Raw genomic sequence first — 144,179 nt, 5'->3', positions numbered from 1 at the left:
GGAAAGACACCTGCTTGCCAGTGTAGGAATTCACCCGAGGCCAGAACTGATAGTCTCCAGTCAAGCCCCGTTGGAGTTTTCCTCAATTTGAGAGCCAGACTGTTTTGCTTATGCCATGCTCCTTTTCCAGGCAAGTTTTTTTTACACGTGATGTGGGCAATTTTGGAAGACCCGAGAATAGTGTCAGTCTGCTTATGCCTCTTGTTCATGAGATTGAGCTCCAAAATGATTTTTGCTACACTGCTGCCTTTATCATTTATGCCTTTTGGTAGTGGTTGAAAAGAGAGGATGTCTTATGTAAATTATGCAGGTAGCAATTTTCTTTACTGTGGGGCTAATTGTTATGAGTTTTCCCATGCCAGATTTGTGATTGCATCTGGAGACATATTGTAGGGGAATGGCGATACGAGATATAAACCAAATAAGCTTTAGACTTTTTGCATTTGTCTTTTGTTACCCTTTTTGTTTTGTGTCTAGAAATTCTCTTTTTTTATTTCTTTCACTCCCTCAGTTCAATTGTGTGAAACCATGACCTGGTATGCATTTGATTAGCTCTCATGCCCAACATTCTACCTTTGTTGAAAGATGAACTGTTGTTGTGTTCAGACTGCTGCAAAGGCAAAAGGGAGTTACTGTCATCGTTTTATGATGCCAACATGCTACCTTAGCTGAGAAGATGATCAGGGCCAAGAGCTTGACAGAAAAAGAAATTGTAAAAATTTAAAGAGAAAATCAAACACTGCTAAATGTAATCTCGACATGGAGCTGTGGAGCTCCGAGATCACGACAAGAGTATTCATAAATGCCAGAAGTACTAAATTCAAGTAATGCGTGTGTATTTTGAATGTCCATCAGATGTACAGGTCTGTAGGTCAGATGTAACTACTGCCTTATTTCAATGCCTGAAGGAAGTGATAGTGCCATTATATGCATCTGTATGTCTCTAATGTTGTTGTGGGTTGCTGTTTATTGTTTTAACTCCTGTGGGGTTGAGAGAGATGTTTGAACTTGTATTTTTGTTTTTATATGAAGCATTGTCTTTCCTGATTCACCAGTGAATGTAAAAGAGCAATCTGCACTTTTGTGTGGAAAAAAAAAATGTGGAGGGGGGGGGGAATTTAAAGTCATTGAAAATGGAAATAGTTATGTTGTAGGTCTCTTGAGTTTGGCATGTATTCCATTCATTCCTATTGAGAGTCCACTCAAGGGGTTTATTCTGTATTCTGTTGTAAAGTAAGGTTGATAAACATTGTTTATATTTCGCTGTGTTTCTATACGTTTGTAAAATCTGCCTTTGTTTGTGTGTGAAATGTTTGAATCAAGTACTCTATGATACTCTTTCCAAGCCTTGAAAAGTTTAAAGAGGATGCATGTCTGAAATAATGGCAAAGAGAGAAATGTTTGTATGAAATACAGAATTTGCAACTTCTTCTGTATATATCTTGTAAAACTGTGTAAATAATTGAGTTTATGATTTCCAAATCCATGTATTATAACAAAGAGTGTGTGTTGGTTGCTTTGCTTTTTTCCATACTGCTGGAGCTAATACATCTAATTCTAAAGTTTCAAAAAAGTCATTCCATTTAAAGTCCAGGTGATGTGCAGTGGAATGTATTATAAATGTCGTAACATTGTCTTTGATATTGTATTTCATTCCATAAGCCTAAAGTGCATTCAAAGAATCAGAAGTACTGTACACTTCATGTATGTTTATGTTTAAATTAAAGATTATTCAGTCATATAGTGTTTGGCACACCTTTTGTGTGTGTGTGTGTGATTGAATATCTTAATGTTGAATTTCACACACAAGTTTGATACTGTGCCACAGTTTCTTACATCTTTTTTTTTTTTTTTTTTTAAAGGAAACCAAAGGAAAGTATTGAATTACATTTATCAAGTAGATCCATCCCCTGAATAGTTGAAGGACCAAAGTTGCAGAAATAGTTGACACCCTGTAGTCCCTCATATTGACAGTGCCATCGCAAAGTATTCTGTATCATAACTAGCACTCTCAGAAATGACCTTGGAAGTACAATGTAACGACAATCTTTATGAAGGCCATTTCTAACTTTCTATATTAAAAGAAAAAATTAGAAAAGAAGGAAGACCTGCTTGACAGGTTGATTTGAAATGTTGAAATTATCTAGATCATAACTATAGAGTCCCACTGTGCCAATTATGTGTCAAAATCTGTGATCTGTCTTTCAGTAAAGCCCGTGTGATACTTTTGATAGCGTAACGAGGGAAGAAAATTATTGACATTTAGCGTAAGCACCAAACATAACACCTGTACATTATGTGTACAGCATTGTGGGTACATAAGCAAGATATTGAACAATCTTGCACTGCATGTATCTGGGTGTAAAAAAAAAAAAAAATCATGGTTCCATGACAATTTTCTTCTTTTTTTTTTTTTAAGTTCATGGCCATACACAGTGTTGACGATCTGCAAGTAATGTGATGCTAGGAATTGTTATGTAAATGAGAGGCAGCACACATACAGATCACAGTGGTGCAGTGTTACTTTTTGCATCATGAATATTGTAGGTAATGGACTAGACTAATTCATGCATTGATACTTTATGCAAATCTTATACTTTCTGGAGAAGGCAAAATAATAGGCTTTTTGTGAGATTGGTATCATGTTAGTTTCAGTACACATCATTTTTATTTATTTATTTATTTTTTTAATGCTTTGTTCTCAGGTTAATGGATAATCATGATACAAAGTGGATTCGCTCTGCAGTTTTTTCCTTCTTCCTGAACATGCACACTTTATTTGTATCACATTACCGGGTATTATCTGTCAGTAACTTTACAGTGAAAAATTGAGATGAAAAGAAACCAACTAACTTTGAAATCAGGAACACAATACATGTACATTATTTCAATTAGAGATTTAAATTTTTTTTTTTTTTTATAATATATCAGTCATTTCTTATTTTCAGAAAGTCCAAAATACTGGTAATTTTCTAACCTGCCTTTTTAATCGTGATTACTGTGACTTCCACACTTACTCAATAGCTCTGCCTCAAAAGAAGATGTGACTATATTATAAGTCTATATTATAGTTATGTGCCTTCCTCTGTGTTCAACAAATGAATAGATTCTAATTGTTCTTCAAAAAAGTCTTCTGACCATACAGCACAACCAAAGCATAACTGATTAGTGTTGTTCTGGCTTTAATTGCAGTGTTTCTAGTGTATGGGTGCCGAGTCTGGAAATTTCTCATTTGTTTCGTCGTTATTTCTGTGTCTTGTGCATAATGATGCACTACAGATTTTTAAGTCAAGCAGTAAATGATTTCAGTTTAAAATGGTGAGGTTAATTTGTCTCTCTGCTGTGTCCAAGCCGTTACACTGCCATGTCACTTTGACAGGTTTCATTCCAAAGATTCTATTCAATCTGTTATGAGTAGACAAATCTTCCTCTGTACACAGACCAAAGAGTATCGGAAACTAAGAAAATGAACTTGGAAGATTACAGCTGTTTTTCAAAATAAGTAGAGTGTTATTCATTCCACTTCCAATGCTTATAATACCATGCTTCCCGTTGGACGGCATACCTCAGAACATGTTGGTTTCTCTGTCATTTGGAGTGCCTAGTTGCGTTTGTGAGATAAAGCTGTTCATAGTACCAAATGATTGCTCTCATAACATAGTAGGGATACTCTCTTACATTGATAAAATTCTTAAGGAGAGAAAACTTGATACAATGTACAATGTTAGGGGATGAAAATGTGCTGTTTAAAATGAACTTGTTGTATTCGTGTATTTTTTAATGTCCTTTACAACTGATGCATTGTGGTACCCTTAACGTAATGTAACATGGTGCGATGGATAGGTAAATCAAAAAAACATACCCGGTAATGAGGGTACTCGAGTATCATGGCCAGATGTGCACTTTCTCATTTTACTTTTATTTCTCCCAACAAACTTTTGGTATGTTGGGTTTTTTTTAATAACTTTGTAATAACAGTTTGTGCCTTTCAACTGAAAGAGATTTGAAGGATAGTGTATCCCAATAATCATTTGCAAATTTCAAGCTTTGTTTTTAAATTCTTAATCACTGCATTTTCTATTAGTTTCTTGACATCTAAACTTTTTTTCCATTTCATATAATTTGCAAAGTTTCAAGCTTCTGTATGGCATTGCTACAATACCAGTGTATTCTTTCTATTGTAGACTTGCAATTCTGATTAGAGTATTTATTGAATGAGAAAGTCCAGTGATCATTCGATGAGAGAGGATAAACCTACTCATAAGAATTTATGCGGAGATTGAACTCTTAATTCACTGTGGTACATTCTGGTTTTGTTGTACAACTGTATTTTTTTTTTTTTTTTTTTTTTTTGGTATAGATATGCATTCCTGGAAACTACTGTCAAACAGTACTACTTTCTGGATGTCGTGTGTTCCTATGCAAGGCAAGAATAAACGTAAATAAATTATACAAAAATAGATTTGCGTTTACCGTGTCGCTTAATAATCTGCTGTCTTGTGAATGTGACAGTGATGAAACACGACTTGTAAATACCAATACATGCATGCAGCTACAGACGTGTTTCATGTGTTTGTACAATTTTCTTTTTTCCATTAGCCCACAGACTACTGATCAGGAGGTCCAAGGTTCAAATCCCATATCTGCAGCAGTTGTGTCCCTATTCTGGGCACTCAATTGTAATGGCCAGTTTCATCCTGTTAGGAATTTGGACATATTATTATGTAAAATTTTTAGGAGTTAAACTTAGGGTCATCCAACACTGGTTTCAACACAATTTCTTGACACCTTGAATACCATCTCCACATGGTCAAGGGCCAATTACCTTGACTCTGTCCCTGAAAAGGCTAGTCAGCCATAAAATATAAAAGAAGATTGAATGAAACAATGTACATATTGAAACAAATACAAGAAAATGAAATGAAACATACATCTATATACATAATATTCAATTAGCAAATCCATAACCCATAAAAGAACACCAATTGCCACAGATTCAACCTTAACAGAAACAGCTTGCTGGATCGTCAGCTTCTACTCACTTTTTGGTCTTTCCCAACTTCGTAGCTACCCTCTATCAACCATGGTGATAAAGTTGGTCAAGACTTTCGTCAGTATTTTCAGAATGGGTTTGTTTATTAGCGGTTAGAAGTGCCACTCTTTTCATACTTTTACCGGTACCGCATACAGTGGAAACTCGATAAAAAAAGATCTGATTTAACAAAATACAGTTCATTGTATCTCATATTATAATGAACTAATTTCTCCGATCCGAATGAATTCATTTCCTTTGTTTTGTATAGTTTATCGGCTCCTGATATAACAAAATGTCTGATATAAAGAACAAATTGTCTTGGTTCCAAGGATCTCGTTATGATGAGTTTCCAAGGTAATAGACACTGGCTTAGTGACCTCTATATCTGAGTATAGATGTCGCCGGCTTTTACCAGTGACTGTTGCGCACGAAGAATAAGAGCTACCACAACGAAGCAGCACTAAAAAGACTGAATACGGGGGGAAAATATCATAGAACTTCCTCTCTTCTTGCACGCATAATTTCTCATGTTCCTGAGTGCACTCAATCTGCCACCGCCGAAACCTAAAGTTCCATCGAGGGACGCTTGTCCCCACCTCCGTGATATTATGTATGGAATAGAAAGGGAATGAGGATAGGGGACCAATCACAACAATCTGTCGTAATTCAGCTCTCTGATTGGCCGATGCGTCTACCAATCACAGCGGCAGCGAGCTACCAGCGAGAAGGTGGTCAGTTGATCATGTCGATGACAGAATTCTGACGTGAAAAAAAAAAAAAGCTGAGGAAAAAAGAAGAGATAGAGAGAAGGGGGGGGGGGGGTAGGAGAACATTGTACTGCTTGTCAATATTTTTTGTTTTGTTTTTGCTTTCAACTGTCATCAGTCTGGTCTATTGTGAGTTATTTTCTGCGTGAATACCACGCAGTGGTCGGCTTAATTTGGTTTTGCGAAACCGCAAATTCAAAAGGAAAACCCGAACAAACACAGAATTACCTACTTATGAGTTTCTTGAGTTTCCAGAAACGTACTGTGTGTATGGAGATTTTGTTCTTATCAGTTGCTCGTCCTCCGGAAGCCATGTCTGTGCTTCCGACCACCAACTGAAACGTATTGGATCGCAGTCTGATGAAACGACTTGATGTGTTGGTCAACCGTCAGGTTAGTGCCAGACATGTGGCGGTGATCCTCATCGGACGAACTTGGCTCATCGGATCACCGCCCGACATGTCTGACATTGACCTGATAGTCGACCAACACAAGTCGAATTCATCAGGCTGCGATCCGATACTCTTCGGTTGGTGGCCAAATGAAATACCTTTACTTCCGACGAGACTCAGTGACCGATTGGTAAAATCTCTGTGGAACGGTCCGGTTCGCAACCGGACCGTATTTCCAGTCGCAAGTCCAGTCAGTGTCGGATATGTGTCGAGTCAGTCTGATAAGTGTCGAGTCAATGTGTATTAGATTTGTGATTTGCGACTATCGGGCGTGTCCAGTCGATGTCCTCAGTTTGACAGTCTGTTGAGTTTACGACGATTAAACAGTCATCGGACAACCGAGATGAACTTGATCCTTGGTTCTGGCTCTTCTACATGACAGTGGTACTGTATCACCCTCGGTAAGCCTTGGCGCGAGTCTCTCTAGCTTGTCGGATCAGATTTCATCGGAACAAATCGGAACGCCAAAATTTGTTCCATTTGGGAGATCAGATCAGCCTCCGATAGTCAGTGGAATGGGGACTTATTAGTAAATGGTCTCTACTTCGAATCAGTATGTCTTTCTGTGTGAAAGTGTGTATTTGTGTGCAAAGTTACAACAGGTGACGCACTGGCTGCAATATAGAGTCATTTTGCATTTTGCTCAGAATTTACGTAACAGTTTTTTTTTTTATTTCATTTTCCCTAAATTGAATATTTCATGCCATATCAACGAGGGCAATTGAAATACATACCTTGTCAGCTTTTGAAGACAGGGAGAGAGAGAGAGATAGAGAGAGAGGGGATAAGAACTTCTCAACTGCAGTTTAACTTCAGATTTATTTCTCAATAATCTACAGGAAAAGCATTACATCATGTCTTACAAAGTCTTATGAAATGTAGTTTACCATCGTTAACTGGTGTAAACATGTTTGTGATTGATATTTGTAAATATCATCGTACCAGAACGTATGAATACATAATGGTTACAAAACAATGTTATTTCCTAAGACCCGACTGTGTTTAGCAGTATACAGTATAGTATTATGATGTCAGACCGTTTTAAGCCTATTCAGTTTAAATACTAAAACTGAAATAAAAGAAAAAATGTGAATAGGATATAACTGTGCTTATTAGTGATCTCATGAAAGTCTGTGTATATCTGTTTAACGACCTTGTATACTGTACGTATACAAGAGATGAACAGAAACTGATTATTCTGTTTTTCTTCAGTGGTGTTTGAACAAGCAAGGCTTTCAAAGTAACTCATTTTGAAAGCAAAAGTCATTTAATGAGTTGTTTGCGCGATCATTACCTTTGGCGAGGTCTGCCAATTTTTGCACAAAAGCGGAAAATTGTTGCTGCGTCACGATTTCATAACTCCTCGTTGTTTTTCATTTACATTTCTGGCGTTATCAAAGCGTTTTATGAGCAGCATAGATTGTTTGGAGCATGACCTTGCTCGAAAAGCACGTGGGTATAAAGACTGCAGGGTGAGCGCGGGAAACTCTAGTGGATCGTATAGCGGGAGTCCGGTTTCGTCAGGAGCGGTCTGTGTTTGCGATAGCCTGATCTCTTATCTGAGTCCTCTTACGTTGTATACCTATTGACTGCATTGCATCGCGCCTCCTGTGCAAATCTTACGCATCATCTGCTTAAACCGACGCTGAAATCTGACTGGCAAACTGACAATCAATCAACTCTCTTCCTAAGTTACTCGATATAGCTATGTCGCCCTGTGTATACAAGATATCTAATGTCCAATTCGATTGCCGTCGGCGTTGACGCTGCACTGGGCCTGATGTCGAGTTGATGGATCACTTTCTCTCTTGGCTCTATAAGTTCTAAATCGACGCCAATTTTCTTAAAGGGCGATAGATGCTCATAAAGTAGACGAGACTATCAAATGCGATTTAAATGATAACTGCAGTTTCATTTTACACGCATGCAAGAGATAGAATTTAAATCCGTGCTTTATAAGATATTTTACCATCTACTGTAGATCGTTCACTCCACAATTTTTCTCATTTGTGCGCATTAACTCTGTAGGCCTATACAATCTCTTCGCAGAACTTTTGGAGTTGATTTTGTCAGGGGAACAAAATGACCAATACCTCTGATGCACATGATCCATGGCTTTTGATCGATCCTGTCGTTGATATCTTGTTAGCCACGATATTAACGATATCCAACGTCCTCGTAATCGTCGCCCTGCTTCGAGAATCGTCTGAGCTCACGTACAGCAATCGCGTGTTCATGAGTTGTATCGCTATTGCCGATACTCTCGTTGGACTCTCTCTTTATCTGTCGATCATCAAGCTGATTGTGTCGGAATGGCCACTCGGTCGGGTGATGTGTACGATAGTACTCATTGTGGCCGCCATTATTCTGAAGGGCGCCCCCTTCTTCTTGATCATACTCACATTAGACAACGCCATTGCCTATGGTCGACCATCAATGTACCCTATTGTGATGACGAGAAAGAGGACAAAAGTCTTAGTGGTGGGTGTGTGCATTTTGATGGTACTGGCGTCCACCTTCGACTTTGTCAAGGACATCGACTTCTACAGCTGTAAGTGGAAGCCCGACAGCGTCGTTCTGGAGATCCTAGCTTTGACGGTGCTCATAGTCGCGCCCGGCATCCTCATCAACGTCTTGTACGCGCATATGAGGATCGCAACCAGAATGGCCATCGTTGACGACTCGATGAAAGCTGCTCAGGCTCCGACCCAGTCGCCGGCGTCTGCACGAGCACTCGAAGAGAGCACCCTCACAAAATCTCGTCGGAGCCGCCATCAGAAGCGGAAGGCGGCGCCTTCCACCAGCGCGGGCGACGACCCTTCGAACAAAGACGGGACGGGTCAGGGACAGGCTGGCTTTCTTCCTCTTCCTCCGCAGCAGCAGACATCACCGGTATCGCCTCAATTGGGTCGTGTACCGGATCCAGTTCCCGCCTCGCTGGCGTCTCCCACCGCGTCATACGACTCCTCTGCAGCAGCACCGCGCTTCTCTCTGGCCCGCCCTCCCGTGAGCCCAATCAGTAACAGACGCACCGCACTTCACATGTCCTCCGCCATTACACTGGCCTACTTCCTAGCCTGGGTACCCATTATTGTCTTCAGAATCTTCGATGCGGCGGCTGCGCCCGACGGTCCTCAGGTGCCCGCACTCTGTCACAGGATCGGGTACATTCTCATCGTCATCAACCGCGGCTGGAACGTCATCATTTACGCGGCCATCAGCAACGAGTTCAGAAAAACGTTGAGGAGAGAACTTAGCCGTTTGTTGCCGACCTGCTGTAACGCAGACAGCCGCCATCGTCGAGTTGCCCCTCTGGGGACATGATGACAGTCAGCAGCTCGTTTCCCGACGTTTATACCTTAGATTTGCCAAGTTGGAGCTTCAGCAAGCTCCATACCGAATGACATTATACTTAATGCTGAGTTCCTGCTGTCCTGCAATCCGCTATACACATGCCACGACTGGCCATTAAGTAGCTGATTATGGATTTTCTGTTTACGTGTATCACAGTTTGCGCCACGATTGAAATCGTGGTCTGAGTCTTTGAGTAGTCGTTGTACTCTAATCGGATCTCAAGGTCAGTCGTGGCAATCGCGTTGATCGTAGACACGTTTCGGCTTAAGATGTGATAAGATCCGATAAGATCACCGCGACTACTCACAATTTCAAAAGTGGTGAAAATTTTGACAGGCATGCACAAAAGTTCTAAGATCAGCTACTACTGGTCGATCATGGCGTGTGTAGCGGATAGCACGGCAATTGAAACCCAGTATTATATGAAACATGAAATCCCGTATCATATTAAATTGTGTAATATCAAATTCTCTAGAAGATGAATTCAACAGATGAATGACTGCCGTATTTGAGGTTTCTTGTACTCTATCGAGGTAAGAGGTCGAGATGAAATAGTTTTGCTCGAGGACTTGCTATATAAGTCCAGTAAGATTAAATAGGGAAAGGCCTCTATATATATCGCCAGGAAGGCCAGCGCACCTGATTTTGATCTAAAAGTAGACGACGAAATATAAAAAGAGGAACAAAAAGATATAAAAATCGTTGAAGAAAGATATATATCAGCATGCTGCAGTATAGGCCTAATTTGTCAATAGGGCCTAGATATAAACAATGTTAATCATTATAGCCACCGAATGGATTACGAATCAAGTTACATTATTAGTCTGTTTATGTTGTTATGGTTCATTGTTCTGAAGGTTTGGTAACCCTGAAATAAATAAGGATCGTTTCTACGAAGAATTAACCGTTTGAATTTTCTGACTATAACGAACCTATAACGAAATAACGCCACAAGTGTTTGGAATAATGAACATTTTATGGGAAAAGGGAATTAATCAGTGTGTTTTTAATAAAGAGCCTTCGGAATAACGAATCGTCAATTCATTTTCGAATCAACGAATCTAGGTACGAACACCATGCACCCATTTAACTTTGTCAAATGTTTGTCACGAAATGATTCTCTCTTGATGACAAGCTTGATTTGCACTGGCGAGGACAAAATCAAATCTTACCAAATATTGAATTTCCGGAATGTCTGGATGGATCTTGAGCTTATAAGATGTACAGTTAGTGTAATAAAGTTAGTTTAGTATAGATAATATCCATAACCTTACTGTCTTGTACATAATGAAAAATATTGTGTTCCACCTGACTGTATGATATTCAATTTATTATACTGTTTGAATCGCAGAATTGGTTGAACATTCTATGTCCACATTAATTTTCTCTTTTATACTAATCCACTAGAGATTGTAATATGCGACGGATGTTCAGATGGTGTATACGTCATTAACATGGTTATGTTGGTAGTGTAAGCATTTGATTTTTGTTGTTGTTGATGTTGTTGTTTTGAAATGAGGTTAAAAGAGGTATTAAACGCAAAAAGAGTGTTAAAGGATATCAAAATGAAATACTTTTTTTTTTTTTCAATTGGGAGTGTTGTGTGATGGTGACTGATATTCTGATCTGAAATTTCATCTTCAGTTTTCAGTTTCGGTCAAAATGGATTTATCATTATCAGTTTTAAATTAGTTTAAAAAAAGAATTCTACGCGCATTGTTATTACCAGCATAATCTTTGCAATATCATACGTTATAGTAATTTTTCAGTCGAGTTAGAGTCTGATTTAATTTTCTCATTTAACATCGGTGAAATAAAGATGAACACAGGTGCAAGTCTGTTCATAGATTTAATGAGTACATAACATGCTGTTATTATCGCAATGTGATGTCAGAATAGCTAATCCGTGCTGACAATCTCGCCTTTTTTTTCTGTTTCGATAAGCACACATGTATATGTTTTTACCGTTTTCTCTTTCAAGGCTGTCGTATTTTTGGGTGCACGTCACGAGACTAACACCCACGAGTCACAGAGCTCACGAGTCATACAGCCCATGAGCATACAGCTCACTAGTCATACAGCCCATGAGTTCGACACTACGCACAAAAGGCTCACGAGACCGACACATTCAAAGCCCAGTGTTTTATCTGTCGAACTCGTGAGCTGTTTTTACCTATAGTGTCGAACTCATGGGCTTTATTTGCCTAAGAGTATATAATTATAGTGTTGAACTCGTGAGCTGTATGACTCAAGGACCTCTTTTCAATCTTGAACTCGAGTGCTGTATGACTCGTGGGTGTCGGTCTTGTGGGATGACCCCGTATTTTCAAGCTATTATGCTTATTTGACAAGAATCTTCTGCATTCACATTCCTAATACATGCACCATAATCCAGTCAGATCATTTTATTTCACTATAATGAGTAGCTCCTAATCTACGTGTTTTCTTTTTCTTTTCTTCAATCATCTGTTAACAGCCCATTGTACGCGAAGATTTCAATTATTATGTTCGGATATACAGACTGTATGTCTTATTGTGTTGGAAAAAGAAATGTCTGTATCATCTGTAATATATAATTATATTCAATGTAAAAAATTCCGAATAAATTTGATTTGATTAAACTGAAATTGAAATGTTGGGTCATGATTATAAGTAATGGACAAATTGCGTAAAATTTTACTTTAGAAGAGAAGTCAGTTAGGTTATTCGTAAAATGTGCCATAAAATGTTAATAAAGAACAGAATTTTCAAAGGTGTGGCCCTATCACTTTCATTAATGAGGATGATGACTATACTTCGTTTTATTATATAGATCAAAACATCAATTATGCCATAGGGTCGCCTTTTCTCCAGACGATTAATAGGACATAAGAGGAAAACTAATAAACATCCTGGCTAATGAGAGCAGTCGAATTTCCCAGGAAAAGAAGATGAGGGGAGTTTTAATGAGCCGTTGGAAAAGAAGAATGAGTGAAGGGAGAGTGAACCAAAGGTTGACATAAAATGAAAGTTTATAAGAAAAAAAAATCACATAATTATAACGTAGTGTCGGCAATGCGTTGATTAAACTTGTCTCATTCTTGATGTATGCGTAATGACAATGACACTAATTTATTATAATAAAGTTAATGTAATAATAATAATAATGATGATAATAATAATTATGATAATAGTTATTGTGGTCACAACTCTTTATATGAATAAAGTAGAGTGAAAGCTTACGAGTGAAAAACACAAAATGACAAGCACACGATCAGTATGTGTGATGAGTGATAATAAATCACAAAAGTCTATGATGATAAACAATATTCGTGCGTGTGTGTGTGTGTGTGCGCGCGCGCTTGCGGGTAGAATGTGTGTACACATGTGTGATATGAAATTGAACGAAATTCGAATAAAGAATAAATAAAAAAAAAATACACATGCATTTAGTAACCAATGCATATAAGATGAAAATCCTGTGAACACAGTTCTTGAGAATATCAAATCAAACACAAAGAAACAAGGTATTCATGAGATGAGGTATTCATCAACAATGAGCTCTTTTTTTTTTTTTTTTTTGAGATATGATTATTATTTCTGGTACTGGATAGTATTACTCTATAATAATTATAGAATGGGTAGCGAGAATCCTGCGATCTGATTGGTCGAGAGCTATGTGTTCATTTTTACTGGCCGCACGCTTCCTCACAGTGGTAAACATGTTATCGCGCACTTAGCAAGAGTACGCGTACTTGTAACAAAGGTTCGCGCACTAAAGCAAGCGTTCGCGCACTCAGCTTGGCCATGCATCCAGTAAAAACTTATGCATGGCTGGCCATGCATCCAGTAAAAACGGTAAGTACGGGTATGCATGCCCTTTACGGAAAGCCAAAAGGAAATGCATCCAGTCATCGGGTAACACGATAGAAAACTGGGTTTTTGACAAGAAAATTACCCATTCTATAAATCAAATGACGCACATGTCTTTTCGTGCGTCAGTCGGAATATAGTGTGCATGCGGTAACTATGGAATTTAGCCTAAACCCACTCGGCTTCGCCTCGTGGGTTAAGCATTCCATAGTTACCTTATGCACACAATTCCGACTGACGCACTCAGACCTGTGCGTCATTTGTATACTAAAATTCCTAATATTTGTATTTTCCTATATGAGCGCCCTCGTGGAGACTTTATGAGCTCCTTTGCGGAGACGTCCATTATGAGCTCCCTCGTGGAGACATTCAAATGTGTTAAAATTTTAGTACAAAAGCAGGCATGTGTTAAAATTTTAGTACAAAAGCAGGCATCGCCAGAACGCTTCTACGAAATAATCCTACGTACGTCGAGTATAATCTTTAATATCAATGAGCCAAGAGAATTCTCCTAGCAGTCACCGTAGATGGCGAAAAGTACTCGAGTATGCTAAGTTGGCCAACGGCAAAGCGAAACGCTACCGATTGCGCACAGCGAACAGACTGCTGCACGTACTGAAGTATGGTATGAGCGTGCTCAGCGAATTACTTCCATCTCTTTCTCCTTCTCTCTCCCTCCCTCTCTCCCTGGCTCCGTAATCTCAATGCGGAAGTGAATGGACCAGACATGCCCTCTGTGCAGTGCACTATGAGCAGTTTCCCATTGAAGTTCCCATACATGCATGCAGCAGACCAGTCCTATACGCTCTCTTGCTGTTGAAGAAGATCGCAGTCGTGTAGGTATCACATTGTACACAAACGGCGCATAAGGAGTCGGGGAAACCCATATATTCGGGCGACTCATTCACGTTGGTATGACACCGCGAGATATTTCTTCGTAGCCAGAAATACGGAAGTTAGTAATGATCGAAACTGGATTTATGTTGGCATCGTTTGACTGAAGATGGATTAAGTATCGATGCTCGAGCCTTGCTAAGCTTTCTGTTCAGCTGCCTGAGCTGCGGTCGGTATCGGTGATAAATCTGAAATGGCTGCTAAATGGCTTTGAAGCCCGAGATATGAGGTGTCATGTTCGGGAAAAGTTCAAGTTCATCTCTGTTCCAGTTGATGCCGAGACTGTCTGCGTAGACGAGGATTGATTGCGTAGCGGAAGGTGAGGAATATAAATTTACAGCAACACTGGACAGCAGGTCAGGGGGTCAAGTTATACTCATAGAAAATCTAGAATCCTCTAACGTTAGATACCTACTGTCTACTGTCTACTGAAACTTAAAATCTCGATAGCCGTAATACAATGTATCAGCACTTATTAACTCAGCCAGTCGATAAAATACAGAGGCGAGGTTGTTTACTTGGCTCAGTACGCTTGTGACACGGATTGGTTGTCCAGCCATTGTAGGGTAACTGTTCAGTTCAGTGTAAATAATGCAACGTAAGGATACCTAGCTAGCCTATCTACGCGACGGGTGCAGTGTACATACAAGAGTCCAATCTAAAACTCTGCTCCATGGCGTATAAGGTGTCATTTGATCTTTGATGGATGCATACATCATATTATTCCAATGATCAGTGTCATTGTGCTGCATCTATAAATTAAATACAACAGAGCTAACGGACATTTTGACAGGCAAGAAGGGCTGAGCTAGGCAAGGGCTGCTGGGTTTTCTGTTATTCGTAATCCAGGGGCAGCTGGCAGGGCAGGGTCTGCATACGTATCTTGTCGTCGGAGATGTGTTCCGTGGAGACTCTGTCTGTCTTCACGTCACAGAATCCCCTCATATCAAGGAGGAGGGCCGTAGCACTATTAACAGTAAAGAATATTATGATAAAAAAACTCCGGACAGACAGATTTTACTGTCTAGGGTTTAGGAGCCATGCAAAATTATGATGACTGTGAAATGACAAATTACATGTATTGGTCTAATTCATTTGTCAAAAAATAGAGATTAATAGGGTTGTCTACTCGTGTTTCAGTTCCCCCACATAATACGGTTTTAGATGCAGAGATGTGATTCTCCTGACTGTTGCCATAGATAATGATAACGTGATAAATTATGCAGAAATCTCACACTGCTCAATCAATATTGCTACTCCTGTCTGTAGAATGATTGAGATTAGCCACTGTAAAGTGGCAGCATGTAGCGTGTATGATACAACAGTAGTACCTACTGTACCTGTGTATAATGGTGTTCATTCAACGCTCGCGCTCTTGAATCTGTCTTGTTTTGGCTTGCGAACTGTTTTAGTATAAATTTTTCATTGCTCAGCAGAGAGACATGGAATGGAGATAATAAATTTTTGTATTATAAATCTCTTCTTGAGAACAACAGACCCACCCCTCCGCCCTTGCAAAAAAGAATAACAGCAGTGAAGGGAAACTCCTACATTCAGCCAGCTAATGTAGGGTACCCATCATTCAGGAATGTTGAAGGCCACCATACCCTGGCAAACCTGATAAACGGTGGCTTATTTTAGCAGAGCACAGCCAAGCTGCCTATGCCGGAAGTACACGTAGGAAGGAAGTACCTTGGTAGTGTGCAATTTCTATCACACGTCTGGCATTGTAATTAATACAAAATAATAATATGATTTCATATCCTTTAGCTGGAGTAGGATTGCAATACATCATTGTGAAACTGTTTACACAAATTGTATGTGAGAATACCATTTTGTAAATTTTAAGTTTAAAAAAGTGTCATTGGTAGACTATAACTTTGCACGATCATTGAAACATCTGTTATTCAATCAGAATACGAAGCATACTATGAACCTGGACTTTGTTCATTTCCTCTGACAATCCGCCTGGTCTACATTTACCTTGTACGATTATAGTATCACGTACATATGGTGCATGCATGATTGACAGACAGACCATGGAGTCTACAATACATACTGATGTGCATAACCACTCATGCTGCGGTGTACTCTCAGCGAGGATACTCATTTCAGTGTAAATGTGGATGACTTTAACTCTTGACATGATAAGGAACAGTGTATATTTTGAAGATTGCAAACTAAATATTTTGTTGTTACCTTTCAAATAAACTTGTGTGTGATATTCTGGTAGGATTTTTCTCTTTTTTTTTTGGGGGGGGGGGAAGAGGGTGAGGGGTTACAAGTGTGAATTGTGCATGCCGTAGGGGCAAATATGAAACATATGGTACTTTAAATGACGGGAGTTTACCGTAATGATACACTTTATGTAAGCAATTAATACATATTAATCTGAAAAAAAAATTGAATATGTAGAAAATATGATGTACACTCTTGCCCAATAAAGTCAAGTATTAAATACAAAGTTACATCGTGTATAGTTGTTGGAGAGGGAAGAATACATACTTGCATCAGATACAACTCCTTTTTTTTTTCAGTGTCATACTGTAAACTACTTACTGTGAAAAAAAATCAAAAACAATGCCAGTCCTTTCTTCATTGCTCTTCTTAAATCATTGCTTCAAGCTATATTACTATGTAGATACATTGTATCAATTACATGCCATCTACCTTCTGCAAGTTAATCTGAAAATTATGCTAGATGTATACATAGAACAAAAAGGAAAAAAAATAGCAGTGAGGTTTTCTTTGGCATGTGCCATGCTAAAAACAGAGAGTTGTTCCGGACCAAACCAGTCATAAATGCTCAATGTACATGGACGACCAAGATCAAAATGCCTCGTCATACTGTTCCGGTATTGACATTCAAATATTCAGGACAAAGCCTTGTTTTACAGTGTATTTATGTATATGTGCATGTGGATAACTGTTCTTTCAAATTACTCATTTCAAGAGAATGAGAAAGAAAGAGAATATAAAAATCCCCCTCTACAGACATGGTCGTACAAAGTACATGTACAAAATGTAGCATTCTACAGGAAGTATTCCATACGAGCATGGTTGGTTTGAACTTTGCACTGTGCTAAGGTGGGTTTTTCCTCTTGCATGGCGATGTGGTCTGTAAATACATGCTGATGTGCAATGCTTGTTCATGTGGCATTTGTGTGTTGAGGGAGAATGTTACTGTACAGTGTTTCAAGACTGTCAAATGTGTGTCTATAAAAGTGAACCATGTTGATGCAAGGTACACTAAAATTCTGATCCTGTCTCGTAAAGTATACATTTATAACTATCACAAAAATTGTATGAGGTAACTACGCTTCCACGAGATACGTATGTTTTGCCTTGACTTTACACTATGGGCTTACATGCAGGATTGTAGTCACTTTTCTCTTGCTGCTTTACTATCCTTGTACTAGAATGTCCGAAGCTATAATTGAAAACTGCTATAAACAACAACAAAAACAACCTGTTAGTGTGAAACATTTTTGGCCTCATGGAAGGAACAGACCTGTAGACAGACAGACCTGAGACAAACATACACTGTACATATTTATACACCTGATAGCCGACAGACATGCAGTATACAAGATGAAGATATGCTATTAAAACACTAACTCCCTTTTGTAAAAACAGAGTCTGTTTCCTGATTTACCTCATAATTAATGCAAATGTTTGTAAACACAGAAACCCGCTGCTTTGCTTTAAAAGGTTGTTTGAATATTGTATGAACAGATAGTAATATTGCTCACTGTCGGGCCTCAGTGGATTAAAGAGCTAGATACTCTTTAATATCTTTAATAGTTAGAAAAGTGAGCAAGAAGCAGTACTGTAAAGTTGATTGCACTGTATAGTACCAGTACTTTAGTGAGATGATTAATGTGATCTAATCTATAAACTGGGCTACTAAAAAAAATTTTGTCCTGGGCCGAAAAGGGCCTTGGGTTGAAAAAGGTTGATATGCACAGACTTACATTTCAGATTAAGTGAATCTTTTTGTGCGATCAAATTTGAAGTACATGTATTTCGGAAATTTACACAAAAAAATGCTGCTATTTCAGCATCTTTGCGACCAACAAGACCTTTGGCAAAACAGATTTTACCCTCCTTGATCATGAAGAAGGATACAACCAGGGAGGTGTTGTAGATGGAGAAGGATAGATATACATTTGTATTGCTGTCCTTTGAAGTTGCGCTCGACACCACCAGGAAGCTCTGCGTGAAACTGCAGGTGGTACCAGGCGTTTTGACAGAATAGAGCATATCAGTAATCAGGACTAGTGCTCTCAGAGCAGAAAAGCCATGGTCTCCCTTTGCTGCAATTGAGTTCACTCTTTCGTGCAGTTTGCTGGCAGCATCAAATGCGTATGTTTTGACTTGGAACAGCGAATCAAAATGCTGTGTAAAAATAACCATTTTTACAGCAAAAAAAAAATAGAAAAACACTCTGGAACACACTTTTTAGCAGAGTGCTTTATTTGCAAGATCAAATGTGCCAGATTAAAAAGATAGGAAACGAAAAATGTGTGCATAGAGCGTGCAAGTGTTTATAGAGAGGACCAAATTTTCATTTTATTTCAGTTTTCACATTGCAAGTAGAAGAGATCCACTTATATGTGTCTAACTTTGAGTTTTTTTTCCTGAACTGTTTTAAATAAATTATGGCATTTCATTTAAAATCTTACCTCGAAATACAGTCTAGTAATTCAATGAAATGGTAAACTTTTTTGTCTGTTTCCCAATTTTGTCTTCAAGCTATGTGTAGAGCGGCGCTGAGCATGACTTCAAAGTGTAGAGGAATGTTTCTATCCCATTGTAATGCTTTAGAACCCAAACATCTGGATAACTACATCGTACAAAGAGATGCTACCCCACCTCTCTGATACAACAGTTGTAGCAATATTAGGAAGAGAGCAGGCTTTCATCAAGCAGTTCGCAGATGATTACAAACTTTCAGTCGTCAACATTTTAATGTGTTTAGTTGCATAATATTGATTGCCTGTGAACAAAGTGCAGAATACAGATCTGGTATCATAATGTCAAACATTTGCTCAAAGCTACCACCAAGTCTTATGTATAATAAGCAGTCATGTTTGAAGTCTGTTAAATTCTCTTTGTAAGGTACCTTGACTTTTTTTTTTCAGGGGGTAGGGGTCTGGACACATTGTACCTTAGCTTGATGATTTTGTCAGTATACATACTAATACACTTCATGACATTGTTATGGACACTACAGACATTGTTATGAACAACAATGAAAGGAAAACATAAAAGAAAATTCAACATATTTCAACTCTTCTAGCATGATGAAAGAGCACTTGACTTACATATTGTACCTCTTTCAGAAAGCAGTCCTTGGTAATAATATTACCCTTAACATACAGAATATCAGTAACAATCATTGTAATCTGTAGTTTTTCATATAGGATAGGGATATATATATATTTTTATTCTCCTTGTATTTAATTCTGCATATTATTGTCCAAAATGATGTCATGAACTATAGTAGTTATCTATTACTATCCAGCAATGTCTGCACCGAAACTTTAAATATTCATAATGTTTATATTAATTTTCCAATATTCCTGAAACTCTCACTGATGTATGTGTTCTACTAATATTGCTGCTTTCACTCAATCCACATTTATATTTAGGCTTTGGGTTCCTCTACAAATAATACCAAGTTCTAAATTTCACAAGCTACGTGCACAGTACAAGTGTGATAGAGCACTCCAGCACTGCTGACTGGTGACTGCTGTGATTCTATCCTGCTGCTTGCATAGTCTCCTATTCCTTCTCATATGCCTGACCTTTTGACAGAGCAACAGATCGACAGAGTGATAGGATGTATATGTCTGTGCTGTAAAAGTGGAAACTATATTTTCTTGACTATTCTTGCTCCTCCAGTGCTGAAAATAGACCACTTTTTTTTTTGGACTTTAATAAAAGGGGCCCTCTCAGAACCTCTCAGATGGTTACACAGAAATCCCGCTCACAAACAGGTGTCTGTCTTGTTTACAGCTTATGCCCATTTCGTACGGTGTATTTTACCTAGAAATTTACCTAGAAATAGAATTGAATGGAGGCTTTCAATATGAAAAGAGATTTTAAGCAAAAAAGATAAGCGAAGATGAACAGGTGTCAAAGTAATTGTACAATGTACATTTCCTTTTTCGTCTGATGACCGGTTTTCAGGCACAGGTGGCGCAAGTTTTATAGTTGACTGAAGTTGCAATCATGGAGAAATGAAATCAAAAGAAAGTGTTGCTGTTGTGATCCAGTAACCACAAAATATACTTTTAATCTGAACAGGTCTAGGGAGGTCTTTTAGTAAGGAAAGGCTGTTTGTTTTGTTTTGTTGTTTTTGTATGTGTACATGTACATACAAGCTAATGATAATGACATGTTGTACATTATTGTGCTACTAAAATAGTTACTATCATCATCTTTAATTTTCTGTTGCTGTTATAGAGTTCAAGTGAACATTACATTGTATCTACAATATACACTATATCCTCTTTTATTTAAGTAGGAATATGTTGATTTAAACATGAATGCTGTAAACTCATGTCTAGTTTAAGAAGCACTTTGACCTCTGAAGAAAAATCAGGAGACTTTGATAGGGAATATTTTGGACACTTTACACTACACTAATTGCATCATCTATTGCAGTCAAACAAAAATTCTGAACTTGTGCATGCCATCTGAGTAAAAAACCCACTTCTGAAGTGTGAACAAATAATAGCTTGATCACCCCCATTTTTTTTTTCATGTATTTTGTCCCTGCTTCATTTGTATCCCCTGTGAAGTATTTTAGGCCCTGTTGGCAAGAACTGCAAGGGCTCAACTCACTCTCTCTTTCTTTTGAAAATCTGTAGCCCCACCCCCGTCTTTCCACATTTCTTTTCTTCGTCCCCATCTCAACCTCCCCATTGAGGGAGGGGGCTGTTTACAAAGTGTACAAGCTCCTTCTCCTCCCTCGCTTCCTTCGCCCCTTCCTACGTTCTCTCGCGGTTATCTCAATCGGTTCCAAACCCTTCATTGTCTGCCGGTGTTTTCTCAGTGGTGTCCCCAAAGCGTCGGTCGCTGGATAAATTTTGCTGGGATTCCAGGCAGGCGCGCGTGCATACAGTACGTCCGCGGGAGAAAAGTTTGCGAATGCTTCCATTTGGGTGATCGGGTTTCATCTCCCCGCCAGAGCTTGCCCGGCCAGAAAGGAAAACACACAAAATTTGTGCCAGCTCTTTTACACACAGACCAATGATTTTTCTTCCTTCAGAAATTACAGGAAAGCCGTCACGATGATGATCGGCATTTCGACACCTGTGGTTTCTGTTGGAGTGTATGAACTCTATGGAAGCTGTTGCACTGTGCAAGAACTGCCTAACATTTGCAGCACTTTGCAAGCAAATGGTTGTATTTTCCCATGATTGGAAATTGAGAAAATGTACATACTAGTAAAATGATTTTCACTGAAATTTCAAGCTCTTGTTGTTATGCTTGTTTGACATTTACAGCCCAGTGATTTTTCAAAATAATTTTAGCTGTGTGTGAATAGTGGCAAATAAAAGTAATGTTTGCCTCGCTATGCAAAAAAAGAAAAGAAAAGAAAGATGAATTGTTTTCATGAATGTGGCTATATAAGTCCCCAAAATGGTATAACGGGGCCTACAAAAGTAGGTCATCACTGCTAAGTTATGACTAGCAATTTTTGCGAAGGTTATTTCTCAGGTTCTTACTATATGAAGGGAACATTAGCAGAGATATCTGTGCAAGCTGTAGTAGACTTTTAAGATGATGAAATCCTTTGTCTCATCTGATTTACATTAACTTACATAAATTATCATAAACAGGTGTACATTGTAGATTTCAAGTACACCTGGTATGGGAATGCACCAGTGGGAACAGGTGTAATAAATTGTTTATCACTGGGTTCTCATAGATGTAGTATCCATAATTGTATGAATATGTTTGGGCACAGTAAATTTGGAATGTATCCCACAGTATGGCTGGTCCCCTTTCAGCTCCCAGACAATAAACATTTTGTTGTTGTACAGCAGCAATAAAGAATAAATATAAAGAGAAAAAGATAAAGAAAAAGGAAGAAGACAAAAAATTCACATGAAAAAAAATGAGGTATTGTGTGAACTCAGATTCCACACAATGTGATACAAGGCTATGAACTTGAATGAAAATATTCAAGAGTTGTGTATCAGGGGATTGTGTCAAGGGATTCTACTGGTACTCACCTGCCCTTTGTGCACTGTGTGTTGTTCTTTTTACAGAGCTGTTCATGATATTATTCTTTGGTGTACGTGTTCACCTGGATGTGGTGCTCTTTAGCCCACTACATGTACATGGGTCTCGTGGGATTATAGTACCTACAAGGTATCGGTCATGATTATGCAGAGATAATTATGTGCGATAAGTCCTGCTGAATTTTGCTTGGATGCATATGATGTACAAATATTTCTTTGTTTATATTACTGTGCTATATTTGGTCCATCCTGTGGAGTGGAGATATTGTCTCTCCTTATAGCTCCCTGGATTCCTAAAATAGTCTTTAATAGCACCACTGCTCAATAGACGCCCCTTTAAGGAAGAGTTAAAGGGATCGTATAGTTTTGGTTGAGACCTACTTTCAGGTTTCTAACATTTTTTGGTGAGATAATTAGAAACTTCTTATGAAATATGAAAGAGCATGTAATTCCATGAGGAATTCAATGTTTATTTGATGAAAATTGGTTTTGAAATGGCTGAGATATCCAAAACAGAACGATTCTAATAAAGTGTGGGACCCACACTTTATTACGAAAGCTTTGTTTTACTTTGTTTTTGGATGTTTCAATCATTCCAAACCCGATTTTCATCAAATAAACTTTGAATTCCTTTTAAAATGGTATGCTCTTTACTATTTCATAAGTGTTTTCTTGATATCTTGCAAAAACTTAAAAGCCCAATTCTCATCTCCACCAATACTGTACCATCCCTTTAAGTACCGGTAGGAACTCTATGTAACATATACAATGTACATAAAAATCAAGGCATTTGAAATCATTGTTTATAGATGGATGTTATCATTTTTCAACAAAATCACTTCCTATCTTAAATTGTATGGCCATGATACATAATATATCATTCTATGTATAACTGCTGAAATGAAAGGTTACAAATAATGCATTGTGCATGTTTAGTTTTTGTGTTAAAGGGATGGAAATGTATTATTAGCTGAGGTGAGAATTCAGCTTAGAACCGAGTTTTTGTGAGATTAGAAACTACTTTATGAAATGTTGAAAAGCTTACAAATCTTAGAGGAATTCAAAGTTTATGTGATTAGAATTGGTTTTGAAGTGGCTGAGATATCCAAAAACAAAGTAAAACAACAAGATCCTAATAGAAGGTGGGTCCCACCTTTTATTAGGATTGCTTTCTTTTGGATATCTCGGTCATTTCAAAACCAATTTTCATCATATAGACCTTGAATTCCTCTAAGAATTTTATACTCTTTCATATTTCATATTAGAGGTTTTTCATTATCTAAAAAAATCCCAGATCATCATAAAAAAACATTGGAAACCTCAAGCCCCATCTGAAACGAAACTGTACCATCCCTTTAAGGTGTGATATTGATACAAGTTTATGTTCTTTTTCATTTCTTTTTTTTTTTTTTTGCATTGTGAGTTGGGTTTATACAGGGTATATTTTCTTTTTTTTGTATACAATGTAAATAATTTCTATAGTCCATCTGGTTCGTTGTAGATCACTACATGTGATGGAAACTTTAATGTATCATACTGCACAGTTAAACGAGGTTACAACAATTCTTCAAAGGAGATAATGTAATGCGATTATGATACACAGGTGGTAATTACACGCATGTTTGATATGGTTGCCATTGTGGTTGATATTTTCGATGTTCCAGATGAGTACAATACTGCAAGTGTATCATACACATTACATACACAAGTGAGTTGTTTAAATCTCCCTGTTCTTTCATGCGATCACTGGTTGCTTTAAAGGGGACCTCCGGAAGATTTTCAGGCATTTACATTTTGAACAACTACAATACAAATGTAAGTTATACTGGGTGCAGAGCTTTGGAATTTATAGTGACTGGGGTGAGGAATAATAATGTTTTCAAAATTTATAACAAGTTGCAATGAACAAGAATGATGACATGGCAGCCTCACCATAAGATTGCATGAGTTGGGGCTCAAGGAAACAGAACAAAAGAAGAAGGCATGCATAGATTCTACACAGGTGAACTTGTTAAGCAAGCGGTATTGTAATGGAAATTACACTGCTATGAACATGTCTGAAATATGTTTACAAGGCTCCTATGTCATCAACACTGTTCAGTGTAATTTGCCCAAACAGATTTTCAGATTATTGGTTTCTCTGCTCAAGGGCCACAATGAATTCCACAAGTCTACATGTATACATGGAGAAATTATGAAAATCGTCTGGAATGCCCCTTTAAATAAACACAGGTGTAGCTGAGATGAGTAAACCATTTGCAAATGTTTGTTTGATTCTGTGGTCAACACATCTACAGCATAATCATTATAATAGACCTATTTGGCTCAAGTGCTTTTTTTTTTTTTTTTTTTTTTTTTTTTTTTTTTTTTTACATCCTGTAGTTGAATGTTAATGTCTATTTCAGCCATAGCTGGGGGGCGTCAGTATGTCTAATATCTAGGTAATTCTTGCACTGACACAGCAATGCACCTGACTCATCGCATAACCCATTGAATCATCTTTTCTTCTCATTTTGGAAGCCCTTCCAGTTATGGATAACATTCGTATGAAGTTACACAGTGGTTTAAAACGAAATCTAGGCACAACTGTATTCAGTAGCTAACCTGCTGTGCTGCTGTGCACTGCTTGATGGTCATTGTGCACAGTTTTCAGTCATCTAGTCAGTGGAAGCTAAATTTTTGTGGTCAGTGGTCAAGTTAGACAGGTGGTTGCTATGCGCAGGTTCTGAACTGCACCTCGTCTCTGCCGAAGATTTCCGCACGGCATCTGTGGACAGGTGGCCGTCATAGCCAGGTGGTCTCTAGAGCAGGTTTGACTGTATTTAGGGTTGATTCTTGATTTGTTAAGATCACTCCATGTGACAAAAACTAATATTACAAAGGTCACTTTATTCATGTTGCAATCATTGATGACTCATTTTTAATTCATCGAGGATAATTGAACAATTGACTCAAGTTATTATTGAAAATGTTGTGACATTATCAGTGAAAATACAGTATGACATACTGCACTTTTTAAAAAAAAAACTCTGCTTCAGGAGTGAATAAAAGCATGAAAGTTAACATTTGACACTACATGCAGTACATTTGAACTGCATATACAATGTAATATACAAAGTGGATGTCAGGTATTAATTCCAAATCGTTTGTCATGATGAATTTCTGTGAGCTCTCCGCACTGTGTGAATGTTGCTTCCTGTGTGAAAGAAGCCAGTGTGGTTGTAGACATCATTAGTGTGAAAGCCACTGCAACGGATCAATAGAAAGTGTGAGAGGCTGTGATGGGATTACGTCGATAATGCCCCCATATATTTTTCACTCGTCGGAACAGGGATACACCGTGTTAATGTAGGCAGGAAACGGTGAAAAGTATATTTGCAGCCTACTGTAGATTTGTGAAATGTTACACTGTGATGCAGCCTCTCATCCAGGCTGCAGAGTTTTTATTTTAATCTTCTGCTCATCGAGTAAAACTGTAAAAATAGATAATATATTAGTCAGGAAAAGACTGTTTTGTTTTAATGCAGTTAAACCTTGTACTGGAGAATGCTCATTTTGGTTTTGAATGTATAGTATTCATGTACCAAAAGAAATTTGAATGGTGTATGCACTATTAGATATACAGTGTATGTTATCATGTGAATGTAAGTCAAGTGAACTGACATAATATTCATAGTTATATTGATGCCATAAAGTAGATTAGTCATTCCTGTCATACAAATTTGAGATCATTTATACATGTAATATTATTAATCTTTGAGGGTATATGTCACTGATGATATATTTTTTTTAATTTATGTATTTCCTTGCATTTCTGCGCTCAAGATATTTCCATTAATTTACAGATGATACATCTTCTTATATAAATGCTCTGTATGATATGAATGGTTGATTTCTTCATACAAACTTGAGATGGATCTGTTATCGACATAGTGTGGGTCTTTTCTTGTATAGAACAGTCCTGATTTCTGCACTCATACAACATCACTGCCACGTGGCCAAGATTGCGTTATCGGATCTAGAGTTACTCACGCTGCGTCATTCTACACAACTTACCAACATCACTATGAAACATCAGATTCTTAGACGTCGTCTAGTTTTGTTTTGTTTTTTGCTGAAATCTTAGCCACGTCAATTGGCTTCTTCGATTATTCAGAAACTTTTCAAAAGAAGTATGTTTGACAGAGATGACGTTTACCTAGCATGCACTAAAGTATTATTTATATTGGAAATGCATGTATGGGGCCAAATAAACATTCAGGGTATAATTTACAGCCAGCTTTAAGCCTGGAAGCAAGACTATTGAAGTGCAGACCAACACAATGCAATTTTGACTGTCTACTCTACAAACTTATGACGCTGGTCTCTTGACTGTATTTTAATAGCATGTGAGTAAGACTTTGGCCGTCTTGCTGGCTGTAGATGAGTTCAGTCCATAGTCTCACACCACACACAGCTCTTTTACAGCCGCTATGTGCTGTATTATTGATCACAAATGATATTATTTACATAGAGCACATTATGGCCTATTAATATACCATGCGTGTGAGTATGTGGTGAGAGGGAAAAAAATATTGGGGGGGGGGGGCTTCAGCATTTAGCCATAATCAAAAGGTCATGTTGGCCTTGCATGCCGTATGCAATTATCTCTCTGCTATATACACTGCTTAAACACATTATAGTGTCATCTCATAGGTAATTATCAGTGCAAGGCTCAAAACTAGCCACAAGCTACTCTCTGTATAGCAGAGGTGCACAAAACACTCATAGTCATATGATTTAAATACAAAATTGTAGGCTGCAGACAGCACAGAAATTTTACTAATGTATGTACCATTGATGGGGACTCTCAATGTAAATAGAGATGTACTATAAAGACCTGCATACAGTGTACTGTATAAGCTGTTATTTTCGTGAGGGTTTAGTTTTCGCGAATTTAGTGAATCTCTGTTGGACCTCGAATTTAACAACACACGAAAATGTCACCCATGCACTGGTGTAATTGTGCACTTATGACAGCTTCGCATCCATTTGTGAAAACAACATTTCGCAAAAATGTCCGTGACCTCCTCATTCACGAAAATATCTGTACGCGAAAATAATGGCTCATACAGTATTTCAACCTGTAAGGTGTACAAGATATGTGTGGTGTGTGTAGTTTTGTGGAAGCAGTGGTATTTATAAGTTTGGCAGTGAGACGCCGAGGAACTTATGACTTACATATTCACATATGTAAGTCATAAGGGCTTCTTACACTTGCAAATTTTTGCTTAGTAGCCCCACTGTTGCTACCGGACTTTCCTTAGCCCACTTTCTGTTTGGGTACACTTGTTTTTGCCAAAGTGGGCTAGCCCCACCAATTATCCTGTACTATCTGGCCCTGCAAAATAGCAGGGTTAGCACCGCAATTGCGGTGCTAAACCCGCAATTGAGTGTAAACAGAACGAAAAAATAATCTGGGGCTAAGTGACGGAGACGAAGTCCGACCCCCCACTGACCAATCAGAAACGAGGTAATCAAATGCTGCCGGTGCGTGCGTGTACTTGAACAGTGCACAGCGTAATCATGAATATTCATGTGGTTTGGAAAGGACGGGGCTAGGAAATATGAGTGTAAAAAGGTCAGTTTTCTCCTTAGCCCAGGACAAGAGCTTAGTATGGGATTTATTGGCGAGTGTAAAAAGCTGAAAAAATTGGTACGGGACTAACGATAGTCCTGGGTCAGAGAAAGTATGGGGTTAAGAAACACAAGTGTAAAAAGAGCTATATTGGCCCTTTGCTTGTTGAATACGTTACGCGTGTTAATGTCATGAACCACAATCACTTTCCCTCACGTTCAAGGTACAAGTGTATTTAATCAATCATGCAAGACCTGTACAATTGTACTGTTTATATTACCATATATCATATTTCTACTTTAACAGATGGTACATCAATCAAACCATGAAGGGCGGGTGTCAAATGGGTTTGAACACATAAGATTTTTTTTTTGTGTGTGTGTCTGAATTAACCACTACCTTTCGAATTGAACCTCCATGACTTCTTGACTACTCAGGTTATTACTTTGTGCTTTTATCTTTTTTTTATTTTTATTTTTAAAAATCTGTTATTGCGTTAAAGGTATGTTTTCTATATAAATACACAGGTATGTTTTCTATACAAATACACAGGTATAATCCATGTTTCCCATACAAATCGTAAATAATGAAATTTCACAAGATTCTGCATTAGATGAAAGAAGACATATTTTTCTGCATGGAGAATCTTATTTCACCGTATGAATGAAGACTGCTCACTTTTGTGTTATAAATATGACACCTCTGACATTGTATGTGGTGCAAACCAAGACCTGATTGTAATTACAATGGCAATTGTGATGCATAACTGCGTGGTGGATGATTAACAATTATGGAAGTAACGCTCATGTTTGACGCTGCCATTGTGCCCTATCCCAAACTGCTTGAAGGCAGTTGGTACTTGTTGAGCGAACGTCATGTGATGAGCAGTCAACCAGTTGTGCTGACAAGAACCCGAGTATGAATTACAATAGGAGTCATGGTTTAAAAAAGGCTGTAATACCTCAACAAATTTAGGTGCTGGCTTTATACAACGTTGTAGGTTACATCATTATTTCAAACCACACCGCAATAAATCTGTTCAAACTGTGCTCAGAGAACAGCCGTTTGCTCAATAGCTGTTGAACTCCCCTTTTGTTTCAAAACCGCAAAAATATTCATGGATGTGTTTCACACTTCAAACTATATATTTATACTCCATTTTTAAAAGGCATTTCTTAACATGCTAAGAATTTAAATCAAAGTCCATGTATTTTACTGTGTATGAACACTTGTTTGACAGTCTAGGTAAGTGTGAGTACATGGTCAAGCTTGGTTCCACCATGTTATTTGTGTTTTTTAGGTCAAAGTTCTATCAATTACAAATTAATGCAAACCTACATACATAGTGCACAGCAAAACTCAACTTTAAAATTTAATTGGTGAGTCCCGATACTGGTGATGCGGTGTTTGCTTCTGCCGCAATTGCTTCGAGGACCGACACAATTAGGGTTAGGGTTATGGTTGTGATAGGGGTTTTATGTTCAGTTTGATATGAGAATTAAGGTTAGGGTTATGTTTGTGGGTAGAATTTACACTGAATGTTGGGCTTTAATAAAGCGTGCAGACATTTCATGGGAGCAATTGTCGTAGGAGCAAATGTCATAGAACCCTCCGTATCATTTGTACAATTGTGTGGACAGGTTAGCCTGGAGAGGGTTCGAGGGAAAAAAGCACACAAATCAAGATTTCTCTTTGATTTAATCCATGAAGTTAGACTGCCATGAAATGTAATTCTTTTAAAACAATGCTTATGAACAAGTTTTTCTTCCAGTGTGAACAAACCCATAGTCGGGATACAGTCATTGTCATGTGCATGTATTGCTTTGTGTGTAATGCATCTGTAATAGACACCGTATTCATGGGACATGTGGTTATGAGCAATGATGTGTAATTTGAGTCAACAAGTATTTTTATGGCTGTGCCGGAGAGAGGTGCAGTTCGGATATGATCCGTCATTGTCGTATGATGACTTGAATTCAATATGAACTTGCCTACCTCAAGGCAAGCTGTCTATCCTATAGATAGCACAACTTGCCTAGCAGTTATCAAGATTTATCCTGTTCTCTTTTCAAACTTGAAACATGACTGATGTGAATGCTTTTTCGTCAATGTCTGCAAGGTGAAATGTGCACTGGTATTGATGTCATGTGTTAGGCAGACAGTTTTAGTCTGCTATCGATCATCACTTTTGAACAAATTATATTGTACACTGTATGATCCTTGTCCCATTTTCCTGTTGACTTAGGTAAGCTCCAGACTTAATTGATGGTAGCTGATTGCTATATTGTGCTTCTATTCCTGGCAGTCTTGTTTGCTTAGTAATGACAAAGATATGGTGATGGATTATGTTGATAACATTCATCATCAGTGCTAGCCAGTCTGATTCAATTGTCACTCCGATTATTGTTGGTAGAGTTTATTTTTGCTGTTATGATTTTGATGATTACTGTTGTAGTTTAGACCAGTGCTTCTCAAAAACCTGGTGCCCACTTTTGCTCCTGCAATTTTTCTGTTAAAAAAAGTTGATTACGAATCCGTTTTAATTCATTTTTGGCGGACATCACAGCCCATCTAAAGCCCTGTTTTAACAGACCTTAACCTAGCGACATTGAGACAATGTCCGCGGGACAATGTCTGCAGGACAAAATTCCTCGCCTCTTGCAATAAAACTGCAGAAGAGAGCGAGGGGTACCGTCTTTGTTGAAAACCTTCTCTGGGTAGGTTTCCATAACAACCTACCAGTTCATGCGCCAAGGGGGTGTGGTTGCAATCCGTGCATGTGATCAGTGTGGGGTGTGTCATTCTGTCTATGACTATTAGCATGCATATTGAGTGTACATGTATCATCGGAATGTTACTGCAAGAGCATCTTAACAGAAGGGTTGTTGAGGTAATGTTGGGGTAATTACCCTATGTGGCTAGGGTAGGCTTTGGCAAAAGTTACGCGACATTTTCCGAGCAACATTTTTGCGTGGACCATCTTATCAGGCAGGGTAAAAAAAGATTCCCCGGATGTTGCATTACCTCTGGCTTGACAGGCTCTGTTAAAACAGGGCTTGAGAGAGTTTTTAGTACCAGTGGGCCACGGTCCACCTGTTGAGAAGTACTGGTTTAGATACAAAGTTGTATTTCATTTACATTGAAAATCTTCCTCAAGCTTTCACTTTCATTGAAAGTACAGTATAAATCATCCAAAGAAATATTTCCAAATTCAGATATACTGAAATATCTTTTCTTGAAGTACCTGTAGTCGTTGTGAAATGTAACTACATTGAAAGTGGTGAGCAATGTGTCCTTTCGTTCACACTTCAGTGTAAAATCACTTATTCACTAAAAAAAAAGCTTAATTAAAGTTTGATCTAATTTTTTGTTTGTTTGTTTGTTTGTTTGTTTGTTTTTGCTACAGTATTGTTTACATGCACTCAGTTTTGCAGTCTGCTGCAACACAACCACAACCATTCTTAAATAACTGAATGTCTTACATTTTTCTTGTGGCCTCCAGGAAGAATTCAAATGTGAATGGACGTCATGTGACAATTATTCATATCTCAATATTTCTACTGTGAACATACTCATTTCAAAATGTCACAGCAAATGCCATATTGATGTAAGGATGATAGAAAGAGCACACTCTGAGCTGCTACATAATTTCCAGCCATATTTCAGGTGGTGTGTAGTAGAGTTGCCTAGCAATTTTCACCCAAATGTCAAAATTCTTTCACTGGCAATGTGGATGGCCCTATTTGTCTGCTGTAAGTTATTTTATTGATCTGTTAATTGCCTCTTTGGTCTATTATGATGAATTCATCAGTTTCATTCACACTTTGTGGGAGCAGATTTCCCCTTGACCTACAAGTACATATCCTGTACCATCGTGATCGAAAAATATTCAGTACCAAAGCACTTTGATCATACCTCGATTTATGACCTGTCTATAAGATGGAGGTTAACGGGGACATCATAAATATTATTTTCGCTTTTTAAACAGGAATTTTAAAAGAGAAAGCCCTTGCCTATCTATCACTAATTTACCTTGCGTTTCCTGGTTAATTTTGCATACTTGTGGTACTCCATGCCGACCGACAGCTTTAGGGCCCCCTTTAATGAAAACATGTCTTTTCATAGTCTCTTCCATCACGGTTACCATGACAACGTATCGGATGCCTGCAGTCACTCGAGAAGGTGTTGCAATATGGACTATTGTCTTGGCATTTGCGCAGTGCGTATACTTTCAACCGTTGTTGCCGACCAATTTGCGTGGCGAAATAGGACTCTCATCTTGAGGGCTTATGAAAGAGAAAGGTGCATTAAACTGCACAATGCTGTGATGGCTTTTGTGTTAGATAATGGAAAGGGAAAGTAGAAAAAAAAAACCTGTAACAGAAACTAAGTTTCATGTTTCTTTGTGTCATTACTAATTCAGGAGGTAGAGAGGGACTGCATCGTCTACAGGAGACATGCATCCGAGATATGATTCAATTAAAGGGAACGCAAACCCATAGAGCAATGTGGATTGAGTGAAAGCAGTAACATTTAGTAGAACACATCAGTGAAAGTTTGAGGAAAATCGGACAGTCGATGCAAAAGTTATGAATTTTTAAAGTTTTGGTGTTGGAACCGCTGGATGAGGAGACTACTAGAGGTTATGACGTAGGAGTGGACAACAACAATAAAGAAAATATAAAGAAAATTTTTCCAAAATTCATTTGTCATGAAAATTACAAATTCCATCAACTTGATACTGACATATGTTAAGGATAGCAATTATTCCCCCTGCTTTCTGAAAGCGGTTGAATAGTGGAGTGCTCTTTCATAATGCTAGAAAAGTGATTTTTTTAAAAAAAATTTCCTTTATATTTTCTTTGTATTGTTGTCCACTCATACGTCATAACGTCTAGTAGTCTCCTCATCCAGCAGTTCCAACACCAAAACTTTAAAAATTCATAACTTTTGCATCGATTGTCCAATTTTCCTCAAACTTTCACTGATGTGTTCTACTAAATGTTGCTGCTTTCGCTCAATCCACATTGCTCTTTGGGTTTACGTTCCCTTTAATACAAACTTTGTAAGGTACCTACAGTAACACCACTGCAGATTCTGATGTTAGGACAGTTAACGAATGAAAGCAGAAATATTCTGTACAGTGACTATTTTTAAAGTATTCTTTCTCTCTCTCTTTTTTTTTTAAATGGTTGCAACCACCTAAGGGAATCATGCCAGTGTGCTATGTTTGTTGGGTTCAGCAAATGCAGACAGATATAAAGTGAAACTCTCAGTAAAGGTGTAATTGAAATTGGACAATCAATTAACAAGGTATACATAATTGGTTTGATTCCGTCTGCTGCCCTCTCTAAATGGGAGCTGTGTAATCATTTGGGATGTCACAGTAGCAGAATGATTAAAAAAACAAAAACAAACAAAAACAAAACGAAAATAAAAACAAAACAAAACTGATGGAATACCACAGAACATCATATTTGTGGGACATGAAAAGCATTTGACCCAGCTTTATCAGAAGGCATGGAGAATAAATTCTGAGTATTTGCCAAAACATATTTTCCATAATGATAAAAGAGTGGCCGGAAATCCCTTTTTCATTTTATTTCATTTTTGCCACCATGACATTATTCATTGTTGCAGAATTCCCATTTGGAGATGAAAGCTCCTAATGGAATCGGTCAAACCTTTCAGAATTCATAACTCCTTACTGGGGTTACCTTAAAGGTAGGGAATCCTATTTGCATGCCTTAAATGAAGAGTTGTATAATAAAGTGATATGTTGAAGAGAGTATCATTTTAGAAACTCCCATAAAGTATTGAAAGTGGAAGGTAACATTTAGTACATTTTTATTGACCGTTAGATTTTGAATTGAATTTTTTTCGGGGCTCACCGTAAATTCCAGTACATTACTAGGCTACCTTTGCAGACCCATGCACTGCATGTGTGTCCATAATGTATATTTTGTGAAGAAAGTTCATCAAAACTTACAAACATTTCTATATACATTCTTGCCGCACACTCTATATGTTATTACATCAGCTCTTATACTTTTAGATTTGTGTTTATAGATAAAAAATACAGAAGACTGCAACAAAAAGGCTCAAGTGTGGCTGACACATAGAACTACTGAGTAGTTGAGTTTTGTGCATTATTCAAATTGTAGATAACTGTTGACTTTCAAATTTCTCAGCAGTGGCCTAAACAAGTCCCCTGAGGTTCATATTTAATGTTTTGCTGCATTTTGGGAGGTCTGTAAAAGGTATCCCCTACCTTTAAACTTTCACTGAGAACACATCATTAAAGGAGACCTCCAGATGATTTTTAGACTTTTGCATTTTAAGAGCTACATCTCATGTGTTGGCTAAAAATATACCGGGTACAAAGTTTCAGAATTCATTGTGATTGGGACGAGGAATAAGAATGTTTTCATAAGTCGTCTATTAACAAAAACAAAGAGGATGACATTGCAGCTTCATGTAAGAATGCATGATTGGGTAATCTAGGAAGCAGAACAAAAGAAGATAGCATGCATATATTCTACACCTAGGTGAACTTGTGGAGCAAGTGGTTTTGTAGTGGAGTTACATTGCTACCGCTGTACATTACTGGAATATGGGAGCCTCCTCCGACATTATCCTTGTTCAGTGATAATATGTGTTGGGTTTTTCAGTGTATTGGTCTATCTGCTCAGGGACAACAATTATTAAAAAAATCTGTACGTGGCACTATATCGATTTATGTACTGCCTGATGTGAAATCATATTGTCTGGAATGTCCCTTTAATCTCCTTGCATTTGCTCAATCCATGTACAGCGTATATGATTGAATGAGAAAATGTCACTCTAAAAAGATGCTGATTTTTATCGACATTAAGATTGCTGACATTATAAGGCAGAGACTCGAGTATTCTTTTAAGGTATTTGCCACATCCAGGAAAGGGAAGCGTGCCAAAATGCGCCCTATTTGTTGCTCGTTTTGTCTCTTCGCTGCCATAAAATTGTGTAGATGAGGTTAATAGATGCGGTACCCTTGAGCGTCGCAATTGATCAGCCTCTCTGTGATTCACCGTGTATCAAAACATCGAGCGCATGAAGGACATTCAAGAGGATGTTATATTTAAACATTTTGATCAGACGACATCTTGTTAATATCCTGTTTGTTCTGCAGTGTTTAATTTTTATCTCATATCTGTTGATGCATTTTATTTTTCTGGCATCAGAAGCAAAAAAGAGAAATAAAAAAAAAGATCAGGGCAGTGCAAGAACAGGAAATTTAATCATGGTCTTGAAAAAGCCATCCTCGTGAACTCTAGTAAACACCTTTCATAACTGTAAAATATTCCCCTTGTCTCTTTGTTTCATTTATATCCTTTTTTTTTTTTAATAGTTGAATCTGAACATTAAGGGCACTGTATAACATCTGTGTGGCTCCATGTAAACAGTCATCAAACTTTTGCTGGTTGAGCTATAGATATGTGATGGTATTCATATTTATCGATGAAAACAAAAACATTTGCAAGCCTTTTAAAGTGAAATATTATGCTACCACTGACAAGATGTATCTGTGAACAGACATCTTCATGCTACAAATTGTAATAGATTGTTTATACCCCCCCAAAAAACAAAACAAAAAAACCTCTACAACTAAACCATTGTTAGTGGGGAAAAATTGAGTGTGGGTTCTTCAGTATCTCACAGCTTTGCTATAGCTCACAGATTTTTGTATAATTTTGTAGCATTTAGATATCATTGTGAACAATAACATCTCAAAGCTACCTTCTTAAAAATGAAAGAATCAGAGATACAGCTCAGATATTTCAAATGGAACAACTGTTGAATTGTGCATTTAAAATGGAACAACCGTTGAACTGTACCTTTAAAACTTAATTGTTGGATCTCCCCACAATTTGCACACACACATTATGCATTATTTACTCATATCAAATTGAAAGTATAGATTTTACATAAACTGAGTTATGCTGCAAATATGCAGGGAGGTGAGCTCCCTGAAATATGTAAGGTGTGACGAGGTCTCAATTGAGCTAACGTGTATTCTGATTGCTCTGTCTTCTAAAAACCCACAGTGTATGGTATGATATGCAGTTTCATGTACATGTTTGGGAAAATACACTGGTTAACCCCAATAAAGCCTAAAGAAATTTAAATATGTGAAATAAATAAATAAATAAATAAATAAAAGAAAATCTTTCAGACATGCAGGCAGTGACATTCAGAGGCAGTGAGCCCAATAGGGTTAATGTGAGGAATCTTGATGGGCATAAGCCCCAGCTGTCAGACTGATCTTGACCTTAAAGGTCATGGATGTGGACAGTTTGTGGCATGTGTACCTTTAATGTTTGCTGATGATACATGTCACATGCTGTATAGCATTCATCCTGTTGCCAAAAGGAGCGGTGCTACTGTCACAGGCGGGCTATCGGTTGAATTACTCACGATGTGGCTGCCTAATGTTGTGCCTTGATGGCGTCATTATGTGTAATTGACACAAATGTGACGAGCGAGGGGGGGGGGGGGTGGATGAGGGGGAGGGGGATTCGGGCCAGAGTTGAAGCTGTCCGTGCCAGGCCACGTGGTGCTGCCTGTTTGCTGCACACCGTCAGCAACCAATGACTAGGATGACGCCGGGAGCCCTCATCAGTTCTACGGGAGTCGAGGGGGGCTTTCTCAGAGCACCGCTGTCACTCTGGGATAATGGCGTCATTATGCGGCTGTTTGCCGTGACCATTTAATTGCGCACAGCGGCGCAGGTAAAAACGGGAGAGCCCAATTTGTTGATGAGGAATTGCCCGAGGTATTAATACCTTTCTGACAGTGCCTGCCTCTCTGAGCCTTTGAGTGCTAATTTTTAAAGTTCATCAAGTTTTCAAACTCAGTCACATGGGAAAGGGGGGGGGGGGAGGGGTAAGATTAGCAATTTGCTCCAGACAAATGCTGACAGAACCCAACTACAATTTAGTTTGAATAGTTTTTGTTTTGTTTTGTTTTTGTTGTTTTTGGTGATTCCATTTCTCTTTTTTTTTTTTTTTGTCTCGGTCTTTATAAATTCATGACATTCTTCAGTCAAGTGTTCACAAAGAGATTCAATTTACTCATGAGACATGTATACTATATACACCAAATATTTCATGAAATTTGTGTTTATTTGCGAATTTCGCGGGTCAGGTACTGTTTATTTATGAAATTAAAGACACATGAAAACATTGACTCTGATCCCAATATGAATGTGATGCATGCTTATACAATTTCTCCGTTCAGTACATGACTCCATGATGGCGAATTTAACCACTTGCGAAATCACTGGGAAGTCCCGATTCGCAAAAATTTAGAATTGCTAAATATATGGCTTATACAATATGTAGCACGTTCGAAGTACATGCCGCAAACTGTACTCCTTCAAAGCATCAATCATATAAGACAATAAAAGTAACAAGCAAACAACGAAAATGAAAAGAAAAAATCTATGAGGATTATCAATAAGGCTCTGATTGTGGATTTTATTTTTCTATTTTTAAATGAAAATGAGTGAGGAGATGTGTGTTGTGTCATGAAGTGCTTAATTGTCTGCCATATGAAATTGTATGATGCGCTTTAGTCGAGTGGTGGCGGGCATGTTGTTTTGTACCCATCCTTTGCATTTGTTATGTTTTATTTCTCATCTTGTCTGTTAGGCGAGCACACCCTAATTGATCTACTTACGAACTGTGAGTAAGAGCTAATCTCCATAATCAATGATGTGCCATGTAATGGTCGTTACAGACATCCATCACGATCTAAGTACACTTTGGGGTTTTTTTGGGGAGGAAGAAGATGTGATGTACCATATGCCATCTACGACTGGATGCGTGATGTATATTCCTGCCATGCCGTGCGTCGGTGGCTGCATAAATGCTTAATTCATAGCGGTGGCGGTATGCATATTTGAAAAATCATGCTGTTGCAGGTTGTGTTCTGTTTTTGTATTTGTTTGTTTGTTTGTTTTTTAATGCGATCCTGGGTGTGATGGCCCAAGCCTAGGCTTCATTCCAGTCATAAATATCGCAACAATTCGAAGCATTATCTTTATAGGGACCTGTGCAACTACCTTTCTTTTGTGCCTTTCTTAAAATAAAACCTCTGAGTCACAAAATGTTGACAGGTTGATGACTATGGTATGATTTTGGGAAGGGTGTGATGTGTTGCTTTCAAGTGTGGATGTTCAACACTGATAGTCTCTTTTATGATTTTTTTTATTTTTTAAGATTACGCATAATTTTTTGACGACCATGAGAATCGACAGCTTCCTTGTAAAGTGAGTGATCATGGATGTATTTACGTTCTCTCGACAGCCTCTTATAGGTTGGTTTATCTTGCTCTCGCCCGTAACACTTCTAGTGGTTCTAAACGCAATGTTTTTGAAGGAATGACTGTGTGTCAACTGGATGCCGCATGACAATGACAAACGATTCGGTAACGAAGCGATGACTTGCACCGCCGCGGTGTCACATGTTATTCGATTGGCGCGTGGAACACGCAAGCTGCGGCCTGCTGCAGACAGTTCGCTATGGTGACAGGGGCGTTTATGACTCACCCCGCAAAGTTCCTCGGCGAGACGGCTGTTATGGGAAGGAGGAGAGATTTTCAAGAATTTAAAAAAAAAAAGAATTCTAATGTACGTCAAGCACGGAATCAGAAGCTAACACTCAATCAGTCTTCCTAATGTGGACATAGTGCAATGAGTAAGTATAGTCCTTTATCTTAAGAGCAACTGAGTTTAACCATCATAATTTTGATAATACTATGCATAGCACGCAATGATTTCGTTGTTTTGCTTGTTGTCCTTGTACTCTTACAGAACCAAATTTGAGTAGGAATTCACAGTAATTTGATACCTAGTTAGATTCCCAACTCCTTGAGAACTCCTACCAAAACACGCATGAATTACATATTACTTCCAATATGATTAACATACATTGCATCAAATTTCCTTCCAAATTGCTTATCTTCAGACATTTCAACATCCCGAAACATCCCCAAGTGTAACAATTGAAAGGTTGCAGTATACACATTACTACATGTGGTACTACAATGGGCTATACATCAGTACCGGTACATGTGTATGTATATGTACATGTATAAAGCATTGAGTCTCCCGTATCCGGCCAAATCCCTTATCCGGATGAACCCCGGTCCCGACTTGTCCGGATACGAGAGGTTCAACTGTACATGTAGACTCTTGAGGAAAAAGGTAACGGGAGCATACAACTCACGCTAAAGAAATGAATAGACAAATTTCTGCACTGCTCTGCATCCATTTTGTGTAAATGATGGAAGTGTGTGTGTGTTTCAGGAAGGGGTAGAATATCTCATGCTTGTGACTCATTAAAGAGGCTGCGCGTGTGTATATTTACGTATTATCTTTCGCCGTCGTTTCCCCGCGTGTTTGGTCACCTGCCTCCCATTACGGCTGCCGGCGTCGCCAAGAATCGGATGGGCTTTGTTGCGTGACCGTCGTCGTTAGATAGACCGTTGTGATTTTTCCTCCTTTCTGGGACTGCGGCTCATAGATTTGTTTGCTTTTGAAATATGACCAATGAGAAAATGGGCAGGAGAATGGATGGGGACAATTTTTATATTATATCTTTATTCTAATGCCACTAGTCAACCGTGATTGTTGTTTGGGATGTTCAATCTAGTGCATATTGAGAGATAAAACATCAATGAGTCACAGTCTTATGTAGTGAACACTGAAATATGAAATGTAGATATTGCTGTCACCCATCCATTTTTGAACAGGAATTCTTCATTCATTGGACTCATTGTCTTTGAGAAATGATAACCCCCCAGTAAGACTATATGCAGGGAGACCCGCTTTAATGATGTCACCGAGACTACTAATTTGACGTACATTGTAGTTATGACTGGTTCCTTGTCGTAAATGTACTGAAACAGAGACCAGCTAAATGAAGTAATAGATAATCAGAACTGCTGAATTCACCTCACTAAGTGTGGTACCTCAATTTAGTGAGCTCGCTGTATAAATGGGTTTTCCCAGTATGACTTATTGGGATCCTACAAGCCCGAAGTGTTAATCACCATCTTTTACTGTGAGGAGAGAAACGGTGTTGCATTATATTCTACTTCTTTTTTTTTTTTTTTTTTTTTAATGTTACAGACTATGGATCTATCTGTTCAAACATTTAATTCACATGCAAATGCTTGGCAGTATACATAAAACATTGTACTCTGTCCCTCTTTGTTTGTGATGTGCAAGATGTAGGCATTTGATGTTCAGACTGAAATACAAAAATATTAGTGGATGCTGTAAATTTCCAGATTGAGCAGCTTGGCACAGAGTACCTACACATAGATGTATTTTTATTGTGTTTGTTTTATTTTTGTAGAATGTCTAAATATTTAGTTTTAACATTCCCAGTCGAATGTTTTAGTGCATGTAATGAATATGGAACCCACGCTGAGTCTGTGTGACCTCGCACTTCACCTGACCTTCAGAGTGCATAGCAATGCCATCTGCTTCTAGTTAAAAAGAAAGAAAAGAAAGAAAAATCCAGAACAAAACAACAACACACAACTCCATGATGGAAACACACAGTAGGTTTCAAGACCCTATTGCACCCGAATGACAGCCTATTACATTTTATTCTGCTCGTCCTTGGACCATCTTGTTCAAAGAGATGAATTACGAACGAAAGAAAGAAGATAGAAAGAAAAAAAAAACAGAAGAAGGAAAAGACGGAGGAATCTTGAACGTTTTTGCAAGTGGCTGTCTTTGCCATCTGCTCTTTAGGCCCGACTCCTCGCGGCGCGGGTGCTCGGCAATAAACGCTGCCCCCCAGAGAGAGCCGTTTGCCCAGCGGAGCCATCGAGGGCAGTGTTCAGGGCCCGACTGAGGATGCTTCAGAGTTTGTCCTCTTGTGGAGGGGAAGGTGGGGGGGGGGGGGGAGGGACGAAGGCTGCCTCTGAATCGTTCATCATGAAATGGTCCCCTACCAAACTTTGTAATGAAAGTGACAGAGAGTGCGAGAGAAGGGGGGGGGGGGGGAGCGTGAAATGATGAGAGATATAATGAAAGGGAGGGAGAAAATAAATAAAAGAGGGACTGTTTACTGTTGTGTCTTTGTGGAGAGTAGGATTAGTGCATGGAGTACATATAGTACATTCAATTAGGGAAGTGGATTTTGTCTCCATTTTATTCCACGATTCCATTGTGGGGCTTGCGTACAGCACTAGAAGTGATTTTGAGCACAGGAATGTGCATCATGCGTTACATTTGAAGTGAGCGTGCAAGAAATGTCAAGTCTGTAGATCATTTTGTCTAAAAAATGTTCAATGCACTGTTTTGAAGGGGGAAAAAAAATCTTGGTGGAAGAGGATGTCACCCATCATACGCTCTAGTGCAATTTGAGGAAGTCAGGCATGGGTAGATGCATTTTGGAGACCATCAATGAAATGTTTGAAGTGCTTCTGAAAGAACCAGGTTCACTGTTGGCTACTAGGCTACTGGTTTGTATGGAATCAAAAGATTTGCCTGCTTCATGTACATGTACAGGGTGTACCAAGCCTAATAAAAGGTGACAATATTAGTGTAGATGACATAAAGACCCTTTAAGATCTGTGCAAGTATCCATAGTCCTGGTTCTGAATAGTGATCAAGATGACCAACAAAAGCTGATCACCTGCAGGTTTTAATACTGCAAAGGCTTTTCTGTGAAAATTTTAAAGAAATACATTCATGACATTTTTAGTATCATTGCCAACAAACCCAAACAAACTTAAAGGGACTGTACAGTACTGGTTGAGGTGGGGATTCATGTTTTGAACATTCATAAGTGAGATAATGAAAAGCCCCTTATGAAAAATGAAAGAGCATGTAATTTTAAGAAGGATTCAATGTTTATTTGATGAAAATTGGTTTTCAAATGGCTGAGATATCCAAAAAAGTGCTAAAAATAAAAGGCGACATGCCACCTCTTTATTAGGATCTCTTTGTTTCACATTGTTTTTGGATATCTCAGCCATTTCAAAACCGATTTTCATCGAATAAACTTTTGATACCCCTTAGAACTGCATGCTCTTTGACATCTCATAGAGTGGTTTCTGAATATCTCCCAAAACACTGAAAGCTAAATCCTCACCTCAACCAGAACTGTACACACCCTTTAATACCAGCAAAAACATAACTTTGTTTGTAAAGGTAATTGATATATTGAGAAAAACATCAGGAAATACAACTTTTGTACATTGTATATCAAAAGGAAGTGTATCATGACATTTTTTTTTTTTGATAAGAGAGAACTTGTCAATTACTATGAACTGTTCGACGAAAAATTCAGTCGTTTGCTGAGCCGAATCATGTTACAACTAGAAATGGTTACATTTAGCTTGTAACAGAGCGAAATTTGTTCAGTCATTTCCTGATGGTTTTATCGATTGCAACATTTTTATTGCTAGGAAAAGCAATGTTTTGGAACAGTATCATTGATGTTTATTGCTTTCCTTTCTAATGGCAAACATTGTTTGGACCATGATTCAAAGAAAATGAAACTCTTACTAATAGAAAGCAGATTGTAAACCTACACTGCAATTCAGGTGGTTTTATGGGCAGTCATGGTTACTCAGGGCCGAGTTTCTTGTGACCATAACCAAACTGAAAGAGCTTTATCTAACCAATGATTATTCTCATCCAGAATTCTGTGAATATTACTTTTTTTTTTGGTGCAGTTCATGTTATTATGTCTAAATTCTCTTCTTGATAATACCCTCTGTTAAACTCAGATTTGTATTGAATGCTACATTGTTTTTCTTCGTAAGCAACATGCTAATCGAGATCTTGCGTAGGATGTGCACGCAATATTCGCGGAAGGCTTCCAGTGTAAAGTGACACCCTTGAAATTGCCTCTAATTATTACTTAATAAGGAAGCAATAAACTAGCCTGCCAGGAGATGGCAGGAGTTTACAATGGATGCAGAAAGCAAGTTGCTTTTCATTAAATGGTTAAAGGTGGAGTTCGGTGTTGGAAAAAATTACCGGGGGAAACAGAAAGAAAAAACACACAATCCCCCAAACTGTTTTTCTTGCAAGATTTTGTGCAAGAGTGGAGGCAGTGTAATATCTTTTTAGTGTCTGTATGGTTCAGATGTATATTTCATGCAATGATGCAATAAAAAAATTAAAATTTTTTTTCTCAGTCCCATGTATATATATTTATGTTGGTATTTGTAATGTGCATGTATGGTCTTGAGATAGTTAGATGCACTTTATTTGTGCTAGTCCACATGATGAAAAATATCCACGAGTTTGCAATCAGCCCTCTTCTGAAGGTCTGAAATGTCATTATCAAATCCACCCAAGGCCTTTAATTCTTTTGAGAAAGGAAATACTGATGTGCTTGATTTTTTTTTCTTTTTTTCTTTAAATGAGAAAAAGTCTTGTCACCCCCAGTGACCTTGAAAGAGCTTTGGTGTACATCTTTTCAAGGCAGGTCATGGTTGATTACTTTTGATCACATGAGAAAATAAAAGCAGCTAGCTGTGCATACAAACTTGGAACATTCTAAAGGTGTGCCAGGCACATGAATAGACCAGTTTTTGTTCCCTTTTTCCTTACACATACATCGTGACCATGCTTAAAAGCTAATAAGCTTTCATGCTTTTGTTATAATTTATAAAGCCTATTCTTTCTCATTTTTTTTTTTTCCTGCACCAACTTATGTGGTTTTTGTCGCTTGATTTGACTGTGCACAGCAAGGGTTGGGTTGGCGTTTTTTTTTTTTTCAACACTGTGCGTCGCCCCTCAAAGTGCTATCAAGTGGTGCGTTTCTAGCAGCGGCACTCTCGCCGACATCTCGTCACTCTTTGACGTAACCATTCATGGGGATGCGCTGAAGTACGCCGCAAAGAGAGGACATAATGCTTCATGCTTGGCCATTCCTGTCCATTTTCCATTCTGCGTCCCCTTTTTTCTTCTTCCAAATGGCACTGTTCGGGAGAGCAAACTGAAATCTTGCATGCGCAGTTGAAAGGAAGCAAATTTTAAAGGTCAGTTGAGTATTAAATCACTTGATTTACCTCCAGTTCACACCTTTTGAGTTGCTGTATGAAAAATGTGTTTGCAAATTCCGTCAGTGACTGCAAAAACATCAGAATACTATGCTGGAATCCAGTGTTGAAAGATGTACATAATTTGTAAGGTTGTGCCCTATAGGTGGTGAAAGAATTTTAGTGCTTATTGAGCTCATAACTGCTACACTTCAAAACAAAAACAAGAACAGATGCTGAAACAAACCCTTTTCTGTTTATATTACTGTGTTTTTTTGCATATCACTCTAATGGAGTTCATTCAACCAGAAAGCTGGCGGAATATTGCCCAACGTAGCAATAATGCACACACGTAAACTGAATTTCAAGTTTTTACATGCATTTCAAATGTACTGGTCGGTGAAGTATAGCTTGATACTAGACTGTAGTCTTCAGAATCAAGATATGCATCAAATGGTTCCAGAATAGTACATGTAGTAAATTGGCCTGCTGTTTTCGTGCTAAGCAAAATTGAAAACGCCCACATCATGTCCGCATTACTAGCTATTAGGTCCTACAGCTTTACCAGAGGTTGCTCGGGCGATATTAAGCAAATTTCAGGTGAAAGAAATCGGCGTGATCCTTCAATAGTCTACTATGTGCCGATATACATTGTTGTGCAACTGGAGAGCCTGAACTCTTTTAATAACTGGGGAAATATCTGCCAGAAACTGCCGTGAGTGGCTGCCATTGATCCAGCTGACAAGACAAGTGTGCTCACTATAGGAATGTAGATCATGCATTCGTACTTTGTCCATTCCATCATTAAGATCGCAGCATTAACTGGATGTACACATACTGCAAAACGATAAACGTTCATGTGCATTTTAATTTCGCGAATTTCGCGGGCTGCAACATTCGCGAAATTAAAATGCATGCGAAAGCACTTGCCTACACAATATGCATTGGATGCCAGTGGTAAGTCGCAAAAATTTCATGCTGCGAGAAAGGCTGTCTGCTCCAATTCGCGAAAGTTTCATGCCACGAATATATCGTGTTTTACAGTAATATTGTAGATGATAAGCATGGATAAGCAATTTTATAGGGAAACTGATTCAAATAGACTACTTTCAATTTCTGAAGAAAAAGATAGTTGGCACCTCGTGTGAGCAAACCTCAATGTCACTACAGGAAATAGGAGTTTCAGGGCCAAATTTTCCCAGACAAATCACATAACAGGGAATTTCATAAAGAGTTCCAAGTGTTTTAAAACTGAAATAGCACTACTAGCAAAAACATCAGAATACTATGCTGGAATCCAGTGTTGAAAAATGTACATAATTTGTAAGATTGTGCTCTATGGTTGCTGAAGGAAATTTAGTGCTTATTTAGCTCATACAGTAACTGTTGCACTCTAAAACAAAAACAAAAACAGATGCTGAAACAAACCTTTTTCTGTTATATTACTGATTTTTTTTTTGCATATCACTCTAATGGAGTTCATTCAACCAGTAAGCTGGCCGAATATTGCCCAACGTAGCAATATTGCACACACGTAAACTGAATTTCAAGTTTTTACATGCATTTCAAATGTACTTGTGGATGAAGTATAGCTCGATACTAGACTGTAGTCTTCAGAATCAAGATACATGCATCAAATGGTTCCAGAATAGTACATGTAGTAAATTGGCCTGCTGTTTTCGTGCTAAGCAAAATTGAAAACGCCCACATCATGTCCGCATTACTAGCTATTAGGTCCTACAGCTTTACCAGAGGTTGCTCGGGTGATATCAAGCAAATTTCAGGTGAAGGAAATCGGCGTGATCCTTCAATAGTCTACTATGTGCCGATATACATTGTGCAACTGGAGAGCCTGAACTCTTTTAATAACTGGGAAAATATATGCCAGAAACTGGCGTGAGTGGCCATCGGTCCAGCTGACAAAGTAAGTGTGCTCACTATAGGAATGTATATCATGCATTCGTAGTTTGTCCATTCCATCATTCTGGTAGCAACATCGGCTGGATGTACACATGATAGATGATAAGCAATGATAGGCAATTTTATAGGGAAACTGTTTGGAATAGACTACTTTCAATTTCTGAAGAAAAAAATAGTTGGCACCTCATATGAGCAAACCTCATTGTCACTACAGGAAATGGGACTTTCGGGGCCAAATTTTCACAGACAAATCACATAACAGGGGATTTCATTAAGGGTTTTAAGTGTATTAAAACTGAAATACATGTAGCACTACATCATGTTCCAGATACCTGAACACAAAGTAATCTTAGCCCGTTGAGGACGGTTTAATTTTGCTACAACACGCATTTCCCATAGACGCTTGCCCGAGTATGCTTGGCACTCGTCCTCAATGGGTTAATGGACAGGTGTCAAACATGATTCCAGAAACTGCATTTAATTGATTCCCCCCCCCCCCTTCACTCATCATGTTTGAAATGCAACTGCTTTCAACTTTATTCAGCTTGAGTTCACTTTTTGTTTTCCCAGGAATATTTCTATATCCTTCTTTAGTGTTTACTGAGCTACTCTTTCACATCTTTACTACACATGTTTATAGACACCAGCATACTCTTGAATTAATATTGCATACATTGATGGTTCATATATCCTGCTTTGCATTCCTCATTGATGTATCATTTTTCTTGCCAATAAAATTCCTGACAGAACGTGACTCCCCTGTTTGTTTGTTTGTTTGTTTGTTTTTTAATATAGGTAAAGTAAAATTGCAAATAGCTTTTATGTATCATTATCAATCAAACCATGAAGAATATTTGCAGCCAGATATCATGCTTGTACATTGCATACCAGGATATGGGATTTGGAGGGTCAGCAAAGAGCAGAGCATGCATTTCTGAAAAAAAAAAAAAAAAATCAGCATTTCTGAGTATATCAATCAGGAAGCCCAACTCAATTCACGAGTCTCACATTCTTTGAACTCAGTTGCTTTTCTCTGTCGTAATCCATCAATACTTCAGTAGCTTGTATTGTTTCAGAATGTGTTCTGAATTCTATGATTTACTTTCACTAATACAAGGCTTCGATGAAGCCCACATTACATAGTTGTTGATTGTGCATTTGGGAGGGTTACATTCCACTTTTACATACGGCAAAACTCTCCCCCCACCCCCGTGCTAAAATTGTAGATACATGATACAGCAATTTAAGAAAAAGCACTTTTCTATCTCTGCTGGTTGGGCGATCAAATTCCCATCGCCCGATGGATCTTAAAAGATGAGTATGATTCAAACTAATTGTACGAGGTTGACAGTGAACTCAAAGCCAACCCTTGAAACTGGCATTTTCAGTCGAGAGTTTGTTCGAGAGCAAACTTGATGTAGAGCTCATGCTGTACTTTAATTTGACAACCCTTTTCAAATATATTTTTGTACATCGATTGCAAATCTGTAGAATTAAATCACATTTGTTTTTGTGTGTTTTGTTATTCCTGAGGGGAATATATCAAGTGGTGACTGCTAGAATCATACATCAACATTGAACAGAAATAATGCAAGTTTTTGGCATGCAAAAAGCAATTTGTGAAGAAATTTCTCATTTACACAGTTTTATGAATGTTTGTTATTCTAACCTGCCCAGATCAATGCAAAGTGGATTTGCTTTGTGATTTTCATCTTTTGTTTTTATGCAGAGGTAAAATTGATCGTGGCACATTTGGCAGTCAAACTGTAACGAAAGGGGTTACCATGTCAATCAATATCTCGCGAAAAGGATTACAGTGCAGTAGCCCATTTGCTCAGCAGAGTACTGGCATACAGTATGATGATGGAAAACCTAAAAGATTCATCCACAGTTAATCATTAGCACCTCTCTCTGAAAGAATACATTGTGCTTTTTGTTTTGTATCTTGCCTAAAAAAAGGGATGTAGAGCCCCAAAATATACTGTTTATCATGGAAGTACTATTATGAATTTGGAGAGATACTTATAAAAGAAAGTATGTATTAAATTGTGAATAACAAACTATAAAATTAGGTTGCAACCTAATGTTAAGTAAAAATTTGGGAATTATCATAATTTTTTGTTCCTCCCAAATTATATTTTGTACGCATGATTTCGTGAATTTGGGTATCAAATTGTATCATATAGTGAGTTGATAACATCTTACTTGTCCTCTCAACATGGAGCAAAATTGAAATGCAATGCCTGTGCTTGTGGAAGTTTAAAGGGATGGTACAGTGTTGGTGGAGATGAGGATTGCGCTTTTAACTTTTTGTGAGATACCAAGAAAACAATTCAAAGTTTATTTGAGTAAAATCGGTTTTGGAATGGCTGAAACATCCAAAACCAAAGTAAAGCAAGGCGACCGTAATAAAAGGTGGGTCCCACCTTTTATTAGAATCGCTCTGTTTTGGATATTTCAGCCATTTCAAAACAAATTTTCTTCAAATAAACTTTGAATTCCTCATTGAATTACATACTCTTTCATATTTCATAAGAGGTTTCTCATTATCTCACCAAAAAGTGTTAGAAACCTGAAGTTAGGTCTCAACCAAAACTATACAATCCCTATAAACATTTGTGAAGGTGGCTGTCTTAGTTCTGGCATGCATTGACTATAGATATGTCTTTTCCTACATGGATTGTATATTTTGTATGGTACCCTTTCATTATGGGGCATTTTTCATGGCATTGACAGTGGCTCTGGTGGGACGAAACCACCATCCATTGTTTAAAAATGTAAGTATTAAGCGTGTAGGTAACTTTGAGTGATGCGTGTATCACATGGACACGATAAGTTTACTTCAGTAGAGCCAGACAGCTAGCATTGCTCAACGTACCATCGACAGCGAGTATTATGTTTTATATGAATTACAGCGAGGAAATACTCTTCTTAAGGACAATGTTGACCCTAGAGAACATAACCAGAATCTTTGTAGAATTCCACAGGTATGGATGGCACGATCCTCAATAGAAGAGGAGCTAAAATTTAACACTAACGCTTTCCCTGCATTTGCGTCGTTTTACTTTCTCCTCTAGCCAGGCATGTATCATGAATAATCTCCACTTTGTTCTGTGGGTTTGTTTAGTTTCTTCTTTATTTGTTGTTGTTGGCGGAGTAGCTCTGTACTGCAAGCTAAAACTTGTCTTGAAATGGTATGGATAACTTGAACGGACACATTACGGTGAAATGAAGGAGAGCTCATGACTTCCCCTCGTGTTTAACGGAGAGGGACGCCACTCGCAGAAGACGTCCCAATTGGAGGTGCCAAAAGCCATCTCATCAAGGAGACTCCGCTCCCGCATTTTGGTCCCCTCTCTCTCTCTCTCCTCTCCCTTTGCCCGAGCGACTCTTCCGGGTGGATGGATGGACTGCTGCCGTAAACCTATGTAAAACTGAAATGACAATATCTAGTGTCCCTCCATAATTTATTCCATGTTAGAGGACAATTAAGTCATCAGGCTTTACATTTCTCTTCCTTCTTTCTTTTTTTGTTGAAGTCATAAGGCGAGGATTGTGTTTCGGATACAAGTGACACTTAAGGATGGTAAACTAGATGTTCCCTGATCCCCAGAGATACCACAGGGGGTGAAAGAACGGATCTGGTCTCCCCCCTCGTTCTGTCTCTCTCTTCTTCTCGCTCATCCTCCACCGTTAAGCCCTCATGCATATTGTAAGAGTTTAGAGAGAGAGAGAGGAAAAAAAGGAACAGTAAGGGAGAGAACGGGATGGATTCAAGGACTTCTGGAGCCGATAAAAATTCATTGTGTATCAAGATGCGAGATGGTTTATTCAGAGGACGATTCTGGTGCCACTTTATTCATGACCATGATCGGTATTGTGGTTAGCCCTGACAGTCTTGTGTTACGTTTTTCTGTCTCCTTGGATTTTTTTCTTTTTCGTTCTTTCTTTTTTTTATTCTTTTTTTTTTTTAGCTCTGTCCCTAGATGAGACTGCTGTGGGTGATGGCCATGCTATCATACCAAACAAGCTGCTTCCAATTTGTAGAACATGCAGTTTGGACTGAAAACTAACCCGCCCACTGTCAAGGCAGCAGGGTTTTTTTTTTTTTTTTCTCATTTGCAATTAATGGTTAAAGGGAAAAACACTCTTCCTTCAAGCCTCTCAGATTCAACCCATTTCAGTTGAAGATTGTAATAGCTTGCAGGGAAGTAGAGATCCAGATTGTTTTGATAAAAGTATCTCAGGAAGAGGTTTTCAGAAAGGAAAACACTCTCTGTACTTCTTCTAGTCATTTTTGCTGAAAGCATCTCCCTTTGGCTGCAGGCAGAAAAGATGATTTTTTTTTTTCAGTCTAATTCAAACAACAGCATAAAACAGATGTTGGACTTGATTTGATTTGAATTGGAGAGTCAAAGTCACAAAACATCTTGGTTTCTTTATACAGTCAACATCTTTCCACCACTTGTGTCCCATCTTTCCCCTCCATCATTCGTAGCTCTTAAATACCATTCCAACTCATTCTCACCTCTCTACCACCTTTAATATCATCTCCAGTCCCTTCCCATTCCCTCTTCACTCATCCCAATTCCTGCACCCCTCTCTTCACCCCATCATTCTGTACCCCCTCATCCCCTCTTTTATTAATTTCATTGTTCTTTGCACCCTTTCCTCCCTCTTGTACCCCTGTTCATCATTCTCTACACCCTTCCTCCCATTTCTTACCCCTTTCATCAATCCTTGCACCCCTGTACCCCCTTTTTTGTTTTGTTTTCTGCCATCCATCCCACTCTGCCTCCTTGATTATTCTGTTCTTCCTCCCCACCTGCCACCATCTTTATCTTATACTGGCCCCGCCCCTCCCTTCCATCATATTTCCATGTTTCCCCTATTCCTCCAAATCAATTTTTCTTGTGGTGGTAACAATAGCTCATTACTCCTGGTTCTTGTTTGGCAGCATTTTGCAGCTGCCTGTTATCAATAACTAGCAAAATAATTGTTGATAATGACCCATAATTCCAAAATGATTGTGAACTTGATGATAGTTAAATGAAGGTGACATTATTAGACGGAGGCTTAACTTTTTTTTTTTTTTTTTTTTTTGCGCCATTGCCACCAAGGTTATGTTTTTAGCTGCTTCATTACTACATGTTGTAAATACTGCACAGTAATGTAGCTCTGTCAATTATTAGATGATTAAGTATCATTAGTCCCTCATGCAGGCTATCGTGTAATGTTTGAGATTAAGTAAGGTCAGGTAATCCATCTGTGATGTTAATTTGTTTTGAAGCATTTTTGCTGATTGGCAAAACAAAGCTCTTTTTTTTTTTTTAAGCAGTGGTTACTTAGAAAAACACCTGCATACTTGTTGGAGGCTTACCTTACCTGGCCACAAGTACTGTCCTTGCCAAGTGCATACCAGTTGTGATGGACATGAGAACTTCCAGTAGCAGTTAACAGCTGAAGAAAATGGTGCAAAATCATAAAATTTGTGTATTCCAACCCATGTGCGATGCAACAGTATAATGTCAGTTGTTCAGTTTTCTCGTGGAGTTGTGTAATTTTTTCTGAGGATGTACAGCTATTTAATACACTGCTTCCTATATTTCCCCACATTTTGATACAGTTTGGGCACTATAGTTGTCTCAAGTTGGACTTAAAGCTTGTGGCGACCTGTCTGGTTTTTATGTTGCACTTCTTTTTTTTTTTCCTTTTTTTTTTCAAGAAAGTGGTGAACAAAATTTTGAAAGTATATTTTTTGTCTATTCTTTGGTCTGTTGTAAAGTTTGAGAAGATTTCTTTTGAAGAAGAAAGAAGCACAACTAAGTGTAAGAGAGAGTGAACATCGGAAACAGTTCATCACATCAAAATCAGAATGAAATCTTACAAATCCTAATGACATCTACATGATCCAATGGGATTCTCGATTGTACATGGACCAATGAAACAGCGCCCTCTTGACGTTTGACTGGTGTGGGATAGTTTCATATCTAATCTAGATGCAGATGGGGGGGGGGGGGGGGGGGAGTCTGACCACGGGTGAAAGATCAAGAAAGGGAGGGATAGAAAATATGGTCAGAGCGTTTCCAATGACACTCTGCATCTGCATCTAGCTCACCCGTGCATTATTCAACCACATCAGCCTTTGTGATACATGTAGGGCTGCCGCATTTCTGGCAAAGCCTCCTGTATCTTAACCCTGTGTGTGCGGTAAGTGCCACATGGCACAGAAAACCCCCATCGCATTGGACACACCATCCAAAGTCGTTGGCCCAGAGAGGGTTCAAGTGGAAACCTGCTTTATGCTCTGAGAGATGGCTTCGAGTGGATCTGCATAAAATCAAATACAAAGAGCAGTGATATTGCCATTGAAATTGGACCCCCCAAAAAGTGAGAAATTGTGACATTTTATAAATTTTCCAGAATGCTGATTTTGGTTGCAGTAACAATGATATGCAAATTAGATGAAAAATGACATCATTGCTGGACTAATCTCCAAGTTGCTGGACACACACCATTTCAGTTGATTTCCTTCTTGCCTCAAATTTAACTAAAACAAACTAAACTATACTCATGAAATTCTTCCGTCGAGATGTTTTCATTGCAACTGACTGACAAAATGCCCTACATCGACGTAAATAAGCACTGAATTGATCAGTGTTTTAGTAGTAGCCATGATAAAAAATCATGGGCGTACATACTCGAGCAGGTGATCAGGAGGTCGTAGGTTCGAATCCTGCTCGAGTATGTACGCCCATGATTTTTTATCATGGCTACTACTAAAACACTGATCAATTCAGTGCTTATTTACGTCGATGTAGGGCAATTTGTCAATCAGTTGCAAAACTAAACTATACTATGTTATATGCTCAAGACTGAGCTCAAATTGTAATAATTTACTTTGAAGAGGTGCAGTTAGTGGCTGAATTCTTTGCAAATATTCGAGTAAGTGTACAATATTTGTCATGCAGAAACTGATGTGACATTTATGATGATATAACATTGCGACCATCTCTGATTAGCATGTGATCAATTATACTGCTTTGTAGAAACATTTCATATACTACAAATTTCCATAACTTATTTATGCCTTGTCCAATTTCCATACTGTTACACTGTTATTTTTTTTCTCTGTTTTTATTAAACACTGTATAACATTTGGCATGAAACAAAATACTGATTACACTGTTATTATTGAAGTTAGCTTGAAGATAGAATGATGAGTTTTACTTTTCTAATGACACTTAACTCTTTTCCAAAATATTCCCAAAGTGTTATTCCCTCCTCTTATGTGTGTGGGGGAGGTGGGGAAGCAAGAATGAAAAACAAAATAATGAGCAGTCAATTACTAAGAATGTAAAGATATCTCCGTATGAGAGGAGCAAATAAACAGAACCAGTTCCTGTTTTGGTTTCAGCAAAATAGGTTGGGATGCATGTTTGGGGTGTGTCCGACATCAAGAAAGAATTTCACTTTCAGGAGTCAGATAATTGTTACAGTGTTGGGGAAGAGACAAGTTAACCAAAAAAAAAACAACAGAAAACAAAAAAAAAAAAAACCCAAAAAAATCCAGGTTAAGGTGCCCTGGATGGTGCCCAGGATGTTATTGGAAGTGGCTCTGCCAGAATTGGTTCTTGTTTTTCTCTGTGATCCGTCAACAAAACGGCTATGTAGAACAGCGCTGCCTCCGTGGGTTGCAGAAGGTCTTAGGCTGCATGAACGCCTAAATTTGGAATTGCATGACAAGGATTATAGGGCATTCAAATAAACGCAGGAGTGAATTCTTTTGTTGACATAGAATTACTGTGTTTATACGTGCCTAATTATGCATGGCTGAAAGACTGGGAACTGCACTTGCAAAACATTTCCATGCTGAGCATAAATCAAATTGTACTGCGTCTATAATTTCTGTAATTTCTCCTCCACTGTCTGCCCCATCATGGCAAGAACAAGTTTACATTTTGAATTGTGTCTTTCAAAGTTAGCAGTATTCACATCATTGAAAAAAGCAACAACACAAAACAAAAGTAGGAAGGCAAAGTGTAATGAAACATTGAGATTGTATTCACTTCCTCATTAAGTTTTTATTCATAAAAATTGATGCTGTGAAAAAGAGTGAAATTGAAGATCATGTGTCAAAAAAAAAAAGAAGGAAGGAATGGTCTCAAAGTTTGAGTGTAGTGATTGCCATGCTCACTGTACAAGGGAATTATGGTGGAGACCAGTATGGCTTTTAAAAAAAGCGACACCAGCCACCTCTAATGGTCCCCATGTATCAGCCCAGTTGACGTAGCCCCGCTATACCAAGGGCTGCGACGCCGAGATGCTATCTTTCATCCGCGCCTTCTAAGAAAGTATCCCTTCACGACAGATTAGCCTTGGTTCAGACTGCCCATGTCTTCATTAGTATTCCCAGATGAGTTTCATTGCTTTCATGGATCAGAACAGTTCCCTTTCGTTTCCTCCCCCCCCCCTCCCATACCACCTACGCCACCTACCCACACCAGGTTAACAGCAGGGTGAAAGTGGTTGTGTAGTCTTCACTCAAGGCTTTCTGAATATTTAAAGTCATTGTGCTTGTGGTACATGGATGCTTTTAATAGAGAAAGAGAGAGAGAGTGCTATTTCCTTTTTGATCGCTACTTGCTGACATTGTAGTCTTCATGTAAATGGAGGCAGTCATGCTCTGTTGTAATGTGATTCAGTCAATTTCAAACCATATACACTGTGACATTGAATGTAATACTTTTGTCTTGTAAATTGGTATATATATACAAAGTGCTTTTTAAAATGCCTAGAAAACATTGAAGGTTTCTTCACAAATTTTAAGCCTTAAACAGTCTGCAGTCTTATAAATCTGTGTAAGAATTTTGCAATGTTATCTGAGTTGCCAATTTGTATATAAATAGTTTGAGGTGAGATAGAAGAACAACATTTGCTTGTAGAAGAAATTGTCAGTCTTGCTGTCAATGACAGTTAGCTGTCCAGATTCCTGCATGAAAAAGACAAAGAAAGAAACCAGGGAGTTATTTTTTTTGAAAGAATAGCTAGTGTACCTTGATTGATCCTGCTAAATCTGCAAATGACATTTCACTTGAACACTGGAAATGCTCTTCGCTTTGATCCAGGGCTTCTGTTTCCATTGGGGAAGCATGAACCATCTGTTTTCTTAAACATGCTTTCTATTTTATTGTATCGTTTTGAAGAAAACAAAAATCAGTTTGGTTCCTGAAAAGTTTCCTTCTTTTTTATTGTGGCATTCATTTTCATGTGCATGTTTGTGTAATACTCGCTTTTTCTACTGCACCTTGAGCACATTAGTTTTGTGGAATTGGCGCATTATAAATACCCTGTATTATTATTATTATTATTATTATTATTATTATCATTATTAAAAACCTTGGGAATGAACTGGGTCATATTGATTCGCTAGGAAACTTTCTGGGAAGCGCATTGAGTAGTCAATGTACTTTATATGTGGAAAAGGAAATCCAAAGGGGAAGGAGAGAGAGAGGGAGACCGAGACCGAGACCCACTTCATTGTTTTACGGTTATCTTTAAGGGGAATATGTTAAAGGATAGACCTGTAGGGAGAAAAACTATGCTTTGCTCAGAACCTTCCTCTTTAGATGACTCAGAAAGATTGGTGTGGGCATGGAAGATTCCTGTTAGTTTATATTTTCTTTTTCTTTTTTTCTTTTTTTTTACCAATGTGATGCTATCCAGTCATTGGGTGTATACTTGATACTTAGTGTATTTATGTTTGATTCATGAAACTGTGAAAGTGAATATTTTTACTTGAGTAATTTTTTTTTTTGCACTTAGCCGGGTAAGATGAGTTTGGCACATTTTTAATTCCATGCAATCAAGACATCAATTACAGAAACATATGGCAAGCAAAATATTTGTGTGCTTTTGTTTTTATGCTAGTTTCTGGTTGAAAAAAATGCACAAAAATTTTAGCCTCGGTGATTAAGTTTGCCTTTTCCTCCCCTGGCAACCAGCAGCATGCACCTGGAATCACTACAATTTTTATATCATGTAATACAATTTTCTGTTTGTATTTTATGACCGCTTGTATTGTATGTTGAATTGCCGAATAAATAATAGTAATAATAATAATATATCACTAGCACTGCAAAAATTTCCCCTTTTACAGTACATGGCTACTGAGGAAGTACTAAAATACTTGCTAGCAAGCTAAGTATTATGGAGACAATAATAAAAGCATAAGTGGCACCAGAAAAGCCAAACTGCCCCCCTCCCCACTTTTAAAAATGTGGTGCCAGCCGTGTGTAACAATGTGTCGGGGCTTCTGTGTTTTATCATGTGGATTTCCCTGTTTCCTGAACATCACCTCCATTTTCTCTCATTGTTTCTCTTTTTCATCTTACAACCTATAATGCCAGGCATTAGACTGTGTGAGAATCTCGTGCTCTGCAAGATTGGTATATTTTGGGGGAAAAACGATGCAGATTTGCTTGGATAGGGGTCCTTGATCGAGACTACTGTACATGTCTTGTATCCAAGAGATGAGAGGATGGCGCTGACAAAGAAGTAAGTAGCCCTGATCCACGGGTGCTTATTTTGCCTGTCCCATTAGCACAAATTGGTAAGTGTGAGAAGAGAGTGCAGTATTAAAGGGGAGGGGGGAAAGGGTGGGGGGGGGGGGCATGGCAGAAGAACTAGAATAGCCCACGCTCGCAGGTATCATCGTGATTTACTACCGGAGAAAGTGGGCAGAGAGACGGACGGGATGCGGAGGAAGGGGAACGGCAAGATGAGGCGCTGGGCGGGAAGGGTCGTAATATCTGTTGGGAAGATGGCAGTCGAATTTGGAAGATGATGAGGAGCCGGGGAGGAAATGAATATATATGGACAAAAGGCAGAAGATGATTGCTATTTGTTTAATGTCCGCAGTCACCGGCCGGCGCACAACGCAGAATCGCTTGCGGCATATTATGAAGTCTGATGTTAAAAGAGTGACATGGACACCCCCAGTTGTTTTCTTTCATTTTCCCTTAGAAGGGGGGGGGGGGGGGCGTGAGGGAATGATGAGTTCAGTCAAGTTCTTCTTGCAGTCTGACATGAATTTTTTTTTGTCAGGGTTTGTTCCATGAGGTTCTTGAAGCGTTTTTCTTTCTAATCACTCATCTGTCCCCACACCATCCACTTTTCGTGTAGATCAAGATTATACCCGAGCCACAATACAAAAACGATAGCTATTCATTGTACTCTGTCAATCAAACGCTTAATACATTTGTGTTACAGGTTTTACAACATACTGTATATGCTGAATATTTCGCAAGGTTTTTATTTTCGCGAATTTCGCGAGTCAGGTGCTATTCGTGAAATTAAAGACACGCGAAAATGTTCACTCTGATCCTGATGTGGATGTGACGTACACATGTATACTTCTCCACTCAGTACAGAACTCCACGATCGCGAATTTAACCACTTGCGAAATCGTCAGGAATTCCCGATCCACGCAAATTTAGACTAGCGAAATATATGGCGTATACAGTGCTGTATGTAATTATTAGGTAAACTTTTAATGACCCAGAGACATACCTAACTGTTAGTATAGGAGTATATTTTATATACATTGTATGTGTGTGTGTGCGTGTGTGTGTGTGTGTGTTATATTGTACTCCACATGATTTCTTCATTCGGTTAGCATGATGTCACTTAAAGCTTTTCTTGAGACCAAGTTCCACACCCAGACACAGGAGTTGTGGAATCAGTAATTAGCGCCCCCTCAGCACGTGGGAATGTCCCCATTTGTTTCTTACCTACATGTACATGTAAGTGCAAAAAGTAGACAAGCTTTTGGAGCTCAAGCTGAGTAGGGAGAAAAGTGTAGCTTTTGGATGTCTAAATATGGTAGTGACAATTCGCCTGTAGTTACATGCATAATGATTTGGCTTTTCAAAGTTCAGCCAGAATTGGTTTATTTCTTCAAAATTCATTATTTTATGAGTGACCAGCTTGTCAAAAGTGAAAGTACAGACTGGTCACATTATCTCCCACTTTGTAAATTCTACGTTAGATTTACAATTTTGTATTTATTAATTAATTTTTGTTCTTTCTCTCTCTGTCTCTTTTGTATTATATTGTAATTTGTTTTTCTGTTTGGAAATTTTACATTCAGAATTCATTAAAAGCATGAAAATTAACCTGCTGTACAATTATAATGTATTTCAGTGAAATATCAATCTGTGAAATTCGTGGTATTATGATTCTGAATTCTATCTGCCACTTCACACCTAAACCGTAAGAGGGGCCCGCGTTTTTGCAGCAGAGTGAAAAGACACCCAGGAAATTGTTACATGGACGGAGTGTATTTACCCCTTTCATACTGAGTAAAAAGGGGGTTTTGAAGCCTCCTTATCAATCACATTTGCGGTTATGTAAGAAACTCATAAGCTCACTCCGTAAATCGGAGGGAAACTAGGTTACTATGGGAAGGGAGCTAGTCAGGCCTGCTTGGGGCGAAACCAGCCAGAACAGTATAAACAGACAAGAGACGGCTTTTGAACCTCCCTCCTTAAGAGGAGGCTCTGAAACCCGCTGGTAATATAAACGGGGTATGTCATAGCTACATTGTGTTTGTCTGTGTGTGTGTGTGTGTGTGTGTGTGTGTGTGTGTGTGTTTGTTTGAAGAAGTCACTGCAAGAAAGAGAAAGGATGAAGGGGAAGAAAGGAGAGGTAAAAAAAGGGGTGGGTTGATGGTGAAGAGTTAGCAGGAATCAAATGGACAGAAGAAAAGATCATGAAGCATGCTTCTTCTTTTTTTTTTTTGTCACACTTGTGTGCCGATCTGAGAGTAGGGGGTGGGTATTGATCGGCATCCCTGCATGGATGTGTAATTCGATTTTCGGGCGGAGTTTCTCATTTCTCAATGGTGAGAGTGCCCTTGCACTTTTATCCATTAACATAACTGTGGGCACCCAAAACACTCTGTGTACACGTGTTTATTGTTCATGTAGCATGTCTGTTTTATTAGAGGGGTTTCCAGGTTGTGTTTGTTTTTCATTTGCAGGAAATTGCCCTCATTGACAGCAGATTTTTAGATTATTCTGCAGAAAAATCATGGGGTGGGTTGACGTAATGTATTGATTTTCATTTGTACATATGCATGTGTATGTACAGTTTGTACATGTGCACCAACAAATATAAAGTGCATTACAATGTATGTGCTTTTAAAGAGAGATTTACATAATAGAAGATTAAAATATCATATTTCCATTGGCTTAATATCAAGTACATGAAGTAGATATGGTATGTTATTCTTATTTTATTTTTGTATATATATCTTTTTAAAAGAATCCTTCACTTGCATGGAATAGACTGGGTCAAATTTGGTCAAAAATTCCATTATTTTCTGTGCTATAGTACATTATACAGTGAATGTGGCTTATTTTGTGATACCAGGAGAGTGAAATGCAAATACAGCATGCACAGATTAGCCAGTTTGTGCACTTATCTGAACGGAATACACATCGATTTCAGATTTGGTTTCCTGTAAATACTGTACATGTACTCTGCATTAAAGATTAAAAAAAAAAAAACCATCGCATTATTGAAGAGTGCCTCAAATATCTAGTTTCTCAGAATCAAAACACCTTTTACTCTTGGTGTACACCTTTTATTTTAGATTAAGGCCTCACAGATGAGATAGAGGACCAAATTTTTTCAAATTGTGAGGAACTCTGTGCATAATGACAACACATACAGAAATAGCCCATACAAAAGTTATTTTAATAGCAATACTGCAAGATAGTGAAATTTGTAAATTGATAGTTTTGTTTAACATAATGTGTGCCATAGCAGAATTTTTTTAGAAGCAATTCTACAATGTACCTTACCCGTTGAGGACGAGTCCCAAGTATACTCGGGCAGGTGTGTGGGGGAAATGCATGTTGTAGCAAAATCAAACCGTCCTCAACTGGTTAAATTGCTTTAGCTGCATTATCAAATTTTTTTCATCAGACATGAACTCATAGATGATCATCCAAAACTTCAAAAGTGAAACATTAGAGTTTATACCTCTGGGATATTGTTGCCACTTGTAATTTGGTGTCCACCATTCATAGACCAGGCCTTGTATAATAAAATTTGTATGTGTTATAGGTATGTGATAGGAATTAGAAGTCATCCATAACACTAAACATCGTTGTTGGTCTCAACTGCCAGCCCTCCCCATGTTCTATTGAATCTTACAGCTAAAATTCACTTCTTTTTTTTCCATTCTGATTGAGAGGCACATCTGCTGATGTAGATGTTCGCAGCTTGTTTTTTGCGAAGATCTCGAGGGCAGAATCATGCATGCTCCATGGAGAGAGACTCTAGCCAGGTAATCCATCATACTTTTGACGAGTAGCATGTTCGGTTTCCTCATCTCAATAGTTGCCTTTCGGGGCATTTTCAGCTGTTCTGTACGTCCAACCCTTTCTGGAGATTCGTACGAGTGCCTGACGGAGTACCTTTCACTTTTGAATCTCGCCAGAAGAGCCTTGCTGGCATGGTTGTTGCTTTGCTGTAAGTTTTGAAACACTTGAGGCTCTTAGTCTTACTCACAGGCTTTTAAGCAATTTATTTTATAACCAAACAGAAGGAAGTGCAACTTATCATAAAATAGTCATCAGAAACAGATAAATCACATGGGAACAATTTTGTTACACAAGAGCTCCTAGATGTATAAGCCCCTGATTTTTAAAACACATTATTCCTATAAAATGCTTATTTTAAAGCTTGTATGAGTAGTATTTCTCATGTACAGAGTATAGTGTAAACTTTTATAGTGTTATGATTCTATGGTGGTGTATCTGTCAAACATCCTGGCTCATTTAATCTCTGTGGCTACTCAACTCTCCTTAAATTCTGTAAGAGTAGCAGTAAACCAATTTTATTGGCCTTCTCGGTCAATACTGTATACTTTGCCTATCTTCTAATGGCCCTTTATGTACATTTGCACACTTAAAACTACATGTAAAAGTAGTTCACTAAGTTTCATTGCTCTTCGATCTTTGACCATTTTGCCCTCAATTTAATCATTATACATCTACACCTGCATACCTGAGCCAGGTACCAATAATTTTTTTTTTTTTTTTGTTTTCCTTCAAGTGCAATAACAAGATATGAGATAGATAGGGAGAAGGATGAATGACCCAAAAACAATACAAGCCTGTATGATGATAACTGCCATGCTAGAACATTAAAAAAAAAAGAAATCATCATTGTGATAGAATGGTATTATGACCTTAAACTTTGTATACTTTGTGGCTCTCTTTCCTGTTCAACCGAATTCTAGTTAAGTCAAGCTACTAAGAACAAAAGCAAAACAAACACAAAGAAAAACACATCATCAACAAAATGTAGCAAGGAATTCATGGTTTCGAATGAGATTGAGATGTTCTGTAAAATACATTGTGAATGAAGTTGAAAATACCAGTGAACTACATCAGATAATGGACACCAATGTCACTGCCTCAGTAGCTTTGCATCAGGCTGATAGAATGATGCAAAAGAATCGTGGGAAAATGTTCTTATGAATTGGAGGCAGTACAGATTAAGGAAATCTTATTTCTATAGCATTTTTTGTTTTTGTTTTTGTGAATGATATTTCGTAAGGTCAAAGCGGGAGGTAATGGGAACATTGTGACAGTTTGAATGTTACGCATCATTTTTAAGATGTACTATTTATGGACATTCTGATGGATCTCTAGTGAATTCATGTCGGGGGGGGGGGGGTTCTCTGCTCGTCTTTTAAAGATGAAATCCTTGACAGATGCTGAGAAGAATCACAAGGAAATTTTGCCTGTCGGGGAAATTTTGCCTGTCGGGGAAAAACATGAAAAGATGACATTTGATGCATAGCTCAGATGAGGAGTATGTGTATTAACCCGTTCAATCTGAACCACCTGTGGCTCATGTGTTTGTGTGTATGATGCAGTGTATCAAAGTTTTTGTGCGCTTCAGTGCTTGAACTATCCCTGGTTTGCTCTACACTGTACTCTGGAGATTCAAAAATCAGGTTACTGTATATATGCCAGATAATGTATTTCACTGGTCAAGTTCTATCCTTGCATTTAACAACATGCAAAACAATGTTAATTCCGAACCTGACAAGACTGCGACATGTACGCATACATTTCTCTGAATACTACACTCCAAAGACGTGAATTTAACCACTCGAGAAATTGCCAGGAAGTTCTGATTTATGACAAATTTGACTTTTCTAAATATATGGCGTATACAGTAGATCTTATATTTAATAATAATGATAATAATACAGGGTACTTATAATGCGCCAGTTCCACATAGTTAACGTGCTCAAGGCGCAGTAGAAGAAGTAAGTTATGAAATTTACAACTTTGTCGAACAGTAGGAAGCCAAAAATGTTTTCTGTAACGAATTTCGTAGAGATTTGGCAGTGGAAGAAGCCTACGAGTGTTGAAGGGTTAAGCAGGCCATGTGATAGTCATATGATAGTAAGACAGAGCAGGTATAGTACATGTATCATGTCTGTCTCAATGCTTGTCTGGTTTTGAACAAGATCATAATCAATCTCTGTTTCTGTCATTACATACTATGTTGAAGTGCAAAGCGTTTGCAAGTTTCTAATCAATCTCTTTACGTAGAATTCAGTTCCCTTGTATTCAGGGGCACTTTTTCTCATTGTACACAATGTATGAATTTGACAAAAAGGCAAGCTGAAGAGAGAGAGAAAAAAAGAAGATATATGGAAAGGTAATAACTGCAGTGTCAAAGTTTAGGCTTGCTAAAACCATTACTGACCAGGCTCAATGAAGAAGGTAGTACTTAATGTTTACACCCAACAACTGTTCCTCCACATTTATTTGTTTCTTCCTTCGTGGTTCACAGTCTGTTGAGTTGAAAAATAATGTTGGCAGAGTCTGTGAGGGAGGCTACCATCTGCTGTGAAGAGCCGCTCTGGCTTTTGTGTGGCATTGCAGTTTCACTTTCCTAAACGTGACAAATGATAATTGAAAGGAATAACTATAACCTCGGTGTTTATGAATAATCGCACAGGACGCTCTTTGCATTGCTTCGAGGAAACTCTGTAGTACGAGGGATGGATATATGTGAGTGTTTCTACCCTGCCGTGCATTTCAAGTTCAGTAGGAAAGGCGACATGATGCATGTGATGTACGCGAAGAGACCGAGAAAGAGGAGAACTTTCTCCTGAACAATATTTCAGGGCACTGTGCATATTTGTTTACTGGTTGCATTTCTTGTGGACACAGGGTGTAGAGTTTTCTTTCTTTGACTAGTGTTTTTTTTTTTTTAAATCTATCTTGCCCTTCTTTTTTTGTTGTTGTCTTCTTTCATTTTGTTTCGGTGACATTTTTCCAACTGCCGTGCTCACTGAGCTGAATGTGGATCCGAATGTCTCTCTGTGTTTGCTGCGCCTCCTCTGCCATCGAGTGGGATACGTGCTCGCGATGGACAAACGGACGGACCGCTCGCGAATTATCCCCGCACTCGCCTCTTTCTCCCCTTTCTCGCAGCCCGGAGGAGTCGCCGTGTGCCCTGTTTTTTGAGAGAGAGTCAAGCGAACTTTACGGTGCACTGTCGGATTTTAGTCGTGTGTTTGTTTTCAGCGCAAAAAGGAGCCAATGTTACATCTCCTTTTCTTTTTATCCCTTCCCACCAGTGCTTCTGCACAAGGACTCAGAGGGGACATATTTGTAACACTCTTGTGCAACTAGTTGTGGCTATTTTTGGATAGACCATGAGTACTATAAAGCAACTAACGAAAAGGTAGAGTTGACTCTCAGTGTGAGTCTCGCATTAGCTCACTGCTTTCAGAGTGAAATGGGGCAGATAGTACAGCAAACTTCTTTATATCACATGGAAGTTTTCAAGGAAGCAATAATGGAGTCACTGGAATTCGATGTTAGCATATATGCTATGGTTATTTCCCATGTCTTTGGACATTGCCTTCATTTACATGTGTGTGTTTCATAACAAACTTATGTAAATAAGATTTAGTTCTGGTCTTAGCAATTTGTGATAGTGGTCTGGTATTGATTCTAATTACAGATAAAGAAAGCAGTATGAATCATGAAAAGCCACCGAAAGTGGTGTTAATGCATTCAGGATGTGCCTCTAATAAGTGAAAGTTGTTTTTTATAACAGCAGTGCAGTGTAATGTTACAGCAGAAATTCAAAATGGTAAAGTGTCATGAGCCAAATCAAAACAAAATACTGTTATTGCCGAACCAATTGGAATGCCCATATTCTTCTATTGTTGCATCGTTTTCTGTTGGCCCTTTTCGGCGTCAAGTTATTGACAGTATCACTCCATTTGAAGTAATTTGCTTGTACTTCTTTTTATGTTGTAGTGTTTACAATATTTTTGTTTGATTTAGCTAAGATTGATCTTCACCTGTCATTTTGTAGATTTCTATCAATACTTCTATTTGAGGCAGGGGGTCTAGGGCAATTACCCCCTGGGCAATTACCCCGCACCCTTCCCCTGGCCCTAATCCTAATCATAATCCTGAACCTAACCCTAACACTAACCCAAACTCCTAACCCTAAACCTAACCCTAACCCTAATCTTTACTCTCACCTTACCACTAACCAGTATTTGGCCGGGGGGTAATTGCCCTCTGGGGGTAATTGCCCGGATACGGAGGCAGGACCTTCATGAACAAAGATTTTAATTTAATCCACAAGGTTCCAGAATCCACACTTCTGCAGTTTGGTGTTATCATCTATATATTTTTACAATCAATTTTCAAAATTTCATAAGGTAGGATAAAACCTTCTCATTTACATGAGCCCTATCTTGCTCACATACTGGTATGTACCATTGTTTATTTGGTCGCAAAATGATCAATTGAAATAAAAACTTCTACTTCACGAAATTCATAAGTAACCAGAAAATGGTTACACATTTTAAAAGATAAAAGATAGTATTTTTTGTGCCTTTCATTTGGTAAATTTTTGTTCTGATTTTGTGAAGAGTTGAGAAATCTAACCAGACCTATCTAATCTCTGTCAAACATAGGATACAGTGTAAATATCCGGCCTGCCAATTCAATGTGGAAAAAAAAAATATATATTTTCCATGGCAGAACTAGCCAAGTGCCTGATAGGTTAGCTTATGATCTTTGAATACCTCTAAATTGTCACATGTCATATTCATTAATTTCTAGCACACTCTTTTATGTCATGGCCGATATGATTAAGGTGTAGTGTATGGCCAGAGTAGAGACAAAATTTGTAGTGTCCTGTGAATTATGCCACTGTCATGTAAAACATTTGACTTTCACTCATAATGTGTGATGATCTGTCTTCCACTTGCAGGAAATCCAAGGTAAATGTTGAGAAGAGGATGCCTTCTGCCCAGCCCCAAGCCTCATCAGCGGGCTCTGACATCGGGGAGATGGCCAAACGCAAGGAGGCTTTGGGCTTGACGGGCAAGATGCGTCGCACGCTGAAGCGCATGGGCGGCAGATTTCCAAAGGAGCTCCCCGCCCAGGATGACAACGTACATCACTCTGGCAGCTCTGTTGACACGATCATCCCCAGGCTCTCCGAGGACCTGGAGGTTGAGCGGGAGATGCATGAAATCAGAGAGGTAAATGGCAGCCGTCAGCAACCGCTTGCCTCGGACAACAGATCAAGCAAGCTCTATTGGCAGAACGGCAGTGCAAACTATGAGCGATGCAAGGAACATAATGGGAGTAATGTGTATGGCAGAACTGAGTATGGTGGACACGATGTAGCCGTGGCAAACGGAGTGTACGCAACAGCAGAGAGTAGAACGGATGATGAGCGGTCAAATGAGTGGGTCTCGCAAAATGGTGAGCACAGCACCACTGATGACAGTGACAGTGTCAGGGAAAGAAAGGCTACTTCCTCAAACGGCCTGGCCATGTTTGAAAAGCAAGGGGCCCGTCCGAAGACGGGTCTCTATCGAAAGAAGAGCAGCCCCGTTGGTAAGAACATTGAGTTTGGTGTTACTGCCGTGGTGCTTAATGTCCAGGCAAATCGCAGCGGGGAGGATGGCAAAGGAAACGATGTCGTGGCCGATTTCCAGCTGAGAGTTGGCGGCCTCTCCAACGAAGAGGACTCTGAAACCAGCTCCAACCCTGTGCCTTTGCCTGGAAAGGGTTCAATGAGAAATGACATTTCTGTGAAGCTCAGCCCGGGTTTTGGGGGCAATCTGAACTCCGACGTTACACTGAACTGCTCGGTGAATGTCCACTGCCATATTTCTGGGGTAGATGCGGTCACGGAGGAAGCGAAAGATGGACAGGATGCTGCCGATAGCGTGGAAGGTGTTGTGAAAAATGAGGAGGGGTGGTCCAGTCAGAGGAGCAAATTCATGTCCTCTGCAGAGCTGGAACCCCTGGTCATCCAGATGGGGCAGCAACCCGACAATGAAGTGCCAAGCAACCCGCGTACACCTCACATAGCGGAGGTAGTAATGAGAGACAGTCTCTCCAACATGGAGAGTGACTCTACGGACAAAGTGCAGAAGGGGGAAGGGGAATCTCTTGGTAGGGATGGCAGGCCACAGCCAAAGGGACACAAGGATGCCAATGTCCCTCCCAACTCAGCCAAAGAGGTTGCTGAAAAGATGAAGCGCAGATTTGAGGAGGTTGTCCTCCTTCCAAAGGACAGTCAGATCATCGATGTTGTCACGGGTCACAGAGACCCCACGTATGATGAGGATGACATGAGGTCAGGGTACAGCCTTCCGCGCTCTGTGTCCGATGGTGCAGCGATTCTCTCCAGTTACAGGAACGATGAATCGTTCAAGGACAAAGCACTACTGGGACCAGCAGTCGATCGCAGAACAAAACCCAAGTCAATTTACGGAGATTATGCTCATCCGGAGGGCAGTCCTGCTGACGAGGATGACTGTCCTCCACCAATCCCTCCACGCATCTCGGTGCCAAACCAGGAGACCAAAAAGGAGGACTGGGAGACTGAGCCGACGCACATGTGTCTCCCTGCCCTCATGAACGGACTTTACCATGACAACGGCTCTAGCAACAGTGCCTCAACGCGGAGCAAGTCGCTTCCGCGTCACTCCTCGCTCAACGATGTCAGCATGGACCCCAGTGGGCCGAGGAGGTCCAAGACGGCGCACCTCAAGAATCGGGTGTCCCAGCTCTTCAAGACGCCCCGCCGCAAGTCCTGCGCCTTTCCCGACCGTCCCCTTCCTGACGTGCCAGCCAACAAAGCTGCCGTCCAGTCGCGAGAGAACAGGCGGAGCCAGGTCCAGAGGCCCCAATCCCTCTACTGCCCAACCGACGGCAGGAACCCTGCCCTGCCACCCCCACCAGCAAGACCATGTCCTCAAAGACCTTCAACGACATCTAGACAGACTCCTGCCAGACAAGGCCATGGTAAGTGCTTCTCCTTTTCCTTGACAAAAAAAACACACACACACACACACAAAAAACAGCAACGACAAACCTGTCGCTTCAAAACATGTCAGTATGATTTTCTCTGTCGTAACTGTGCTTTTAAACTTTTCTGAAGGCTTGCATTTTTTTTTCTTTTCTTCCCTCTTAATAACTCCAGCCCATCCCTCACTTTTTTTCAGCTGGTCAAAGTTTTGGGATTGCTGTATTATTTTCATTATGCACACCTGCTTTAGTGTGTGGAGATCTAGCCCCTGATGTTGTCAATCAACCCCAGATATCATGTGATTTGTATTCCTTAACCAAGGCATCCCAAAGCCTGCGTGGTTGCTGGCATCTCCAATTGCTGTCTGAACAAAAATCATTTTGATAGCAATGGTGTCAACTATTTACTGTGTATTTTGACCATTGTTCAGTTTTTCTTGTTGTAAATGTAGCTTATTCAAAGATGCAGGACTTGAATTTGATGCAGAATGGATTACCTAGGGTTTTTTTATTTTTTATTTTTTTGCTTCTTTATGGTTTAATTGATTTCCTGGAAGTAGTTCATGCATTTGATACTCTGGAAAATTTCTTAGGGCCTAAATATCTATTTATTTATCGTATTTTTTGTTGTTCTGGTTTTGCTAAAATGATTTTGACGTGTCTCTGTCCCTCATCCCTTCAAAAAAGAACAGTAAAGAAAAATAATCTGTGAGGGGATTTATGTCTTTCAAAAAACATTCTATGAATTTTTTTTTTTTTTTTTTTTTTTAACTGCCTCCCTCAATGTGTTTATGGTTATGGTCTAACCACCACATCCTAAATTGTCTTTGATCGTGAGATCACACTTTTCCCAGAAATTGAGGAAAAAAAAATCACATGAAATGTGTGTTTGTACTAGATGTAGCATCAGACATAACCTTAAGGACATATTAAGAAGAGGAATGTGATTTGAGTGCGCACTTAGCCTAACCTCCCCCCCCCCACAAAAAAAAAAAAAAAAATAGAAGAAAAGAAAAATTCCTTATTAGCATATGAGATCTATTTCTCAAACATGATTACTGACAAGTTGTTTTCGCTAGTGTGAAATGGCTCTACACCGACTGTCCCAAGCTGCTAGCTGTCGTAGCTCTGTGAGGATACGCTCATCAGTTGCCTGTGCCCTCTGGCCAGAAGCTGAGAAATTCAGATGCCGTCTTTTCCTCCTAAAATGTGATTAGCGATTTGAAATGTCAGCAAGGCATGTAAGGCATCAATCATATCAAATCCAACGTGGGCCACAAGGCAACCGTATCTTTAAACAAAAAGAAAAAAGAAAAAGAAAAGATGAAAAAAAAAGTCATCAGAGGGTATATATTGTAAATGCAAGAATTGTCATCCCAGAGCAAGAAAGGTGATAAATGTACTGATCTTACATGTAACACTATCACCCTTTTGCAGCCCAAATGACAAAATTACACTCATGAGAATCACACAAAAGTCTCACCCCCAGAAGTAAATGGGTAGTGATGAGAATTGGAATGACAGGTTTTGCCAAACAGGTTTTCCTCACCAAATGCCATTACAGGTTGCAATTTATGGCCTCACATATGGTTTCCTCAAACAGATATTTTGTTCCAAATCAACCGAAATAACTTATTGAAGCGATCACAATCCCCATGTAAAGCAAGTGTGTTCACTCAAGCAATTTTGAATCCCCTTTTTGCATCCTTGTGCTTGCTAGCCCAACAAATATTCCCTCTTTCCACCTCCAAAAAGTACTAAAAAAAACAACAACAACAAACCAACAACAACACAAATTTGGTCACCAGACGGATCCAGACTTTGGATATCCTGTGGTGGTTACTGGAGTGCTAAATTACAGGCAATGTTGTGTATTTCATAATTGCAATTGTATCCTGTCAGGAAAAATGCATGACACTCTGACGCAGAGAGAACGAAAAAAAAAAAAAAAATCAGCAAAAGAAAAAAAAAATTAAACTTGTGCTGTGAGAAGAAGACTAAATGCAACATCTGTGATGTTTCAAAACAAAAGCACAAAAGAGAAACTGAAGTTAAATGTTTGATATTGTGCAGCCTCACATCCTTCCCTTGAAGGATGCACTTCCGTTACATATTTTGGGTAATTTATTTCTCTCTGTCAAAATGATTTATTTTTCTCTGTCAAAATGATTTATTTTTATAAGAACCAGGAATGATGGGTATTGACACATTATACGAGGAAATGTAGACGTTTGCGTCACTTTATAGTTGCGTCATGGATTTATAGTTACATCATGGAAGAATGTGCCATATCATGCTGTTTAGGGAAATTATTTACACTACAGAATCAACATACAATGTATGTGTTGTTGCTGTTGCAAACTTGTGGTAAGCATGGTGAATGTATTTTCCGAAGTAGTTTCAATTCCAACTCCATAAAAGATGGGATGTCTAGACCGTGCAGGTGCAAAGGGATTGATATCTTTCACCTGACTAGTTGGATCATTTAGCAGCTCTATTCTGGGACTGTTCTACATCCTGATTTGGTGGATACCACAGCTTGTTTGACGTTGGAAACTGCATTGTGATATGTAATTTTATTCTTCCATAACAAAAGGTATAATATTACCAACATGTGGAATATTTCACGTACCCTGTGAGAATTTTTGTGCATTTCATAATGTGTTTGATATTTGCGCAGGAGCAAACATTCATGAATATTGTTTTCACTTATTTTGTTTGATTAGAGTTTGTTTTTTACTCGACAGATCACCCAACAATTGATCACATGTCAAGTTCTGTCTCCACATTTATTGGGTTCCCACTGTCGTGCAATCCACTATTCACACCACTATACAGGTTGGCCCTCCCCCCCCCCCAAAAAAAAAAAAAATACAATTGGGTTTCTGCATTGGTAACTTTCAAAATGATTATACAATGTACATGCTGTTTCAGAGAATAACTTCTTACCTACATTTTGCAGAAAACCCCATTCAATTTGGTTAGGTGGTCACAGACAATTGTGGATCATTTTAAAGCATGTCATGGGTCTGTTTCTTCCAAGTTCAGCACTTGGATGCTCTTGGAACTGTGAACACAATGGACAAAACTTGGAGAGAAGGGATTCCTGATATGCTGTAAAACGATCATAATTTCTCTTTAACTGCTGAAGCAAATTGGATGGGGTTTTCTGTAAGATGTACAAGTCAGGTAATAGTAACATACTTTGAAATTGCTTTCAGCTTAATTCACTATTTTTAAAGTTATTGTTACAGAATGACTGATCGTAATTTTTTTTTTTTTTTTTTTTGGGGGGGGGGGGTATATATGGTACTGGCCATGATTAGTTGATCCTGGACTTTTCGTTTAGAAATGTCTATCATAAAATCTACACCACTGTTTAAATCATGGTCTGAATCTTGGAGTAGTCATGGTAATCATACAAGATCATGCGGTCAGTCGTGGCAATCGCGATGATTAAGAAAGTTTTGGACAACAATGTCTACTATCAATGCAATTGCCATGACTGACCTGAAGATCTAATAAGATCTGGTATGATTAACCCATGATTGATTCACAGTTCAGACCACGATTTCAATCATGGTGCAAATTATGATAGACATAAATAAAAATTCCACAATCAACTCCTGAATGGCCAATCTTGGTATGCGTAGCAGATCGCACAACAGCAGGAACCCAGCGTCAGAAGCTTTATACATTGTAGCTGGATAATTTCTAGAATAATGAATTTATCTTTGAAACAGAAAACATGGTGGTCATCGAGATGGGCGAGGGTTTCCCATCAAAAGAGGAACTGGCCCGCTGCCGAGGAGAATTTGCTTCGAGCTTGAGGAGAATAAGCGAGGTAAGAAAGACATAGATCTCCATTTTCATACCCTTTGTTAAAACTCAATGGGGGTGATTGGACGTAAAGACCAGTGAAGAGTGAGGTCTGCATTAAAGGACAGTTTGGGCCAGAAATAGCTTGATTTATCAAAGAAAAAGGAAAAACAGTTTACAGTCTCCAGCAACAAAAATTTTATCAAAATTGTATTAAAAATAAGAAAGCAGTGATAGTATAATGATTCACTAATTAGTGCCGAATGGTTCTCAAACATTAGTTCTGATGTACTGTTCGTAAAACTTTACAATTTGATGATTTCTCTACTTTTTATCTAATTCTGTTCAAATTTTCAATACAATACTTAAAAAATTTTTCTTTCTGTTTTTTATCCTAATCTAAAACTGGGCTCGAATTGTCCTTTAAAGGTCCATTTGGGACCTCCTTGTGTCCACTTTCATTGCAAAATATCACAACATTCAACATCATGATGTGTGGGCTTTCCATTTACAGCTCAACCAGAGCATGAGACTTTAAAGAAAAGCCACTGATACTTTTTTTTTTTTTGCCACCATAAGATGCTTGTGCAAGAAACTTAATTTTTTTGAAGGACATTTTTTTTTTGGCATTGTCGGTGCGAAGGGCAGAAGAGTTTGTTTTGAGATTGTTATGAATGACAGTATATGTTGTATCTATTACATCTTGTCAGGTAAAACAGCACCATGATGCCGGGAAAGTATTATTTGAAGGATGTGAAGTAGGGTATCACTTTCCTCGCTACGAAGGAGCCTTCATTTTATTGTGTTTCAATATGAAGGCAGGCCTTCTTCAGGTGTTCGATTACCATCACGCGCTACCACAAAGTGAAGTTATAGAAGTGCGCAGGTTTCCACGTGTTAAATGATATTACATTATGGCACACGAAAGTTGCTGTTACAAAATAGATAACTGAGAAACAAATTGGACTTGATGTTTTTCCCCTTTACTTTGAAGTGTTGAGAAGGATGCTTCTTTTGAATGTGCAATGACAATTATAGTTTTCCTAGCAAGAGATTCCGCTACTATGCCAACAAGTGTACTGATACAAACATACATTTACATGATTATAATATACACCATGTATTTAGGGAGTCTAATTTTTCATAAATTGGAACTTCCTGACAATTTTGCTAGTGGTCAAATATGCGATTATGAAGCATGTCATGGACTGAGAAAGCCTTACTAGTGTGCACATCTCGTTCATGTTACAATAAAGAGTCAATAATTTTTGCATGTTGCTTATTTCGCTACGAAGTACCTGACTCACAGAATTTGTGAAAATAAAAACCTCGTAAAATATGTGTCATATCCGAGTATGATACGCTGAAAAGTGGCAGTGTCTCACATCCAGCCCCCAAAACAACAACAAGTGATTGACAGTGCACAATTGTATTTGGGTCTGTAAACATGAAACTTTGCTGCTTGTTTAGCACACTCTGATGTTTTGATACAGTCCAGGAGAAATGACAAAATGCAATAATGGTTTAATGTCATTTGCCGCATGGAAACCCCGTCTCAACAATCTTTTGTCCCCATTTTTCAGCTTTCTCTCTTACCTTCAAGAACCGGATTTCTCTGCTATGACAGTTTATTTGTTCTTTTTTTTAATGTGTGTGCATGTGTATGGGTGTCTTAAAATGCTGCCAAACTTGATTACAAGGAGCCTGCACTTGATATTCTTACATCTAGGATTACATTATGTAGCTCGAGTCTTTGGACTGCATGTGTGCTACTTATCAAGCACAGATGCATTAAGACCCTAATGCTCTTACAGTATATCATGTTCAATTTGATATTCCCCACTTTAGAACCAAGTTTATGCGTGCATTTGACCTCTGTGCATAATACATTTTCTTCCAAGATTTCCCCTCTTCTTTGAAACAATTTCACTTTCATTCCCCCCCCCCCATAATGGAATTTCCTCTGGCATCAATAAATAGAAGAGTTTGTTTGTGAAATAAGCTTTTAGTGATATCAAAAGCATTACTCTTTATACTTTCAAGGGTAAAGTAATATGAAATACACTGTAAACCCAGAAATTTTCACGCACATGAAACTTTCGCGAATTTGTGAGGAGCCAAGATTTGCAGAAGTTTTATGCTGCAAATATTTCTGGTTTTATAGTATGTATGGGACAGGAGAAAGGAACACACACAAAATGTGAAATGTGTGCTAGTAATGTGCTAACTACATGTATGTTGCATCATTTTGAATTTGAGTTTTTGAATTTGAGTTTAGATATTGACATGCAATAATATACATTCACACTGCAATGAGAAAATTAACGGTACAATATTGTGAACATATGATGGGGAAAGTATTTCTAATTTCAGTTACAATTTGTTAAAGGGGGGGGGGGTATATAACGAGGCATTGCCTAGAGTCATCATCTTCATCAGTACAAATGGGAAAATTTAGCTTGTGAATTAGACCCAATTTCAACGATTCATCCATTAGAAGTTGTGACAATTACATTTTTCTAGTTAATGCAAAATAGCCAAGGGGAGAGAGAAGGCCCAGCAAAGGAGGTACATTAGGCCCGTTCACACACAAGGGAAAAAGTGCGATTTAAAAATCGATTTTCTTATCGCGATCAAAATTTCGAAATTTTTTCCAGTGTGGACAGAAAAATCTCACTAATTACCGCGATCCTTATCGCGATCCAACTCGCACTATTAGTGCGATTTTTCAGAATAATCGCGATTATTTTGCCAAGCGTCACGTGTGTGAGCGCGATCGAGATTCGGAAATCGGTATTTTTTATCCCATCGTTCGTAGCGCGTGCGAAACTCTATTGGGACTGCGGGGTCAGTCGTCGGTCGATCATGCAAGATTCGCGCATGCGCAGTCTGGCCACTGATCGTTCTTTCCTTGCTGCGAAGTGCGATTTTTCCCTGTGTATGAACGGTCGAAAAAAAAAATCGAAATTTGGATCGCGATTGAAATTTCGATTTTCGTTGTTTGTGAACGGGCCTATTATTTGTGAAATCTAGCAAAGTGTTTGTTCTGTGCTAGGCTGAATATTTTAGTGATCTGTACAAGATGTCTGTGAATTCCTTAGCTTTGCTCATCTATGTCAGATAACATATAGGAGTCGTCATGTTTCACCCCACTCTCTCACAGAATCTGCAAGACAGAAAGGGTTAAAGGGGAAATCCAGTTCAAATATACGTTAGTCTGATTAGAAAGAGTAAAATATTATGAGTTCAACGGTCAAATTTTGATTGAAATCAGGTGAAAAATAAGGAAGTTATGACATTTTGAAGTTTCGCTAATTTTTCACGAAACAGTTCTTGAATGGTCAATATGAATATGCAAATGGCAAAGTGAGCATGCCATACCCTCACAACTTACCGTATAGTTTGTACATAAAATTTTGAAATTTCCAGTTTTTCATTCAAACGCAATTATGCCCAAGGCTCAAATCCTGGCACATTTAACTGATCACTGTTTTGAAGATATCCAACCAGGAATATTATTATGTTTCAGACTTCAATGACAGAAACATTGAATTTTTGTCATTTTTTTGTACGCGATCAATGGAAAATTGTGAGGATATGACATGGTTAGCTCACTCATTTGCATATTCATATCTACTGGACAAGAACTGTCTTGCAGAAATTAGCAAAGCCTCAAAATATCGTAACTTCGTTTTTTTTTTTCATTCTATTTCAGTCAAATTTTTACCGTTAAACTCCTCAGACTGTACTCTTTTTTATCAGACTAACTTTTATTTGGGCTGGATTTCCCCTTTAAGAAAGCCCACTGTTAGCCTAGAGCAGTTTTTCTAGGAATTATGTATATGCCTGCCTACTTTGTAGTTTATCTGGAGTAAAGTAGAGGACTAGAATTAAGGAATTATCTTCTTCTTCTTCTTCTTTTTCTTTTTCTTCATCTTCTGGTTAAGTCTGCCTCCTTAAATAGGCTGAAGATTCTTGCAGACTGTTTTATTTACATTATAATACAGTTTATTTACGGATATTTACAAACACATAACAAATTTGAAGAAAATGACTAGCCACATGTGATCAACCGTTAGTCGGTTATGGAATGATCCCACAGATGGCGCTGAAACAATTTCTAACGACAGGGAATTCCAGCTCCTTATAGTTCTTGGAAAGAACGAATGGCGACGCAAACATACAATTTTTTTTATTTTTTTTTTTTTTTACTTCAGTGATAGATACAATCTGCAGAACATACAATTGTTTTATTTTTTATTTTATTTTTTGTACATTGAATTCCACCATGTCTTCAGTGCAAACTGTATGGCTCGGATGAATTAGACATTCACACGTACACACATACATTTTTTTTTTTCAATAATCTTTGATTCCTATAATTTCACATGACAAAATATATATCTTAAATATATGCACAATGTACACACACACACACACACACACACGCACACACACACGCACACACACACACACAGACATGTACACACCCATAAAGAAAAAAAAAATAAAAAGACTTGGTATCATATAGAGGATACTGTTATGCTGGAACTGCATTTACAACAGTACGCTTTTGATGTATACATTGAATGTATGAAAGGGATTATGTCACATACACACTCATGCGCGCACACACACACACACACACACACACACACACCCAAGCACACACGTACATACAGATCACATAAATACTCATTACAAAGATAAATGATTGGTGTGTATTTACATTTACATGCCATTTCCAGGGTATCGTTATAGTGGGATTACATGAGTGATTAGTTTTTGAGGTATGAAAGGGACTTGTGTTGGTACAGAATTGTGACTGCTTTAGTTTCAGTGCAGTTCTTTATTTCTTGTTTGTCTAAACCTGCCCAGCACACTTTTCTTTATTTCTTCTTTTTTTTTTTTTGGTTAAATTCAAAAAGAAAAATCCCCAAATGCCCCCCCTTTTTTTTCTTCTGATTGTTAAATTCCCACAAAGCTCTGGTGTAGTGTCATTTAGTGATTTCCCAGAGGTATGAAAGGGTGGCAAAGATTTTCTCTACCCATGCTGACGTGTTGCGAGATTGCTTTAAATTCGTTATTTGTAGGATAATTCTTCACAGCTAGTCTTTGCTTAAAATGCAATTTGTTTGTTGGAGGTGCTACGAAGTTCTGGCACTGCTGTTCCACTGGGACGTGATGAAAGATTTGTGAAAATGAAATCGAAAGACTTTTGCCCAAAACACTTGATGTCTTACTGTTGGTGGGATGCCGCGAAGTTCCAGCTTTGCAGAGCCACAAGCACATGTATAGAAAGGAGTTTTAATAATTTTTTTAAGCCTTTGCATGCCAAAGGGAGGAGGAGTGCTTTTGGTAGCATGTTTTAAATACTAAAAGAGCATGAAAGCAGTTTTCATCAGTGCCAGCTCAAGTGTTTCGTATAAGGCCCCATTCACACCCTTGGTGAAACACCGTAATTCATACCGTATCTCGCAAGACATTTCAACGTGTGAATGCAAATGCACTGCAAAATGCATTGCAAAATATGATGGTATTTAGGGCGGTAATTCAAATTTTGTGTGAAATATGCATGCATGCTTTGAATGTGAATCATGTCACAAAATACTGCCCACCGCACTGCAGCGTTTGTCTCATGTGACCCGACACACTTCCCGTCTTCTCCCCGTAGGATATTTGCGTATGCGCAGCGGCTTACATGTACCTCGGAGAGAGTTGTACTTTCGGGCCAGAAATACAGTGAACCTCTGCATTTTGTGACTGAAAATGGTACCAATTGAAATACCCATGGTATTTATTACCATGGTATTTCAGCAGTGAGAATGGTAACAACAAATTACTGTGATATCTAACATCATGGTAATTCTAATGTGAATGCATCTATGGTGGCTTTGGCAACATAAAAAAAAAGGAAAAAAAATCACATGCCTGTTCTTCACCAGTAAGACCTTGTTATTTACCACAGCGGCATTGATGCATCTGTCGTGAAATATTTCTGACAAGACCGAGAAGAAGGAGCGGTGTGGCTTTGGAGCCATTAAACATTCAGGATTCCGCATCGCCAACAGCAACCATTATTGAGCGATGATGATGATGAGCTGACGCACATTTGTACATTGTTCGTCGATGCAAACATTTCTGTTGTTGTTGTTTTCTTTTCTTTTTTTTTTTTATTTAAAGAAACTGGCACTGCGATCCCTAAATTAAACAAAACAAAAGGAAATCGGCAACGACGAGTCCCGCCGTTACGGGCCAATCCAATTAAAGATGGATGAAAGTGTCTGCTCACTTTGCGGGAGATGGAACGCTATTGACCGCTATTGACTTTCCAAAGTGCCAAAATCTCTTCAAAGACGCCATGCATTTTAATCTCTGCTGTGATTTTGGGAGAAAGAGAAATAACACTGAAACCCTCGGATTCTGTGTTTGGAGGAAGCCAGCTACAAATACATTTTTGCATCGAAGATTTCAAACCCCTGCCACTTTCTGGTCAGGGTGCTTTCTTTGATAAGAGTGAAACTATGATCAAAGTTTAAAAGGAAAGAGAGATTTTTTTTTTTTTCTGCTATAAACACTGCCTGTTTATGTTTGAGGCACAAATCAATATAATACAATAGTGTGATCACCAGTACTTAATGCCAAAGCTTTCAGTTGTTACTTATTAGAACTCTTTATTATACCAGAGTTCCAGCTGAGGAAGCAACTTTCCAAATTGCTCTCTGCACGAATTGAGCATTTCTGAAATCAAAGATTTCACAGTCAAATGTATGCTTTGACTGACTAATTTGCATCTGATGCTGGATCTAGTACAATATTAGGAAACACAGGCTACTTGACATTAATATGTCCATAATAATCAGGACTTGATATTCGCTGTTGTCCAATGGCCTGGGGCCACTAACACTTGGTGTTGGGCCACCAAATTTATCTTTTGGTGGCCCAATCTGGCAACTAAGTTTGTTTCTTTAGCTCTTATGTTATGGGTCACAAAAAAATGGATTGTTTCTTTTGCACTCATTGTGGGTCACCACATATCTTTTTCCGAATACCAAAATTTCAGATTTCAAGATTTAAGTGGCCCGAGCCCTGATAATATGTGATATCTGATTCCTTAAATTGGCAATGTGCCGACTGTTGCCATGGTAACTACCATGTCATATACATGCTATATACAATGATTGTAATCATTGATCAGTCAGTGTTATTTCTTGAAAGTCTATCGGTGTTGTTTGACTCCCTAACTTGGCAATGTACTGACTCCCTTCATACTTTGCAATGTAAGGACTGTTGCTACTTTAGAGCTGACCACCATATATAGTCATGTGCATGATTACATCATTTTTCATAGCTTGACATTGTCCTTTACAGTGAATGTTCAGTAATGTACTACTGTCCGTACATACATTTGCATGAATTTGAAATGTCCACAGTAAAATTCTCATGAATTGATCTCACAGTTGAGTCCCATTGAATTCAACTACTCAGTAGCCACAAAACTCAACTACTCAGTAGTTCTGTGTGTCAGCCACACTTAAGCCTTTTTGTTGCAGTCTTCTGTATTTTTTTTTCTATAAACACAAATATAAAAGTATAAGAGTTGATGTAATAACATATAGAGTGTGTGGCAAGAATGTATATAGAAATGTTTGTAAGTTTTGATGAACTTTCTTCACAAAATATACATGATGGACACACATGCAGTGCATGGGTCTGCAAAGGTAGCCTAGTAATGTACTGGAATTTACGGTGAGCCCCGAAAAAAATTCAATTCAAAATCTAACGGTCAATAAAAATGTACTAAATGTTACCTTCCACTTTCAATACTTTATGGGAGTTTCTAAAATGATACTCTCTTCAACATACCACTGTATTTATACAACTCTTCATTTAAGGCATGCAAATGGGATTCCCTACCTTTAAAGCTCAGTAATTCTTCCCAATGGCGAATTAGTGTTGTGCACACTGTATGACCAATGATTGATAGGTTGGTTCAAAATACTGATGATCAATACTGCGCAGAAAAAAAAGTGGTATTTATTTAATGCACATAGTAGTCAGGACCCGCCAATACCCTTGTGTCCTAGCACTTAAATCAATGCGCTATCGGTCTTTTGAGCCATCTTTCCTGTTCGTATGGAAGGGTCAAATACTTCGACACTTTGACTCTCATGATCAACTTGTATTGGTTTTATTATGGCTATTAAGGATCATGTAAGGCACAATGGCGTTGGTTGAGCAAAAAAAAAAAACAAAAACAAACAAATAAAGAAAAAAAAATCATTTAACACATTAGCCACGAAAAGAATGTATGTTTGTCACTACCTTCCAGGAGCCCTACCATTCAGGAAGATTTTATCTACCCTGTTGGATTTATTGACGGGCATCGCCCTTTGACTCGTAAATAAGTTACGTAATCTTTGGTTGAAAATGGTTGTCTTCGATTGCCAAGTCCACCATTACTGGGAATGGGAATGTCAAAGCACATTCCCATCCGGAGCTCTCTGGTTGACAGTTTTCCTTTTTCTTACAACTTATTGTTATTGAGCAAGAACATCTTAAGTCAACCAATTGTCAACTAAGCTTCCATACATTTTTCCTTTTTCGATATTCAACCGTAAAACTCAATTGTACCTTGTAACATCACTACAAATATATGTGTTGTTAATTACGTGTCTTGTGCGTAAACCAATGTCAGGGCGAGGTTTCCCCTCCACACCTCTGCTATCTGACCTCCTTGTTGATCCACTGTGACTCCCAACGCTGAGTGTAATGAATGATAGAACCATGGCTTGTTTCAACCATTTTTATTTCCTATTACAGTGTATATACATTCATATGTATATATATATACATATTTTTTTTTTTTTTTTTTTTTTTTTTTGATGGCGGTTATCAAAAAAGTTTAACGGGAAAAAAAAGAAAACCTTTTTCGGTCATCATTTTAGGGATACACGGTCCAATTTTGCAAGGTTATGCTCATCCACCACCTGGTCATTCTCAAGTATGGTGACAGTTTATAGTACCTCATTTTTTCACGTATTGATTGAAGCCAGACATTTCTACCCACATATTTCACTTCATAGTTTCAAAATGTTTTTGAACCCACAACTTTAAATTTTTAAAGAAAGTCACTAATCTCTTTTAATTTATAACTGGTAAATGGTTCTTTTAAACCTCCCACACTTTTTGGTATTGAACTCCGATTTTTTTTATTATTATTATTATTTTTAGTACAGCACATCCCTCACCGCTTTGGCAGATATTTATCCTACTGTGAACTGTCCGAAAAAAAAAAAAATCCCTTTGTTCTACGAATCACCTGTTGAAACTCCGAACCCATTGATAAGACGTCCGTATTATACATGTACAGTAAGCAGTTTCCATGAATGTATAATCGTTCACATGTTGTGTGTCGACACGAGGCGTGGCTGCTTTTTCGCGCCACGACCGACCGATCTCCAATGGTAATTAAGCCACTGCAAGTAGCACCTGCGTTTGACGCATGTTAAACGGGTTGCTATCAACACCCTGATTTCCATTCAGTATTTGTACTGTTTTTTTTCCTCTGATACGTGTGTTAATGGGTGCATGGTTAAAAGTCCCACATTCAATAGCCAATACAGATGTTGCAAGAAATGAACCTTTACTGTTTACTCCCCTTTACTCCCCTCCCCCCCCCCCCCCCTGTATACGGGAAAGTCTCCCTGAACTTTAACTGAGCAATTGTCACGGTCCTTGAATTCTCTGTCTGTACGTGTTTTAAAGCACAACACCTTTATACTGAGTGGTCCGGCTATCCCCTGGTGATCTGTTGTAATTGCGTACTAGTAATTATTGTAAGTGTGACCAAGATGGGTCTAATTGTACCAAATTTTGTATTGTATATTGAAACCCCACACACATTTGCACTTTGTACACACACCTGCACAGTAGTATGCACTTGCAAAATGCACATTAGCACCTATGCAGTTGTTGTCTCTCAAATCTCCGGTAATTTACATTTCTGTATTACAGAATGGCGTCACATATGAATACCCCCGATATTCCTGATGACGTTATGCCTGTGCGCGACAGTAAATATTACACACCCCTTGAATTCAATGATATTGTATCGTATAGTTCAGATAATATTTCACTTCTTCATATAAACTCTAGGAGTTTGAATAAAAATTTTGAATATTTGGAAAATCTTTTGCACTCTTTAAACAATTTTGAATTTTCTGTTATTGGAATAAGTGAAACTTGGTTACATCAAAACTCCCCAGATATCTTTAATTTACCCAATCATAAATTAGTTAGGGCTGATCGTCAAGGAAAAAGGGGTGGCGGTGTTGCGTTTTATATTGCGCAAAATTTACAGTTCAAAATCCGTTCTGAAATCACGTTAAGATATGCAGAAACGTTATTTATTGAAATTGAGAACCCACTCTCTAAAAATGTTATTATAGGTTTAATCTATCGACCTCCTGATCTGAATTGTGAATTATTTTGTGATGAATTGGATTTATATCTCCATAAGATAGGTAATGAAAGTAAACATGTTTTTATTTTTGGTGATTTCAACATAACTTTTCGCCCACATCCGATAACAATAATTCCCTTAATTTTATGCATTTAATGTATTCATATGGGTTTATGTCAATTATCAATAAACCCACCAGGATAAATCCACACTCGTCAACTCAGATTGATAATATATTTTCGAATGTGTATAATAATTCAATTATGGGGGGTATATTATGTTCTGAAGTTTCTGATCATTTACCAATATTTTCAATTTGTGAATGTAAAGTGGGTCGTAATAAATTACATGATAAAATATGGTATTATAAAGAGTCAAAACGTAATGTGGAATTATTGAAACAGAATTTATTTTTAGAGGAATGGACAGATATTTATAGTATTAACAATGTTAATTTGGCATATAAATGTTTTAATGATAAATTATTATATTATTATGAAAATAATATTCCTTTATGCAGAATAAGAATTAACCGAAATAAACCAAGAAATCCTTGGATTACAAAAGGTATTTTGAAATCCATAAAAACTCGTAATTTTTTGTATAAGTTACACATTCGTAACCCAACTGAATATAATTTGAATATGTATAAAGTTTATCGAAATAAATTGACAAAATTGATTCGTTTATCCCGCAGATTATATTTTTCTGACAGAATGAAAAAGGTTTCTTCGAATATTAATGCAACATGGAAAATTATTAAAGAGGTCCTAGGTAAAAAGCCTGATTCTCCGCCAGCGGATGATATCACATTAAACGGTATTAAAATAAATGATCCCAATATGTATGCTAATTCATTTAACTCATTTTTCGTTAATATCGGTCCGGAACTTGCTACTAAAATTAGCAATACTTCTGCTCATTTTACAGATTATCTTTTTGACCAAAATCAAGAGTCTATTTATCTTAATCCAACAAGTCCCAGTGAAATCATTAGTATCACTAAATCTTTAAATAGCTCTAAATCTTGTGGCTTTGATAAAATAAGTATGATGTTATTGAAAGAAATAGTTTATCCACTCGCAGAACCGTTAAGTTATATATTTAATCTTTCTTTATCACAAGGTATTTTCCCTGATCTGCTGAAAATAGCGAAAGTAAATCCTGTACATAAAAAAGATGATCCTCATGAAATTAGCAATTATCGTCCTATTTCTTTATTGCCTAGTATATCCAAAATCTTAGAAAAAATTGTTTATAATAGACTTCTTAAATTTATTAATAAGTATGATTTACTTATTCCCAATCAATATGGTTTCAGAAAAAATTATTCAACTGATTTAGCACTAACACAAATTTATGACAAAATTACGAGTGCTTTTGCAAACAAAGAACATGTTGCAGGTATATTTTGTGATTTGAGTAAAGCATTTGATACTCTTGATCATTCTATTTTACTCACGAAACTTAGTCATTATGGTATTCGAGGACAAGCACATTTATGGCTTAAAGATTATCTAACTAATAGAAGACAATATGTTATTTTTAATGGTTGTGAATCTGACCCCCTTTTGATTAAATGTGGTGTTCCTCAAGGCTCAATTCTAGGCCCATTATTATTCCTTCTTTATGTTAATGATATTATAAATACATCCTCTCTTCTCTCTTTTGTTCTATTTGCTGACGATACGAATATATTTTATTCTCATAAAGATCTTAAGATTTTAAATGACACTCTAAATATTGAAATTAGTAAAGTATCAAATTGGTTTAAGTCTAATAAACTTTCTTTGAATATAAAAAAGACTCATTTTATTCATTTCAAACTTCATTCTCATAATGAAGATACGTTGATACATATTAACATTGATGATATCCCATTAGAAAAGAAAATGAATTCAAAATTTCTAGGAGTATATATAGATGAAAGTTTGACTTGGAATGAGCATTTACATCATGTTACAACGTGTATTTCTAGAAATATAGGGATAATTTCCAAGCTGAAGTTCTTTCTTCCTCGTTCAACTTTATTTCTATTATATAATTCCTTAATTCTCCCATATATAAGTTATTGCAATGTTGTATGGGGTACTTGCGGCTCTACCAAAATAAATTCTATATTTAAATTACAAAAGAAAGTTATACGTATTTGTACAGGATCGCATTTTCTGGCTCATACTGATTCTTTATTTCATGAGCTTAAAACATTGAAGGTTTTTGATTTGAATATTATTCAAGTAGCAGTAATTATGTTCAAATATATACATCATCAACTTCCATCATCGTTTGATAACATGTTTAGGTTCAATACTTCTGTCCATTCGTACCCTACTCGTATATGTAGAAATTTCCACCTTTTGAATCCCAAATTATTAGTGACACATAAATCTATAAGATATTCGGGTCCGGATATTTGGAATAATCTCCCGGATAATATAAAGTCTTGTTCAAGTATTTATTCTTTGAAAGCTTCACTTAAACGATATTTGATACAATTATATTCTCCAAACCAATTGAGCTAACAAATATTTATAGTATAGATTGTCATCTTATTGTCAATCTCTATTTTCTTCCTTCAACTGCATCTTGCACTCTCACCTGCAACTGCACTGCACTCACCTGATCACCTTCCTCCAAGAGAGTTATGTCGTTGGATAGTCATTTTATGAGGCCTCCATCCATTTCAAGTTTAATCGCTTATGATGGTGGTCTCCTGCATTCAATTATCTCTGTTGTTTACTGAAAAATACTGTATATTTTATTTCATGTTTCTGTGTATCAACATTGCTCAATGCAATCACCTATGTGAATCTATTTATGTACTGTTATCGATTCATTTCATTGCACTTGTTATTCTTTGTCTTTGTACTTTTTGAAGTTTGCATTCAAATTGCATTTGATTGAATGCAGAAATAAAAGCAAACAAACAAACAAACAATGGCGAATTAGTGTTGTGCACACTGTATGACCAATGATTGATAGGTTGGTTCAAAATACTGATGATCAATACTGCGCAGAAAAAAAAGTGGTATTTATTTAATGCACATAGTAGTCAGGACCCGCCAATACCCTTGTGTCCTAGCACTTAAATCAATGCGCTACCTCACAAACAAGTGTGGGGCAAATCTAGTATTTCATTGCCTAATCCTACCGTATGACCGTCGAATAATACCACATGATTAGAATGCGAGGAGATCCACGTGATTCATCAATAATAGACAGACCCAAGTGCTGGGATGAAATTAGAGAGCCGGCGAATTCCAATTAGGCGGGGAAGTACAAACGATTTAGGTCCAACCGTTCGCCCGCTGCCGAGCGCTGCCGCAACCTCTTTAATGAGCATAATCGTATTACACAGTGGAAGAGATGCTGTGGTTGGATAATGCGTTTATCAACACTTTAGTTTCTGCTGTAACTGAATGTAAAACAGTCAGTTCCCCCCCCCCTCCCCATGTCAACCGTTTAAGGGATTTAGGCTGTGTCGGGAAAAAAAAAGATAAGCAGAGAATTACATCCTATCTAACATTATGATGGAGATTAAACTTTCAAGCATACAGGCATTAACCACTTTCCGGCTTAATATTTGGACGGTTTGACCCACAGAACCATGAATTGGGACAAGCGAGCAGATAATTTCTTTTTAAAAGGTTATATATCCCTTTTACAAAGGTCACAACATTTTGCATGGTTGAAGGATAAAGTCTCTCAACATTGTATTAGAAAATCTTATGTTAATAACCCCAGAATTTATAGAAGGAAATGAAGAACTAAACCCCATGTCGCTCAAGAATACATTCCCCCTTTTCTACTGAGAATAATGGTTTGAATTTTTTTTTTCAGGGTTCCAACTAAGTTCACTGGAAATCTCTGGTATTTATTCTTTCTCCATCATAAAGACATTTTCATTTTGATTACCTTGAGGAAAGATCTAAATTACCCACAACTTGCACATCTACAATATACATCAAGCAACTATTAAAAGGATCAATTTTTCAGGGTTGCAAAAGAGACACTTTCAATGTTAATTCAAAAACTAATCAGTGCCACAAATTTATTGTATGTTCTGCTTTTGGTAATTTTGAGTTTGAATCAATCTATGTTTGTTGTTGTTTTCTGGCAAGTTTTGGCAAGTGACTTGTAATCTTGTGTAGAGTTGGGACCGAGATGAAGCTAATAGGATCATAAAGGGGAAAACTATGTAATTCTTCTTTCAGACTACAGCTTTTGAAAGTTCCTCTTTTATTTGTTTCTTGAATGAGTTTCTTGAATTCGAACTTGAACTTGAACTTGATTTCGAGAGTGGAAGCGTACCTAATAGTAAAGACGTAAGTCAGGCTTTGCTTTAATGGATGAGCAGTGTCTAGATATCCCCAGCTGCTTTGCACATTTAGGCGCTCGTGATGTGTGAGTTAAATTAAGCATTGAGTGCAAGAGATGTTGACAGGGTGTTATTCCATGGTAAGCGTTTATTAGAAGGAAGAATGATATTGCAGTTATCGTTTTACATAAGCGGCTACTAACTAGACTTACATAGTCACTGCCCAGACATACCCACTTATAAAATCTTTATTCTTTTTTTTTTTTTTTTTACAGTGTTAGACATAGACTGTAAAATGATATAGAGCATGATAGAATGATATCTCCCAAAAGGTGAACCATGGACTCAAAAAGAAAAAAAAAATGTGGTGCATGGTATGGCATAGGAGTAATATTCTGCATTAAGTAGACTTCTACCTTAAGAACTAACTGCACTCCTCCCTCCCTTCACCAAATACGACAGGCCATGAGCATTGTTTCTATGCCGATAAACCCTAATTGAAATGAGGATCCGCCCACCTGTAGGAATAATCTTTATTCCAAGTCGGGTTTTTCAGGGTCATCTGCTTTGTTGTGGTGAAAATGATTTGGTATATGGAATACTGTACGAGCTGAAATTTTCGCGAATTTCGCGAATCGCCTTTGAACCGCGAAAATAACAACACACGAAAATAACAACGCGCAAATAGTGTAAGTATTAAAAGTTCAGTTAGACACTGGCAACCGCGAAATTAACAATACGTGAAAATGTCCTCCGAGTAGCAATTCGCGAAAATGTCTGTACGCGAAAATTTCAGCTCGTACAGTAATGTTATCTTTTGATATGCCATTGAGTTTCAGAAACCACACATCTCTCTGTTGACTGACGCTGTATCTTTTTATAACAATATTTCATGTTCATTCCCGACATCTCATTAGGTAGAGTAAATAAAATCTTTCATATGAGCCCTTTGATGCTCTAAAAGGATGTTAATTGCTTTTTTCAATGGCAGAATTTTCAAGAGTCTTTTAATTCCCAAGTTTATAACTCGTGTGTAGATTGAAACGACAGAAGATCAAAGTAGCTAGTATATCTGAAATGGGCAAATTTTTGTAAATTTCTGTCTGATTTTGTTCAGATTTGGTGAATTTAACCAGTTTCTTCTTCTCTTTGTCCAATGTAGACTATCAAAGGTAAAATTCAGTAAAAAATTGGTAAAGGAAATACCTCATAGAAAGCCAAAAGGATGCAAGTTCTGAAACTCTAAAGCTTGTTAAACAACTCTTGATACTGATGTGAAACAGAAAGGAAAAAAAGATATCCCCCCACTCTTGATCTGCTTATACTTGTGTAAGAGAGTTCATCCTTTATGAACATGTATGCATGCACTATGGTGGGGAACAAGAAATGGTTGAGCTAAGCTCCACTTCCTCAATAGAGATCATACTATTCAGACTGCCATTTCACATCCAAAATCAATCGTAACTTTATTAGCACCAATGTACTTTTTTACGGTGACCTTCCGAACATGATTTGTAAAACATGTTTTTTGAAAAAAAAAAACCCTGCCTCTAATTTGCTTTCAGACTATAAAAGATCAAGTTTACTTTCGTATAAATGTGGACCACTGAGTGACTGCAGCAATATCAATAAGAACACATGAGTGAAAGTTTGAGGAAAATTGAATAATCTGTTCAAAAGTTGTAAATTTTTAAAGTTTCTGTGCAGTCAGTGCTGGATGAGAAGACTACTACTGTACAGTTTATGATGTCATATGCATAGAATGGTATAAGGAAAAAAGAAAAATAATTCCAACAAGTTTCATTTTTTGAAAAAGAGTACACATTCCCTTTAACTTGATACTGACATATCATATGTGAAAGGTAATATTATTCCCCCTGCCTTCTGGAAGAGGCAAGTCAAGTACTCTTTAATTATGCGAGAAAAGTGAAAGTATGTTCAATTTTCTTTTTGTTTTCTTTATATTGTTCTACACATGTGACATCACAGACTGTTATAGTCTTCTTATCCAATGATGGCTGCAATGAAACTTTGAAAATTCCTAGCTTTTGAATGGATTGCCTGACTTTCCTCAAACTTTCACTGATGTGTTCTATTGCTGCATTCACTCAGTACACATGCATATTAAGTTGAACTTGTCCTTGAAACCAAACTAGAACTTTGGTATGTTAGGCATTTCTAACATGTTGACAAACATGTTCTCTTTTGAATCTGAAATAAGGTTGTGCTTTTGTTGCAATAAACTTATCAAAATATCTTGCCAGGACCTTATTGTACTCTTCTTTCAACCTCGGGGTAGAGCAATCCTGATCTGTCCGCACAACCGATCACTGGTGTCTGTCTGCGATAACCTCGTACATGATTGCATCTATTGATATCCTGTGATAAGAAATATGAGGGTATTCAAAATCATCTCTGTTGACATTTTTCTGCCTCCCCATCCCTACTTTACTGAGTGCCACTGTTATACTTGGAACCTAATTTCAATGCTCTTTGTGTATCGACGACGCAAGGCACATTCCCGTAGTGAAGAAATATCCAGCACCACGTTGGCGATAGCACAGGAAAACAAACATGCATTCATATGATTGCGGATGTCTTTAGTGATGCCATGGCCATCCATTGTATTAGGACCAAAGAATCAAGCTTTGACTACCAATTGACTGCATTCTCCCTGGCATGGGAGGTAGCACCCCCTGGTTGCCGTGGCAACTGGAACAATATACCATATCTGTCATCCTCTATGGATGCCTCCAAAGTGTCTTTTTTTTCCTCTCTCTCTTTCATCTGCTTTGCGGGATTTATGATTCAAATTGGCAATTTCTGATTACAGTGTATGGATAAACTAGACTAGAAATTATTATTGTTCTATGACATTGCAATTATCCCTTTTTTCATTGCGGGTGTTCCATTTTTATTTTATCTGTCATTTGGTGCATTGCTTTTTGTGTAATTAGTTCTTTCATACAGGTATTTGTAGCAAATCACACATATATGATGATAGCCTGTAGTGTTTAGTCAGGGAGGTGGAAGAAAGATGGAGATGGCACTCTGAGAGCTTCCCTCAGAGAAAAAATCAAGTGGTCTTACACCGATTAACGTCTTGAAATCCAACCCTCATTCTGTGATAAATATGTCAAAATCTGGCCTTATCGGTCCACCCATCACCCTCCGGCGCACTAGAGTGACGCAACATGATCTCCTTTCCAGGCCTTCCATAAACACACGCTCGTAAAAATCGGGCTTTGAAGCGATGCGTGGCACCGACAATATGACGTCATATTCAAAATTTTGGCAGTCTATTACATTCAGTGAAAGACGTCCCCCTTCGAAAGCTACAACTTATGGCTCAAGAATTGGGTAGCGTGGTATGTCTATACCTTTCGCTGGTTCAGCAGACTGTGCTGAGGAGATTGCCGTTTGAACCAGCGAAATCGGTACACAAACAACGGAGTTACTGAGCAGTAAGTTTTGTGCGCTAGAGATGTCATCATATTGTTTCTGTATCGATTATGAGAAATCCCGCACATTTCCGCAATTTTTTTATAGTTAGAGAGGTAGGCCTGACCTTGATCTTCAAAATGATATAAGTTACATGAGCGTGTTCGGGCGTGTTTTCAAACAGTTCGAGTGTAAAAGTAGTGCTTCATAGAGACCGAGGCGGTTTTTTTTTTCGTCTGCACCCGAGCGAGCTGGGGCTTTTCAGCGTACTTGTCAGGTTGTTGTAGGGCCGCCGCGTAGGCGTCGGGACAGCGTTCGTTGCCGTTTCGGTGAATTTGAGTTACTAGTAAATACATATTGGAATGGAAAGTTGAGTGTTAAAAAGTGTAAATTAGACATATCAGCCTTGATTATAATAATTTCCGTAGAGAATTAAAGATGATATCTATAAAAGCCTAGATGTATGATGCTGTAAGTATATTTTAGGGGGAAAAACAGAGCTTAGTATACAGTGTTTCGCCTCACTCTCCCTCGATCATTCATCGGTAAATACCGGTAATCGGCTTGACTCTACCCCATGCTAACGTTATAAAAAATTGAATTAAAAAGTAGTAGAGTACCCCTCTGGAGCTAGTAGAATCTAACGTTTAACAGTGGTTAGATTCTAGTTTGTGAAATACTAGAGTCTACTAGCTAGGACTAACGTTAGGTATACTTTTGCCAGGCAGCGTACCTGAGGTGACGCTGCGCTATTAAACAGTGTCCTGAGCCTTGCCCTTGCCTTGGCCTCCAATTTCCAAGTACAACTAACTTTCTGAGTTTCAGTTTCAATTGCAAATCAAATTTCGTTAAGTTGCTGTGTCAATGTGATTTTGAATTTGCTAAAAGCAATTCCTCCTCAACAAACTCGTCTCTGTCAAAATCACGATCGCCAGAACCACCACCACTGCTTACACCACTGCTTTACAGAATACACTCTATGAGTATGAGTTCTGTGCTTACACCGTAGGACGCCATTTTATTCCCCGACCACAATGCATTTCGCGTCGTGATTTCCGCCACAAGATTTACGACTTGCAGTGCGCCGAGCGTGAGTAATGGGATTACGGGAGGGGGAAAAAAACGCTGTCGGGGCCACGCATGACTTCAAAGGAAACTCAGAAGAGCACACTCCATCTTTCTTCCACCTCCCTGGTTTAGTTGAGTATTCAGTGCAAACTATGGTGTGTCACAGAAATTTGTTCATGTTAGTCAAATTGCTGCAAAGCATATTTTAAATCATTTGATATGTGGCATAGTTTATATTTAAAAACCGAGCACTGTGTCTTTTCTGGATGGGTATGATGTCTTCAATTGCCATTTCAATGAACATTTAGAAATATTATGCTCACCATTACATTGCACTGTAATATACACACGTTAATACACTATCAATATGCATTTATTCATTAATGCTTTAATATCCACATGATATATTTAAGAAATTACTTTGGGGCCCCCCTTTTTCAATGTGATGATGGTAATTTATGCATCAGTGTCTTCTACATACGAAGTACCTCAACGAGAACCGTTTGTAGACACTCTGGCACACTAGCCAATGACCAGTCATGAGGGCTGGAGGGTACATTGCAATGTACGCATCCCCCCTCACTCTATTCTTTTTTTGAAAGAAGGAGAGTGGGGGTCAGATTCCAAAAGTCGTAGATGCAAGACAAGACAGACCCACAGCTTGTTAATTACGTATGCCAAGGACCATTTCCCCAAGTCTCATTTCCTCCGCCAGATTTTGGGGACGGGTGGGCGGGGCGGCTGGACACGCTGCCTTCCTCTGCTGGGATGGAAATGAATTTGGGCAGGTGGTCACCACGGCAACAGCAAAGACCCAAGATCTTCCTCCCTGTCAAGACATGGGAGGAATGTGATACCAGAAGGGGAAAAAAAAAAGGGGGGGCGGTGAGGGGATAGATACTGATGGGATATAATTTACGCCCATTGTCAGCGACAAATGGAGTCTTTCAATCAAAATTGTCGGAGGGATCATCTTCTCCCAGCTGATGGAATTGCATCGATGAATTCACCTCCCATGAATTTGAAAGTCTAGAAAGTTTTAATAGAAATGAAAGATTCGATGTGGTGCGTGACTGTTTCATTGAGCGGTTGTGTTGGACTGGAGTGCTTTTTGAGACTGACACAGTGAAAAGTCTTTTATATTAAAAACAGAAATTCCCATTTTCGGACCAGCGTAATTTTTCGATGGGATTTGGAGGATAGCTTCGAACTGGGCAGCTCACAAGATGGAGTTGGCCCACAGGACAGTGTCACCAAATATATATGAGGTCTGGTTTTATCTCATCAACATTTGCCATCTATCCATCTTGCTATATTGGTCCAAAAACAGTGAAATGAAAAGGGGTCAAAACAGAGTATTTACACAATTTTGTTGTTGTTGATTTGGTGGGTTTGGTTGGTTTGTTACCATGCATCCTGTTGTCACACTTGTATACACTTTATATTTATATGTGTGTGTGTGTGTGGGTTTGTGTGTTTGTGTGTTTACAACATTATATGCACACACATATATTGATGCCATAATGAGATATATATTCTTGTAAACCTAAGGAGCAATACAAACTTTATTTCATTTAATACAGGCTTACATATTTGTGCAAATGTTGCAGATTTGTTTTCTCTCTCTCGTACTGGTGATTCAGTGAAAGCCCATATCTCCATTCTCAAACTTATGATTTGTTAAGCCTTGAGAGTCAAGTGAAATGTAGATGTATGCATCCAGTGATACAGATAAAATGTATCAAATTTTAACATCAATTGTCATCATATCAAAAATTATCATGATATGGACAATGCATTGGATAAAGGGTCCCTTGTGCTGAACTCACCCTGATGTGTCACAGTCTTAAGTTAAAAAAAAAATTGTATCTTTACCTATTGGTAATGCAGGTGATATCTGACCCTGGATGCCTTTTGAACCCCATAAAACCACCTGTGCAAAATGAAAAAGACCTTTAAAAAGACTTAAAAAATGCATTTTGTCTCAAACTTTGCTGATCAAAATGTATAAACAATCATGATTGCAACAGCTCTTCAAAATCCTGACATGGACCCGCTACAACAGCTTTGAATTGATAATCAAAGAATAAAGAATATTGTAAAGAGAGATATTTTCGTGGCATGAAATTTTCACAAGTCAAAGTCAATGGCCTTTTTCGCAGCATGACATGTACACAATTTGCCACTGGCATTCGATACATAATAGCCGTCACTTGTGTGATTTTATTATTGATATGGATGGATAAATGCCACGCGATAATCTTGCGGTCAGAGTCAATGTTGTTTGTCGCCAAAGTCCTCAGAATGTCGCATCTGTGATTTCTTGATCGCCCATCTCCAGCGATGAACTCCACAGGGCTCTTTAGTGCATATGAAAATAGTTGGTGGGAGAGTTTCTGACACACGACACGAAGCGTCGTCAAAGTGCCCCGTCTTGCGGAATTATGCAAAGATCATCTTTCGGTGTCTTCAGGCCACTTCTTACGCAGAGAGTCATGTTGTTGTATCGCATTTATTGCTCCAAAGATCATCTTTTTTGCCATCATAATCACCAGCCGAGATCTGACATAGTCCATTTTGAGTTGGCTATTAAGATATGGTTTTATGATCACAGTATAAGAAACAGGTGTTTAACTCATGTCTAGATGTAACATGCATGTAGATGGGCTGGTCAGACACGAGTCTCTTGATCAACTGCAAATGGCAGATAACATTACACAGGGCAGCTTGGCTGCAAACCTTACAAACTGTCAATCAAAAATCTACATCTCTCTCCATACATGTACTCCCTTGAAAGAGAATACATGTATCACGTATGTGCATACGCCATACCTGAACCGAAAGGGCGTGTGGTGCAGTGGCAGAAGTGCGTACGAGGTCAAGCCAAGCTCTATGTACCGGTATGTCTGCAAATGTGATTTAGAGGGCAAAGCATTGAGAGGACAAAACCAAGTCCCAGAATGGAGCCAAACTTGATTGACAAACTTCTCCGCCGCACCATGACTGACAAGAAATGACTTGAGAAAAATTGATGTTTGCGTGCCGGACGTAGCATGAAGTTTGTTTCACAATTATGTTTTGCTCAAATTAATTTTTTCAGCTATCTGAAAGAGCTTTATCAAATACCCCTTGAGAATCTTAAAGAGAACTTCAGAAAATTTGCACAAATTTTCCTTGGCAAACATTGGCAGAAAGAGGGATCGTATGCTATATGTAACTCATGAATAGTATTTGTTTTTGGTTTTAGCTTTTCCAACTGATATGCACTTCACCTTATATTGCTGTATTTGTAGGAAAAAAAGCAGAAGAACAATTTTCAGGCAACAGTGATACAAAAATGACAGACGGGGGATGAAAGGCTGGAGCACTCTGCAGGCCTGTTCGTCGTGGATACGAATCAATGAAAAGGATTCGGAGAATTATTGATCGGGTTCAACCATTTGTAGGTCATGTTCTCAGGCTCTGAGGCTAGGTTGGTTGTTATCATTTTCTTACAATCGAAATTGGATGAAAAAATTGGGAATCTCTTAGAAGAGAAGGCTTTATTGCCAATGAGAGCTTTAAACCACCTGCTGTACCCGTTATGCACATATATGGTCTTTTCTTGGTGGATATTTGATGTTAGTGTGGCTTGAAATGACTCTTATCAAAACATTATACCATGGTGTAAATTAATCTGAATGAAATTGAAACTGTTGTGAGTGGTTGTGTATATATTTCAAAATCTCTACAATCTTTGCTCTTTGATCTGTATGTGATCAAGTGGTGCAATTGCTTAAAGGGATGGTATAGTATTGGTGGAGATGAGAATTGGGCTTTTAACTTTTTGCGAGATACGAAGAAAACACTTATGATATAGTACAGAGCATACCATTTTAAGAGGAATTCAAAGTTTATGTGATGAAAATCGGGTTTGGAATGACTGAAACATCCAAAAACAAAGTAACACAAAGCGATCGTAATAAAGTTTGGGTTCCACACTTTATTAGAATCGCCCTTTTTTGGATATCTCAGCCATTTAAAAACCAATTTTCATCAAACAAAGGTTGAATTCCTCATAGAATTACACGTTCTTTCATATTTCATAAGAGGTTTCTCATTACCTCACCAAAAAATGTTAGAAACCTGAAATTAGGTCTCAACCAAAACTATACGATCCCTTTAATATTTGTCTGTGGAATAGTGTTTGAATAATTTTCACCATACTCGTGCTTGTTATCTTTTGTAAGTAGGCAAATCTCTTTTTTTTTTTTTTTTTTGGGGGGGGGGGAGTTGTCTCAGACTTGGTGCTTTGGAGTATCATTAGCTAGTTAGGTTTATTATGAGCAGTCAGTCCGCGTTCGTTTCTAAATGATACACACATCGGATGCACAGCTGTTGATCATTAAGACTCGATGTGTTTACCCTACGTGTACTTTAGTGCGTGGTAAACCCATATCGTGGGTTGATCGGTGCCTGTCTCGGAGAGTGGGTTTGTCGTTAGAAAAATAAACCGGTGATGATAAACGATTTTGACATCTTGATAAGAGAGTGTTAGTGTTTTGCTGCATGATCAGAGTATGCCGAAGGGCTCGTGCTCATTGATATCGTAACCGAAATCCATGTTGCTATGTGGCTTTTCTGCCTACAGAATATCCCTTTCCTCCCGTAACGGATGCCATCAAAGGCGGCTTTCTGACCTATCGTAGTATGAAGCAAGGCGTCATGGGTGAACTGCTGTCATGTATAATAAATCTATCTCAATTGATATAAATGATCATAATAATTAAGCTTTTATAGCACACATAACAAATCAATGTGCCCTGTGCGCTTTGCAATAACTCTTATCTATTTTACAATCACATTATCAAAAAAAGATAGAACTACTGTAAAGCAGGAAATTTTGATAAAAGAAGATGACGAATGCTTTTAAGCGCCCAGTGGTTTCTTTCAATCTCAAGCTCTACTAGCTCACAGGAAGAGACTGAATGTCGCACAATTTTGTATCGATTCAAGTGAATCGATCGTGTATTCATGACCATTCAGTTGCAGAGCCTATTGATACAGCAGTGACATGAACTAGGCAAAGAAACGCACAAGTTTTCACATGCTATGACCGCCCCCCCCCCCCACACACACACACACCTATGCACGCAGATCACATTCGGACACTCACGCAAGGGTGGCTGCGGCTGGCGTAGAAGCTTTCGGGAGGTCTGGTGGCAGGCAGTTCCAGGTTCTGCAGATTTAATTTTGAGACATTCTGAATGGTGTGTACAAAAGCAGTATAATAGGGGAAAGAAAAAATGCGGAAGTAGCAAGTAAAAGTGAATGGAGAAACTGAAAATGTCTTGCACAGAAATTTAAGTTATATGTATTTGTCTTTTTTTTTTCTTTTGAAGGAACATCAACAGAAGCGCATGATTTGTGGTTGTAATGGGATAATCATATTAGACGTGCACTGCGCTCCTCACAGCAGGAAGATGCTTCTTCATTTGTTTGCTGGCTGGCTGAATTCTTCAAGAACTTTGATATTATTTGTTCCTTGTGATCTCCTAGCAAGACAATATGAGAAATGTATTATATGAGAAGGGGAATGTGATATGCAGTGCGGTTTGCTGAGCGGGAAGAGTGCACCAATGCCTCGTGGTTACCGCACACTAGGGTCAGGGCTTACGACTGTTTTAGGTGTCTAAAAGATTCTTGGTAAAATCCATTTTCCTCGATGGAGAGCCCTGTCATGGGGTACGCATGGCTTCCTGTGTACATTCCTAGAAAGAGAACATGCTGGTTGTTGTTCTTAAGACATAAAACTGTACTGCATTAAAAATTTCTGAAGATGCTCGAAGGGACTAAATTTATCGAACATTCTATTCACAAAATATATACCACACCCCCCTTCCTGGTACGAGAACTATTGATGACCCCTCTCTTCCCCTCCTTCCAAGAAAAGAGAAACGGCAAAAAATGTGCACCAGTTACTTTCTTTTCTAGATTAAGAAATGGGAGAGCCAAGTTGATGTGATCTCTAATGATATTAAATGGGGAAGAAATAAAGGCTGGTCATGATGTTCCTGGACCCTTTACTGGAAAAATTTTAATGTCATAGGAACAGGGTTCATATCTTCGAATGCCAGAATAAATACCGGTATAGTGTGTGTAGTCCCGTTCAGATGGTGCTTGTCATCTTTGTAGATGTTGTGAAGCTATGACTGGAGGCCTATCAAAACTCATGAGGTCACTTAACAAAATTGTACTGCATTTCCTCGTCTGCTAACAGTCATAAAAAAAAAAAGAACAAAAGACCATGAGGGGAAAAAAGTATGTCTGTTAGATATGGGCACACGAACCATCTTTACAACAGCCTAGTGTCGGGTCTAGGGCAATTACCTCCTGGGCAATTACCCTGGACCCTTCCCCTGGCCCTAATCCTAATCCTAATCCTGAACTTAATCTTAACCCTAACCCAAACTCCTAACCCTAAACCTAACCCTAACCCTAATCTTTACTCTAACCTTACCACTTGACTATTAAACCAGTATTTAGCCAGGAGGTAGTTGCCCTCTGGGGGTAGTTGCCAGGATACGCCTAGTGTCTTCATTGTGAAGGCCATGTGGAAAATTTGCCATGTGATATCATTGAAACTCCACATGAAAAGGGAAGAATCATTTCACACCTATTCAGTTTGTCTTTCGCTTCGATTGTATTCTAGCTTCTTCTTTGTCTTGGTAGTCGTGTAGTAAAGTTAGGGTGGAGATGGCGATAGTGTGCCTTGGGCTGAAAGGGGGGATTCCCCCATGGGCACTTGGGAGGAGAAGCCACCTGCATGCCCCATAGGGAATAATCTGCATTCAATACAACTGGCTGCCCATCTCTGAGACCCCATTTATATTTCGGCATTCTGAGCGCTCAAGGGGGGGCATTTCATGAAGCGTTTTATCCGACAAATTTGTTAGATAAAGTTGCTCTCAGCCAATCAGATGCAGGGATTTCAGTAGCTTATAACAGTTTGACACACACACACAAAAAATCTTATAAAAAGCTCTATGAATATATAGCTCCCCACGAGCATTCCTGAACCTCTCTGGACTCACCACGAACAGACAGTCGGGACCTGGAACGCTCTAAAGTTACGCCCTTCTTGAGCCCAGGCTCAGGAGTGCTCCTGAAGTGCCCTAAACTCTGTATAAGGATCACCAACATTTAGAGCGTTCTGGAAGTGGAATGTGGTATGAACTGTGCATACAGTTTTAACCCGTTGAGGACGGGCTGATTTTGCTACAACACGCATTTCCCATAGACACCTGCCCGAGTATACTCGGGACTAGTCTTCCAACGATCGAAGTTCCTGTGCACGTGGAGAAGTTCTGTGCACGCGGAGACAGTTATACCCTCTCAGCCATTTCTTGTGTAATCTTGGCAAACATCAATTCTCTGTATGAACAGAGCAGAAAGGCATAAATCAAAGCGCTAGGAATAGGAGCGCTCCTGGGCCATCTGTATGTATAAATGGGGTATCGGACACATAAAAGTGGGACTTAAAATGTATCAGCAGGGGTGTTTAATCATTTTTGGTCCTTGTGCATGCAGTTAATGGGAGTCACACTGATGCAAATTAGCCGGATGCAAATCTTGAGATTTGCATCATGATCCGAATCTTCGAGATTTTTACCTGTGTGGACATAAAAATCCCTCTACCTCCAGAGGGCAATCGGCATTGCGATCCAAATCCCGAGAAATCTTGCTATCATTTTGAAATTATCACGATGACGTGAGAAATAGCGCTTTGAATTTGCACTGTGGCAATTTAGTGTGAGAATGCTGGAGCAAGAAATTTGGAGATTTCTTATCCCGTCGTTCTAATCATGCATGATTTAACAGCGCATAAACACGGGGGCAAGGATCACCATTTCAGTAGATTTCAGGCATGCGCAGTTTGGTCGACAAATTAAAACAATCCTCAGTGAACACGATATTTCTCTCTGTCTGAACGGGCACAAAAAAGATCAAGATATTTGTATTGCGATCATTATCCTGCTGTTTTATCTGTGTGTGTGTGACTGTGAATACAGTGTCTCAATTATGGTATCTTGTTGCTTTTGTTCTTTTTATATGGTGATTGGAATCTCCGTTCCCGGAAGTGGTGTGCATTTCACAAGTCCGCACAGTTTGCATTTAGAGATACCCAGCGTACTGTTGCAAGAAGATAACAGCCCCCCTTTGTGAATACTTGTGAAGAATCATATAAACACACCTTGTCCCTTGCGTGTTGAATTATCAAAGTGGAACATGACACGACCGTAAAGGGACTGTACAGTACTGGTTGAGGTGGGGATTCATGTTTTGAACATTCCTAAGTGAGATAATGAGAAACCTCTTATGAAATATGAAAGAGCATGTAATTTTAAGAAGGATTCAATGTTTATTTGATGAAAATTGGTTTTCAAATGGCTGAGATATTAAAAAAAAGTGATAATAATAAAAAGTGACAGGCCACGCCTTTTATTGGATCTCTTTGTTTCACCTTGTTTTTGGATATCTCAGCCATTTCAAAACCGATTTTCATCAAATAAACTTTTGATACCCCTTAGAACTGCATGCTCTTTGACAACTCATAGAGTGGTTTCTGAATATCTCGCAAAACGGTAAAAGCTAAATCCTCACTTCGACCAGAACTGTACACACCCTGTAAAGTCACTGTGAATATGACAAATACTTGAAAGCAAAAAGATTATGAAAACTGGAGCAATAATCAAACATATATGTATGGTATGATTGTAAGGTCTTCAGGGGTGGCAGTCGATCTTCATTTTACACTGTGTAGTGTACCTTTAAATGTAATTAGTCATTGTTTAGAGTAGGACTGCTGATGTGAAGGGGTTTTCCCCCACATGGGAGAGGATTACCAAACACTACTGTGTGTTTGCAGGGTTCTGATGGCTGAGGTGAATTTTATTGTTCAGTATACACAAGGGGGAGGGTGGGGTGGGGGAAGGGGGGGGGGAGAAAAGGATGGAATGAATTAGAGGGAGCAGAAATGAAAAAAAAAGAGAAACAAAATGGGGGTGGGGGGAGGTAGGGCAGGATAAGTTGAGCTGTGATAAAACTGCCTGCATGTACATGTCCATTTTTATGCTTTCGTGATTGCCTGGAACATGATTTCAGTGTAATACTAATATGCGGCAGACGTGATCTACTTGATTTTGTAATGTGTGTGATTTTGTTTCACATCTACGGTTGATCAATTTGTTCCTGGTTGGTCACCTTTTATTTCCTGACCATTGATCCCCAAATCTACAGTAAGATTTTATTGGGCATGAGGTCAGCCTTCTCTTTCCACTCTACCGAGAAATTCAATATCTTCACCTCCTGGCAAGAGAATGTTAAAGCCTCCCTTATTTGGAAAAATGATTTGACAGATTCATGTTAACATATTATCATTAATGGGATTCACACTAAAATCTTGGAATAAGTTCGGAATAATCACTATAGTTTGAGTAGTAGCACAATAATTTGTGCCACTGTGAGTGTGTGAACACTAGACATAAAAGTCTGGTGATTTTTTTTTTGGTCATATAAATTCACTATAAATTCTGAAACTGTGTACCCAGTATAACCAATATAGAGAGATTTTGATGCAAACGTCTGGAAATCATCCCAAGGTCTCCTTTAAGACAATGCTGATATTTTCTTTGGCCCAAATTGATGAAGGTGGTTTAAATTTAGACTATGGTTAATGCACATTTCGTCTGCGTATTGGATACGCGTGACAGATTGTGTATGCCGACAGAAGAAACAACACATCACCTTTATGTACCTTTTATCATGATAGATAGCAAATGGTTCTTATATCATCATAGTTTATGATAAAAGTACTGATAATATCTATAAATTTTGATGATTATGATGATGATGATGAAGATGATGATGAAGAATACATGGTGATAATTAGATTAATTGAAGCAACATAAAAGTGTCAGTTTTATTACAGTTATCATTATTTCTCTGATCTCTGTGATATTCCTTCCAGCTTACTCTAGCACTCAAAATCTGATGAGCCAGAAAATAATGGAAGACTCTGCGTTGAATTATATCTGCAGCCTCGTGCGAGGCTGAAGAAGCGAACAGAGATAAATGTCATGTGATTGTCAGAAAAACATGACATTCTAATTGGCAGAAAATTATCAGATGTGACATTCTCAAAATAGCTATTTTTTTTCCCCTCTGGACCACAAAACTGCTCATGTGGAATTCCTTTTTAAACTGTGTGCATGAAAGCGCAGAGTGTTTGATTCCTGTGAAATCTGTTTTTCTTGGAATGGTGTACAATGTATGTGCATCCAGATTAAAATCACATTGTCCTCGCTGTATGTTTCATACAATCTGTTCAAAAATGTGTTTCCTGTTTCTTGTCAGAAGACATGAAATGAGAAACATTCCATGCACAAAACACAGTGATCAGTACACAGGGGAATTAATTTGCAGGCAAATGGCCAAGACTGTGGGAGGGGGATACTCTTTTTGCAGTATTAAAGTGAGATCATTCACACATTTAAATGTTCACAACTTTGGAACTTAGCACAATTCTTAGCACATTGTAGGAAATGGTCAAAACTCTTGAACTTAGCACAATTCTATTTGAATGTGATATAACATAATGGTCTTCTCTTATTTGTATTGCATTGCTTTCAAGCTAAATACAATTGCACATTTGTTGTTGTTGTTATTGAATACATATAAATAAGTGAAGTATGCTTTGATAAGAAATGAAATAAAATAGAAAACATTTATTCCAGGGTAAAATTTCCCAGCAGTAAATGAAATCTTCCAGTCTGCTTGCATGTTGTGCCGCAGGACACAAAATATGTACCACCAGCTGTTCTTGCCTGTGTAGGTTTTAAAGGAGTAAGCCATGAAATTCATAAGTAATTTCATCCCTGCATTGATCTCATATGGAGGGGAAATTGGAAATATGGTTATGAAGAGACAAGAAGACAAGTCATTAAGGCTGAAGAAACAAATGAGCAAATACTACAGGCTGAACTGAAAGGAGTTGAAATGTATAGGAAATTGTAAGTTGCCATCATCCTCAGGATATCATACATAGTTCTATGATTTCACATGACAAAGCTATCAAAATATTTGTATTTGGACTTGTACTTGATAAGTACACATAACTGTATATGCCAAATGTTTGGTGACATTTATTTCATTTTTTTTTTACAAATTTCGCGAGTCAGGGGGCTATTCGCAAAATTAAAAACACACAAAAATATTAGCTCTCATCCCAACATGAATGTGACGCGCATGCTTACATTTCTGCATTCAGGATTGTACTCCCCAATCGCGAAATTGTCGGGAAGTCCCAATTCACAAAATATTAAACTCGCTATTTTAAAGTATGTGGCGTACATGCAGTATATTATTTGGACATCATAGGAAACAAACAAACAAAAGAAAAAAATGCTGGTAAATCTGAAACTGTTTTGCCAGTCATGGGGAAAAACAGAAACCATGTGATATATCATGCAAAGATGAGCAAAATTTGTATAAATGCAAGCAATGTCATAATCACATGTCCAGGTTGAACAATATATTAACCCTGTAATTGCCATAGTGATAGATTTGTTTGACATTATATTCCTATGTAAACATGCTGCCCATATTACTCAGAGTTATCTGCTATTCTAATGGCCATAGTTTTCTCATTGCTTGCCTATTTTTCTGTTGTTGTTTTTTTTTTTAATTCAGTTTTGCTTGTTTGCATCTTGAATTTTCCTTTATTTGTAACATGCCAGTAAAAAAAAGAATGTGCTCTTCCTCAGTGCCTTCAGAAGGAAAAAAAATCAAATGGATATGCTTGTAAATATATATATATATATATATATATATATAATGTGAGAAATAGTTCCCTGGGTCCCGAACGTACGCGGTGCCGCATTGTTGGATGCATATAGTTGAAAGAAATTGGACTGAGGCGGGACGTTGCTCTCGATCTTAGTCTCCCTTTTATTTGTCAAGCTTTCGGCCCGTCATTGGGCCTTCGTCAGGACCTACCAACAGAACGATTATTATATGAATAACCTGATGTGTCATATAATATATAATGCAATTTCACATATTACCAATCTTCTCAATCCTTTCCTTTATATACACAAATCAATCATTCAATTCAATACAAATATCCACTCTAACCTCCAGTCATCATCAGAATAACATCATATGTCCAAAAAATATATAAATAAATTCTTATATCATAATGCTGCCATATAATAATCATATTGTCTTATAATTCTTAGCATGATGATCACAAACAGAATCATTATACATATATATCATATTCATATGTCTATTTGCATTGCGTATGTAGCATGTATATATCCGCATACGCACACAATAAATTCTTATATCGTAATGCTGCCATATGATAATCATATTGTCTTATAATTCTTAGCATGATGATCACAAACAGAATCATTATACATATATATCATATTCATATGTCTATTTGCATTGCGTATATGTATACATCCGCATACGTACACACACACCCACATACATACGCACATATATACATATTCACATACACACACTCTCACATATGCACACACCCACAAAACTCCGGTTGATATAATACTATCTAAATCAACATATCCTATTTTATTTCGTATATTACCGAAATATAATAGCGTCAACCCTCCAAAATATATCAACTCTTAGATCAAATGTGTAAACAACAACAATTTCTGTAAATTACCTGCGTGGGACTCGTGTGGTAATTTACAGAAATTGTTGTTGTTTACACATTTGATCTAAGAGTTGATATATTTTGGAGGGTTGACGCTATTATATTTCGGTAATATACGAAATAAAATAGGATATGTTGATTTAGATAGTATTATATCAACCGGAGTTTTGTGGGTGTGTGCATATGTGAGAGTGTGTGTATGTGAATATGTATATATGTGCGTATGTATGTGGGTGTGTGTGTACGTATGCGGATGTATACATATACGCAATGCAAATAGACATATGAATATGATATATATGTATAATGATTCTGTTTGTGATCATCATGCTAAGAATTATAAGACAATATGATTATCATATGGCAGCATTACGATATAAGAATTTATTGTGTGCGTATGCGGATATATACATGCTACATACGCAATGCAAATAGACATATGAATATGATATATATGTATAATGATTCTGTTTGTGATCATCATGCTAAGAATTATAAGACAATATGATTATTATATGGCAGCATTATGATATAAGAATTTATTTATATATTTTTTGGACATATGATGTTATTCTGATGATGACTGGAGGTTAGAGTGGATATTTGTATTGAATTGAATGATTGATTTGTGTATATAAAGGAAAGGATTGAGAAGATTGGTAATATGTGAAATTGCATTATATATTATATGACACATCAGGTTATTCATATAATAATCGTTCTGTTGGTAGGTCCTGACGAAGGCCCAATGACGGGCCGAAAGCTTGACAAATAAAAGGGAGACTAAGATCGAGAGCAACGTCCCGCCTCAGTCCAATTTCTTTCAACTATATATATATATATATATATATATATATATATGTACATATACATATTGATGAAATATTCATATTGGAACTTGACTGTAGGTGGTAAATGTATGTATCATACACATACATATATATATATATTTTTTTTCTCAATGCTTTCTCAGGAAAAATAGTTTTCTGTTATTTTCATTGTACACGGAATGATCATGCTGAGTTTGTGTTTACGAGTGAACGGGTGTCAAATGTTCATTCAATATGATGAAATTTGATTTTCAAATCATGCTGTTCAATGAGCCAAATTCAGTCTTCCTCCCAAATTCATTGCCCGTGCTCAATGCGATGTGTCTGTGAAACTGGGAGTGTTTGTAGGAATTTTTGTTGTGTTTGTGTGTGTGTGTGTGTGTGTGTGTGTGTGTGATTATAATTGTGTGTCTGTCTGAGTACCTACAATTTCTGTGCAACTTATCAATGATCATCTTACCATTTACTGTAAAATCATCTTAATAGCATTATTTACCATTTGCAGATGAAACAAAAACCCAGCTTTAGTGCTTCAAAATAGTTCTAAAAGGTGAGATAGGGATAGAAACAACCAATATAAAACTGTTAGTCAGTATAATCAATGTTAAGTTTTGTTAAATAATATAAAAAATATGAACAATTTTTGTTATAGAATTGTTTCTGGAATAAACCATCTACAGTTATGTTTTATTGAGAAAAAGTAGTTATATCTCCTTATGTTTTAGGCTTTATTGCCAGATTTTGTTTGTATATAGTAGGATATTTTGAGATATAGCTGACCTACACATATATATATATATATATATATATATATACATCAAATGTGAAATAACTCAAACATTTTTTAAATCACTGTTATCAATGATAAACAATACCTTTAATAGCCTGAAATTTTCAAGGATGTTGCATCAGCTCGTATCGCCAGCGGAAGAAAGAGAGAGAGATGGGGGGGGAAAAAATTTTCTTTTTGAGAATTCAACAAGTCATGTCCGGCAGGAGAAGAGGAGGAAGGATGGACATGCGTGAGTGGTGCCATTCGGCCGGCCGCAATGGGAGGGAATTGTTTGAGAAATATGGGCATCAAGCGGCCATGCAAGAAATAACAGCCGAGGAGCGGAGCGGCTCTCGCGACCGGCTCGATCAATAACCGCAGCGATTGTTTGGAGGCGGGCTTCGTTGAATAAATGCATGGGGCGTGCGGTGACGGATAGGAGGCGCGGAATCGTCCCACTTGGGCGCTAAGTGAACTTGGCGAGATTCGATCACTTGAGTGGTCGTTTTCGTCTCTTCCATTTACCGTTCCTGTGGCTCTAGCCTTTCTCTCTCTATCTTTTTTATGCCTCCATTTTGGTTTTTTTATTTTTACCCCATCCCGCCCGTCCCAACCTAATAGATGATCATCATCGACTTCAAAAAGTGAAAGGATCCAAAGTTTAATGACACTGTTCTGGTCTACGTCACTGCCAGACACACTGGCTGAAATGTGATGATGTTTGATGCGGTCCCCCACAACCCCCCCCCCCCCCCAAAAAAAAAAAGAAAAAAAAGAAAAGAAAATAAAAAGATGTACTTGAAATCGCACAAGGGGTGTGTTTACACAGAACTATTAGCGCCTCAAACAGGCCACAGGATTGCAATTATATAATAGTGTATGGCTGTATAGTTAACGTACCACAAGCATCTCATTTACAGCCAGAATGATGCTATTTTGTGCAAAAATCGATCAATTTCTGCTTTCAGATGGGGAGGGGGAGGGTGAGCATCTGATTAAAAGTAGATTTCAAGCTGGCATAGAAATTGACTCGCAACATATTTCAGGATTCAGTATTACCTTAAAAGTGGATGTTTTCGCCTGAGTTATTTTTCGTGCTTGGCCTGGTAAGGTGAATTTTGTGTGTTTTTAATTCCGCAGAATCAGGACATCAATTACTGGAACATATGGCCTGCAAAAATATTCCTGTGCTTTTTATTTTTGTGCTAGCTTCTGGTCCCATCATAATTGTTCGCTGTAGCCCATTACTGACTACTAGGTATGCTCAAAATTATGTACTACTAGGGAGAAAGGAAAAATATAGATGTACTGTACAGCTTAAGTGATGTACAGTTATTTGTGATGAGAGTTTTATTGATGCGAGTTTTATTGATGCATGAAAATATATCAATGAGTCATAATTTTTTTGAGTGGCATTTATACTTGAAAGGTATGTGTATATTATATATCTCTCTCTGCCATCACTTAAATGTTCCTTTCTCAGAACTTTCATGCACCAGTGCCTATTAGTGATAGTTATATCTGAAATGCAATAATTGTATCAAGTAAATTTGTAGAAAAGAAAATAACAGGACAAAAAAACAAAATATGTGAAAGCCAAATTTGCAATGAAACTGAAGATATTCAAAGGGCAAGATGATAGTGGTGCGTGTTATCGGGTCTGCTGTACATTAAAAGCCCTTGCACCATTCCATGTTTGCAGTTGTAAAGTGGCTGTATTTCTATGCAGATGGGGGATGAGAGACACCGGGAGTGCTTTATTGCATTGTGTCGAGATCACTTAGGGGACTTAATGAGAATGTGATTTATGTCGGCACGAAATCCCACTTGCGGAAGACCGACGAGAGCGGCACGTACGCCTCATTTGCATAGATGTCGAGTAAGGAGAGAGGGAAGCTGCCGCACTTGCTCCGTATCGTTTGTATTTTTTATTTTTTTTTTGGTGGAACACATCCGCCGTGAAGTTCAAAGGTCAGTCCGTTCTAAATGAAGTCATGATCTTAGCGCGATCCTCGTTAGCCGCGTGTGGAATGCTCTTCCAGCAAAATTTCAACAGGTTTGGCTTGGATCGTTGATGTGATTGGCACGGACTGGTGTGAAATCTTTGTATCGCGCTGCTTCAGTACAGTATAGCTCACTGGAGCACACAGTTTCTCTGAGCAGTACTCTTGGGTATTTGGAAAATTATTGATAAAACTGCAACAGGCAATTAAAAAAAAAAAATGACTGCATTAGTTTAATTCATGGTCCAGTGTTATTAAACAACAAATCATTACCAGTTCAGACATGTGATCATTGGTCAATCGTGGGAAATTGTTCTCATTGCTGCACCAGAGCATACATATCACTTTGTACTTTGATCATATATCAGATTATTCCATGAATGCAAGAGGGTGTTAGAGGAGTATATTAACAGACTGGAAATACAGCATTGTTCTGAGCAAACGCAGTGACATTGTACAAGCAACCGACCGGTGAAAACTTATAATCGGAGGAATTGGTAAAGATTAATAGCAGTTATGACAGTCTGAAAGAAAGAGAAATTTTGAACATGGCATACAAAATGGACACTTCATTAAAAGTTGTAATTATTATTGTGTCAACTCTGATTTCTCTTCCATTACACTTCTCATTTCCTGTGTACTTAACAGTGCAATTTTACACCATATATCAAAGTTCATTTCCGCGAACAGCATGAAATCTTGAACGAAATGAAAAAGGGAGTCAGACCGATAGAATGATTGAAGCTTCAGCCAATTTGAAAAAAAAAAAATACCAAATGGTAGAGCTGTGGAATTTTTTGTGTTTTACATACTTTTATACTGAAAGGTTATGATGGTTTTTGACCACATGTGCAGAATACAGCTGTAGGTGAGGTGAGGTTTATTGTTATCAACTCGCATCTATCCCATTTTCTTTTTGGAGTCTTGCAACAACAAAAAAAGGGAGAAAATTTAATGATGATTTGATGCAGGTAAGTGGCAGACTCATGAGGTAACGACATCATGTTCTTATCGTATTTGTTTCTTACAGTGTAGTTTCTAGAAAGTGCATAACTTTAAAAGTACATGAAAGGTTGTGAAATGGGAAAACCTGCGGGGGGGGGGGGTATTTAGTATTTACATGTAATATTAAACAAAAAGAGAAAGAATTGAAGGAAAAAAACAAAACCGATGAAAAGTCACAAATTTCCAAGGACTCATGGCAAAATCCTTCCCATTGGGAGTATTGTAGCATTCTCTGTCTTTGACCTTGTGAAAAAGCGCGTGCTGAGTCCGACATATATCTCAAATAAAAGTTTATAAGGTGTTTGCTTGTATCAAAGAAGTAATCAAACTGGCTTTGATCCATGGACACTGGATTTCAACAACTCAAGAACATGTTGGTCACATGACTTTGACAGCTCATTAGCAATGCCGACAGACACTTTTGTGCTTGATGTCCCGTCTTCAAGTGGTCATTAGACTCTATAAATATCTGTGAAATTGCTCTCACATGCATTGTATTTTTATGTCGCTGGAAGTCGTCATCACTTTCTCTGAGTATGTTCTCCTTTAAAATCAGCTCACCATGATTACTTATGCCACCAGAGGTTTCCAGGGAGAAGGTGATTTACCTCTGAATTCCTTCTGGTCTAGAAATTTTATTGCATTTGGAAGCTTCCTTGAATTTGAGCCTGTATTGCAAGGCCCCCAAATATATATATATATATATATTTGTAATTTATGTCTTTGTGAAGATTTTTCATGCTAATTGACCTTTAACTTTTGTATGTCTGAAAACAAACTGGAATCTTGGTGTGTGTTTTTGTTGTTTTTTAAACATATTTTTCGAATCTTGCATGCCCCATTGTCATCCTGAATCGTTTTCCAGTGAGCCAGTCCAGAGTTAGATTCCATGCATGAGTAGATGAAGGTCATCTGAGATAACAACATAATGAGACATAGAGTTGTAATGATGCTATGCCATGGACGGCGCCTGAATGGTTTCTTACGTTGCAGTGAAAGAACATTTTCTAAACATTAAAGGGAGCTTGTTATAATATAAACAAGTTGGATCACGTAAGTGGTTGATATCTAGGATTACAGGTTAGTTTCAGTGGTTTAAAATTCTAGGTCATTTGAACCATCACCATTCCAAACTGCAAACTGGTTTATCGAGGTTCGCTCGATTCTGTGCGTGCATTTGCAGTATGAACGGCAGAACCTCTAAATCGCAATATTAGGAGATGGAACTTGACCCTGCGTTTACTTCTGCCATTGTGCATGCATACAGGTACATACTCTTGCATGCAAGCGCATCAACAGTTATGTGTTTTATTGGTATACAGTTGTAGGGTGTGTCAAAGACATTTTATAACTGTTGTATGAGGTGTCATTTTTATGAGCACGTTGTAGAATCATAGCTCCAAACATATTTTCTTCTAGGTTGGTGTTACAGAAATACATTCGTGTTCAGGTTCTTTTGTCAATGTGAAATCCCTTGATCTGCATTGACTATTTTACATAAAACATGTTACTTCCTGGATGGTCTCTTCGGAACAAATTATCTTGCATCTGTGGATGCCATAAAATGTGACTTTGCCAACATATTATTGATTGTTACTCTCTTTACGCTTGTCTAAGTTTCCTGAAATGCTTCGTTGATCTTCTGCTTTTGCTCAAATACCATTCCCCATGAGGTAGCATTAATGTAGTGCCTGATTTCTTTCAGAAAAGGAATGTTTAAACGCCCTCCCCCCCCCCAAAAAAAAAAGAAGAAAACTTGGTGCTAGTCTGTTGGTTACGGGTATGTCTTCAGGTCCTGCTATGTTGTATTTAAACTCAAACTGGACAAGGTCTATGTGTTCAGTGTGATGTTGGGACATGAACAACAAATCCGCTGGAGTAAAATCTGTCCACAAAAAAAAATCTGTCCACAGATCAATTCTGTTTTTCGAAGGAGAACATTATAGCATCTGTGTTTCGGATTGACGTACAGTTTGGTGATTTCTTATTTTACCAAGCTAGTCTACAATTGTCCGTTGTATATGTGTGTGTTGATTATGAGATTAGAGATTGAGGAGAGATTTTAAATTTCTCCTTCTAGTAGTCATACTGCATTTCATTGATGCTCACAGGAGTAAATCTCCCAAGAATGAGGAAAGAATTCAGTATATGGTTGATTTCAGTGTTACATTTGTAGTTAGTATTAGTGCTTTTCAATCAAATTTGTACTTCTTCAAAGATACAAATCAGCAGTGCCATGCCTTTTAATCCTTCTGATACTTCCAGCAATGTCGTAAAGGAACTCAAGGAACTGACAGAAATTACGACCCGAAATTGCCGCGAGGTGAAAGTAGTTCTCGTATGGTTTTACTGATTATAGAGATCATTCCCCGCGGTGCAGGGATGACTGAGCAGCACGCTGTTCTGGGGGAGTCGATCGGGCGCTAAGTGTGGGTCGGATTTCGTCTCGGGAGAGATTCTATATCTTGTTTTGAAGCGAAACAGTCAAGAGCTGGGTGACTTCCGCCGCCACAGTGTCCAGTAATCCCTCTTCTCGTGCCTTTTAATCCATTATGAAACTGGATACTGGAATTGGCACCGCGATTTAGTGTTTGTGTGTGCTTGTGTGTCTGTCTCTGCGTATGTATGTTGTGTGTGTGTGTATATGTGTGTGTCTGTATGTATGTGTACGCTTGTACAAATTTATGTGGTAAAGTAGGATGCATTTTTTTTAAGTGAGTGGAATTCTAGCTGCTATCATATTTCATGTGTGTATTTGTTTCTTTGTGCATATGATTTTGAAATTATTAAAAGAAATTCAAGTAAGGAATACAATAAAAAAGTGTGTGTGTGTGTTTGTTTGTTCATGTGTGTGTGCATGAGGTAAAGCAAAGAATGTGCGAGGAATCGAACAAGGAGGTTAAGTTGGTGTTTCCATGTAGAAAAGTGTGCTCAAAGTGAGTTGTAGATTTGTGCCCTTTGAGTTGAGTGTTACGAGGGTGTTTACAATAATTCTTGAGCTGCAGAGTAACTGGTGAGAGGGGGCCCTGGATTTGCCTTCACCAGAAGCCTTTATCACAAGTGATGCACTTGCTTCGACAGTCAAAGACTTAACCTCTGCGTAGTGTGGGTGCAGTCAAGTCAACGCACTGTTTTTAGCCAGCTGGATGCATGGTAACCCATGCACAGCCACTGGTACCTTTTGAGAATGGCATATAATTATTCTGTAGGTGTCCCACGTCGAGTCCCCCCATTAACCCTGCAAATTGGCACATTAGCTATTGCGCCGGAAAATGCCTGGTATTGAGTTCACACCCTCCAGTGGAATCGTTAGCTCATTGACCCGTTTGAAATCGACCGGGAGATAACTCTGGTCGTCGGGAGTGTCCTCAAGAATTGCTTGCATAATGCCCCTGAGATCGTCTCCAAATTGCCCCACGAGACATCCAGTCATTACGTCCTCACTGAGAAAGAATTGTCGGGCTGAAAATGACAGTGGAACGTATTACTTAGCTGAACCCTTTGAGCATTTACCTCTCTGCTCTAGGCAGGCTTCTTCCTCGATGTTTGCTTGTGTTTAACCACAACAACAGTAGTTTATTTACAGTAATTAATAAGGCATGTAAACTCATTCAAGATGTTGACAGTGCATATCTTTATGGTGAATTCTCGTGAAAACAGGTTGCAGTACATGAACAAAGCAGATTGAAAACAAGTTTACTTGACAGTGAGTAGCAGCTATTGAGTCTAGGGTTTTTTTTTTTTGTGCAAGAGCAATAGTGACCAGAAAACATATGCAAAAGACAAAAACACAGCACAATTGCTGCTAAGTAGATGATTTTTCGTCTTATTAATGGAAACAACTGACATATGCATGATTTAGATTTTACTTCAGTATTTTTGACGATGCATTTGATGTATATGAAATAGTGCGTTCTTGAGGTGACAGTTCTGTGAACTCTGTGAGTTGAATGTAATTAAGATGTCGACGTGTATCGATCGTAATGTACCAGCCTTGCACCGAGATCGGAAGTCGTCTTTGCGTGCATGCTGCCGCGTTTTGATGAGGAAACGGGTCATTGAATTCGGAGGGCCTTTCAAGTGATTGAATCGTGTACTTGGGATTTCTTGAGATATGGAAGTCACTTAAATCTCAACAGTTCTGCCGGAAGCCTCCCAAGGGGTGGCATAGAGATGTTGTCATTTTTGTTTGAGATGCTACACCGCGACATTTGGTTGACGGGAATATCCCGTGCGTCTGTCGAGATGAGTGGCGAGCAGTATTGATCATAAGATCTTGATATTCTCCTCCTGAAGATGACCTCGGGGTAGGTTAACGGAATTCAATGTACCTCGGTGATGCGGTTCGAAATGTCACAGCAGAGCACTGCGGAAGATGTTTGCCATTGTATAGAAAGCCGAAAAATAGAATAGAGAGATGAAAATGTAGGCCGTTTGTAAACATAAGGACTCTACACGTCAGCAAATGCACTTCTTGTCTTCGCCATTTATATTGTAAGAAACAAAGGGACAGGACACTCCCTCCAATAAACCTTGCCCTGTTATCAATGGGTCCTCATACTCGGTTTCGGTTTCAATCTAATGGGCCGCCTTGTGGAGAGTCTGTTGTCTTTTCAATGAATGGATGTACATCGCAAGCTCTCACTTGGGGGTATCACATTCCCTGCTTTCACAGTGGATCATAATTGGAGAGATTTCTTTCATTTTCTGCACACAGGATGGTCGACTTGTAGCTGGCCATGCAAAGAAATTAATTCGAGACAATCTAGCACCTCCCGTCTGTGTTGTGAGTGTGTGCACAGGTCACAGACCCAATACACACATTCTATGGCCACTGCTGTCAAGTGAAATGAGCCACTCCTCCAACAGGTGGTTGTATTAACCCATTCCCTACGGGAACCTAGTGGTCTGTGTATTCAGTCAATGGGGATTTCAGCTTTCAGTAAGGAAAGGGTTAAACGATACCACAAACGCAGGAGCTTGAAGGCATGCACAGCTTAGAGTGATATAAAGTGGATGAAGAGTTTACTTCAGGGAAAGACTCCAGCATATAAATTGAGCTGATTTCAAGTTCCATTCCAATGCAGTTTTCAGATACCATCCTGTTTGCTTGATTTCATTTTGTTCTTTATTAAATGTCAACCTTAATGCTGAGTAGATTCTCACATTTATGGTGTGCTGTTATGCTTATTTTTAGGTTTGTGCATCCATAATGAATGTGGAGTTTTCTAGGCAGATGTGAGGCAAATGTTGTCATTTAGTGTAACCTGAAATTTTGAACAGTTTTAATAGCTTTCGTTAATATTTTTCTAGTTCTCATAAAAAATTCACTCTTCATCTTGAAAACAAAGTAGAGATTCCTTGTAAATCCCAGATTAAAAAAAAAAGAATGAGTGCTTTAATTTGCTTGTACAATGTATGTGTTTCTATGCAGATTTGATGAAAGTGATGTGAACGAGGCCCTTAAGTGTCATGTGAGTCGTGCAGGAAAGAGAACATAAGGCCCAAAGAGTTAAGACTGGTCTGTGCATTGTAGAGTCAGACATTCTCTGTCTATGAATAAAAGAATAAGTCTCACCTTAGCCTGCAGAGGCCTAGCCAGCCTGGGCTTACTTTGCATTTTTTTTCTTCTCATTTTTCTTTCTTTGCTTTTTTGTTTGTTTGTTTGTTTGTTATTATTTTTGTTTTGCTGCCTTAAGTAGAGAAGAGGAGAGGAGAGGATAAACAGTGACCCCCTTGCGGGAATAAATGCTGTTCCATCATGGATTAACCCTATTAATGCCACCAGCATCCTGTTTGTGTACAATAATTATGTCATTTTGAAGTACATGTAATGTTCCCATGTGAGTTAAATCCCTGCTCATATCTTGTTTATTCTTTTCTTTCTTTCTTTCTTTCTTTCTTTCTTTCTTTCTTTTTTTTTTTTGGGGGGGGGGTCTGTCGACTGTGCTCAATTTCATGAACTCACATGACTCTCCGTGCAGTTAATTGGAAAAGGTGAAATTTTCTACTTTGAGGTGATGGCACTACTTGTGCAATTATTGCATTTGTGGGACTTGGTAGATAGAAGTACGCCACAAGTAGTATTTGACCTTTCTGGAAGCTATCAGAATAGAATTGAGTATATATGATAGTATTGTTATTTTTGTAAGATGCTAGTATCTTAGTATACAGTATTATCATGCTATTATGGACACGGGGAAACTGATAGGTAAAATGCCTCATTGATGTATGAATAGGAGGTTTTTATGCATTGTTGGTCTTTCCTGATAGCTTTATATACTTTTTTCATAATTATTTATAATGTGTGTGTTTTTTTTTTGTTTTTTGTTTTTTGCATGCACCATATGTTATAATTAAGAAATAGATGTCTTTCAAAAGTTAAATGAGGATTCTCTGTGATGTTGAGCAATTTGGCAAGTAACCGATAGCTTAGGACTTCATCAAAGATCTGCATGTTGTGTGGTCATCTTTTTCTTGATGTAAACGCAAACCATGGAATTCAAAACATAACAAGCGCATCTGCTTTTTGAGTAAGATTGCTATCAATGAGAGTATCCCACAATGCATTCCACAAGTTTTGACGTGCTTCGTGTAAAAATGGTCACTGTCTCTTGTGTGGCACTACAATAGAGTTGTGAATGGGCTCAGAGGGAGCCTACTGGATGTTATTGGTGTTCGAGTGGCTTCCTTGAGGGACACCGCATTGTGCATAGCCAGGTTCTGGCTTGAACTCTTGAGTGTCTGATATGCCTCAACCAACAGGCCGTTATTGTGGCACTTTTTCGTGAGTAGTCGTCAGTGCAGACTGACATGTGTGACAGCATATGTAGCAGAGGCAGAATCGTCAGTTTGATTGCGATGCGGCCGATAACAAGTCGTTGTATTTCCATTGTGCTATCATCATAAAAGATATAGGAAAAAACACTTTTATGTACAGTGTGACTTGGTTTTATACGGTTTTGATTCTAGGTATTGTATGGCAGTTATTACTCATTGTGGGAAGAAACGTACGCTGTATAAAAATTACTTGAGCGTCGATATCGCGACAAATCTCCTGGCATTGTTTCAACTTGTTCTGAATGGAATATCGACCGAATGCAGGGGTTACTTGGTCAGATGAATAAAATATAAGAGTCATGTCCCTAAAGGGGTATAATATGGGAGGATGGGAGAGTGGCGAGAAAGGAAAGGGGAAAAAAAAAGAAGTAGAAAATAATGAAGTGTTGAGAAGTTTCTCCGTCTGCCATGCCCATTGAGGGACAATTGAGGTAATTCAAGAAGATGCCCGCCAGGAGTCGTCAATATTTGATAGATGTAACTCTCCTGTTTTTGGCCCGGGATTCGGGACTCGTTTAATTTGCAAGCGGAGACTCGCGCGACCCACTTCCTCCTCCGATGCCGGCGAAAAGTGGCGGGGTCGTCTTCATTTCAGCTGCAGGCGTGCCGATATAGGCATCGCAAATGAAGGCATCGTCGTTGTTGCTTTGGACGCTCAGAAATTTCTCGGCGCTTGATGAGGAAAAGCCTCATCAACAAGTGTCTGATCATTGGTGATTGCAAGAATGCGATCTGTTTAAAGGTAGAGGGAGGTTGTGAGCAGTTGCAGACTATCACTTTATGTTTTAGTGCCAAATGACCTGATTTATGAATGCAGATTCTAGTCATGAATGTTTGTAGGTTTACCATAATACCTTTTGAGCTACCCCTACCCCTCTCCATCTTTCCTATTGGATTTGTTTCTTCTTTTTTTCTGCCTTTATCAGTTGATAATAAGTTGCGTAAGCTACAGGCTAGTTCTAGAGTTGTCCTTGAAAGTGATTGTGAACGAGGTGATTGATTTATTTAATTCTTAAATAAATGTACAAAATAGTATTGAGCTGAAGCTAGTTCATGGCAGTGGCTGAAAGTTGGCTGATGGTGTTTGTAGTCATAGAAGATTGAGCATGCAATCATATAATATATATATATATATATATATATATATATATATATATATTATTTATTTATTTTTTTTCTTATTTTTTTTTTACTTATAACAGTTAAAGAGGAAATCCACCCAAAAAGGAAATAAACTTCAAAAGAAAGAGAAAAATATTCCCTATCAAACAATACAAAAATAACAAAAATTGGGTAAGAAGTAAGGAAGATATGACATTTTGAAATTTCCCTCTTTTTGGGAAAATATTTCTTGACCAGTCCTTATGAATATTCAAATGAGCAAGTTGACCATGTTATGCTCTGACAATTTCTTATTCATTTCATATACAGAAATGGTAAAAAATCTCATATTTCAGCTGTCTAGATATATTTATCATTGTTGGGCCCTGTTACCCTCAGTGAAACTAGCCCTTAGAATTCTGTCTTCCTCACTGGGAATTCATTGTTAATATTCCAAGAAAGGAAGAGAATTCAGGTTACCAAGAAATGCAACTCTTGTATCAAACGCATTGCGAGAGGAAGTTAGCGGTCATTACGGAGATGCTCATGGAGCCAATGAAGTTTTGTAGTGAAACATGCTTTATTTTGTGTGTTTTGGAGGCTTGTCCTTTTCCACATATGATGAAGTACAAGTGTAGTATCATAGTTCATTTGTGATGCACCATGTGATGTGTGGTAGTCTTTCCAAAGAATTTGGTACTTTTTTTTTTTGCTTAGCTGAACAGAGGTTAATGCTTGCCCAGATCATTTCTCTCAGTTCATGTTTTAGAACTTGCTCAAGAAAAGAAAAGAAAAGAAAAAAAAAAAACCATGACAGACAGTCCTTATTAGGACTTGTACGCATGGTTTATCACAAACTGTACTACACTCACTTCATTTCCATTCCACTATGCTTCAATTACTTGTCCTGGGAAATAATGTCACCCCTGAGAATGACGTGGAGTCCTCTCTTTCACTCTTGTTTCTTCCAGTGTGGCTGGTACTGGGGGCCGATGAGCTGGGATGATGCGGAGATGAGACTGGAGAACACACCGGATGGCTCGTTCCTCGTGCGAGACAGCTCGGACGACCGCCACATCCTGAGCCTGACGTTCCGTGTCCAGGGCAGCACGCACCACACCCGCATCGAGCATCATAATGGTAAGGAGCCTGGCTCAAACCTCGGGGGGAGAGGGGAGGTGGGAATGGAGATGCTTCATGAGTTGGCAGTGAGCCTGCCTCCCAGAAGTCATCTGAATGCTGTATCAGAGTCTGATGATCAGACTGCTAGAACAAGTTTGTGGTTCTGTGGATGAGACCACAGGCTTCTAATCTCTCAGGTCCTATATTCAAGTCTATCAGCAGCTACAGTATACTGCTCCTTGGGCAAAGTGTTTTTTTTTTCCTCATTGCCTCGTTCTTTGGAGAAAACCTACAGGCAAACATTTTCTTGTTTTTTTGTTTTTTTTTGTTTTTTTTTCCTGGCTATGTGTAAATAGACCTGTTAATGTTTTGTGGTATGCTGTGCAAAAGTCTTTATCTTGATGACTGTTGGGTTACCTCGCCCTGAGTAAGTCTTTCAATGAACTTTCAATACTGAGGTATACTAAGGTTCATTATTTTGGACAGGGTAAATTCCCACTGCCCAATGTCTTGTCCGTCAGACAACTTGGACTTGCTCAGACGATGATCTAGGCCAACAGTTTATGTCAGAACATTGAGGTTTTATGCTGAAAGTGCTCTGCCACTGGACAACTTGGGCAGATTGGAAAGAAAATGGGCGAAGAGTTCTTTTCAGGACACTCGAGTGGTCTTGGTAGTCCAAACAGTCTCTAGTATGCAAGTGCCAACCTACAAATAGGAATTTAATTGCTACCATCACAAAGTGAGCATATAGGATTGGCACTGTGAGATATGTCACAGTATCAGGTTTCAAGATTGTACCGTGTACATTTACATGGCATAGCCAGTGCATGCCACGTATTATTAGAAGCATGAGAGAGAATACAATGGGATGTTCGGAAAACATTTTCAGTTTCTTTGCCAAATTTTGGAGGTGCGGCCACTTGGCAACATTGACTTTCCTGCAGCCACCTGTCAAGTAGTCACAAGGTCTGTTTTCAGCCGCCCCGACAATCTCTGTTATTTTGCCACTGCCTGTTGTTGTTCTACCGAGAAATAGAAAACAAGACAGTCTGTTTTTGGCGATCACCTAGAACAGTGATCTTTGCAGGGTTACGTCTAGCCTTGTATCAGACTTGCAGATCTGTTTTGTGCATGTCAGTGATACATTCAGAACTACTGTGCCGAATGTGCAGCTGTACTTGCCAGAATTCTGACACCTCTGCAAGTGATGCCCATTGAGCCTCTATCAAAGACTACTGTATACGCCATATATTTTGCGAGTCTAAATTTTCGCGAATCGGGTATTACCGGCGATTCGCGATTGTGGAGTCCTGTACTGAACGGAGAAGTGTACACGCGTAAGTCACATTCACATCGGGATCAGAGTCAATATTTTCGCGTGTTTTTAATTTAGTGAAAAGCACCTGACTCACAAAATTCGCGAAAATAAAAACCTCGCGAAATATTCGGTGTATACAGTATCTGAGGAAAAGGAGATTTTGAGAAATTAGACAGAAAGAAGCCTGCTATTTTCAGTCTGATGGTAACTTTGTTGATGGAACCTATGAGTACACTGTACTCACAGGATATGAAGAGAAAGGCGAACTTCTTAATTTCTCTCCTCTTGCCATTTTGCCATTCTTGTGTTCCATCTTTGCGGAAGCTTTAACCCTGTGGAAGCATAGACCCCATACCGTGATGTGATAGCCTTTTGCCTCTATATACATCATATCCTGTAAATGTGGAATACTTTGCACTGTCGATGCTTTCATGAATTTCACACTCAACTGAACTATCATGAAAATAATGTGCACACTGATATTTATGAAGATATCAAATTTTGTACAAAAATAGATTCATCTGAAACACAAGTCACTGAATTCGATTCAGCATGAAAAATCAATTATATGAGATGTTTCACTTTTGCTGTATACATCCTGCAGCTAGCGTAGCAGCAAAGCTGGAGTACGATTCATTCATTTGTTCTGACTTTTTTAAGCAGACAGCTTGTTGAAACAACAACAATTTTTTGACAGAATATGTTGTATTGGCCTGAAAGACAAACAAATTCAGCCTTTGTCTGCTTCCCCCTCCCCTTTTTTAATTTCCTGCGTCTCTAACAAGGTTGTAGAATCGTGCACTTCTACGAGAACATCTTTAATCGAGTCCGTGACCGTTACCGTGTGTACAGTTGGTGGCAATTTCAGGCGTTCTCAGTTCAGTGGCTGCACTCAGTGTTTTGCAGCGTGATAATCTCTGCGAGCTAGCAAAAGCGGGTGGAATTTCAGACGTCCTAACCATGTCTCTGAACAGCCGGGGAAATCTTGAGCGCTTTGCCGGGGATTGGGAGTGGGACGAGAGCCCCCCGGAGGTTCCAGCATTGGTTTCAAAGACAAACCCTGACCACAGCAGAGACCAGAACATTCTATAAATGACTTTGACAAAGTGTTCAGAAACAAGCTGACATACCACAATCAACTAAAGTGATGATTTTTTTTTTTCCTTTGATACAACAAATGTGATAGCGGGTGTCCGGCCATGCAGACATCCGCATATATTTGGCGACAAACTTTAATGAAAGGAGGAGACTGAGACAGTTTTGATTTCAAATGTGATCTGAGCTGCAAAAAAAAACACTTAGGAGGAAGAAGAAGAAGAAGAAGAAGGAAGAAGAAGATGATGAAAGAGATGAAGGGGAATTGATGTTGAGAAAGGCAAATCAAACGATTTCTGTGACTTCCACTTGAAGAGACATTTTCCATCAACATGAGAGTTGCTGCCGCGTGAATAACCACAACCATCACCATGTCCTCACGAATCAAGATAAAGAGACAATGTCCACTCTCCTTTTCAAAGAACCAAATGGGTCTGCGCTTCTTGTCGAAAGTGTTGTGCCTTCCCAGACAACTGATATCTGTGTTGTTATGAAAATTTGGGATGTCGAAGGGCCCAGGGTTACGCTGACGTGCCACAAGCGGAATAGAATTGAGCTCTTCCCAGTTGGACTTTTTTTTTTTTGCAGGGGCAGACGGTGCTTGCTGTCTATTGATTTGATTCCGTCGTTGTTGCCGCGGCGTGTGTGACGTTGCTAATGGTTCGCGTGATTTCCATCGGCTGTAATTGAGCTGGTAACTGTAGCTTTTTAATCAATAGGTCGGGGAAGCCGATGATCTGAGAGTGGCAAAATGCGGCGATTTTGTGTCACTATGTGGTTGTAGGGGCACCTCGTTTGTAGCTTTAAAGGCAAGAGGAAGGTTTTGCTTTCGCATGTTGTTGGCATGAATTCTGTTCACCTCGTCACCCTTGACCAAACTTCACCCATCATTTTAAGATTTGTTCACAGTAGTGACAGAAATAATGTATAAGTTGAAGGGTTACTGGGTGAGCAAAATGTATTGAGAAAGAGAATTCAGACATAAAAATACAGTGTGGAATAATTTCAAAAATGCTGATTCTTGTGTAAGGTTATTTGTATCACAACAGATTGTATGTTTCTGTTGATGAAAGGCAGTTTGTCAGTCAGTTGCAGTGTACAGTTGTACATAGCCATTGATATCTTGCAAAAGCAGATAACTTTGTAATGATTGTAGATGGTATTTATATTTTGCAATGAGCATAATGTGTATTGACACCTTGCATGAGAGAGAGATAGAACTAAGTGCAACAATGACAACTGATCATAGAATATATAATATCAAACTTCATATAAATGTCTTTAAAAATGTTAGATCATATATGTGTTATTACAAATCGTACCATTCAATGCATTCAAAATGAAAAGCCTCACCCATTACACGAGAAGATTTTAATTGGCCTATGTTGCAGTGACTTGCCTTGCTGTAATTGCCTAATGTTATATAATTGTATTGATTCCATACATCTGGATTGTCATTTGTTTCGTGTAAATATGTTTCCCAGTAGTGCGTGATCATCCTTGGGTACATTCCACGAATATCTATTTTCGGCAAATGTGAATGTGCATTTACTAATTCAAGAGCAGCAAGAATTATTTTCAGCAATCGCAAAATAGCAGTATGAAATGAGGAAATACTGGACTGATATTTCCACTTCAATGAAAAGATTGTTACATTATATAACTTTCCCCCTGTCAAAAACATGTAATAATGTCTGCTTTTGTATCCAGACCAAAATCCATTTGGAAATGTGTGCAATTAAAGAGCAAATACACGTTTGTATCATCTTTCTGGTTTTATTATTGTTTGCATGTGATTTAAAATAGAGATGATTCTACCCTAATCTATTGCCTGAAAGTGGTGAAAGCAGATGTTATTAATGAGTAAATGTAATGATTTTGGGGCCTACTGTACTGCATAAATGTTCCTCAATTGCATTATTCAAGCCTATTGAAGTCACACATTTACTGTAAAACCAGAAGTGTTCACATGCATGAAACTTTCATAAGTTTCACAGGGAGCCATGATACTGCGTGCCAGTGGCACGTCATGAAAGTTTTGTGCTGCAAAAAAAGACTGTTGGCTTAAATTCCTGAAAGTTTCATGCCGAGGATATTTCTGGTTTTACAGTATGCACCAATACCCTGTCAGTCAGTCTCTTGTATCATTGTATACTTTATTGTTTCCTTGCTGTTTTCCATCTTGCAGGCAAGTTCAGCTTCTGGTCCCAACCCACAACGCACGGCAGCTCCTCCATCGTGGAGTTCATTGAGGAGGCGATGCGGCACTCGCGGAACGGGCGGTTCCTCTACTTCCTGCGCCCTCGCTGGCCGGGCCTCCCGCCGATCCCGCTGCAGCTGCTGTACCCCATCTCGCGCTTCCAGAAAGCGCGCTCGCTCCAGCACATGTGCCGCTTCGTCATCCGCCGCCACGTCCGCCTGGACCACATCGATGCCCTCCCGTTGCCACGGCGACTCAAGGAGTACCTCCGGGAGGGGCAATACTACACCCCCGACGACATCAAGCCGTAGCGGCAGAAGTTTTTGGTATGATGCCGCCTTGACTCCAGAAGAGAGGGGCGAGATATTCTCTCTCTCCCCAAACATCTCTGTCAGTAGCCTTCATGAAAATGCAAAGATCAACCTCGCGAAAATAATATATTCCTTCCGCCGCTTGAAACCGTATCGCCCTCCTGCTACTTGATGCTGCATTTGTGAGTGAGCATCAGATAATCAGGGCGCAAGTTCACTAACTTCAGTATGATGGCAGCATGAAGGTTCCCTTAGCTCTCATTCCTGTGGAGATGAGGGGGAAATATGTATATCTCTTCGCTGACATCACTTTACACTGGGCCGTCTGTACCCAAATGAGGTCATCTCTTTCTAGGAATGGTAGTCATGCTGAAGGTGGAGAAAAAAAAAAGATCCAAACTAAAGTGACAACACGAAGCAGGAAAGAATCTGACAATGTGTGTGTATCTATTCCTCTGTAAAACCGCAGACGAACTGTACTGTGAACAACAGGAAGAAAAAAATATGTATACAGACAAGATTAGTTTCCGAAAAAATGTGCATCCAAAAATACACACCTGGAATTGGGTTATGAGCAGGAAAGAGCCCCACATTTGCCTGAAAAACTTGTTCCTACAGTTTGCCATGCTGGGCTGAGTCCGGGTGCACATTTGTACTATTTTTTGCTCATAAAGCTTTTGAAGGTTATTCAAAACTTATAGGAATAAAATAATAATCCCCAGGAAAGTGGTTATACAGTTCTTCAGATAAGCCAGACTAATTTTTGTTGTTGTTGCTGATTTCCTTTGTAGCATGACACCAAGTACTTTTTTTTTTTGTTGGCTATTGCCCAAAAGTAAATAAGTATATCATAATTTGCATACAGATGAATGCTTAGAAAGATTTAGAAAAGAAATACAACTCAAAACGCAGGTATAAAGCAGATTGGGTAGTAAGGGGAAAGTTTTTCAAGTTCATAAATTTCGCAAATCACATCATGGTATGGGATGGCAGTTCTTTTGGGAACGGGTAGGATAATTGTCTGCTGATAACTGCTGATTCTATCTCCAAAATGAACTGGAATATTTGTATTTGAAGCTGGTGATTTCTTGCCCTGTATGGAATCTCTGACTGATCATGATATCAAATCTTGCTGTCAAATACTGTATACGCTGTTATTTTCACGAATGAGGAGGTCATAGACATTTTCGCGAGATGTTGTTTTCGCGAATTGACACCGATGCTAAAGTGAAATTATGCACTATTTCCCAAGTGCATGGAGACATACAATATTCGTGTGTTGCTAAATTCGAGATCCAACTGTGATTCGCAAAATTCGTGAAAATTAAACCCTTACGAAAATAACAGCTTATACAGTATGACTGCGTGCCTCCAGTTCATGATATACATTATGATTAATTCATGCAACTCCTGCTGATGGCACTCATTGGTTGATAGAAAGTTTTCATTAAATCTCAAAACATTGCTATCTGTAAAGGTATAAAGCTATATACATTGTAACTGCGGTATGCCTTTATTGTTAGTCTACCACATTACTGCACGGTTGATTCTAATATTTTTGTTCAACTCGAGCCCCACATTTGCCTGAAAAACTTGTTCCTACAGTTTGCCATGCTGGGCTGAGTCCGGGTGCACATTTGTACTATTTTTTGCTCATAAAGCTTTTGAAGGTTATTCAAAACTGATAGGAATAAAATAATAATCCCCAGGAAAGTGGTTATACAGTTCTTCAGATAAGCCAGACTAATTTTTGATGTTGTTGCTGATTTCCTTTGTAGCATGACACCAAGTACTTTTTTTTTTTTTGGCTATTGCCCAAAAGTAAATAAGTATATCATAATTTGCATACAGATGAATGCTTAGAAAGATTTAGAAAAGAAATACAACTCAAAACGCAGGTATAAAGCAGATTGGGTAGTAAGGGGAAAGTTTTTCAAGTTCATAAATTTCGCAAATCACATCATGGTATGGGATGGCAGTTCTTTTGGGAACGGGTAGGATAATTGTCTGCTGATAAACTGCTGATTCTATCTCCAAAATGAACTGGAATATTTGTATTTGAAGCTGGTGATTTCTTGCCCTGTATGGAATCTCTGACTGATCATGATATCAAATCTTGCTGTCAAATACTGTATACGCTGTTATTTTCACGAATGAGGAGGTCATAGACATTTTCGCGAGATGTTGTTTTCGCGAATTGACACCGATGCTAAAGTGAAATTATGCACTATTTCCCAAGTGCATGGAGACATACAATATTCGTGTGTTGCTAAATTCGAGATCCAACTGTGATTCGCAAAATTCGTGAAAATTAAACCCTTACGAAAATAACAGCTTATACAGTATGACTGCGTGCCTCCAGTTCATGATATACATTATGATTAATTCATGCAACTCCTGCTGATGGCACTCATTGGTTGATAGAAAGTTTTCATTAAATCTCAAAACATTGCTATCTGTAAAGGTATAAAGCTATATACATTGTAACTGCGGTATGCCTTTATTGTTAGTCTACCACATTACTGCACGGTTGATTCTAATATTTTTGTTCAACTCGAGCACCCAAGAATTGGTGCAGACTGGTCCACATGCAAGTTCATGCCTGCAAATCAGTACGAAAAGTGTATCAGGGTGATACCAACAGTCACGGTTTTTCAAGAGTACAGTAGTGAAATGAGAAAATGCATACACTGTGCCTGGAAACGATTTTCAGTCGAGGGTATTTTGTTTGTTTTTTGTGGCAACTTTGTGTCGGTATGATGTGATGTGGGTTGATGGGGATGTAGCATTTGGGAAGAAACCAAAGCCATGAATGATTTGCATCTTATTTGCATATTCGAATTGATTGACTTTTGATGTTAAATTGTGGTTTACTACCATGTGCATGATTGTGGTAAGATTTTTTATGTAGGTGGAGTCGCATTCAAAGGTTGCTTAAGGCCATCGCAGATAATCTCACAAGAAATGATCAACTCAACTGGACTTACAAAAAACAAACTCTTCTAGATCAAACTTTTTATCATAAAGTTTATTTTATGCATATCTATTCGTATCTATTCTTGTGTTAATGGAACAACTTCTGTATGAAATTTGAAGAATCAAGATGTCAAAGTATGAGTGCATTGATTTTAATTTCCACTGAAGAAAATGTTTTTGTTTGTAGGCTGAAGCAATATCAGAAATTGTGTAGAATGCCATTTGTATATTGTAAAAAATTAAAAAGATTGAAAGCAGAGCCCTCTACAGAGATTTTATTACTATTAGTTGTTCTTTTTGGTCCATTCAATGACTATCTAGAGGAACATTTGGTATTTGATGGACCTCGACGGAACATAGTAATGCATTAGGTCTCGAGGGCTATGCTCTCCTTTGCCGCTCCTCTGCCTTGAAAAAAGGCGAGGAGCGAGGCGTTGTTACTTTTGCCAAAGAACCGTCTGTTGCCTTGCTTTCGTCACGTTGGCGTTTCCGTCTGTGTGTCTGTCTGTTTTCTGTTCATCTCCTGTTGCTACACGTCCTACCTACATTGTACACTAGGTGTCGTCCAACTTGTTTGTGTTGCAGGTCCGTCCGTGACGACGGGGCACGTTGCGACGAATAATCGTTGAGATTTTCTTCATGTCATTATTTGTTTCACTCTTCTTACATTTTGTAGGTTTGGAGTTGTCGGCCCGCTGCTTTATCAGACATGCATTGTGCACATTTCGTTCATGAGCTACATGTAATCTTATCTGTCTACAGGTTTTGGTTGTGGTTTAGTTTCCTTATATATCTTTATTCTGCCATCCATTTTTTTTTCTTTGTTGTTTCCTTGTTTCGTATTCATCCTATCTGATATTGTTGCTGTTCTTTTTTTCTTCCATAATTGCCATCACATCCGTGAGCAAACAGTAAGACGCTCTCATCTTTTGCTTCTGTAAGGTGAAGGTTGACATGTCTGCATTGTTATTAAAGGTGATACGACAGATGCGAGATATTGAAATAGGTACAGTGCAGTTTCAGTGTGATGAAAAAAACAACAACAATAACAGCATAAGGTTTTTATATCGCAGTTTCTTTACTCACTGGAGTGTTTAGCGTAGATAAAGCATTGGGTATCTATTTGGCGTTCCCGTGTTGATACAACACATTGCAACTAAACTTACATATTCGTTATCAGAACTGAAATCTTCTTTCCCTTTTGCCCTCTGAACACCATTGGTTGAGAGGCTTGCAGTCATGGCAACGGTGATTACCGAATAGTTATATGAGAACTTACAACAAACTAAATTCACAGTGGCGCACACTCAGTAGTGAAGAAACAAAGGCAATATGTATTACACTGCAAAAGGCACCGTCACTACTTTTGTTACCTGTGGCAACTAGCTAGCGCTACCATTAACACCACTACCACTCTTCTACCACTACTGCTACCATGTCTACCACTGCTACAACAACTATAACTATTCCTACTACTATGACTACTGCAGGTACAGTTGCTCCCACTGCTTCTGCTACTACTACCACTACTACATACACTTCTGCTACTCCCACTGTACAGTACGATGCAGAACTGCATTCTCACTGGTCATAAGGACGTTCCTATTACAGGTGTTTTTTTCTTTGTAAATCATCAACAAGAGAGTTGGAGAGAAATAAAGGACAAAATGAAAAGAAAATCTTTGGCCTCTTAAAGAGTTGAGGGGACACCCCCCCCCACCCCCCCATGAGTATTCTGGTTTATAATTGTGACTGCTGGTTAGCTGAATGAGATTTGGGAATGGTTATTTTTGCCATGGGACCCAAAGTATTCCCATCAAGCAAGGTAGGCTAGGGAGAGTAGCGAGTAGAAAGACATTCTGACAGACAGACAGAAAGATAGACAGAGAAATAGATTTAGAAGGAGATAAAAAGACGTGGAGAGAGAAAGAGAGAAAGGGAGAGATAGCCTTGCATCATAAAACAGAAGTCAAAGCAATGAGTAAAGTAGCAGTTTTATCTTTGTGCTTTCTATTTTTGCCCACCTATATTTTCGTCGGTTCTAGCTCTGCCCCAGAAAAGTTGAGGACATCAAGCAAATAGACTTAATGATATATGGATGGGCCTCTTGTTGTTACAGAAATATCTCCTCTTGCATATGATCTTTCTGTATGAGGTGAAAAAAATAAGACTGTCTAGTTCTGAGAGGCACCATACCACCTCACCCACATTGGGCTTTCCAGACCCCGCTGTCAGATTGTGATGCATTATTGACACGAAAGCCAATTTCTTTTCTATTCCCCAATGTCAGATGTCATTCATTGTTATCAAAATACCCCCTCTTTTTTTTTTCCCCTGTTGAGGTCAAACCTCCCTGAACTCCATGACATTTGATTGACACATATCCAGGTAATGGTATGTTCCATTGCCTGGTATTTGTCCAATCAGGTGTCAAAGGGTCTTGATCTGTCATAGGAACGTGATGTGATTACAGTTTTAATTGGAATGATTTTGTAGGTTATAGAACCTCCTGAAAGTGACGGCATGAAATGATATACCCTGTTTTTTTCATTCTTAATTGTTTTTTTATTTTTGTTTTTCAATTGATATGCTGCTTTTGTCACAGTGTGAGAGTACAATAGAAGAAACTCTATGCTCAGAAGGTCTTAGTCGCCAGTGGATAGAAGGGGATGATGGGAAGTGTGCGTGGCAGAGGAGAAAAGAAGCGTGCCGACCAAGGTGAAGACTCGTCTGAGGACGCACCGCGGCAAAAAAAAAAAAAAAAAGGCTCCAGCAGCGGTTTTCTAGTCGCGTGTATGTACCGCTCAATATCCTGTCGGTAAATTGGATTTCTCGTCGCGGCAGATTTATTTTAGGTGAGAGTGAACAGGAATGGCGGGGTGAAGGGGGGGGGGGGGACTGGTGGATGGCTGTGTGGGGGGGGGGGCGCGATGGTATCACTAGAGAGGAGAGGGTATGAAGGTGTCTGCACTTATGTGCGTCCTCAAAGAAACCGTGTGATATTGCTTCTGAGGGGCGACCGAATGGAGCGCTGCTCCACGAGAACGCAAAAAAAGAAAAAAGGCCGAGTCGGTGGCATCGGGAGAAACCGAGCCCGGCTCCCCTCCTCACCGATTTTTCTGGCCGGCGAAAGGCTCAAGTAGCTCTCGTGACGGTAAAGTGGCAGTCATTTACGGCCCTTGCATGAGTGGAATATCAAGCCCTTGTAATGCAATTCAGCTGTAAGCTGCCGGAGAGACAAACAACGGTGTCTATGAGTGAATATCATATTGACACTGACCACTTGAGCCTTTTACTTGTAACTAAAAGAGACACAACCCCCCCCCCCCCCGCCCCGCTCCCCATGCTCTCAATGATATAGCATCATGAGTAGAAAAGAACAATTCTTCATCAGCAAATGATATACTTAAAGACAGCCATAAAGTATTTGGGGGTTGGGTTTTAGCCCAATTACTTAAAAAAAAAAAATGTGCATTTTCATTTTGTTAATTCTACTGCGAACGCTTTTTGTAAAGATGACACGGTTGTAGAGGCAAGAACAACAAATAATTTTACCAAAATTCCACACGGTATATATTATCATTGTTGATGAATAAGAGGAATTTGAGAAAGAGCTGTGTTATTGCCCAGGGTAAGAATTTCCTCAAAAAAGTGCATTTCCCTGCTCCTTTAAGACAAAATTTACAAAGGCATAGAGCAGGAAGGAAGAATGGGAAAGATGACACCTCCCGCTAAGCCGTCGTTTGACCGGCTCCGAAATTAGCGGGCCGAGGGTGAGCTGTCGCGGGGGAGCGATCAGTCGGGGAGACGGCGCGAGACACTATGGTTTCCCAAGCCCCACTGTGAGTCACAGAGGCATGACTAATAGCAACATTTCTTCCCTCTTCCAATTTTTGCTCTCTTTTTTTTTTTTTTGGGGGGGGGGGTCTCTTCTCCTTCCTCTCCCCCCTCCCTTCCCCCCTTCCTGGCTAACAAGTGTTAGTGAGCACCCTAATTCTGAAATTCCCATAGTGGTCCCAGATTTTCCCCTTATATCTCAAACCTCTCCCTTCCCCCCACCCCCTGCCCAGTTAAAATGTGATCTGCCAGGTCAAATAAACAAATTTTTCCCAATGCCCAATCATGTTCAGGCCCTCTCAATGTGTTCGGCTGTATGTGTCTCATGTTTCCCCGCTGATTGTACTGCCATTTAACAGTCTCGTTTTGTGCGTCGTCGCTTGAAGCGGCCCTTTAAGCCATGTCTGATACGACAGTGTTGTTGCCTTTTTTTTTTGTGTGTGTTTTTTTTTTAATGCCTTGCGAGTTTGTTTGGCATTGTTTGGTTGTCTGTTTGGTGAGTCAGCATAAACAGACCCATTCAATTCCCCCCAGGGTGCTATAATTGATCGAAGCTACTGAGCGGTCTTCCTCTATCGAGCACGTTTCGTCCCACGGAGAGATTACATTTCTTTGTAACATATCCAACTGCAATCAAAGACAGTCCGATTCTATCTGGTCATTCTTTCCAGGAAAACTATTTGGTCGTGCCCAGTAACAATAATAACTGGTGAATAGCAGCGATTGATTTTCCAACATTCACCCAAAATACCAAAGTTTGTGATTGTTTGTTTTTGGTATATACTGCAATACACATTCATCTCCTCTGTTTATTTTACAATTGGTTGGTTTTTTTTTTGAAGTCTAATGATGTATCGATTGTAACAGTCTGCTTCCAACGATCACATGGTTGATGTCTGTGATCACCAGTGTCGAGCGGCAAATAGGCAGATGACTTCTAAATGTTTGTGCAATTGCACTTTGCACTGCTGCGCTCTCATAATTCCCCTTCCATCTTGTCGAATGTTTTCATGGGGAAATGATAAGACTTGTGTCATTTGTCCTGGGGAGTGTTTCATAAAGCTGTTCTTAAAGTTACAAACGACTTAAGAACGACTGATGATCAGTTCTTGTGCTGAATTATTGAAATTTTTAAAGTATAGCACGTAAGAACTGATCACTAGTCATTCGAATTCATGAAATTCTTCCGTCAAGATGTTTTTCATTGCAACTTATTGACAAATTGCCCTACATCAATGTAAATACATATGTAGGCCCATGATTTTTTTTATCATGGCTACTACTAAAACGCTGATCAATTCAGTGCTTATTTACATCAATGTAGGGCAATTTGTCAATCAGTTGCAATGATCACCAGTCATTCTAAGTTGTTCGTAACTTGAAGAACAGCTTTATGAAACACCCCCCTGGTCTTTTCCATTTCTTCTCTGTCGCTTTTTTTGATGGTGTTGTCAAGGATCTCTCATAAAGAAGAGTTGTTATATTTCGTGGTTTGCTTTGTTTTAATTATCAGAATTGTGTTTATTTCTATCTCTACAGAGCGTTTTTGTGGATTTGGCTCCCTGTTGTATCTCTCAGACTATCTCAGACTATCTCTTTCTCTCTCTCTCTCTCTCTCTCTCTGCCTTCATTTGCTTTTTCTCTTTGGTGGATTTGATCTTGTTGCGTGTGGTCACCCGTCCAGTCTACCGTCTAGACGGTCACTAATGCCGTGCCAGAAAATGATGTGTAACAAAATTTATCAGCGCAGAGAGGCTGCCAACAATCTGATGTTATCCCGATCAAGAATGTGATCGTTGTAAAGCCGGGCTTCCCGCGTACTCTGTGATGAAAATGCATGGATGGGAATTCGAAACCAATCTTTTTCTTTACCGATCTAAACGTAACTAAAGGGATGATTATGCAGGATTCTGCTTCGTGCTGATGAACCAATTTCCACATACATGAGGAGGTACTTGCATATCAAGCACTTCCAAGAATCAGTTTGGGAAGGAAAGTAAAGGAAAGGGAGAGGATGAAAAAATAAATAAATGGGAAATGTAATTCCCAAAACACCCTCGGCAAAGGGTTTGCGGCGAGAGCCTGAAACACAAGACGCGCGCGATTAGCCCATCCCGATGCATGCAATAATTTTTTTTTTTCGCGACGCCCACCCGCCTCTGATTGATGTACGGAGGAGCGGCCAATCCCGGGCCGTTCGGAATCAGAGCAAAAATGCAGCAAATCCGACTGGCGCTCGCGTTCAGCCGTCCATTTTGTAAACAGCCTCGGCTGGATACATTATACATGGTAAAATGATACCCCAATTTTCTGTGTGTGTAGTGGGCAGTAGCATATGGTACTCTAAAGACATAAGTGAAGTGATGGTAGATATGCCAAAATAAGAGTTACAATTTTTCTTGTTTCATCTGTGCTTGCCCCCCCCCCCCCCCCCCAACTTCTCTGGTGTGTTTCTGGGTAGCATGTCCCAAGGGTGTATGTCTTGAGGACAGTTTAAAAGGTAGTTTTTCAGTGTTGTCCGAGATTGGGGGGGGGGGGGGGGTCTTTGTGTATATGGCTTCTGATATACAGGACATTGTGTTTATATGCAAGTTCCTGATGGTACATGTATCCATGTTCGTTGAGATGGCTTATATGTATCGCATAGGCATATGAAACGAGGGGGTATGGAAAGGCTTCTAAATCGTGATTTTTGCGGTAGTTTCTTTAATTGAGCTTTATGAAATGATGCCCTGTCGAAAATTTGTATTTTCAAAGCCTTTATGCAGGATTGTGATGCAGTGCACTCCTGTTATAACGAGCACGGTTGTAGGGAAATTCTGGTTGCAACAAAGTAAGAATTCAGGCCGCCACATCATCTGATCTTTTTTTTTTTAAATTGTTTATTTGTTTGGTTATAACAAAATTTTAATATACGGAAAGAAAACTGCCAGTCCTGAGGACTTCGTTATGACGGGAGTCCACTATATTGCTTTATCTATTGATGCATTTCTGTTCATTTCTTTTCTCTTTTTTTGGTGGAGGGGGGGGGGGGGAAGAGGCGTGGGGCTCAGTTGGAAATTTATGGAGGGAATTGAAATCATTCATCGGTCTCCATTTCAACTTAATTAAATGTCTTCAGATGGACCGTAAGATAAGATAAAGAAATATGGGGGGCTATACATCAAATTAATCAATCCTGTAAGTAATCTCTTTGAGGAATTACATGCAAGCTTGAAATTAATCCCTCACTCCCACCCCCTTTTTTCTGTGTTGTATGTAAAAATATTCTTGTCATGCACTGTGCACTCAATCAGGTCAATTCTGTATGTATGTATGTATGTATGTATGTATATTACATAGGTATACATAGATAGATATGGATTGTTTGATAGATAGACAGATAAACAGAGAGAGAGAAATATATATGTGTATATACAGTATATACATGTATATATACATATTGGTATTAAACTGACAGATACGCTTTTTGTTTATTTTAGCTTGAAACATATAACATGAAAGGGAGAGAAAGAGAGGAAGAGACATAGGAAATAAAACAGAAGCAACACAATGAGAAGTTTTATAATGCCAGCAGTGCATTGTGTAAAGAGATTTTCACACTGACAGTAAATAATACAAGCATGTTTTCTATGCATCGCAGAAAGACCTGCATATATTCATGATATGTTTATCTCATTATGTTTTACAGCTTCGTAAAGTCTCTCTCATGATGTTACAAGTGAGAAATGAGGCAGATTCCTAAATATCATAAGGAAAGAAAAACTCTCCCTCTCTCTCTTCCCCCCTCTCTCATCTCTCTCTATTTTTGTAATGTTTAATTCATCAACTTGGCAAAGTAACCGAAGCAAAATTGATCGCGCAAACATGTTTTGTTCATGCAAAACTTTGGGGGATACGCGTAATGCTATATCTGCGATGTCCTTGAGGCTATAGTCATGCTGGATGTACGACTTATGTCATCAGTTTGTTGATTTTAGGCTGATTCGCTCTCTCCCTCTCTTCTACCCCCCCCCCCCCCACTTTTTTGCGCTCCCTCTCCCTCTCCTTTGGGGGGGGGGGGGGGGTGAAGAGGAATGTCTAGGCTGACGTATAAGGTCATATAAAGTTTTGTACTTACGTTGAAATGATGCGCATATTTATCCACGGATGTCAGTATCTATTTTCAAGTCATGGGGCAGGGCTGGGGGGGGGGGGGAGGAGGAGGAGGGAGGTAGGGGCCGTTGTGATGTGATCAGTATTGTTGTCTCATATACCCAATGACAAATGTCAGAAGCTAATCTCTTGTTTTGAAGTTATTTTTGCATCCTAGTTTTTTTAATCATTTTGTTTTGACAATGTGGCATCGCTGAAATTCAGTACAACTCTAAGTTTGGTTGGATTTAAAATATCACGAAGAAGATTGGCGGGAGTGTGCTTCGAGGATTAGAATTATCATCCTTTGTTGATCGTAGAGATGATATTTCTCCCCATTTTTTTTTACTACAGCATCTATTTTTATGGAATAGGTATGCTGCAAAGCAGCATCCATAATGTTGGTCATGGGGTCTATATTGGCAAATGTAATATTAATGACCGAACTTGCAGTGATGCATTGAAAATGAAAACGTAATTGACAGTGCCGTCGAGAATTCATAGCTCATTAATGAATCAGTTTGAATTTTAATGATTTTGAATATTTTAAGAATATCCGCCAAATGAATCATTGGTGGCAGCATTTTAGAGTGTTAGTGAGAAGGAACTTGCCCATTTCAGAGTTTGATCGAATATCAGGATTGAAAAGTACTGGACCAACTTGTCCCTGTATTTCAGCTTCACCCTGTGAAACTGCCCTGGGCTGCTGAGGAGGGGTCCATGGTTCCCATTTTGCCAGCTTCTGCTGTTCTGACACATTTTGTATCCTTTTTTTTTTTTGGGGGGGGGGATTAGCATGTCCGCTGTATTGTTCAGATGTTTTGCTGGTGTGAAATTTCTTTTACTTGTGTTTGTAATGTTATAGTTGCACATGTTTGTGCTGTTCTCTGGTATTCCTTTACAAAGCAGAAAAAAAAAAGGACAGAGAAGATAAAAGAGAGATGAGAATAAAACTCCTTCCTCCAGGATTGTTGTATACGCTCCTTCTTTGCGTGGAAAAATCCATGAATGTGGTAATTACGTGCACATTTCCTCCATCCATAAATACATTTATCTCCCCCTTGCATTCCGTCTCTCATGCAGAAGGCCAGGTTCTATTCAGATTTTCTCAAGAAAATGTGTAAAAAAAGGAAGAAAGAAGATGGTGATGTTTCTGTGAAGCTCACATTTTTTCTGAAGGGTGAGAGGAGGATACCCCGCAGCACCAGAGAATTAGGGAGTTGCTGCGCCGTGTCTCAGCGGTGCCTGCAATGACCGCGGGCCAATCACGCTTGCGCGGAGAAGAGGTCCCAGCAGTGAGCAAATTTCCTGTCGTGCGGCAAAAATTTGCCAAACAACAATAACAGCAACAAAATGAAGCATACCTTGTAGACATCCATGCAATTTTGCTAAATGGGCATTAGCTCCATGTCTGGAAAAAGAAAAAAAAAATCATCAGCTGGATCAGGTTTCCATGGTAACAGAGAATATATACATTTTTTTTTCTTTTAGCGCTCTGTAATCTCTCCCCTTGATGTGCCTGTGATGTCATATCTCTGGATACGATTTTGAAAACTCGGCAGCCCAAAATTCTATTCCCGTATGTACGACTGCGATCTGTAAGCAAGAAATATATGCCTCAGAGCCTCTGAAACCAACAACTCCATTAATGGTTGAAAGCCCATTAATGACCCCATTAGCCCGTCGAAGACCAGTTCTGTAGCTTCAGAAGACTTTTTGAAGAACGAGTGTTACTTGCGGGCAGTGCCCATTCCTGGAAGGACAAATTGTACGCCTCTCATCGTTAGCGCTAGGGTGATAGGAGCTCTTCTATTGTCTTGTGATCTTTTAAGATGATGTCGTTGGAAGTCAAGGCAGCCTGCTGGGGAAATCGGTGCCTTCATGATGAAAAATTTCCCAGCAATTTTGTTTGTGTTGTTTGGTCTCTGTGTGTTTGGTAATATGTTTTCTTTTTGCAATGTCACCCAGAAACGTGGGGTTACTTTTGGAAAAGTCTTAGTATTAAACATCCCCCAAATAGCCTGGGGGTCAGCTAACATGAAAAGCTCTAATGTCATCATTAACACACATGGACCCTGCCAGCCAAAGATTTTTTAATTTTTTATAATTAAATGCATATTAGCGTGAATATCAGTCAGCGTTTGTTGTTTTTTTTTTTAACCTCCATGCCCTAGATGAACACCTGGCACATTGCCACATGATCGGAGGTGGCAGAGGAAATATGCAGCATTCAGATATTTTCCCCCCCCCCCCATTTCTCCCAGGAGAACAGAGGTGGTATTCTCGGAAAAAAACACACACAGACAAAAAAATTCACCTCTTCTATGGAAGGCTGCTGGAGAGCAGTTTATTCATGTGGCATCTGTCTGTTTGCTCGCGAGGACAGGGAGACAAAATCTCAAGTGCGTGAGAAGCAAGGAATGGGTTTCCATTGTCAAAGTCTTCTTGATTCATAGTCCAGCGATTTATCAGAATAGACAGAGGAAGTTTGCTACATATTTCTTCTTTCTTTCGCATTGCCCGGTTAGAGTTCATAAAAAATGGTTGGCCCGCTATAAATACCGTTTTATGTCGTTGCCAGCTGTTATGCTCTTTTCTAGAAGAAGATACATTGTGAAACTGATGATTGCAGGAGAAGATATTATTTTCAGAACTGAATAAGGAATGCGATCTTTAAACCTTTCCTCATGAATTAAGAATGCTATGATGATTCTTCTGGAGGGTATTTTCAGGGTCAGGGCAAATTTTGATGTGCAAGAGTAATTACAATTAAACATGAATTTGTTTGATTTTTTTAAAGACTAAGTATACATAACATATGGATTTAGGGTCTAAGTGGCAAATTTTTATATCGGGGTTGGTTGAGTATTAGATAGAGGGGGATTGCTAAACTTAGTTTTGAGGTGAGACTGCATTTATTTCCATGCCAAAATACAATTTTTGGTTGTGATAGATAATGCTTGATAGCACTAGCAACTGTGTACAGAGTTAAAGTAATATACACCAAGTACTTCCCGAAACTGGTCTTATACATTGATTGAAATAACAGTGCTTAAACCTAAGTTGTAGAATGTTCAGCCAGTCTTCATTCAGTGGGAATGATGCGATTAACCTCGTGAATCTTTCACTGGTGTGAACGGGGCCGCTGAAATTGGCTGCCAACCAATTCTAGTAATTTGTTTTCTGCGAAAACTAAAGGCCCGCCCCGAGGAAACTTTTCACCACCTCATAGCATGGATTATGTTTGCTTGTTCATTTTGGGAGTTTGGTTGTAGTTGGTCTGCGTAGCTTGGTAAGGACAGGGAATTGGTTAGTGATGAGATTATGGCTAAATTATCAGTTTAATTGTTCCGTTTTCCTCTGCCTAATGGGGTTGTCTGACGGCCACCAATCAGGTACTTGGATTGCCCTGGAGCATGTCAGATGAGAGCTCATTATTTTTTCATACACAAGGAGATTCAGACGTGTGGCCTGCCTCCAAACCGTTCTAGAGCAAATTCAATTTCTCCTAACCCAACCCCCCCCCAAAAAAAAAAGAAGTCCAACAATCACACACAACATTTCTTCTTTTTTTTTCTTCTTTTTTGGATGTTCCTTGCTAAATTTCCTTGTCATGTGGATTTCAGTATTTAAACTGTGTGATGAAGTTTTCTCCTGGAGATTTTGTTCATATTATCATGCTGTTTTCTGGCTTGTTTGTTTATGTATTCTGTATTCCACATTTTGGTGCTTTGAGGCTTCTAACATTGGTGTTTATAGAACTTGATAGTCAAAAAAAGTATGATTGTGATGTGCCAAGGGTGACATCAATTTGGATATCAAATATCATGACATGACTCATATTACGAGGTCACATTAGTGCATGCATGTTATTATTTTTTTTTCAGTTGAATTTGCTGACAGTTGTAATTGTCTTAAGTGATATTTTATCATAACCCTATATGCTTTATTTGATTTATATAATATGTAGGAACATACGAAATAGTTTTATTTTTATTTTCTCCTGTCATTAAGAAAAATATGCTGTACAACTGTACATGTATCTCCTTTTATTCACACAACTTCTTAACTGTAATATAATTTATGTATGTGGTATATTTCAAAACATCTGCTGTGAACATTTTTCTGTCTTTTATTTTGTCTACCTGCCATCCGTACAATTTCCCAATTTCATATTTTTTGCTGCTGTGGAATTTGTAAAACTTCCCTGCAACTGCTCTCTTGACCAAGAGACCGTATGACTGATGACTGTCACTTCGGACAATTGACCACCATCCTAGCCCCCCCACCTTACCCCCCCACCCCCCCCCCCCGACTCTCGGACAGCTACTGAAAAATACTGCAAGTGATGGTGCACGAGCTCTGTGAGCAGTGCAGTTGTACATGGAAATCATCTTTATAATTTCCCCGGGTTACCCCGAACGGTGCTGTTGTTTTACACTCTCCTCTATCCCACAATTGCTGTTTGAAAACATGTAAGAGGCTGACATTTTTTTTTTTTTTTTTTTTTGGGGGGGGGGGGGGGCACATGGATGAATTCCAGTGTGTTGGCATTTGTGATGAGGTATCAGTAGGGATGTTTAGATATTAGCTTTTTCAAAGAGAAGGGGGGGGGGGGGAGGCTCCGGGCAAATCTGTGATGTTCTGGATAGTAACAAATATTCCACTTTAATATTTCCTTGCCTTTTAGAAATTAATGTAGTGTTCCATCCAGTTCAGCCTGCAATGGCACATGTGCCATTGCCCATGAACTGTACATTCAGAGAGAAAAACAACCAACAAAATCACGGTAATGTGATAGGTCATTATGCTATTATGTGGAAAGATCGGTTTGAATACTGATACCCGCTTTTCAATCCACCAAGATGCATGCAAGATAGAGTACAAATGAAACCAAGCAAATAATTATGTTGCAGGAAAAAAAAAAAGCGTGTCTTTCAGTATAATTTCCCTCTGAATCAGAACGTGTGCAAAAAGCAAGCATCAATAGAAGAATGTGTGGAGTGAGCCTCAGTCTTGCTTTTGATATTAAGAACAGCATCGTTTGAAATTGGAAAAAAATGCAATGATTAGCAAGTTTAAGACGTCCATGTGTAGTTATGCGAAGTGGCACATAATGTAGCGTTGCAATTCTGTGGTCACCTTGTGACAAACAAAAATCCATCCATATTTTGCTCGTCGATAAATTCTATTTCTCTTCTCTCACTAAATGCTTGACTTCTGCATTAGCAAGACTACATCCTGTATGTAGACTCGAGTGATCAAACCCATCATTCTGTCAATTCGTTTTGTCTTTTTTGAAGAAAACAGAGAAATATCGTATTTGTCGAAAGAAAGGGATTGTTGATAATGCCTTCCATCTGTTTAGATTGTTAGGAGCTCAGGTTTATGTATTTATGTGTGTTGACACTGACTGCCCATTGCTTTTAGTGAGTGCTTGCGTTAAGTGTCTTATTTTTGTCACATATTTTTTTTTTTTTTTGTGTGTATGTGTGTTTAAAATGTGATGTATAGGAATTCTCTCTTTGTTTTTGTTTTCTTAGAATTTGTCAAAATAGAGTTTTATCATTTACCCAAGATGGAAATCTCTGTGAGAGTTTTGTGTGTGTCGCTCGGTTGTGAACTCGGCAGATAGATGAGAATTTTGAGACTTTGATGGAGTGATCAATCGTTCCTTTTTCCTATTCATGCTTATCTGCACTTTGTCATATCAAGCCGATGTAAAACATTGTATTCCTTATTATCACATCTCTATGAGAATGTTGTAGATTTTCTTTGTATAGTTGTATCATGTCGACATGTTATATTTTGATGTACGTGTTTAATCCTGCGTATCACGATAGCCGCCTATACGCCTAGAAGGCACTTTTATGTTTTTTCGTACATTTTTTACGGTACCTCCTTTGATTTTTACGTTTCTGCTGAAAGAAATTTGAATATGAATTTTATGTTATGTTATCAGAGGTTATATATTCTTAAGATGACTATCAGTATGAATATTGCGTGAAATGGTGGATGGTTTTGCATTTGATAAAGTTTAATAGCTTGGTTTACGAAACCCCATTGTGTCTACTTTTAGTATGCAAATGAAAGATGTTTAATCAACTCCACTGCTATTCAGTACATGTATGTATGTATGTTTTTGTTTCTGTTTCATACTGGCACTCACACGCTACATGCCAAATTAAGACATCTTTGATTGCATCATATCACTTTGTGTTGAATGCATGAGTAGGCATTTCACATCCAGTGTAGTGTAATCATACACCGTACAAGGTTATGCGTACATCTGGAGGAATCAAATTACCAGTGTGGTATGTCAGGAACAGCTAATGAGGCATCTGCTACAAAGTGAGATGAATATTTCATGAGCACGTTAATTGAAATATTCATTTGTGCCATTAGGGTATTGCATGGAAAGGTTGCAAATGACCATGTTGTTGTTTTTTTTTTTCTTTGAAAGGTTCTACAGAGAAACCTTTGCCATCAGCAACGATTTAAGACGCAGATTACACATGTCCGACCAATTATGCTTGATGTTTCAAGTATGACATCGTTCATGAACACTCGCACTCCTCAGTATGAATAAATTTGTAGAGACACTGCTGCAATCATGGAAAAAAAAAATCCATATCCGTTCAAAGATTGAAATGCTGATTGAATATATCAAGTATGTAAGTGGGAATACGATGAGATATGAAATTCAGATCACACTGTTCGGTAAAACTGTTGCCTTCTGATGGCATTTCCCTGCGACGGCAAATGTACGGACTTGCATAGTTTGCATACATCATCCTACTTGCATCCACATACAATTAGTCATCCACTATTAATAGTTGTGCATGTATAGGCTTTGAAATTAATGTGCTGGTACAGACATTATTTGATTTCATGCGTGCCTGCGTTTGTCATTCCCACTGTATGCCCGTCTCGACAAGAGCTCAGGATTACTTCAGAGAATAATGTTTTGAAAATTCAACTCAATTTGTAAATTTTGGGCAATTACAGACGTGCAGTTCGACTGTGACATGTTGAACATTGCAGGGTTCATAAAAAAAAATTAAGTTCTCTTTGTATAAATTTTAGAACATGGTGCGGCTGTGATGTGCAGAACCTAGCAGGGGTCATAATATTGTAGAGACGGTGGGAAAAAAAAGTAGGAAAAAAAAAATTATACCACTGTAAGTCTTCTGTAAAGATATGATGTGCATGTACAAAGTATATTGATAAAAGATAAGTAAAAGAACTTTCATCTATCTGCTGAATAAGATATATGTATATGTTGATCAATCTGAAAGTTATCGTACAGCTGTGTATAGTTTTTGATTTCGTGTGAAGGAGAAAGCGGATACTTAAAGCAGTGACATGGTGGTAGTGTTCAATTACTGCCCGTTTGTTGTGGATGTGATTCACACATTGAAGTTTTGAGATAGATAAAATAGCTTTAAACAAATTGCACTAACTTTCGCCAATATCGTGCAGGAAATGCAACATTACAGAGTGGTAATGTCATCAAGTATTTGCAAAATAAAAAAGAAATAAGAAAAAAATGGAAGCATTGTTGATACTGTTGTCATGGTAACCCATCTGTTACAGCAAAGTATTATCCAGGGCTCCACACTAACTTTTATTTTTGGTGGCCCAAAGGCAAACATCCGACCTTTTTTGGTGGCCCGATCAGGCCACCAAATTCTTCATTTCTGAAATTTTGGTGGCCCGACGTGCGTTTTTGGTGGCCCCGGGCCACCGTTAGTGTCGAGCCCTGTATTATCTGATCTATGCGTCTTTTCCAATTTACAATCGAGACATTTGGTCTCTTACATGTACCTGGTCATTTTTTTTTTCTTCTCATTTGGCATAGAAAAGGGGGAGGATTAGGAAAACAATGTATTATGGATTTACATCTGGCATTTCCCATGAAAATTCCTGCTTACAGTGCCATGCTGTTTAATATCAACAAGAAATGAAAGCATGCAGCATTGTAGTGATACGAGAGGCTGTGCTCCACGATATCAAATTGTGGTTTATTTACGGATTTCAAAATACAGATTTTAGATCTCAAGCCTTGGTACAATGGCCTGGATTGTGCATTAAAACAACAGTGAAAACGAATACGCACAACTTAACTGTTGCTCACTACATGTTACCATAGTCTGGTTGACTTGTATGGTGAGACAGAAAATTTACTGAAACAGCAAGATTATCTTTGCTCACAAAACATTTGACTTCCACAAATGTAATATTGGCCTGTTTTTTTTTTTTTTTTTTCTCTCACCCAAAGAGAGTCACAAAGCCAATTTTTTTTTTTTTTTTTCTCACAGCTGAAGGGTAATATGAAGTGCAGGTCATTTTGCCCAGCTGTTGTGAATGATAGCATTTTGTGAATGCATGGTGTTATGCACTTTTCAGCCTAGCTACGTCATATCGAATTGCAGGATTTTGAAATGGGATAACCCATCTTGTGTGAACCGAAGAAAGAGAACAAATCTAGTTGATCGTGTCCCTGTCTTTTTGTATCGAGTAGTCTCTTTGTTGACGTACGTACCAGCGAAAAAAGAATGAGATATGTGTAGAAGTAGTATGAAAATATACGCACTGTCTTTTTATGACCATTTGTCATCAAGTTCAGAAGTAGATGCCGTCTCGTCCACCCTGTACAAATGTTGGATGTAAAAAAGTATGGTGAAGTTAGAAGCAGAAGGGAATAAGATCCATGGGCTTCACACAGAGCTTTACACTCATCTGCTTCTAACTGACTATGTGTCACAAACCAAACTTACAGCATGAAGATGTCTTTAACATTCACACCTCACTGTCTGAAAGAGCGAGAGCGAGAGAAAGAAAGAAAAATGCTTGTTGTGTACACAATTTTGTAATCCAAAGTGCTGGTTTTCTATCAAAAAAAAAAAGATACAAATGCAGATTATTAAATATATATCTATCATTTTATGTAAGAAAGTTGGAATGAAAAGTTGCAATTTCTTATATCAAAAAAATTGCCTCTGTGTCCTGTGTTTCACTTTTCATTTTATATTGTCTGATTATTTGGTGTGTGTGTGTGTGTGTGTGTGTGTGTGTGTGTGTGTGTGTGTGTGTGTGTGTGTATATACCCTTGTATATATATACCCTTACATACTCGATTTATAATCGAGTTGTTATGTTGAAGAGAGATGATTGGCAGTATAAGTATACCATAGTCAAAGATACATATATATATATATATATATATATATATATATACATTTTTTTTTTTTGTACAGGTCAATATTTTCTCGTGAAGAAATGGTCAGTAGGTTTGATTTATAATCGAGTTGTTATGTTTGAAGGGAGATGATGGGCAGTATAAGTTGGTAATGGATTTGTCTTTTGAATGGCATTTGTACCGTTCTTATGTTCATGTTACACCCAGAATGGGTTGATTTATGATTAATTTGAATGAAATCAATAAAATATCATTGAAAAACAAAAAAAAAAGTGTACCTTTATGATATCAAACAATTTATACAGCCAAATAAAAACATAGCAGGAGCCCAAAACTTGGAGAACATATTGTTTGTTTTATTTGGCTTGATCAAATTCCTTCAATATCTATGCATATATCTATGCATATATGCATCTACATGTATCCATCTGCCCGTCTATCGATCTATCTATCTACACTTATCTGTCTATGATATATATATATATACATATAATATATGATGAACATACAGTATGTTATATTATGAATGTACTCAGAAAAACCTGTTCTATCGACCAGCTGCATAATATGAACAGAGATCACAAATTGAGTTCTGCTGGACAATCGGAAAGTTTGCACTGCCACGAGCACGAGTTGGCTTGAGAGACTACACACTACCTGCACTTTTTGATTTTTTTTTTCTCAAAAAAGTATGAGAAAAAACAAAACAAAACAAAACCCAACAGCCCTTTCAGGGTTATCAGATCCAATGACTCTTTCCAGGGCTATCAAATCCAATGGTTCATTTCAGGGTTCCCATCACACGGAGTTGCAAAGGCAGAGGCTCCAACTCTCACTTTCGGTGGGAGATCTTGCACTTTGAGGCAAATTTTTGGAGAATTTCCCACCCTCCCTATTGAGTGTAAATTTCCCCCATTCTAGATGACTGTCTCCTTTAAGATGCATTTTCTACTCGTAAACATTAGCTTTTTCCGATGAGACTACGTTGTCCTGCAACGATTCCTCCGGTCTAATTATTTTTTATCCAAGGACTTTGAGTTGGGGCTAGGGTTGTGATGAGGTTTTAGGTTTAATTTGATGTGATGATTAGGGTTAGGATGATGGTTATGACTGTGGGTAGAATTTATGCATATATCTATGGTTTGGATGTAGATATTTCACGGGAGCAATTGTCACAGGCACAAATTTTATACTATGGAACCGCTTTTTCCAACCCAACTTTATTTTGTAATAATGTTGCATATGCATTCAAAAGTAGGGCTAAGATAGCACCAGAGAACATTATATACAGTCTAAGAGCTTCCACAACAGCAGGGTGAGTGGATAGGTGCAAGGGACATTGGGCTTCAAGATCGTGATGTGCGCTATGTACACATGATACTGCATGCATGTTCATGCAATTGAGTCTCCAGTTTTTTAGGAGGCCCAAGCAAGCTAGATAATCTCCACCTTAAGAAATGCTTTGGGTTGGAGTCTTTGCAAATATCTTCTTCAAAGTGTTGGTAATTCATTCATCTAAATCCAAGAATTGCATAATGCCAAAAAAAAAAATTACCCCCAAGTAGTGATAGAATGATATTGTTGGCATATTGAACACACGCAAACAATTTACACACTCAAAACTAAAGAAGTGAAAGTGAAAGGTGCAAAAAGGAAATGACAAGCATACTGACGGAGATAAAATCTATGCCCAAGATATGTTTTTGCCTTTGTTTTTTGTTTGAAAATACTGCTAATATATAAAAACATATGACATCTCTAAAAGAATAAACAAACATGATATTGTTCCTTGAATATTTCTTTGCTGTTTGGTTTTGTTTATTTTTCTTTTGTAAAGAGGGGGGGGGGTGCAACTAATATTTCTGGTGGCACTTCCGGGTTTCATTTCATTTTTGTTTCTTTTTATTTCTTTGTTCTTAAAGAAAAATAAAGGGGGGGGGGGGCGTGTGCTAGTTGACAACCACCCCCCTCTGGATCCGCCACTGTATA

At 38.5% G+C, this 144,179-nt stretch overlaps 2 protein-coding genes and 1 pseudogene across 2 annotated transcripts in view; all 3 read left to right on the top strand.

Moving 5' to 3' along the window:
* LOC140245125 (MPN domain-containing protein-like) overlaps positions 1-279 on the top strand; it is a 15,526-nt gene extending 15,247 nt beyond the window's left edge. The window contains exon 13 of the mRNA XM_072324725.1: positions 1-279. This exon is cut by the window's left edge and continues 166 nt beyond it. The gene's annotated coding sequence lies outside the window, so the exon portion shown is untranslated.
* Positions 280-63,963: 63,684 nt separating this feature from the next.
* On the top strand, positions 63,964-122,041 carry LOC140245391 (uncharacterized). The gene is made up of 5 exons (XM_072324967.1): positions 63,964-63,992; positions 65,547-67,600; positions 71,347-71,447; positions 116,964-117,132; positions 121,719-122,041. Exons 1-5 carry the CDS (start codon positions 63,964-63,966, stop codon positions 122,039-122,041), a joined length of 2,676 nt encoding a protein of 891 aa, XP_072181068.1.
* Positions 81,441-91,568, top strand: LOC140245513 (uncharacterized; annotated as a pseudogene).
* Positions 122,042-144,179: the final 22,138 nt, after the last annotated feature.

Source organism: Diadema setosum, chromosome 22 (assembly GCF_964275005.1).
Source record: "Diadema setosum chromosome 22, eeDiaSeto1, whole genome shotgun sequence".
Taxonomy (NCBI): Eukaryota; Metazoa; Echinodermata; class Echinoidea; order Diadematoida; family Diadematidae; genus Diadema; species Diadema setosum.
This window is presented reverse-complemented; position numbering and strand designations above follow the sequence as displayed.

Bases quoted from the DNA above. Each gene is read 5' to 3' on its own strand.
- LOC140245391 (XM_072324967.1), top strand. From the start codon at position 63,964: ATGAGTACTATAAAGCAACTAACGAAAAG. The intron at 71,448-116,963 runs GTAAGAAAGACA...TGTTTCTTCCAG, and splicing joins GCTTGAGGAGAATAAGCGAG to TGTGGCTGGTACTGGGGGCC. The intron at 117,133-121,718 runs GTAAGGAGCCTG...TCCATCTTGCAG, and splicing joins CCGCATCGAGCATCATAATG to GCAAGTTCAGCTTCTGGTCC.